The sequence below is a fragment of the Pinus tabuliformis genome, chromosome 5_2, assembly GCF_031772625.1.
Source record: "Pinus tabuliformis cultivar Carrire ecotype Pingquan chromosome 5_2, CPIR1, whole genome shotgun sequence".
Lineage (NCBI taxonomy): Eukaryota > Viridiplantae > Streptophyta > Pinopsida > Pinales > Pinaceae > Pinus > Pinus tabuliformis.
Genome location: NC_142306.1, coordinates 297,695,371 through 297,839,549, shown reverse-complemented (window position 1 = coordinate 297,839,549; position 144,179 = coordinate 297,695,371).

Below are 144,179 nucleotides of genomic sequence, written 5' to 3'. Positions count from 1 at the left end.
TTATAATATAATTTAAGTAGAATTTTACATGGAATTATCTCTCTCTATCTCTCTCTCTCTCTCCCTCTCTCTCTACTCTCTCTCTACTCTCTCTCTCTCTATATATATTATCTAAGTTTCTTGTTTTAATATTATTTCTTATATTCGGTTAATTGGAATTATCTCTCTCTCTCTCTCTCTCTCTCTCTCTCTCTCTCTCTCTCTCTCTCTCTTTTTTCCACTACCTATCCATCCCCTTCCTTATTTCCCTCTACTCTTATAATATAATTTAAGTAGAATTTTACATGGAATTCTCTCTCTCTCTCTCTCTCTCTCTCTCTCTCTCTCTCTCTCTTTTCCACTACCTATCCATCCCTAGTTTTGGTTTTCTTCCCCTTTGTTCCTATACCTATCCCACCTTTCCCCTTCCTTATTTCCCTCTACTCTTATAATATAATTTAAGTAGAATTTTACATGGAATTATCTCTCTCTATGGAATTATCTCTCTCTCTCTCTCTCTCTCTCTCTCTCTCTCTCTCTCTCTCTGGTTTTCTTCCCCCTTGTTCCTATACCTATCCCACCTTTCCCCTTCCTTATTTCCCTCTACTCTTATAATATAATTTAAGTAGAATTTTACATGGAATTATCCCACCTTTCCCCTTCCTTATTTCCCTCTACTCTTATAATATAATTTAAGTAGAATTTTACATGGAATTATCTCTCTCTCTCTATCCCACCTTTCCCCTTCCTTATTTCCCTCTATTCTTATAATATAATTTAAGTAGAATTTTACATGGAATTATCCCACCTTTCCCCTTCCTTATTTCCCTCTACTCTTATAATATAATTTAAGTAGAATTTTACATGGAATTATCTCTCTCTCTCTCTCTCTCTCTCTCTCTCTCTCTCTCTCTATCTATCTCTCTCTCTCTCTCTCTCTCTCTCTCTCTCTATCTATCTCTCTCTCTCTCTCTCTCTCTCTCTCTCTCTCTCTATCTATCTCTCTCTCTCTCTCTCTCTCTATATATATATATATATATATTATCTAAGTTTATTGTTTTAATATTATTTCTTATATTCGGTTAATTGGAATTATCTCTCTCTCTCTCTCTCTCTCTCTCTCTCTCTCTCTCTCTCTCTCTCTACTCTCTCTCTACTCTCTCTCTCTACTCTCTCTCTCTCTCTCTCTCTCTCTCTACTCTCTCTCTCTCTCTCTCTCTCTCTCTCTATATATATATATATATATATATATATATTATCTAAGTTTCTTGTTTTAATATTATTTCTTATATTCGGTTAATTATTAATAAATAACTTTATATTTGATAAGTTATTATTTTCTTCCACTCTTCTTATAATTTTTGCATGTCTTGACAATGGACATGGATAGAAGCTTTGAAAGGTTAGGGTTTGTTGCTACTAAGTTGAAATTAGTGTTTGGTAAATCGGGGTTTATAAAAAAAAACTTTGTAAAAGGAGATCCTAGGAATGAAACCATAGGAATGTATGCTTTTGCTCAATCAAAACCCTAACTTGATCAAGATTATTGTAACTCCTAGAGACAACCTTCGAGTTGAGAGAGCCTAGTGCCTAGGACATATTAGAGTGTTTGGAGGATTTGTCCTTAGCATATAACATTTGAAACACATTTTTAACTAAAATTGGTTTGGATATCTCTTCTAAAGGGCGGATTCAATCATTAGCACACATTGAATACTCTCAAAGAGGACTTAACATTCAGATATGGTGGCCTTCTTTCATAAACACATAATTAATTTGGTCATTATAGTATGTATAAAATAAGAATATAAGGAAGAGAAATTTAATACATAGGGCTGATTTCAGAATCCCATGCATTGAACTTCAACAGAAAAAACAATGAAGTGCATACTGTAAATGAAAATTCAAAGGGCACAAAGCATATATTAAGGACATTAGACCTCATAAATCATATGCATCCTTCATCAAAATTTTGACATAGATGAATCCATAACTCTGAGATGAAATCCAACAACTATAATTACATTCCATCTGAGAAGAAAGAAACACATAATCAGGTAAACAAAGGAAATATTACATATTACATATTCATGCAATTGGAATCACCATAACTTATTTATTAATCCGAAAATAGAGCATACATCTGCAACTCTTTCAAAGGCATATAAAAATTCACAGTTTAGAGTTCCCTTTGGAACAATAATTGAGAGCCCTTCAAAAATATCTCATAAGCAATTTTATAGGGTCTCATAGATGAGTATCACTTTACAAAATATTCCTTCTTGATATTCTCATGATTTCCTAATGGTTGAAATTTTCAAGTGTGCTACTAGCACAATTATCCTAACTATCACATAACTACTTTAATTGCGTTCTTGAAATATAATATTTACAAAAACATGAAAATCATAAAGTGTCATGATTGACACAATCAGAAGGTGGAAGGGATCTTGGCTCAATGATTTAGATTTGTGGTGTATTGACAAACTGATCACAATTTTTCCACAATGTTGGGCTTGGTAGAGGAGATCAAAAGAAATTTTGATAAGTTATCTTTAGACTCGTGAGCATTGCATAATTTGGCTTAAAAAATAATGTCTTTACTGGCCACAACAAATGGAAGTCCCTCCATAGATAATTAACTATAATCTTACCTTTGAGGGTGGATGTCTTCTTGTGAGAAGAGTCTACCCTACTTTTAGCTTCAACCAACATTATATTATATTGCTCCCATGGGACCAGTCCCCCTAGGATATCCCAAAATCTGGGAAACATAGCTCTAACCCTTTGATCAAAATCTAAATCAAATGTGGCCACAACTCTTAACACCTTTCCCAGACATTCCTTAGCCTTGGGTCTGGCAGTATCCCTCTGAATCATCTTAGAAACTTCAATGATTGCACCAACGTTTTCCATGATATCCATTGCGCTTAAATTTGTGGCTAGATTTTCATTGATGTACTAGATGAATTTTTCTGTTGTCTCTACATTCTTACCATCTTCTTCCTTAGCTAATAAGGTAAATAATTCATAGTGCTCTACAACAATTTTATGCTTGACCATCAAGCTTATATTCTCCCAAATAAATTTTACCTCGGTTATGATCTCATCCCAAATCATCTGCCTAGACAGGATGAGGGACACATTTCCTTTTAATATGTTTTTTAGCTCAATAATCTCTTGGTTTGCAATCTATTTTTTTTTTCTAGTTTGCTTAACATTTCCTCTAGCAGTCTCTAATTTCTTTTCTTTTTGTGCGTGAGCACGTTTGGTATTTTCAAGATCAAAATCCACCTTCTTGAGTTTACCTTGAGAATGCCGCAACTCTATGAGGGTCTTAGTTAGGTGTTTGGTAGGTTTTTGTGGGTCCCCTCATAATGTCACTACACAAAGATGTGAGATGATTCTCTATTGGAGCTCAGCCACCTATCGCTTAAGAACCATCACCTCATTTTTTATGTCTATTAACTCCTTATCTAGGATTTATTTCTCGCCTTCCACCTAGACTAGATTCTTAGATTGACCATGTTCACTAGTAGACATCTTCAACTTATTTCTTAGGTCTTGAATCTCATCTTGATAACAATGAATAATGATCTCTACCATAGTCTCATGTTTTTTAGTTACTCCCAATTTCACAATCAGCTCTTTGAAGTTTTTGTTATGTAGATGGATATATCTAGAGTTAGCTCTTTCTCTCTTTAGTTTGATGGAAACTTTCTCCATTAACTTCTCAGCCTTGTTGATTGTCAGAGTCTTTAAACTCAGCAAGTTATAGAGAATTTCTCCTACATTTCTACGAAAATTTATTTTGTCCGTCAAAGGGGCACTAGACATGTCATTGACACATCCGCAATCCTAAACTATGGTCCTGAAGGGAGGGACTATGTTGAGGGGTGATTTAATGATAACTTCATCTAATTTCTCTCTAGGTCCATAACAACTTGAAGTATGGTATGATAAGGGACCAAATGTGCTGCTAATTATTGTTGCATTTCATCCTTGATTATTTTGTTACTCTCCTCTGTCAAATACCTTGTTTGCCAACTAGGGCCTGCTATTGTTGAGCTTCTTGTAGAACCCATAATTTCTATCTCTGTAGAGGTGGTGATGGCAACTTAAGGGGGGTTTTATAGTGTTAATTGAAATCCTGGTTGGTTCAAGTTTGTCTGAGTCATCTTGTTCTCAATTTATTCATCAACTGGTTCTTGAATCTTATCCTTTTTGCTTGACTTTACTTCTTTTGATACTTATCCTTTGAGGTTGGTGTTTCAATCTCCATATCTGTATTAATAGGCCAGTAATCTAAGTTAGAATCCCATGCAAGTTCAGGCCTATACTCATGATCATAAGTTGAGGCATTAATATTCTTCGTCCTTGTTATAGACATTTTTGTGCCTCGCGTCAAGGAGCAGGAAATGTCGATAATTACAGGGATCCTCAGTCCCTAAAAATGTTGTTCTTACCCCTAAAAGAACAAGGTCATCAATCAACAGCACTTCCAATCAGTTCTCCACCTGAAAACACTTCAGAACAGGCTTATTTTGGATCATGTCAGCTGCTTAACTGAGCTTCTGCGCTGTATTGCAACTGTCCCACTCTGTACCTGCGCTGGAAGTCAAAAACAATGAAGGCTACCTGCGCTGGGCGAGATTGGCTAAGTGGCACAGTCATCCTGCAAGGTGTCAATTGCCCAGGAAGTTTCCAAACTGACACTTGGGTCATGAGATTCGCCCCGTGATGAGTAACAGGTACTTGATCACCATGTGTAAGCAAGGATCTCCAAGTGGACACAGGAACTGAAGATTAACTGAAGATGGAGAGGACACAAGGCAGCTTCATGTCAGTCTCAAGCTGACTCATCCTTTCCTCTTCTCTCCTATATATAGAGCTCTTCTATGAGGTCTAAGGGGGCTGGAATTTTGTATAAGCAAGGAGGTGTTGTTGGTATACTGCCAGGATTATTGGGTGATTGTTTTACTAGAGGTGAAGAAGAGAGTTCTTGCTGCCGAGGAGGTGCTGCTGGATTGGGGCCAACATCATTGGTTGTAACTTCCTCTGGAACCCTGTTACTTTCTATCAATAAAGTTTGCATGTTCTTCTATATACTTGTTTTACATAGATGCTTTTGTGTTTACATGTATATTTGATGCAACCTAATCCATGCTTCAATTATGATTGCTTGTATCTCGTAGTTTGCTCCCTTTTGTTGTGCAGATTCTGTGTGTAGCTGGATCGGCTTGGAGAGTAAAGAGCTGGGAACGGGATACAAAGCGAGAAGGACAAGGATCGACTAAGCGCAAGACACCAGGTTGGTTGATCCTCTTTCTATTCTCTCTGTGCTTTTATAAAGATGAACATGAAAACTTTGTCATTCAGTTGTTGCTAAAGTCTGTCACCTTTAGAAAGGGTTAGTGTCATTCGCATCGGATACTTTTCCCCACAACAGTCCTCTTCGATATGATACCATGGGGGTCATATTGCTAATTTTTCCCCATTTCAAAATTTATTTCCTTCAATAAGTATTCAACTTGTTTAAAGGATTTTCTAGTATTAACAATGAAAGGACCTATTGGTTTACCCAATTTTAACATGTAGACTTTCTTGGCAAGAATGACATGGATTTAATCAATGTGCAGGCTCTACTGAATGAATTCTAGGGAAAATATTCTCATGGGCATGAAAATGGGAAAATAGTACTGGGCAAGCTCTGACCCATAGACATTAATTTCATTGTACTATTCAAATAAGTACCACTCTTCCACCCTAGTATCCTTGCTGAGCTGGAGGATTATTTTTTGTTGGGGCAGAATCTGTTATCACTGAAAAAAAATTCAAAAACAATTTGGACAACTTGTATGGTTTCAAAGTTGTAAGTCAGTCTTGGTCAAGTCATTTCTATTGTTTTATTTAAGCAGTCTAAAACATAAGATAGAGTCTTGTTCCCTTTGTTAAATATGGTCAACAATCTTGTTTTACCCACCATTGGTCCCACATTTATTCAAAGTGTCATGTGTTAAGGCTGTTTCAAAAAATTATTACATGCACTACGAAATCAACTAGGAGTTTTCATAGCGCAAACTCACAAAAATACACTATGTGCGCTACGAAAACACCTAGACAGTTTTGTAACTAGGAGATTTCGTAGCGCAAAACACAGAATTTACACTGGTTGCGCTACGAAATCAGGGATTTGTGTCAGATTTGGTCTAACTGTCTTTTCCATCAAAATTCGTTAATTTTTCATCACCATGTGTTAGTCCTTGAACCATTCCTATCACATGCAGCCATTCATTCTCATTATTAGAGTCGTTAGGAGTCTTGGTATGCTTAGGTTGCAAGTTTCAAAAAGAGCCAAGTATTCACAGTTATGATTTAGGTTTGGGTTCATGCATGAGGAGCACATTGACAGATGTTCAATTTGAATTCTTTGAAGATCAAGCGAGGCAACTCTCCATTTCAAATTCAAGTAAGGCAGTGTTCAAACCAATACAGTGCAGGTTTATCTTCAAGTTTCCTTGCAGGGATTTCATAGACATGTCTGAAGAAAGGAAAAATCACAGATCAGGCCAGTGTATTAGACCTGAGCCTGAAGGCTTAGATGTTCTCACGAGGAATAGAGAGGTTGAAGAAGCATTCAAACAGTCACAGAAGAAGAAGGTTCAGATCAAGGAAGTGGTACAAGAGTAGTCTATTGATAAAACAGTCAAAAGAAGAGTAACTAGAAGTCAATTAGCCAAGGAAAAGGGGAAGACAATGATTGTTGATGAAAGCCCAGTTTCAAAGGGAAGTTTGAAGAATCTCCTCCACACCATCTACATAGAAGAGACTCCTCTGGTCCAAGCAGAGCTACTTAAAGCCAACAAGAACAAAACCAAAGGAGTTAAATATTCCAAAAAGCTTCAATTTGATGACCAACTCTCAAAGTTTGTTTTCAAAGCCAATAAGGCCTGTGACTAGGCATTTAAGAAGATTACAAGAGGCAGAGCCAGAGGTAAAAGAGACAGATTGAGGACCTGCAAATTCATTTGAGCAAACTAGGAGGACAATCTCAGCATAAAAGAACCGGGCTGTAAGTGATTGGAGCCTTAACACAATTTTGGTTAGAACATTACCTTTTCGAAGTTGTTTATGGATAAATTGTGTCAAATATATGTGGCCTATTGTCATAATATGAAGCTGTGAAGAAATCACAAGAAAAATATTTTTTTTGAAAAAACTGTGTTTTTTTATTCGCGCTACGAAACTGTTGTAGCTGCATATTATGACTTGATGGACCAATTTTGAGAGACAAAAAGTAAATATTTGTGAAGAAGGATTTATTAAAGGGAGTATTTACAAGGTTTAAACATCCAGAAAGGGAAAAACAAGTAGCAGAAGGTTGAAGACAAGAATAAAAATGAAACTCTAAAAAGGAGGAACTTTGTCTCCTAGTTTCTACCAGTCAACTTCTAGAAGAGTTTCTCAGCAGTGGAAAACTCCTCTCTGAAAAGTGAAAGAGGTTTTCATTCCTAAGATACTAAAGTACAAAAAAATCTTCTACTTTCTTCAAATCCATTATTATCTGGGAGCAATGAAGGACCAAACTTACGCTATGAAATTGTTGTAGGTGCAGTTTTTTACAAGCATATTTCTCTGTTTTACACCTGTTTTTCAAAGAGACATTAGGGGCGGTAGGAAAGGTGTTTCACAAAACCAAGAGAGGTTTTTGTTCAGCACGGATTGATTCACAAAATCCTCCTTTAGATTTTTCAAATATATTTTGTATAAGATGTTATGAGCTCTGTCCCAAGACCTATTTTTCAGCCAGCACAGAGCAAGGGACAGTCTCCTAGTTTCTAGGAACAACAAAGGGATGAGTCATCAAGGGCCAGCTGGAAGGTTATGAGCACCATAAAATTCGAATTCATGGAGTTATAGGTGTCAAAGAATGCTTTAAATGTTTATATAAGGTTTTTGTAATCATAATAAGGAGTTACACTCCTAGTTGTATTAGGTCTCTAGGACTCCTAGTTAGCTGTCTTTTGTATTAAATAGTTAGTTTAAGTGTCAATAGGTGTCAAATAAGGAGGAATTCGAATTACCCTCATTCTGGAGGAAGGAATCTACATGAAATCTATATATGGGAGAAGAACTAATGTATTAGGGGTTGGAAAATTATTCAGAAAATCTCTGATATTTGGCTTTATGTAAAGACTCTTTTTCAGTAATACAAAATTGGCTTTGCTTCTCAGGACTCAGGAAGGATTCGATGTTCAGAATGTGTTGTATTGTTCTTTTCCCAATATTTGCAGTGGTATGAATTTGTAATCACTTAGAACTCATTCATGGTGCTATAATTTCCTGTATACATTCATAGACTGTGTAGTCCTATATGTTTCTGGTATGTTCTAAATGTATTGAATCTTGAATGCCCTGACTTCTATGTAAGGTTGATAACATTGTTATATACTGAAATGATGTTGAATCCATAAGCCCAATGGATAGTTCCTAATTGTGTTTCCACCACTCACATTTTACCTTTGTTTCACAAGAGTTAGCCATCTTTATCATAATCAAAGATCATTAATCCTTTGAGAGAGCCCTCTCGAGTTGGGGAGGCTAAGCCTCAGCCTAAAGTAGGTTTGAAATAGTTACTTAAAGTCTGCCTGATCACAACAGCCTATCAGGGCTTGATTTTGAGATAAAATTTTGGTGCGTCTGCAGGGAGCCTAAAGTCTATTCATTCCCGAAATTAAGAGGCTGAACTTCTGAAGGTAGCAGGAGTTCAGACATCTTTTTGAGGCTGCAAAACTACCTTGGCGACTCCACACATCAAAAAACAAATTGGAAGGTGACTCCACTGCTAGAAGATCAGTAGCTTGATGAAGTTTCAAGATGAGTTCCACTACGAGAATGAATGCCAGGTGTGCTCCTATGAATCAGTCTCATATCCCTGGTTCTCCAAATCCTATGCCAAAGGTTGATTGGTTAGAGGATCTTCCAATATTCAAAGATGAAAAGAAAGACAATGCTTCTCTTCATTTGGTTAGGTTTCATATGCATGTAATCAGTCTTAAGGTTCAGTTCCCTGAAGATTGTCTCATGAGAATGTTTATGACCACTTTAGAAGGAAAAGCATGGTCTTGGTATAAAAGTTTGGAAAATGGTTCAATATATTCGCCTGCTAATTTTCATGATGAATTCTATGAGATGTATAAAGAATGTCATCCTTCCTTATTGTTGCTCAAAGATTGTTGTAGACATTCTTTAAGTCTTATTCAGTACTTGGAGGATTGTTATGATGATGATGAATTTATGGATGAAGAAATTTTAGAGGCTCTTCATAACAATGCATTTCAACACCAAGAAGAAAGTATAACATCTCATGAAATGAAGCATGAAGATCATCAGGGATTTACTTATGAAAACCATGTTTCATCCTTTGATATAAATGAGAATATGCAACAAACTTGCCAAGATTTTGATCACAATGAGTATGAAATTGATTGCAAACACCAAAGAAAAGTACTGGAAGATAGCTTTTATAACCCTCAGGTAGAGGAAAATGTTGTTCATTTTTGTAATTCCTTGCAGCAGCTTGCATCAAAGAATGATCTTTATAATGAAGAAAATTACATTGTCTATGGGAATCATGCAGAAAGGCAGTTGGATAGCACATCAAAGGAATTTTGTGTGGTTGAGGATCAGTTGTCTGAAGAGATAGAATGTTATGATGATTATCAAAATAACCATGTTTTCTTTGACCCTATAAATGAATACATGGCAAAGTTTTGCACACCAGTATTTCATTTTCATTTGCATTATGAAGATCATATACATTATAGGTTGATTTGGTCATCTCACTATCATGGTTATTTTGAGGTTGAATGCAGTCAAGAGATTCAAGTGTCAGATCACAACGATGATTGGCTTCATTGGAAATTTCATGTTCCTTGAGCTACAAGTGGAGATTGCAGCTGATAGGGTAGGTAGGTAGGAAAATGCAAATAAGCTCAAGGTTGATTGAGCAATTTTTCAGTAGATATAGATTTCTTTCTCCTACAATGATCATCAAGCTTAAGCCTGAGGTGAAGGCCCAAGAAGCTTAAAGGGGATGCTTGTCAAACAAATTTCCATTTATCATAAGAGGATAAAGCATTGGACCTGCGAGTTCTTAGTGTACTACAGGAGCACACTATCCCAAGTGGAGCCACTGTTATCACTGAAAAAAATTTCAAAAACAATTTGGACAACTTGTATGGTTTCAAAGTTGTAAGTCAGTCTTGGTCAAGTCATTTCTATTGTTTTATTTAAGGAGTCTAAAACATAAGATAGAGTCTTGTTCCTTTTGTTAAATATGGTCAAAAATCTTGTTTTACCCACCATTGGTCCCACATTTATTCAAAGTGTCATGTGTTAAGGTTGTTTCAAAAATTACATGCACTACGAAATCAACTAGGAGTTTTCGTAGCGCAAACTCACAAAAATAAAATATGTGCACTACGAAAACACCTAGATAGTTTCGTAACTAAGAGATTTCGTAGCGCAAAACACAGATTTTACACTGGTTGCGCTACGAAATCAGGGATTTGTGCCAGATTTGGTCTAACTGCCTTTTCCATCAAAATTCGTTAATTTTTCATCACCATGTGTCGGTCCTTGAACCATGCCTATCACATGCAGCCATTCATTCTCATTATTAGAGTCGTTAGGAGTCTTGGTATGCTTAGGTGGCAAGTTTTAAAAAGAGCCAAGTATTCAAAGTTATGATTTAGGTTTGGGTTCATGCATGAGGAGCACATTGACAGATGTTCAATTTGAATTCTTTGAAGATCAAGCGAGGCAACTCTCAGTTTCAAATTCAAGTAAGGCAGTGTTCAAACCAATACAGTGCAGGGTTATCTTCAAGTTTCCTTGTAGGGATTTCATAGACATGTCTGAAGAAAGGAAAAATCATAGATCAGGCCAGTGTCTTAGACCTGAGCGTGAAGGCTTAGATGTTCTCACGAGGAATAGAGAGGTTGAAGAAGCATTCAAACCGTCACAAAAAAAGAAGGTTCAGATCAAGGAAGTGGTACAAGAGCAGTCTATTGATAAAACAGTCAAAAGAAGAGTAACTAGAAGTCAATTAGCCAAGGAAAAGGGGAAGACAATGATTGTTGATGAAAGCCCAGCTTCAAAGGGAAGTTTGAACGATCTCCTCCACACCATCTACATAGAAGAGACTCCTCTGGTCCAAGCAGAGCTACTTGAAGCCAACAAGAACAAAACCAAAGGAGTTAAATCTTCCAAAAAGCTTCAATTTGATGACCAATTCTCAAAGTTTGTTTTCAAAGCCAAGAAGGCCTGTGACTAGGCATTTAAGAAGATTACAAGAGGCAGAGCCAAAGGTAAAAGAGACAGATTGAGGACCTGCAAATTCATTTGAGAAAACTAGGAGGACAATCTCAGCATAAAAGAACCGGGCTGTAAGTGATTGGAGCCTTAACACAATTTTGGTTAGAACATTACCTTTTCGAAGTTGTTTATGGATAACTTGTGTCAAATATATGTGGCCTATTGGCATAATATGAAGCTATGAAGAAATCACAAGAAGAATATTTTTTTTGAAAAAACTGTGTTTTTTTATTCGCGCTACGAAACTGCTGTAGCTGCATATTATGACTTGATGGACCAATTTTGAGAGACAAAAAGTAAATATTTGTGAAGAAGGATTTCTGAAAGGGAGTATTTACAAGGTTTAAACATCCAGCAAGGGAAAAACAAGTAGCAGAAGGTCGAAGACAAGAATAAAAATGAAACTCTGAAAAGGAGGAACTTTGTCTCCTAGTTTCTACCAGTCAACTTCTAGAAGAGTTTCTGAGCAGTGGAAAACTCCTCTCTGAAAAGTGAAAGAGGTTTTCATTCCTAATATACTAAAGTACAAAAACTTCTTCTACTTTCTTCAAATCCATTATTATCTGGGATCAATGAAGGACCAAACTTGCACTATGAAACTGCTGTAGGTGCAGTTTTTTACAAGCATATTTCTCTGTTTTACACCTGTTTTTCAAAGAGACATTCAGGGCGGTAGGAAAGGTGTTTCACAAAAACAAGAGAGGGTTTTTTTCATAACGGATTGGTTCACAAAAGCCTCCTTCACGTTTTTCAAATATATATTTTTATAAGAAGTTATGAGCTCTGTCCCAATACCTATTTTTCAGCCAGAACAGAGCAAGGGACAGTCTGCTAGTTTCTAGGAATAGCAAAAGGATGAGTCATCAAGGGCCAGCTGGAAGGTTATGAGCACCATAAAATTCGACTTCATGGAGTTATAGGTGTCAAAGAATGCTTTAAATGTTTAGATAAGGTTTTTGTAATCATAATAAGGAGTTACACTCCTAGTTGTATTAGGTCTCTAGGACTCCTAGTTAGCTGTCTTTTGTATTAAATAGTTAGTTTAAGTGTCAATAGGTGTCAAATAAGGAGGAATTCGAATTCCCCTCATGCTGGAGGAAGGAATATACATGAGATCTATATATGGGAGAAGAACTAATGTATTAGGGGTTGGAAAATTATTCAGAAAAGCTATGATATTTGGCTATATGTAAAGACTCTTTTTCAGTAATACAAAATTGGCTTTGCTTCTCAGGTCTCAGGAAGGATTCGATGTTCAGAATGTGTTGTATGTTTCTTTTCCCAATATTTGTAGTGGTATGAATGTGTAATCACTTAGAACTCACTCATGGTGCTCTAATTTCCTGTATACATTCATAGACTGTGTAGTCCTATATGTTTCCGGTATGTTCTAAATGTATTGAATCTTGAATGCCCTGACTTCTATGTAAGGTTGATAACATTGTTATATACTGAAATGATGTTGACTCCATAAGCCCAATGGATAGTTCCTAATTTTGTTTTCACCACTCAAATTTTACCTTTGTTTCACAAGAGTTAGCCATCTTTATCGTAATCAAAGATCATTAATCCTTTGAGAGAGCCCTCTCAGGTTGGGGAGGCTAAGCCTCATCCTAAAGTAGGTTTGAAATAGTTACTTAAAGTCTGCCTAATCACAGCAGCCTATCAGGGCTTTATTTTGAGATAACAGAATCCTTGGGGGAGAGACATTATTTATGAATTTATAAGCAGTGGACGTGTAGGTGGATGAAATGGGAATAACCCTCATTGTCTAGTTTTTTCATGACAACGCTATCCCAATCAAAAATAAATTTTCTCTACTTGCAAGAATCTATTGTCTAGGGTTTGGTGTCTAGGAGGAAGGATCATCTGAAGGAAATCTTTTTGTTTCCCAACTAAGAGGGCATTATAGCTATAGAATAGGTTCATCTCTGTAAAGTTCTCAGGGCTCGGGGAAACCAAGTAAATGAAAGAATTTTGAATTGGTTATGGAGTTATTTCCAGAAATTTCACTCTAGAAGAGGATATGAAGCAATTTTTCTCCTCAACGTATGATGTAGTGAGCCAAGAAACAAATTTTGGGAAGTGGTAGACAGAGGGGGAAATTTCATAATATAATCCTGACTCTACTACCCTAAAGGGGTCCTTTTCCTGTAAAATTCTGATCATACATGTCTAACCAGAGGTTCAACAGGTGGTATGGGAAGGGTGGGTCATGAATCTTGACTTCCTTATCCATGAGGGGCTCAATATTTGAAGGGACTTTAACCTCTCGAGGTCTGGGAGTTTTAGGCACATGTTTATTCATTTTAAGCATATGAATAAATTTATAAGTCAAGGCCTACAGGTTATCTAATGACTGGGTGGAATTAGATAGAATGATGTTGAGACAACTCTACACTAGTTGACAGTCGAATGACGTGGTGGATCAGTAGAGCGACAGGAGAGGCCAACTATAAAAAGAGTATTTCAAATTAAAATGGTCGGAAGTTCATGGTCTTATATGCAAGAGAAAATAGTAAAATGACATAATATGGGAGCATGAGGTGTGTGACAAGTGTCACAATGAGACTAGGTAGGTAGACTCGACAAAGGGGAAGAGAGAGATACCATTGGCCTTATATGCAGTGCACTCATTTGCTTATGTCGATGCTACATCAGTGTATATTGTGGTATTCATGGTACCCACTCTCATTTAGGGTGGACAATTTGGGATCAGGGGTGAGCCTGGACCCCTCAGATTAAATCTAGACCATATATCGACCTGCCCATCACTTTTGACTTTTCTCCTTTGGGGGCTAGCGATGGCATATATGTCACACTAGTTTCCCCACCATAATCTTTTTGGGGGCTAGCTGAACGGTAATGACCAATGATCCATCGAGAAGTTGCTCAGTTTTTAAATGTATTCATTCATGCTTGTAGAAGCAAGACCCCCTTCTTTTACTCTCACTCCTTGACCACTAAGTTTGCTACTGATATTGGTGTTTAATGCTTGTTTTTCCCATGCACACAAAGTGTGCCTAGGTGTTTATTTTCTTCATCATTTACCTATAATTTTCCCATCTATCTTTCTCTACACATAAAATAAATCTCTGACCATATGTGTTATCACCAAAAAATTGATCATCTGGCTTAGGGTTTCTTTTTGTTTCAATTCTATTAATGTTTCCTAGTGTTTTAACCCTAGATTTGATAAATTTCTAACTTCCACATGCTTTTTGGTCATTTCCGCAGGTCACAGGAACCAGCCGTGGCAAAGGCGACACTTTTTTATGAAATTTTTAGACCAGGAGTTTTAGAGCAGAAATCGTAGATTTCAGCCCAAAAGGTGCGATATGGGCTCCGAAACACAACTTTTTGCCCAAAAAGTGTGATTTCATCAAAAAACAGGTAAGAACCTAGGATTTCATGGTTTTAGGGTTTTTCTTAGATCTGTTTGTTGGGTGTCCGATCTCTGTCTCATCCCACTTAGGCCCTGATCCATTATGTTTTACTCATCGAAGTCGAATTTAGCCTCCCCTAGGGCTTCTAGTACACTTCTGCCTTTCTAGGAGGAGTTTAGCTGAGTGAGAAGTCTGAGTTTCTACAATACTTTCAGCCACATTTTCTAGATTTGTAACCTTTTGTTTCAGATATGATAAGATAGGTTTCTACCATCCATAGTTTCACATTCAAACTTGTTTGGTCATTCCATTAGGGTCCCATCGGTTGCCCTAGGTGTTACACCTATCTCCCTATCTTTTTGCAGCGATATTACTGTCTAGTTGTTTGTTGTTGTTGCACCACTTTCCAACAACTTAGAGTCACTTGATACCGGTCACACCAACATTCATATCTCTTGACCGTTTAAGTGTATTTCCCATTGGTTTAGCCACCAAGTAGTACAGTGTTTGCAAACCCAGTTTGGGTGGGGTTTAGTTAATTGATTTGTTGTTCATTTTATGTTATTTATTTTAGTTTATTTGCAACAAACTTTTTTCTTTTTTACAAGCATGATCTAGGCTTAATCAATTAATACACTTGCATACACAAGCACACTTTAAGCGAAGGGTGCTTGGTTTACACTGCCAAGCCAAGACTTAACATAATAATTTTATCTCACCGAACCAAAGACAAAAGATATATTTTTGATCTCCCTTCACCTTTTCCATGTTTTGTGTTTCCTTCCATCATTGGCCCCCAAGGAGTGTGTCGCGGAGACTATTAGGCATTCACACCCAGTTTCCACTTGGGAATATTACTTCTCCTCATTGGGTTCGAGTTTATAGCCCTCCGGGTCCCCATACCGACTCTTCTCCTTGTCCTTCTGATTCTGAACCTCCTTCACCACATATCGTCACCATGTCTGGACCCACAGCTGGTGCAGGAACCCAAACTGGTGGTGGATCTAGTAATATACCGGTGGTCACATCAGGCAGAACAGTCTCAAGAACCACTTTGGCAGCACCCATGCTCCCCTTTATGGCTAGGTTAAGTCTACCAGATCTTAACTAGTTGATAAATGATCCCATACACCATGATACTAGTTGTCCCTCTATGTTGACTAAGCTTCCCTCAAACATCCCAAAAATTAAGGGTATTGCTGGCGAGGATCCTACCGACCATGTTCGATCCTTCCACATGTAGTGTTCATCCAACTCCATAACCAATGACTCCATTCGTCTTCAGCTCTTCCAACACACGCTCATTGGAGACACTACAAAATGGTATGTAGATTAGACCTCTGCCTCTCATTCTATTTTCACAATGCTTGCTAAAGCGTTCTTATCATATTTATATTTACCTCTCTGGTATGACATTGGTACTGAGATTTTGACCACATTCTGTTAATCCTCCGTTACTCGCCTTTTTGACCATGTTGAAGAGTGGTGTTGAAGGAGGATCACATATCATTTCTTGCCTTTTGAAGACCGTGTTTATCTAGATTGGTTTCTCAAGAGACTTTTTCCCCTCATCGGGAAAGATGTCGTGTCCCATTTTCCTCAAACCAAGGAAGAAGCTCTCCAGACCGCTTTGAGATATGTTCTGATTTATGCTCAATTTGGTTATGTCTATACCAATTTTCCAGACCTCGGTCGTCCTGGAAGTGCCAATGCACCAAGGGAATCTCACCCCACCAATGGTATTGTTGGATCCCTTTCACACTCTTCACCATATTCTCAGCAGATTTATGGCTATCCACAGGGGGGCACCAGTTCCTCCAAAATTTATGCCCCTCCTGCTAGCAAAGTGTTTCCAAGGCCTCAAACCAACTATCAAACCATTTCTCCTTCTTATGCACAGTTTGGTGCTCTATCCCCTCAAGCATTAGTGCCGCAACATCCCATGCATCCTCAGCCCTAGCATCCACTGCCTCCTCAGGGCAACGTGTTTGAGCAGCAGAGTGATACTAATCCCTAGAATTCAAAGAAAAAGAATAAGGGGAAGGGTAACAAGGGTAACCAAGGTAACCAAGGTAACCAACCTAGTGAATCCCAGGGGAACCAGCCTAACACCAGCAACCAGCAACAGGGCGGCCAACCCAAGCAAAACAATGCTATTCATATGAATAAGCCTTGTGCATGTTGTGGTGTATATGTCCACTACACACATAATTGTCCCCTTTATCCTAGATGTGCTAACTATGGGAAGCTCAAGTAGCTTCTTGAGGTAATCATTCGCCTCAGAATCCCACGCCACCTCAACCATATGTGCTCACAAATCCTTTCCATCAGCAAGGATTTGTTGCTGCTCAACCCCACCCAGGTCAAGCAGCCTACCTCCCCCACACCTTCTGGTCCTAGTGACTACCAGATCCTCATGATGCATTCTGACAAGGTCAATACCTCTGATCAAAAACCAACTCATCAGCACTCCGTTGTTACCATCTCAGTCAAGTCATCTGAATCCACCTACCTAGGACCTCCTCCATTTGTGGGTGCCTCTCCTATGTTCCCACCATGAACTGCTCCTCTAGGTATTAACCATCCAGGAGTTGTTTGACCATGACATTTCCCTGCAAGACATATGCCTTTCTTGTTTCCTCCTCTAGGAACATTTTCTGTCCCTGTCATAGCTTCACTAGTTCTTCTTAACATGAATCTGGGGATCCCAGTCTGGTACATAGATCCCCCAATGAACACTCTATCTGGTCAGCTATGACCATATCATGCTTTGACCCCAGTTCAACTGGTCCCTATGACCCCTTTCATTGTTTCAATTCCACCGCAACCTCAACAGGAACCCACTCCTATTGTGACAACATCTAGACAGGGGGGCAAATCCAAGAGGAAAGAACCTAAGGACAAGTCTCCCCAAGCTTCTCCAGACCCCAAAGCCCAAAATTCGTCACACCCATGTGCTTTGTGTGAATTTTTTGGGCACGCCACCAACAATTGTCCTAAACTTCCTCAACTTAAACCATTGGTTTGTGAAGCATTCCCTGAGTTCAATATTCCAAAAGTCCATGTTAACATATCGGTCCCACCTAAGAAACTCAAAATGCTTTGCACAAACCACTCCTTGTGCCCTGTGTGATCTTCATGGTCACTATTCCCATTGTTACCCTTGTTGCGATGAGTTTCACAATTTCCTTGGGGCGATTCGTGACTATGAGGCCACTGATAGTGGAACCTCTACTCCTCTACCTTTGGATTCTGGTACCACCTATCAACCAAAAAAGGGAATCTCTGGCCCTTCTATTGTGATCCCTCCCCCCAATATCGATATGACAGACACCATCGGACCCATTCTTTACTTGTCATCATCCTTGAGTTCCTTGTCGAAAAACCTTCCCGAGGTTGTTGTGCGCATTTCTATTGAACCTTTTTCAATAGAATCTCAGGTCTCAACATTAGTAGATCCTCCGTCTACCAGTCTGTCATCTACCATTCCAGACGATGCGTATGTGAACCCTATTTCTTAGCTTGATGGTAATGTCGTTGCATCATGTACTCATTCTTCCTCTTGTCTGCCCATCTCCCAGCCTGATGGGGACAACATGGAAGCTATGTCTACCCCTGATTACCCCTACACTTGAGTAAGGGGGCATTCCTTCTAGAGGATTTCGATGATGTAATCTACCTCCAAAACTGTTGCCCACAACACATCCCTTTGATTTTCATGTCTTTATTTCTGCCATGTAGTTAGGTAGATTACATCATCTCATCCATTGTCTTTTACACCTTTCAGGAGGATCCATCTTCCACACCGTATATCGGTCATGCCGACGATGCAAGCCGCTTCTCTCGGAATCTCTCCTCGACAACTTGGGCCATTTTTACCCACTTGCATATGTTAGTCCTTTCAAACGGTGTGTTCATTAGATCTACCACCAATAATTAGGCCGAATATGATGTGGTGATAGGTTTGTTAGTCGATGCCCTCGCTCATCGCATCCTTCATCTTCATGTTCATTTAGATTCCTTTCTACTTGTCATGCAATTTAATGGTGTGTATCATGTGCATAACCAAGTCCTATTTAGAAAATATGTATGAGTGAAGCTGTTGGTACGTGAATTTGAAACCATTACTTTTAGTCATGTGCCTAGAGCCCAAAATCACTATGTAGATACCATTGTCAACAACATTCTAGATTGGCATTTATCACATGTATACCAAAGAATATAACCACACAAATGGCGAACCATCATCATCATATAAAATACATAATCATATTATGCATCATAAAAATGTTTGGAGCCCTTAGCTCTAAATACATCTGGTACGCCCATAGCATACTAAGGGGCACATACGCCCCTACATCATCCGTTGGAGTATCTCATGCCAAGTTGGGTTGAGATGCTTGGATCCCTTTTTAGAGCACTCGAAACATAATGGCACTCTAGAAACTCCTCATACTATGGGGCATCATTCTCACCTTTGCATACCAGATCAGCATCCCATGCTTGGGGGCATGATGTTTTCCCCCCTGGTCATCTTCTCAATTAAGTCTCGGCCTAGATCCCACTGAATCTAGGTATGGTCGCTTATCCTCCCATTCCTTGGATAGTTTGTCCTACTAGCGTCCCCAGTGAGCCACATGCACATCGAATATTGTAGACATTTGATACCATATCTTCAAAATGTTCTACTCCTTTACCACCTAGTCCCCATGTTTGACTTCATGGGTGAGGATGATTCTATACCTCCTCTAGTAATTCATCCTCGTTTTCCTCTTCCCTTAATTCTTCACCAAGTACCATCATTCCAAGAAGCATTAAGCCCATCTTTAGGAAAGAAAGGCCACTTGCTTGAAATTCGTAGATCCCGATTCCGATGGTCAATTTATCTACTACGATCTCCACAAGATTTAGGGCCTTCTCCTCTTCTCAAATTGGAGGGAAATCACCCATTTATAGGAATACCAACATTCTTTTTGTTGCCCATTCCTACTAGACCATAGCTCAGTGAGAAGAACCGTTATCACCATTGGAAATTTCTCATCGAGAACTATAATGGGTCTTCCTTAGTTTTTGATGAGTTGACACTTCACCAGGAAGCCATTTTTCCAAGAAGGGTCACTTCATCACCTCTAAAAATAGAATTTCGTCATAAAGTGACACTTGTACTTTGAGGTCCACCTCCGCTTAATACTTTTCATACCCTATGTCGATTTTCGTCATGAGTAACCATCATTTACTCATGTTTTCATGGTCCCCACTAGGTCTAGTCTGTGTGGCAACGTCATCGAATCACCCTTGTTCAGAGCATCGAAAATGAGTCACCCTTGCATTATTGGAGTCTATTTCATGTCCCATCATATCATGTCACTATATTCCATCCATATTTGCATATGTTTGTCCTGTGTTTCCCATTTTTGGCCTCGAGTCATACTGTCCCAATCCCCTTCGGAGTTGAGTCAGTTGTTTCCAGGTCAACCATGCACTTTATGCTTTGAAAAGGGCAGTCATTTGTTTGTCCCTCAGTCCCCTTTTCCCCATTATCCTTGGTGTCAGTCCATCAGTCACATTACTATTTTCCCTCGTGCTTTAGTTGAGGATCATCGTTGCCTCATCTATTGTAGGCCCTATTCTGTCGACATTAGCTCATTTATTCCAGAAGAATGGCCTAGAGGGAAATGTATCTTAGTTCCAACTTCCATTCTTGTTCAATGCCTTCGATCGAGAATAGGGTCTCATTATTTCCATTTGACTTGGTCGTTTCATGTTCGTGATCCATACACTTGATGGTCCAGTGATGCAATAGATTGTACCAGTGACTCCGGAGTGTGTGTGAGATGTTTCAGACCTCATGAGGGGGTGGCCCTTCAGGTAGCCCCCTACATGCCTGGATGCATACCTACTATGCTTCAACGAGAGATGCAATTCCGTAGAGTTGATGGGTTTGGTTCCTACTGATCGCAGTGTTCATAACATGCATGTCTCCTCCAGATCATCCATTTAGTTTTGCAAAGCCCTTCCTTGTTCAGCAGGGCTTCTCTAGTTGTTCTACCTACCCTCCCACCCATTTTTTGAGGGAAGGGGCTTTGTATCTCATGTACTCAGATATTATTGTATTCAGTCATAGTTCATGTTTTTACTAGGTGCATTATGTATATGGGACACATTGTATTATTTTTTGGCTCTGTTATGCCAGCATGTCATGTAACATTCATCATGTACTGTGTTGGCCAGTTTCATATTTTTGGGTGAACCATTATCTTTTTACTAATTTATCTCGTCAGGTATGGGTATGCCTCCCCTACCTCATTGAGGTCCGGTACTGCAACATAAAAGGTGACATGCATTAGTCTCACCCCCTTTGTCAGTATCCTCTCTCAGATTCAACTTCATTGGTCTCTCTCTCTCCTTGACTCCCCTGTGTTGTCTAAGTGATTGTGTCTTTACAATGTACTTTGGTCATACATTTTGCTAGTAACACTCATACATTGGGGGGAACCCGTTATCACCAAAAAATTGATCATTTAGCCTAATTTACTAGATGGATCAAAGTACACCATGTAAAGCCAATTTTACCATAGTAAAATTTCTTTCACTGTGAGAAACTACCTAATAAACCACCTTTATTAAGTAATTTATAGTTAAACCCATGCAGAATAATTAAATAAATCATTATTTATTTGATTTTCTTCTAGGAATCATTAATTAAACCATTGTTTTATTATTATTCCTTGTCAATTTTGACCCAATCATGAAAAATAAACAGGTAAATCGTTATTTATCTTATTTTTCTCTAACAATAACTAATTAATCATTAATTGATTACTATTCTTTGTTAATTTTGACTAAATCCCTTAGAAATAATTAAATAAATCATTATTTGTTTATTATTCCTTAACTAATTCCTTGAGATAATAAATATATCATTCATTTATTTATTATTTCTAAATAAATTTTTCAATACTTTTTCCCTCCTAAACAAATATAATAAAATATTCCAGGTGCTTATTCCAAGAATGGGATTAATAATATTTTATTATTGCTCATTATTCGAGGATATCTCAATATTTTGTTATAAATAGGAGGGTTTTCCATTCATTATTCACTTTCGATTATTTTCATTGTTGCACTCACTGTTGTAACTCTGATTATTTTCATTGTCGCACACCATATTTTTGTTGGGTTTATGAATTATAGAGGAGAGAGACTCTACATAAGCTAAAGACGTTTGAGGATAGCCAAGAACCCATGCCATAGAGGGGGACTTTTAACATTTATTTGTTCTCTTCGCAGGTGTTATTATAAAATTATTCTTTACATATCTGGTTTCCATTGGATGTTTTGTGGTTATTACTCTATCTTTCACTGCTTAACTATGATTGCAACATAGATCAGGATTTTGGCAGGTTTTGTTTCTATCAATAGTTATAGATCTACAATGTTTAATAGTTATTTCTATTGTTGAGATTGTTTTTCATCCACAATCTTAAGTGGGTTCTTTTTGTACATCATTGAGAAGAAAACACTACAACAATATGAAAAAAACCTTCAAGGGGAATGAGGGGTAAAACATTGGCTCCAACTAGGGGTAGTGCCTTATAAGCAAGGAATTAAGAACCTGTAGATTAGTGCCTTAAACTTGGGCATGGAGTCAGACTAATTCAAGAATATAAAAGAAAAACATAAGAAATAAGGATCAAATGAACACTCCAGTATGTACAATGACTCACCAATATTTACAGTGGGTGAAGGTGATATTATCTAATTCTGAAAATAGATCTTGAGGAACTGCCCAGTTACATGACGTTTAAGCACTTCACGATCCAAATTCTCCAGTAAGAAGGTATTGTTACCCTTTTCTTCAGCTATTTTAAAAGGTACAAACCATAAGGGATAAAATTCCCCATGTTTTCCTTTTTCTTCTCTCCTAACATCCCATCTGAGGACTAGATCTTCTAGTTGAAAAGACCTATGCTCAAACTTCTTGTCAAAGAAAGATTTCATCTTTTCTTGGTATTTGATTAGGTTCTAAGTTACTTGTCCCCTGCTTTCTTGCAATTCTACCAATTGATTTATTCTCCTAGTTAGAGGATTTGGATCCTCCTCGACACCTTGTAGAAGTTTGTCCATTGACATAGTCAATTAGATAGGGAAAATTGCAGTTGTCCCATATACCAACTCAAATGGGGACTTCTTTGTTCACCTCTTAGTAGTAACTCTATTATCCCATAATGAAAATTTAAGTTGTCAATCCCAATTTTTTTTTTTTTTTGTCCTCTGTTATTTTAAAGAATTTTGACTAAGGTATTGTTGGACGATTATGCTAATACATTCCCCATTGGGTAGTAAGTGGTGGAATTCCCCTCAAAAAATATTATTATTTCGGCCAAAGCTGATAAATTTGGTTGATTTAAACACCAACATGATTAGTGACAATCTTTCCGAGACAACCAAATCTAGCAAGAATATTCTCCTCCATAAATTTAATGACCACTACATCAGTTGTGTTCCTATAAGGGATGGCCTTCACCCATTTAGTAGGCTTGATATCCATGCCATACTCTTGAATCTTGGCAATCCATTTTCCTCTCTTTCCTTCATTGTCTCCATGTATGAGGATATCTTTCACAATAGTTGTAGGGACGTAAACGATTATATTGGATTGCAGAACATAAATTTGAAAAGATTTCAGATCCTTGACTAGAGCATAGGCCTAATTTTCTAGAATATTATATTTCACTTATGCATCCCTTAACACCTGACTGAAAAATATAATTGGATGCTCCTTCCCTTCATCATTCTTCTGCAACAAAACAAATGCCACCATGCTAGGAGAGGCAAAAGAGAAAATGGGGAATGGCCTTTGATAGTCCGAACTATCTAAAAATAAGGCTTCTACAAAGGCCTTTTTGATCCTAGAGAAAATTTCCCTAGCTTCAATAGTCCACCTAACTTCCCTATCTTTATTTAGCATATCTACGATTTCTTTGACTATTTCATCATAGTTGGGTATGAACTTCCTTAGGAAATTTATTTTTCCTTAGGAAACCTGAATTTCCTTTTTATTCATTTGTAATGGAATATTTTTTATAACGCCACCCTATTGGGGCCAATATTTACTCCTTCTCTTGCCACTATATGACCCAAAAACTTATCTTCACTCAAAGTGAATTGTGATTTCTTGGGATTTAAAGGTAAGCCATATTTATTGCACTTTTCAAAAGCATGTTTCAAGTGTTGGAGATGTTTCTAATCTAATTCTGAAAAAAATATATATGTCATCCAAATAAATTAGAACGATTTCTTCTCTCTCCCCAATGAACGTTATATCCATTTCCCTTTGAAAAGTGGCTTCAACATTTATGAGGCCAAAAGGCATCCTAACATACACAAATGTTCCCCACAATGTGGTAAAATTTGTTTTCTTCTCATCCTCAGGGTGTAAAACAAATTGGTTGTATCTAGAGAATTGATCCATCATGGACAGTTTGGACAATCCGACTACTTTCTACAAAATATGCTCCATTTTAGGCAAAGGGTAATTGTCTTTAAGTGAAGCCCTATCAAATTTCTGAAATCCACAAATAATATAATCTCCCTATTTGTTTTCCTAACAAGGACTAATTTTTCCACCCAACCTGAATATGTCAAAGGTACAATAACCTTATCACGTAGAAACTTCTTCACTTCCTTTTTAATTGATGGGAGTAATAAGGGATTTAGTTTCCTGAGCTTCTTCTTGTAGGGCTTCATTCTAGCCTTCAAATGAATTTTTTGTTGTATGACAATGGGGTCAAAAGTATTCAAATCATCATAGGACTAGGCAAACAAATCCACATAATTTTTAAAAATATCAATATATATTTGTTTTTATTCTTTTGGAATTCCTTTAGCCAATTTAATAATTTTAGGCTCTTATTTTGTGCCAATATTACAGTCCTCTATATCCTCCTCAAGCTCCTATTTAGCTGTCTTAGAAACCACATCATTTGAATTAGAAAACCTCTCTAATGGAACCAACACTCCTGGGATTATATTTCCCTTCAGCTACAAAATTTTATAACCAATGATTGATTCCTCCCATTCTGCCTACTGTTTGTATTTTCACCTCCCCGATTAATCGCTAAATTGGATAATTCTCAAATAACATCCATAAAGTGGTTGATATGCTCCTCATCCTCAAAAAACCGCCAGTGTTTCTATATCTAGACTCAACTTCATACCTGGGCAAGGGATTTTAAGGAGGTTCAAAGTTGCTAGTAGTAACTGCGAAGGAATCCACCATCCTATTCTGCTCCATGAGAAGAAACTGAATATTAAATGGCAAGAAAAAAAATTCAACCAAATCCCATATCTCATTTCTGTAGCACTTCAATCTCTGGTGCTTAGTTTGACATTAATTTTTGACTTGTTTCACCACCAACTTGGAATCCCCAAACATGGGCAACCACTCAATATGAAGGTTTTCACAGCTTGCAGCCCTAACAACAATGCTTCATATTCAACAACATTGTTTGCAACCTCAAAATTTAGTTTGAAAGAGAAATGTACGAGGTTTCCCCTTGGGGATACCAACAACACACCTACTCCATTACCTTCCCTAGACTAAGCACCATCACAATATAATTTCTCAACATGACCAAGCTCTAGATGTCTCTTACCAAGTTGAGCGGAAGACTCCACCTGGGTATCTTATAAGATTTGATCATCTTCCTCCACCAAAAGAGAGGAAAGATTTTTTTCACGACCATACACAAGAGCATTGTTTGAATAATCAACATTAGTTATTGTCTATACAAATCTTAATTCTATGTATAATATGTGATCTTCCCCACAAAACACTGGAATGGTAGCATATGTTAGATCAAGCTTAATAGAACCTCTGAGTTTCATCCCCCATGGCCTGGATAGGAGCATACCAAATATTGCAAGCATGTTGGCCACTACAATATCCATCACCACATTTTTCACTAGGATTTGGGACAGATTAACCACTAGACGTTTGATCATATCGAGGCACTTTACTCTTTTATAATCAAAAGAATATAAATGTTTGTATGGTTTTGATGTCTGCAAACCTAATTGTTCCATTATAGAAAATCACATTAAATTGTGAGAATCTCTTGAGTCGAGCATATAGTTATGCAACAATAAATCATGGATCACTAGAGTGACATAGAATGGGGGAGTGGAAGGGTTCTACTCCTCCACATGTGGACAAAACATAACCGTAGGAATTTCTTCCTATAGATTAAGAATTTCTTGAAGTGGGGTAATGGTGGATGAGCCCATGAACTGAGAAACTTGTTCTTTGTAACTAGGTTGCTTCAACAATTTGGTCAAAGGAATAGATATATTGACTTTTTCTAATTATTTTCTATAGTTTGAAGGCATAGGGTTTCCTATCAACTTTAACCGACAAAAATGGTTCATTACTTTATTTTCAGATTGCCTTTGTTTCCACTTGTTTTTGTTCTATTTTCGAGACTTTAGATTCAAGATAAATGGGATGGGAGGAATCTCCTTTGATCGGCGGGACCAAGTTGAATAGTTTCTTCAATTTATCTACTAGTTTAGGGGAAATGAGTTGAGAAGTTTCTTCATTTTGATATTGTATCTTGGACCTATTCCTGGATGATCTCAAATCATACTTCCTATGCAATGGACTTACATGAAATTGAAAAATTGTTTTCAATAGGTGTTTATATCGTCATCATCCAACGAGATATTTAGATCCTCCCCTTCTATTTCCTGTGTGTCTATCTCATGTTATCCTTATGAGAGAGAAGAGAACTAGTTTTCCTACACTTCTACAATATCTTCAATATTTTCCTCAGGGTCATCTTCCAAATACAAAGGAGGTTGTATCTGGTCTCGTTGATCCTTATTTCCCTTTGCAAGAGTTGCAATGGTGGCCTCCAATATTGGGGGTTAACGTTCCTATTGGGACCTTGTTGACCCTGTCAAGGAGGATTTTTTCTCTCCAATTCCAACTTCACAAGTTTATTTGACAGATTCATTATTAATTTGTTCATCTCATTGAACTTATGTTCTTGGATTTATCTTGCATGACCTGAGGAGCAAGCTTCTCCCTTTCCCTTTCTCCTATCATAATTTTCGACCTTCCCTTTCCATTTTCCAGTGGATGCAAAATTTTCTTCGACTTCCAGAGCATCAATATGGATTTGGTTCACTGTGCGAGATTTTTTTTCCCTAAGAGTGAACCCAATGTATGGCTCAAAGGCTCCAACAAAAACCACTTTAGAGTTTCCTGTGGAGGTTTAATTTCAACAGGGAGGTTGTTATATATTTTATTAAATATTTTTATAAATTCTGAGACATCCTCATTATGTTTTTTCTTCATTGCATTGAATTCAATAAGAACATACCTGTGGTTCTTTTTCTCTCCCCACTTTTGTATGAAAGAGTTATCCATTTCCTCCCAAGTGTTAATTGAATTATTTGGTAAGGTCTTAAACCATTTTCTTTCCTCCCCATCTATGGTATGAACAAAAAGTCTCAAGACTATGTCCAAATGCTCTACATTTAAATTTTTAGCAAATGAAAATAACACTTTTATGTGTTTTTTGGCTGAAATATCATCCTCCCTAGTGAATATTGGTAGAAGTTTAATATGATCTTGAGGAATTCCATTTAGAGGCTGCTACAAGTTAAGTGGGGAATATTTATTAAGTAAGAAATGAGGGACAACCATGTTTTACAATGGAGGTTGGAAAATATGTACTACAGGGCCTGCTTTAGGAACTATGTGAACCACACCTAACTAGAGTTGAAATGAAGTGTTAACAGGGCTCTGAGTTGGACTCTTAATAAGGATGTCCTTGACTTCTTCAACTTCTGGGAAGGTATGAAATATGAAAGGATGTGAATTGACATAGATCTATTCAGTTTTATTTTTTGAGGAGTAGGAGCTAAGTGGTGGGAAATGTTATTCCGAGTACTGTAAAAATTTAGATGAGGACTCAAGGTAATTTATCTTGGAATTTTGTGAGCTAGAAGTTGAAACCTTAGGGGATAAGATCATAGGATCAAGAGTCTTGGATTTTTTTATTTTGAAACTCTACTGGAAACAATTCTTTCCAAGTCAAATACAAGGGAAGGCTTCTGTTGTGAAGTATTGGAGCGAGTATGAGGTCTCTTGAAAGATAGGGTGGCCAAGATAAAAATATTTATAGTGGAGTTGCCAAGGTGATAGATATTCAACCCACAACCCCTTTCACTCACCTGACAAAGGGGTGTACAAATATCATACCTAGGGAAAATATTCTAATTTGTTCCCCAACAACAGTGCTAGAAGATGTTGTAACTCCTATAGGCAACATTCGAGTTGAGAGAGGTCAATTCCTAGGAAATATTAGAGTGTTTGGAGAATTTATCCTTAGCATCTAGCATTTGAAACACATTTTTAACTAAATTTGGCTCTGATATCTCTTCCAAGGGCCAGATTCAATCATTAGCACACATTGAATATTCTCAAACATGATTTAACATTCAGATTTGGTAGCCTACTTGCAAAAATAAATAGTTAAGTTGGTTTTTATATTATGGATGAAAGAAGAATATAAGGAAGAGAAATTTTGTACACGGGTTTGATTTCAGAATCCCATTCATCAAATTTCAATAGAAAAAACAATGAAGTGGATACTATAAATGAAAATTCAAAGGGCACAGAGCGGATATTAGGGACATTAGACCTCATACATCACATGCAACCTTCATCAAAATTTTGAGATAGATGAATCCATACTAAATCCAAAAACTACAATTACATTCCATATGAGAAGAAAGAAACACATAATGAAGTTAAAAAATGAAATATTACATACTACAACCTAATGCAATTGGGATCACCATAACTTATTTATTAATATGCAAAGCCTAGCATATATCTCTTGTTCTTTCAAAGGCTTATAAAAATTCACAGTTTAGAGTTGCCTTTGGAACAAAAATTCAGAACCCTTCAAAGATATCTCATAAGTAATTTTATAAGGTCTCATAGGTGAGTATCCCTTTACAAAATATTCCTTCTTGATCTTCTCATGATTTCCTAAGGGTTGAACTGTTTGAGCGTGCTAATAGCACAACAGTCCTAACTATCACATAAGTACTTTGATTACACTCTTGAAATATAATATTTACAAAAGCATGAAAATCATAAAGTCTCATGATTAACACAATCAGACTATCGTTATTGTTGTTGAGTCTATTATGGTGGAATGGATCCTGGCTCAATGATTTGGATTTCTAGTGGATTGACAAAGTGATCATACTTTTTCCATAGTGTTGGGCTTGGTAAAGGATAGTGAAAGAAATTTTTATAAGTTATCTTTATACTAGTTAGCTCTGCATAATTTTTCTTATCGGGAAATAATGTCATTACCAACCACAACAACTAAAAGTCCCTTCGCAGATAATTAACTATAGTCTTGTCTTTGAGGGTGGAGGTATTCTCGTGAGAAGAGTCTGCCCTAATTTTAGCTTCAACGAACATTAGATTATATTTCTCCCATGGGACTAGTCCCCCTAGGATGTCCCAACAGTTAGGAAATCAAGCTCTAACCCTTTGATCAAAGTTTGAATCAAATGTGGCCACAACTCTTAACACCTTGACCAGACATTCCTTAGCCTTGGCTTCGGAAGTCTCCTTCTGAATCATATTAGAAAATTCAATGATTGCACCAAATCTATCCACAATATCCATGGTCCTTAACTCAATGACTGGCCTTCCATTAATGTACCAGATGGATTTTTCTATTGTCTCTGGATTCTTACCATGTTCCTCCCTAGCTGATAAGATAAAGAACTCATAGTCATTGACAACAATTTTCTACTCAGCCATCAAGGTTATATTATCCCAAACAGATTTTACCTCAGTTATGATCTCATCCCAAATTAGCTACCTAGCATGGATGAGGGACATATTTCCTTTCAATTTTTTTTGTCGCTCAGTAATCTCTTGGTTTTTAGGTAGTGGAGGAATGACCTGTTATAGTTTATGAATCCAACGTTTTGGACTACCAAGTGTGTCCATCATCAGGGGATACGTCAATAGATTTAAGAAGATATTAGTGATGTAACCAAGAACTAATCTCGAGAGTTTAGTTGGCCATTAGTTTAGCCCTAGATAATCTTAATTTCTCAAATTTTGATGCGCTATCCATCATGTCCCTTCCATGGTAGGACCTGATATTTTTAAATAATGAATCCATACAGGTGAGGAGAATTTTAGGTAGTGGAGGAATGACCTGTTATAGTTTATGAACCCAATGTTTCAGACTACCAAGTGAGTCCATCATCAGGGGATATGGCAATAGATTTAAGAAGATACTAATGATGTATCCATGAGCTAATATTGAGAGTTTAGTTGGCCATCAGTTTAGCCCTACATAATCTTAATTTCTCAAATTTTGATGCGCTATCCATTGTGTCCCTTCCATGGAAAGACTTGATATTTTTAAATAATGAATCCATATAGGCGAGGAGAATTTTAGGTAGTGGAGGAATGACTTGTTATAGTTTATGAACCCAACGTTTCAGACTACCAAGTGAGTTCATCATCAGGGGATATATCAATATATTTAAGAAGATATTAATGATGTATCCAGGAGCTAATCTTGAGAGTTTAGTTGGCCATCATTTTAGCCATGGATAATCTTAATTTATCAAATTCTGATGTGCTATCCATCATGTCCCTTCCATGGTAGGACCTGATATTTTTAAATAATGAATCCATACAGGTGGGGAGAATTTTAGGTAGTGGAGGAATGACCTATTATAGTTTATGAACCCAACGTTTCGGAGTACCAAGTGATTCCATAATCAGGGGATACGTCAATAGATTTAAGAAGATATTAATGATGTATCCAGGAGATAATCTTGAGAGTTTAGTTAGCCATCATTTTATCCCTGGATAATCTTAATTTCTCAAATTATGATGTGTTATCCATCATGTCCCTTCCATGGTAGGACCTAAAATTTTTAAATAATGAATCCATACAGGTGAGGAGAATTTTAGGTAGTGGAGGAATGATCTGTTATAATTTATGAACCCAATGTTTCGGACTACCAAGTGAGTCCAGTGTTAGGGGATACGTCAATAGATTTAAGAAGATATTAATGATGTATCCAGAAGCTAATCTTGAGAGTTTAGTTGGCCATCATTTTAGCCCTGGATAAATAATGAATCTAGGACTAAACTGATGGCCAACTAAACTCTCAAGATTAGCTCCTAAATACATCATTAATATCTTCTTAAATATATTGATGTATCCCCTGATGATGGACTCACATGGTAATCCAAAATGTTGGGTTCATAAACTATAACAGGTCATTCCTCCACTACCTAAAATTCTCCTCACTTGTATGGATTCATTATTTAAAAATAATACCTTTGTTTGCAGTCTGCAAGTTTTTTCTAGTTTTCTTAGCATTTTCTCTAGTAGCCTCTAATTTCTTTTCCTTTTGTGTGAGAGCATGTTTGGTATTTTTTAGATCGACCTACACCTTCTTGATTTCACCTTCAGAAAGTTGCAACTTAGTAAGGGTCTTAGTTAGCTGTTTGGTGGGATTTTGTGGGTCTTCTGGTACTATCACTACACAAATATGTGAATCAATTATTTGCTGGAGATTTTCCACCTATTTATTGAGAATCACCACCTTGTTGTTTCTATCTAACAAATCTTTAGTTAGGATTTGTTTCTCTCCATCCACTTGGGCCAACTCCTTGGATTTCACAAGTTCACTGATAGGAATTTTCAACTTATATCTTAGGTCTTGAATCATAAATTAAAAAATTTGAATAAGAGTCTCTACCAAAGTCTCATATTTTTTATTTACTCCCAATTTGAAAATCAACTCTTTGAATTTTTCATTTTGTAGATGGGGAGCTATAGAGTTAGCTCTTTCTTGCTTCGGTCCAGTGGCAACTTTCTCAAGTAACTTGTTAGCCTTGTTGATGTCAGAGTGTTTCAACTCATCTCACTATAGAGAATTTCTCCTACCTATCTATGAAATCTTATTTTATCTAGCAAAGGGACACTAGCCATGTCAGCAAACACAATCATAATCCGAAATTTTGGTCCCAAAGGGAGGGACTGTGCTGAGGGGTGATGTAATGAGAAATTCATCTAATTTATCTCCAAGTCCATAACAACTAGAAGTCTGATCTAATAAGGGACCAAATTTTTTGCTAACTATTGTTACATTTCATCCCTCATTCTTTTGTTACTCTCCTTTGTCAAATACATTATTTCCCAACTAGGGCCTGTTGTTGTTGAGCTTCCTGCAAAACCCATAATTGCTACCTTTGTAGAGGTGGAGGTGGTAGCTTGAGAGAGGTTTTCTAGTGTTACTCGAAATCCTGGCTCATTCAAATTTTTGTAAGTCAACCTAGTCTCAATTTCTTCATGAGTTGATTCTTGAATCTTATCCTTTTTTCTAGAATGTGCCTCTTCTATTTCATTGTCTTCTACCTCGTCTACATTTCTCTACTGAGCCTTATCCTTTGAGGTTGGTGTTTCAATCTCCATCTATGTATTAAAAGGCCAAGACTCTAATTTAGTGTTCCATTTAATTTTAGGCCTATACTCATGATCATAAGCTGAGGCATTAATATTCTTCCTCATCTACGAAATGATACCATGGGGGTCATAGTGCCAAATTTATCCCATTTCAAAATTTAGTTCCTTCAATAAGTCTTCAACTTGTTGGAATGCTTGTCTAGTATTAACAATGAAAGGACCTATTAGTTTACCCAATTTGAACATGTATCCTTTCTTGGAAGGAATGAAGTGGATTTGATTAATGTGTAGGCTCTGCTGAATGAATTCTAGAGAAAATATTCTCATGGGCATGAAAATGGACAAATGGTATTGGGGAAGCTCTGACCCATACACCATAATTTCAGTTTATTCTTCAAATAAGTACCAATATCCCACCCTCATATCCTTGTTGAGCTGGAGGATTATTTTCTATTAGGGTAGAATACTTGGGGGAGAGACATTATTTATGATTTTGTAGGCAGTTAACATGTAGGTGGAGATGAAATGGGAACAACCCTCATTGTTGCATTTTTTTCTGACAACATTGTCCCAATCAAAAAAATATTTTCTCTTCTTGCAGGAATCCATAAAACTAAGGCCCAAATATTCAAATTCATCCACACGGGTGTAAAATAAAAGGTAAAATAGAACAAATTAGTATCTGAAATAGGGAGTAATGGGAAAATGATGTAACTGGAACTTTATAGACTCGGCGAGGAATGAGGGTATGTCAAAAATGTGACCTGGATGCATCATTGCACGCAAAAACCCTATGGTATCCTTAGTGATGTTGGCAGTGTCATCTTCCCCAAATAGTAGGGAAATAATGGTTAGGATAGGTTGCACGACTTCAGTAAACATGAGTATCATAAATGAATATGAGTTAGGTATGGTTTGGTGGCTAGGGGCCAGGATCATTTGAAGGAAAGCTTGTTGTTCCCTAGTTGACAAGGCATTATAACTATAGAATAGGGTCTTCTTTATAAACTTATTAGGGTTGGGGGAAACTAGGTAAATGAAAGCCTTTTGAATTAGTTCTGGAGTTAATTCCAAAAATTTCACTCCAAAAGAGGATATGAAGCAATTTTTCTCCTCAATGTATGATGCAACGAGCCAAGAATTATTTTTTGGAAGTGGTAAATGGAGGGAGTGATTTGATAATATAATCCTAAATTTTCTACCCTAAATGGGTCCTCTCCCTTAAAATTCTAGTCAGACATGTTGAACCAGAGGTTTGACAGGTGGTATGGGTAGGATGAGACACGAATATAAGCTTCCTTATCCATGAGGGGCTCAATATTTGATGGGGTTTTAACCTCTTGGGGTTTGGTAGTTTTGGACACAGATTTCTTCATTTTAAGAATAAGAATAAAACTGGAAGTCTAGGTCTGTGGTTTACCTAATGAATAGGAAGAATCAGAGAGAACGACGTTGAGACCACTTTGCACAGGTTGACTGTCATATGACATAGTGGACTGGTAGAGTGACAAGAGATCCTGACTATAAAAATAATATTTCAAATTCAAATGGTCGGTAGGTCATGGTCTTATAGGTGGGAGAAAATGGTCAAATGACATAAGATGGGAGTGTGAGGTGGGTGACAAGTGGCACCATGAGACTGGGTAGCGTGACTCAACAGAAGGGAAGAGAGAGATAACATTAACCTTGTATGTAGCGTGCTCGTTTGCCGACATCGATGTTGCATCAATGTATATTTTGGTGGGTTGTTATCCACTCTCTAGCAGGGTGTGTTAGTGTTAGTCTTCAAAACCTTTCGCCAATGATCAAATATGCTCTTACAAAGTGGTCTCAGAGTGTCAAAGTCAAATTTTGTCATTTCAGTGAGTTTTCAAGTAAAATTTGGTCATTGGGTATTAGGTCTAGGGTTTATTCTCACTCCTTCCAAATTTTTCCAAGTGTCGGTCCATGTCACCATTCAGCTGAGTGTACCGTCATTCAAAGAGTTTTCATCATCATTTCAGGTTCCAATGGGTCATTTTACACATTGTTTGTGCTTTAGTTGTAGTTGGGTAAGGCTCATTTGCCTCTTCTAGGGTTTTGAAGGTAATTTCTCTTGGATGGTCAAATCATCAACAAAAATTGTATCCTGATATTCATACACCTTCCCCTATCCTTAATGTACCTTATTAAACACTTCCCATCACTGATATCCCTCAAATTCCTCATTTTCCCACAAACCCTAGTTTCTTGCTACAATTTGACAATTTTCTAGGCTAGGCCTGTGTTTTTCCCTTTTTAACCACTTCCCCTCACTCAAAATTTGAAATTATACTTTCCCTTGCTTCCTAACATCCCTCCCTACTTCCAAAAAATTTCTCAAGAATTTAGAAGCCCCTTATTCCCTTCATTTCACTTCATTTCGACAAATCCCCTATTCCACACATCGGGATAGGTTTTACTCAAATGATCTTTCTGAGAAAGAAAAAATGAATCTGGAGAATGTGAGAGAGTTTTTTGTCCATGATAGGCCAAGGAAGAAAAACCTCCTTCACTTTTTACACAGGTGTCATGGTTTTAGAGAAATTTCAAACATATAGTTGCCTCAAGAGAGTTGCTGCACCTCTGGAGTGACCTTAGTAAATCAAGATTTCTCCTAGCTTCGTTGACCAAATGACTTGCTTGATGAATGAAAGGATAACTATACACAAATATATTTCCAATTAGCTATCATGAGCTCAATTTTTAGTTGAGGCAGACCTTCAAAAGTTGACTGCAACAACACTTTGCATTTAGGCAGCCTCATTTTGCACATTTTGACCAGTATTGGGAGATTGGACTTTTAATAGGGAAAATGAACTCAAAATTGGAAAATTAAAGATGTTTAGGATATTAGACTTGATAATATTTCCATCAAGCTATCCTTCACCCAATTTTAACACCGATAAGGACTCCAAAAATTGGTCTGAAAGTGGCGCTGCGCATATAAATTTTCAACACAGGAAAACCCAATAGGTGCACGTTGTGATTTTGTTGGGGACAATTTCTTGCAAAAAAGTTTATATTTTTGGAATCAGCATGGAAAAATATGGAATATCAGAAATGTCTGAGAATTTTGGACAAGTTATAGGTCTCCAAAAGGGAAAAAAACACCCAAAAGGTGCCCTCTCTGCCACTTTTTTGCCACACATGAAGCAGTCTTGGTAGAATCAATTTTTGGATGGGCAAATGGACTCCAAATTCAGAAATTCAAGTTTTTCCAGAAATTAGACTCATCAATATTTCCAACGAGCTATCCTGCACCTGATTTGGACTCCAGGAAGCCTTCCAAAATTGGCCTAGAAAAAGCACTGTGCATAGGATGAATTTTGCCAGTTTTGTTCAAAAATCCAAATTTCGCCTAGTTTTTCTACAAGTTGACTTTTCCTCTCATCTTGGATACATTTATGATTGTAAATGATGCTATTATATGTAAATTTAATTTCAAAATGACCTTAGAGTGTAGATTCATCATTTGGAAGTAGTTTTGGGCTGAATGAATCAATTTCCATGGTTTTAGAGGCAAGTTGTTCCACTGCCTATATTCTTGTTCCTAGTTTAGATATGGTTGAAATAGCCCCTTATTTCTTGGAATCATCCCCTGATGGCTAGCATAGGTGGTTTTCATGTCTATAGTATGTATTTTCTTCCTCATTTGTAAAGGTTGGACTCTTGTGGATGTTTTGAGCTTCATTGTAAATCACTTCTACAGTTTGGCAAGGAAATGAACTAGGGTTTTGCAACATTTTGTGGGATTCTTGTGGTAATGTGTCTTGGAATTGTTTCTTCCTTTGTTATTTAGTTTCTCTTATGTGTATATGTGCCATCATCTATTTCTTTCTTCATGACTAAATGAATCAAGATAAATAGGTGGAATCCATTGATATTCAGTGCTCTACCTTGAGGATACATTTAGTTTTTAATGTTTTATGTTGTTTGAAGAGGACTCATGAACTTTGCATGCCCTCTCCAACTCCTCACTAGTCTTAGACTTACCATCAAACTCAATTCAAAGTTCCAAAACACCTATCTACCTCTCCCCATAGAACATCCTGCAAATCTGAGTTAATTTCCCGGACCCAAAGTTGCCTTCTTCATTTGATCCAGCAACCAACCATAAAAATCAAACAAAATCCTCTGACCTAATATACCTAGCCTAAAATTAGCATTCATTTCAGTCATCTAAAGCCCTAGTTGTCATATTTTAATTGAGATTGACAAGGAGAGAGCCCTCTCCCGACCTGGTAGGGCTAGCTACCAGGTTAAGCGTGGTTTGATGTTACCCTAGACCTGCCTTCCTTTAGCCTGAGTTAGATCAAGGCACTAACAGGGTTGGGGGAAACTAGGTAAATGAAAGCCTTTTGAATTAGTTCTGGAGTTAATTCCAAAAATTTCACTCCACAAGAGGATATGAAGCATTTTTTCTCCTCAACGTATGATACAACTAGCCAAGAATTATTTTTTGGAAGTGGTAGATGGAGGGAGAAATTTGATAATATAATCCTAAATTTTCTACCCTAAATGGGTCCTCTCCCTTAAAATTCTAGTCAGACATGTTGAACCAAAGGTCTGAAAAGTGGTATGGGCAGGATGAGACACGAATATCAGCTTCCTTATCCATGAGGGGCTCAATATTTGATGGGGTTTTAACTTCTCAGGGTTTGGTATTTTTGGACACAGATTTCTTCATTTTAAGAATAAGAATAAAACTGGAAGTCTAGGTCTATGGTTTACCTAATCACTAGGAAGAATCAGACAGAATGACGTTGAGACTACTTTGCGCAGGTTGACTGTCATACGACATAGTGGACTGGTAGAGTGAGAGGAGATCCTGACTATAAAAATAATATTTGAAATTCAAATGGTCGATAGGTCATGGTATTATAGGTGGGAGAAAATGGTCAAATGACATAAGATGGGAGTGTGAGGTGGGTGAAAGGTGGGACCATGAGACTAGGTAGTGTGACTCAACAGAAGGGAAGAGAGAGATAACATTGACCTTGTATGTAGCGTGCTCGTTTGTCGACATCAATGCTGCATCAATGTATATTTTGGTGGGTTGGTATCCACTCTCTAGCAGGGTGGACAATTGGGGATCATGGGTGAGCCTAGACCCCCTGGAGTAATTCTAGACCATAGATAATCCTTCCCTTCACTTTGAATTTTCTCCTCCAAGGATTAGAATTGATGTATTTTTCGATCTAGTTGCCCCATCATAATGTTTATGGGGTCTGAATGAGTGGCAATGACCAATGATCGATTAGGTAGCTGCTCAACATATAATTTTCCTTGTTCACACCTACAAAGTGGTCCCCCATTCTTTTACTCTCACTCCTTGACCACTGAGTTTGCTACCAAGATCAACATTTGATGTTTGTTTTTCCCATGCGCCCAAAGTGTGTCTAGGTGCCTATTCGCTTTGTCGTTTCCCTGTCATTTTCCCGTATATCTTTCTCTACACACAAAATAAAACTGACCATATGAAAAAACAACTTCAAGGAGAATGAGGGGTACAACACTGCTAATAAGTCTAAATCCTAGATCAAAGGTTTCGTAAATTAGGTTTTATAAGAAAAACCCGTGTAAAAGGAGATCTTAGCAATAAAACCCTAGAAATGTATGCTTCCACTCAATCGAAACCTTATCTTGATTAAGATTTTTGTGTATCTAATTTTGATGTAGTAATATATGTTTATAAGGTTTACCTATGTAAGTATTGATATAAGTTTCAATGATGAGACCCTAGATATTCATAAGCTAGTAGTTAACTTGATTATCAACGTATCTAGGGTTTATAGAAAATACCTAGCTAGGTGTTAAATTCTTAAGTTTAAAAAGATGAACCTAACTAGGTTTAGGTATCTAATGTCTATAGTTTGAATGTTTTAGTTTTGATATAGTTAATTCCATGCTTTGTATATTTTCTTTTGGTTGTACTTTCTACTAAAGTTTTACAGATACATGATATTCAAGACGATGAAGATATTTGTATAAGCATGATGAAGGAAGTTATATATCAAAATAACCTTAACTCCGTAAGAATGAATGAAGCCTTGAAAGGATGCCATTTCTCTGATGTTATGAAGTTGTTGATCTCCCTAAAGTTGAGAGGGTTCCTGTATAAAAGATAGAGTATATATACCTAGTTAATAGGGAGGGCATATTATGACCGTAAATTCCTAAAATTAAGAATGAAGTCAAATGAGTGAAAGTACTATCGATAAACGTTAATGAAGTTGTAAACAAAAGACTTGAGGAAATCTAAAATTGTATTTGGTGTTGCTGAATAAATGAAAGAAGAAGAAATATTCTGACAAATTGTATATGGATAACTTAATGATAATATCATTAGAGGACCCCGAAGGTTTGTGTTTACTTATATTTGAAAGTTTATTATTGATCGGGTTTGTGTTTGTACAAGTAAATCTCTCCATAAAAAGGTTGAACACTTTGGTAACATGCTTTGACAAATGGATATATCTAGTTTGATAGGGAGAGTTGAAGCATCTAATGAGGGATACTTGGGAGGACATATGGCTGGCCTATGCGTCAATGTATAGATCCCAAATGGGGAGGGTGGCATTGTTCATGGATCACCAACCTTGTATATGCACCTAGATCCCTAGGTTGATGGTTAGTAAGTAAACTTGATGGTACCTAGAGTGGCTCAAAGCTTGAGTCCATCATAGTCCCACCAGGATATATTACCCTGATCAGGTATCTAGTTTGCAACATTGAGTGTTCTATAACTATTCTTAGTTCATTTCGTGATCTTCCCTGTACCTCTATATATGTGTGTAATTATTAATGCCTCCCTAGTTAAGAGGGAGTGTTGAAAAATGTAACTAGTGTCGGTCTTCATGATTGTACTTGAGTCATGATGTAATATATTTGTCAAAATAAATTTATTGTGATTAATTTGACTTATTACAACATGGGTTTCATGCTTGGTCAACAATGTTATAGGTAAAAGCACCCATTAAGTGCCCTATTATTTTCATTGAGTCAAAATCAAAAGATATTTTTGTAAGAGACCCTTCTTGGGCTCCTTAAGGTCAAGAAAGAAAAACACTTTATTCTTGCATCTCCTCCATCAAATTATCCTTGGTCAACTTACAAGTTGGTTTCTTCACATATCAAGTCAGCTTCCATTTCATCATGTTGCCCTTAAACTACAAGTTCCAACCACTATATATAGCAATGTTACTCGAACTATCTTGGAGAAATTCGATGATGAAAAATGTTTGCAATTTAGAGAGATAGAAAGAGATGTGAAGCGCAGTAAGTAAGCATGTTTTACGTTGACAAATGAAGAAGAATATGAATGCCTAAATGAATAAAGTTTTCCCATTATTATAGGGTCGAATATGACAACAATTATATAGTGAAATACGAGGCCAAGAGTCTATCCATTATAGGGCTATTTGGATCACTACAAAATAGAGAGTCTATTCATTACAAGGCCGAATACATCTATTATTGTAGGAAAGAAGTTGTGTACTATTACAAGGATGAAGTTGTGTACTATTGCAGGGCCAAAGTTATGTAAAATTGTAGGACCAAAGTTTTTCATGATTACAGGAATCAAAGTTTTTATGATTAAAGAAGCTTAGTTTTGGAAGAGTACTATATCAACAGGTTGACTTGATGGATGGAGGTTTGGGTCAAAAGTCTTGGTTGTCTCACTATGATTTGAATATTTTGAAGGAATATTTCTTGACTCGATTTTCCCCTAGATAGGAGTTTTTCCATGGATGAGCAACTATATCATGTGCTCTCTTTTGTTTTTATGTTTTTGTAAATTTTTTTGATGATAATAACATAACTACAAAGAAGAAGAAAATAATTCATCACAAGAAATTGTCAAATAATGGAGAAATCGAATTAAATAACGTTGCCCTAGATTTCTCAACACGAATTTTCTTTGGTCACGACAAGTTCATTTGTTTATTCACTCTGCTTAGGTTGTTCTTTTGCTAATAAAAGATCAACTAAATTAGCCATCATAGTATTCGTGTTGTGGTTCCATTATGGGGATGTCTTTTCTAAAGTTTCTCCTCATGAAAAGTGCATAAATTATCCATGCCCAAACTTTCAATATTGAACATCGTGTTAGAACTCTAAGCAGATTTGGTCGGTTGAGAGTTGTTGCTATTTTTAAACAACAAGGCCTTTAAGGCTTGTTGCTAGTAATGTATGCCTCACTTTACCATTTATTTAACTATGATAATTTTCCTATAAGTAGCTTCAGATACTTGGTCAAGCTTTCCGTATCGAAGGAGTCTTTGTCTTTAGTTCTACTAGAAGAGGCTTGGTTGTTCTTGCCATCTTATTTGGAGTCTTTGGGATCATTAGTGTCTTCAATAAATCCAATAGATCACAAATAATTTTCAGCAAAAATATCTTTTGCAAAGTTTAAGGCCAAGGTATCCTTCACAACTCTTTTAACAAATACGAAAATGTTAGCTGGAAAAGCAATTATGTAATAATCCTTAGTGATATAATTGTTAGGTTGCACATTGATGGGGAACCTTTTTATCAAAGGATTAAACCTCTGGTTAAAATATTTAACTTAATATTTGTCCCCCATTTTTAGTTTCCCAAGTTCTAATAATAACATGGTGGGAGTCTTGTCCTCAACAAATTTTTCCAAAAATAGATATCTAAACTCCTCCATCTATGGATTGAATTCGTTGGAAGAATTTGATACCATATATATGCTCTAAATTCTAAAGTGTACAGAAAGAGTCTACAAGCAACATCATTGAAGCGTATCTCAAGAATTCTGAAATGCATGTAGGACTCGTCTAGATGGTCTTCAACTTTGGTCTTCTTATCTGGATCAAACTTTGACAACAAATTTTCCAGATGTTTCAACATCTTTTGAAGATTATCGGGAAGAGCGAGTGGCCTTTGGGCCATCGAATCCAAATATGCATAAAGCATGTGTTTGTCTCTGTCCTCCTCCCCTTCTTCTATATCTAAAGAAACTTCTCCTTCACTGTTCAGATCTACGTTGTAATCATGGTGCTCCTCATTAGAAAAATGAAAATCTTCCCCTTCATTATCTGGGTTCTCCTCAATGGGTGGAAGTTCCCCTTGATTTTGTGTAGGTTCAACCAACTAGTCGAGGGATGTGATGACTAAATATTCCACTAAAGAAATCAATAAAACACTAGGATTTGTTTCTTTCTTTACAGGCTTATGAGTGAGAATAAGAATAAAGGGAGTAAACCAAGAGCTCTTGCAAACTAACAAGTGATGGGCCAAATTGTCCATAATTGGTTGTAAGTAACTTAAAAGACTTGTCTTGGACTAGACTAAATAGTTTCTTTGTTTTCAAGAGTATGAGTAGGAGTGGAGATGGGAATGTCACTACTTTGTGTAGAAGTTTTTATATTATGATGTGGTGAGTTTTCATCCATAAAAAGGTTGTTTCCCTCCTAGTTCTAAAATGTTGATGGTTTTGGATACGACCAACATGCAAAGGGGTATCACCGATGAAATTTCCCAATTAGACTTTGCACCATTTGGTGTGGGAGCCATTTTGGAAATAAAGCTCGACTACCATATGTTCTTAGAGATTTTCCTTGGCTACAATGGTCAACCCAAGAGAGTATTGTACATGTACTTTCAGATGAACAAGTGAGTATGCCTTGTGGAATGTTCAGTTGCAGAATGTATCAAGGTTCTTCTACCGAAGGGGAAAATGAGATTGAGCCTTTAAAAGAAGAGTAATAGTACTAATCTAGTAAATGCACATGAATGTATACATATGAATGAATCGTTGATCAACTAGAAAAATAGTTCACATAGAAGAAGCAATTGTTAAAACACATACAACACACCTTCAACAAGATAAGTACCAAGTCGCCAAAATGGTTCAATTTCCTTAGTATAGATGAAAACAACATACATCACAAACATTCAAAGAATAGTCTTACAATATTTATGACATACACATGAAAGTGTGATGGCTCAACAAGCTTTGAAAATTAAGCAAAGGTTCCAAGATACATCAATAAAGTGAACACCACTAGCTCCAACAGTGGAGCGTTAGAGCAACCACTTTATCATGCAAAAGAAATATCTTCCTCTCTAATGCCGAGTAGGAGGAGCCAAGGTGAAAAGTCCTCGTATGAGCTATGAGGATGTATATAAACAAATGTGGTCACCATTCACTTCCCTTGTGACTCTTAGAATACCCTCATGATTGTTTGACTTCTCTAGGACCTTTTGACTCCATTCCTTTTAAAATTCTATAGAAGACTCTTGTACTTCCACTTTACATTTCATTTCTCACATATTGAAATTATATAGTCCATAAATAATGTGGGAAATGATGGCCCATATACATCTTGGCAAGACATGACATGATATTGATGACATGGGCTGCATGATGATGTGGTAATGTCAAGCCATTCTTTATGTTGCTATATTTGTGTCTTCTTAAAATATGGTACATGTTATTCTTCTTCCTCCTCCTTAAGGCTTGAAGGTAGGGAATCTTCAATATGATCTTGATCTCCAGCTGTTTTCATAGTCTCATGTCCATTTTCCTTTTCTTCTTGTTTAATGATTAACTTATCTTTGCAGCTACATAGGTGTCTTCTAGAAGGGTCTCCTCCTTCATATCCTTCATCATAACCTTGTCATGAGAGATATAGTAATTGAAGCTGAAACCACTCATGACAAGATGGCATCAGTCTGATAAACCCCTAGTCTAACATGATTCATGACAACCACTTCCTGAGCTGGAACTCGGTGCTAGGCTAAGAGACTGGCTCAAGGATTGTACATTTGTGAAACTTAGGAGGTTAGGGGATAGGACTGAGGCTTGAGACTACAGAGTGTGTAGTTAAAGTAGTTTAGGGAAAGGAGATTATGTAATTGAGGGGCTTAAGGAGTCAGGCTTGTTGTTTCCCATTCTGTAATTTTAGATGGATAGAGGCCTAGGCCTTGCATAGTTCAAGGAGTCAGGATGGAGGCTTGATGCTTAAGACTACACAGTGCACAAAAGAAGGTGATTGAGAGGTAGTGTTGCGCAGCTCTAGAGCACAAAGGTTAGGGTTGAACACCGAGACTACGAAGTGAATAGTAAGGTAGGAAATATGCATTGTGTAGTTCCAAGAGGTAAGGTCTGAGCTTGAGAGATAAGACTACGCAATGTGTAATTCAAGAAGGCTGAGTTAGGTTGAGTTGCTCATGAAGGAACTTTTCCGGATTTGGCTAAGTGTGGGATTAATGAAGTCAAAGTGAACAAGGAAAAAATTGAGCATGATCACACTCTTAGAGTAACAAAACGTTGATCACTAAAAATGCATGAAGATCATAATCCCCCTAATGCAAAGACAATGTGACAACTTTCCCCAAGTGTGACACTAAAGATACACTTTGTTATGATAGTGACAAAACTTGTGCAACAATGCATAAAACTTTGGGAATGAGTATAATACATGTCTATATGATAATTATGACTCACTAGCACCAAATTTAACCCTTGAAATGAACGAAAAATATGTTTATGCGATATGCGATGCTTGCCATTCTAAAAGAAGACACTTTTGTTTTCTTGCAAAAGGGACTAGAACACTTAGACAAAACATGTGGAATAAATCTTAATACTAGAAATGATAGCATGCAAAGTCTAAGTAGGCTCTGAAATTGGATGTAGGCCAAAATTTTGGAGGGTGTTGTAGCAACAAAAATACAACCATATGATATTCTATATGATGCATTGATGCCAACCTTGTGATGTCTTGTGATGGTCTAGATGATTGCATTTGTGGTATGATGGAATTGATATGCTTTAATGTAGAGATGTTGATCCATGAGAATATGTTGCTCCATGTTTGCTATGGGGTAAAATGCACGGTGTATGGAGAATGAAAATACCCTCAAAGGTCTTCCCGGGACCTTCAATAGACTATAAGATTATCTGCAGATGTTACGAAGTTATACACATGTTCATAGACAATTATCAGCTATCAAAGTATGGAAAGTGGATTACCTCAAGTCTCCTTCTAGATTTGTTTGGAGATCACAATGCAGCCAAGCAGAATTCCATCAAAGCTAGCTCCAAATCAAGTCCTGCGCAAAGGAAAGACAAGCAGAATCATAGTATACAACCTTGAAAACTAATATATGAATACATGAAGAACATATAATTTCATACAACTAAACTACTCATGCAAACAGGTATTGAATAAGCAACTTAATGAATGATAGTATCGACACCATAGAGTAGGAAACACAACTACAGTTTTGTATTAATAATGGAAGAGTGATTACAACCATCTATTGCATCAGCCTTCCCTTGCCCCTTCAGCTTCTCTCTCTCTCTCTCTCTCTCCCTTCTTGCTAACTTCTTTAGATATGAGACAGTTCTCAACAACTAAGTAGGCTATCCTTTCAAATGCTCCGACCCCTTTCACAATGACCCTCTATTTGCTTATGTAGCAATCGAGTTAGGGTTTCCAAGTTCCTCATAGAGTTCATTAGGGGAAAAGCAATGAACTTGCCCTGCTTTTCAACTCTTTCCCATTTTCCTCCTTCATTCAGATTAGAATTTCTCCAAATAGGCCGATTTTGGATGTTTTCTTTCTTTTCTTGAGTGATTTTAGGAACAAATATCTAGATATTTGTGAGTCAATTCGTTCCTTTGACCCTTGGAACTGCATCTAGTTTCACTAACACTGTCCCCTGCCTAACAACTTGAGTTAGCAGGGTCACTAATGCACACTTAGGCTTGGTAACAAGCTTATAAAGTAGGTTTTCAGTGTGCAACCAGCATTAGTGTGGAATCAAGTCTTGTAATTGTGGTCTTTGCTTTAGTCATCATGTCTTTCCCCTCTGAGTTGATGAGGAGGTCAATTTGTTGTATAATAGATGCCCCCTAAAGTGTGAGATTTGAGGCTGCGACGATGGCTGAAATAATTTACTTTAATTGTAATTTTCCTTTCAAAAAGAGAGAGAGGATCGAAGCTTCGGGCAGTAATGGAAACCTGATACAACACATATATATAAAACTGCTAAAATCATGTCCTAAGTTAGGCATTCCCATGCTCAGTAACTAAGTCAGATTAATTTCCTCCAAAGAGATATGACGATATTGGCCGCCGATAAGCACAATGTGGATCCAGTTTCATAATAGAATCATCCTGAAACAACTATCTCCAAAAAACAATATCCGCAGCTTGGGAGAGGAAACAAGGCTAAATTATGTAAGCCTCTACCCAAGGTCTTGATTTCCGCTTCACCGAATAGCATAGATCGATACATGTGAATATATGTGTTGACATCAAACATGCACGAAATCATCTGATTACTAGTCAATAATGGAGACCGTTAACAGACGTGAGGAAGGCCACCAATAATGGTGATGGTCTCCAAGATGCACAGTACAATCTAGTGAGTGTGAAAGATGTCTTTGTCATCGAACACCCATAGAATTGCTTAACCAGGAGCCAATAATGAGAACCCCTGATCAAACACAAGGAAACCTACCACTAATGTATGTAAGTACCAAGCCACTAAATTTGTTTTTGGGTTATCTTCCTAGATAGAGTGTTGAAGTCAATAGGAAGAAACCTATTGAAAGGTAGGCAATAATGTGTCCTACATCAATCGTCGCGATATGAGACAAGAATGATTTTGTTTTTTGAGGAATATTTTGAGCATTTGGGTCTAAAAAATGGAGGGCATGATGAAAGGATATGTTTGATGGGTTGATGGAGGAAACAAATAGTTAACCCTTGAAAAATAGAAGGCAGGCCAATGGTTTTAACCAGACAACACTAGACTCATGAACACCAAAGAGTGTTAGGATACAGAGAGACTCATGAACACGAAAGAGTGTTAGGATACAAAGATGTAATCATTAGGGTATATCGACTAAACTCATAGGATGGTAGGGTTCATATTGAGAGGCCGTCAAAAAGAAGGTTTATCTGAGGGAGTGCCATGTTCAAGGGAACGACTACTGCCAAATCACACTTTCTAATACGGAATGCAGTTGTATTATCCACTTTCCCCGTCTGATTAATTTTATGAGTCCAGACGGGTAAACTCATCGATCTTTTCATATTTAAATATTCTGAAACAAACCACAAGAAGAATGACTCTTTTCCCTATCTGAATAGTTTAATGAGTCCAGACAGGCAAACTCATCGATTTTTTCATGTTTTAAGAGTCTGAAAAGTATCGTAAAAAGAATGACTCTATATCTTTTCTTGTAATTTAAAGAGTCCAAACTAGACAACTCAATGGTCTTTTCATATTTAGAGAGTCTGAAAAGATCGCAAAGAGCAACTCCATGGTGGTCCCTTTGTCATAGTTGTTAACCGAGTGTGACAAAAGGTTAATAGTATACCCGGATCAGTTACTTTTCCATTAGTTAATCTATTGAATCCAGATAAAGAGAAACCTATTTTCAATAGATGTCGACCTCATTTTGTTACGAGTACAAGGCGACAAACTAAACTCATTTTTCGTCATGAATTTTTAATGAGTCATGCGACGACAAAATCAATACCTTCATCAAATTTTTAATGAGTCAAATGAAGAAAACTCAAGGTATCTTTTTCAGTTTAGTGAGCGAGAAGAAGAGGTAAAAGAACTACTCAGTCCTTCTTCATAGTTTTAACAAGCTCGAAGGAGGGGAAAAACTCGGGGATTTTTTATTTAAGAGCGAGAAATGGTCCCAAAAAAGAAAGTGTTGCTGTTGCTATCGTATATTTTTAACGAGCTCGGTGACAAAAACTCGAGATTTTTCAATTTAACAAGTGAGAAAAGTACCTAAAAGAATGCCCGAGTCATCTTTATAAAGTTTAATGAGCCTAAAGACAAAACTCAGGATTTTTTCAGTTTAAAGAGCGAGAAAAAAGAGCCTAAAAAGAATGCTCAATTGGTCTCTTTCAGTTTAATGAGCTAGAAAAATATCAAAAAAGAGTTTCTTAGACCATCATCGTATATGTTTAATAAGCTCAACGATGAAAACTAGAAGATGTTTCTATTTTTTAAAGAGTAATAAAATATCTCAAAAAGTTCTCTAATCTTTGTTGTAGTAGTTTAACGAGCCCAAAGAGGAGACTCAAGAGTTTTTGGATTAACGAGCAAGAAAAATACCAAAAAAATAACGCTCGACCTTCTTCGTGGTAGTTTAATGAGCCCGAAGAAGGAGAGTCGAGGATTTTTCGGATTAACAAGCAAGAAAAAGACCATAAAAAGAACGCTTGATATTCCTTGATCTCATTCTTGACAATAGAAGGGTCTATGCCATGCATTTCCTCATAAGACCAAGGGAACACATCACAGAAGTCCTTAAAAGGGTAGGTGAAGCTCACAATTTCCTTAGGATTTTGATTGGCTCCAATCTATATGTTTTCCACGATGCTTGTCATGACAGAAATATCGATGAGCGATGTTTTTGAAACATTGCCCATGTTTCCTTCTACCTCCAAAGTCTGGAGGATCGTATAGGGTGAGGAAACAATTTTTAGTATGTTAGGGGATAGGATTTGAAGAGGCATCGTGTCTGAATCAGATATCGAAACACGATGGTCCTAATCCTCCCAAGGACGCTCTCCTAAACTCATGATTTCTCAAATAGGTTCATCCATAGGTAGGACTTGATCGAGTAGATCGAAAGGAGGAGCATTTATGGGAAGGGAAGTGGTATCGTTGGCCGTAACCAACGTGACCAAAGATGCAGATGCAGATTGAATGGATTGGTAGGCTAGTTCAGCTGGTGACAGTGGCATTTTGGTCTCCGTATGTGTCAAGATCTGAAGGAGCCGATAGGATCCATGGATCGGTCTGTTCATGAGGAATAGATGAAAGCATATTGACCGTTTTTGAAACCTTCAGTGGCTAAAGAAGGAAACAACTCGTGAGGGAAGAAGTCTTCAATAGACCCATACCAATACTGACGTAAGAGTCAGGCACACAACCTACTAGTGCTATGGAACTGCTTGGTAATGGCGAATAATCGGCGGTGCAGAAAAACAACTGATCTATTTTATCTACCTTTCCATCCAATGGGAATCGGATGATGCAAAAGACAGTAGATACTATGGCCATCACGGCATATGTCCAACTGCGACCCAGCAAGAGATTATAGTCAAGTTTTTTGTCTATGACTTCTATGTCCACCGTTATCGTTTTCCCATACAAAGTGATGGGATAGCTGGCTAGGTATCCTTTTGGGATGAAAGTGTGGCCGTCGAAAGCTTTCAGGGAGTTCGATGGTAGGGTTAGGGTTGGAGAACCCAAGGCGAGCCAACATGAAGCTGACATGACATAGGTAGAAGCACCTTCATCGATGACAGTTTTGTGTATACCTTTACCTTTTGAAGTTATATGCACTTGGAATGCAAGCTGGTGAGAAAGGGGAGGTTTACACTTGTCCATGTCGAAAATAGCAAGCATGGAATCCTCTGGGTCGATACCACCAATAGTTGAAAGCAAAGCTTTTCGTTCTGTTGGGAATGTTTGTAATACTTCAAGCGCCGACCTAGCCGACGGAGCTTGCACCAAGTCTTCTACAATGCTGTAGTTTTGGGCAACACGTGCAGTTGTATTGTGCGTTGTGCGTTGAAGTGCCACTTTTGTGGGTCGAATTACAAGGTCCAAAACCAGTCTTTCGATATGAAAATCATTGGGTGGCGGTGGATTTGGACTTGAGGAAGGTTCCATTGCATGAGTGATAGGAGCTCCATACGATTTGGATCTTGTTTGTAGATCTACCGTTTCAAAGGTGAAAGCGGTAGAAGATCCTTCACCAGCTGAAGGATGCTGCGAACCATCGTTGCCCCCTTACGAGGGTTGCGGTTGGTTTGAAATAAGGTTTTGATGCTACTGATAGGGGAAAGGATTTTTAGGACAACGGGGGTTTGACCAGTATCCTTTCTAGTAATGTATTCTGTGCATTCCTGAAGACGCGGAAAATGATAGGTCATATGGTTTTCAGCAGAGATTTTGCAAGGAAGTGTGGTGGGTTTATCCTTTCCATCGTTAGTAGGGTCAGTGGCCTTCTGTTTTAGCTTTGGCTGATTTTTTGACTACTACTCAGAAGGAGCAGTCTTTTTCTTATTCTTCTTTTTCTTACCACCGATATTTTGTGTAGATTACACAGAGTTTATCTCAGTGGTAGGAAGAGCAGTCGATTTGGTAGTAGTGGAATCATTGGGGTTGCCAGGGGCATTGGGGATTATGTTTTAAAGAGTGCCAGATTGTGAATATATCAAATCTAAGTGCTGGCACAACGTATGGATTGGTCTTCTATGACTGCACCACCTAGAGTGACATCTCTAGCAATTTGTGGAAGTAAGGACGTGCAGAACTAGTCCGTTAAGAGAAAGTCTAGGAGGGGAGCTTTGATTAACCTCTGCTTATGTCTCCATTCATCTATATGATCAGAGATGTGGGTGGCAGTATCCTGACGAAATGAAGTGAGGAGCTCTGTCCCAGTCTCATAGCATATGGGTAGCTGGAAGTGCTTTAGGAATTCCATTGCTAAAGCATCGAAGGTGTTTACTAATGCACATGGTAACTCAATATACCATTTAGCTGTGTTGCCAGTGAGGGTGTGGGGAAAAAGACGTAATCGGACACTATCATCCACCATAGAGTTTGAAACACACCAAAGATGGTAGGTGGTGATATGGGTGCCCAGATCCTCCCCTTGCTTTCCATCGAACTTTGGGATGTTCGTTGGTATCTTATGTAGGATCGGTGACCATTGTAAGTTGTGATAGATGGGGTTGTTCGTCAGCTTGTATAAGTCAGGTATATCCAACGTTGCCAAGAAAGGCAGAGAGTTTGGTGCCCCCAACTCAGACCATGGTGATGACGGATGACTTGAGGAGCTTTGCACTCCTCCCATCATTTGGTTCCCAATATTATACATGGGTTGCGTGGTGTAGCAGTTGCTTTGAGGTATGGTGTTGTAGAGTGGATTTCCATGAGGATTTTGATACTGGGGTATAGAATTTCCCCCAGGATAAGTGGTTCCCCCTTGACTCATTTGAATATGTGAGTAGGGTGCCCCCATGGATTGGTTGGGAACCCCTTGAGGATTCTCGCCCGACATAGAACTAACCATTTGTCCTTGATTGACAGAGGGAATGCTCATGTCAATTAGCGATTGACCATGCATGCCTGAGAATGGAGGGGGAATTGTTACGTTCCCTATCAGCATGTGCATAGTGGGAACCCCCCCAGGTATATGAATCTGGGGGTTTGAACTGTACAATGGCGGCTGACCATATTGTTGGTAGACGGGAACCGCGCCCATAGTGCCACATTGAGTGTTATAGGGAGCGTTGTATGTGGCACTTGTCGAAGGTATGTAATTTGACACCATAGGGGTGGAACCCGGTGTTATAGGCATTTTTTGGCACTGAAACCCCAAGCATAAAATTTCCATAAACCAAGGGCTCCTAAGTCCCTAAAAGTGTTGTTCTAACCCCTAAAGGAACAAGGTCACCTGATTATAGCTTCTCCCAGAAGTTCTCCATGAAAAACTGCTCAGAACTGGTCAAAACAGGACCATTTCACCTACTCCATAGGCAAAGTGTGTTGCATCTCACCTAAGTACACTCTGTGGGTGCATTTCATTTCAAAAAGCCCTTCTATGGGGTGCGATGGGCGAGAAGTGACAAATGGCAGTGTCAATCCGCGAGGTGGAGAGGCATGGAATCTTCCAGAAACTTCTCCTGTGACACTTGCCTCTCTGAATTCGACCAAGGATGAGTAAGAGATCATCAATCTCCAAGTGGAAGCAAGAACTATTAGAGGGAAGACACTAATCAAATCACAAGCTGACTCATCTCCCTTACATATATCTATATATGGATCCCTCATCCCAGAGATCCAGAGGCTGGAATTTTGCATCTTGTAAGGAATTGCTGTTGGTTTCTTGAGGCAACATCATAGTGTTGGGTGATCTAAGCTTTGCATGAGGTGAAGAAGGGCTTACTTGCTGAGAGGATGATGCTGGGTCAGAACCACTGGTTTTAACTCTCTTGGCTCTTTCTTGATTATCAATAAAAGCTATTCAAGTTTTCCTCCATACTCTTGTGTCGTTTATGTTTTATGAATTTGTATGGTCAATTTACATCTAATCCTAGATTGTTTATGATAATAGATCCATGTTCTTGTATAGTGTTATGCTACTTTGATTCTACAGGTACTCTGTGAAGCTGGGTGTACAAGGAAGCAAGTAGCAAAGGACTATCAGAAGAGAGAGGAATCGAACTAGGAGTCAAGTGAAAGACAGAGGTTGGTCTCCTTTGTTCTTCTCTCATCTATCTTTCATGAAGGAAAAATGAAAGTATCTTTACTTTGTTTGTTTCTAAGGTAGCTACAACACCTTAGTGGGATTAGCAGTTCTGCATAGACACTTTTTCCTGTAACAAAATGGCGACTCCACTGGGGAGCGACTAGGTTGTTTTTTATCTTCCTTGTTGTTTATTTTATAAACTTACAGACGAAGCCTGAAGTTGAGCCAGGTAGCTTTCGAACTGCATTTGTTATGCAAATGCAAAGTAGATAAATGCCGCTTCAGTCAATCTCCAGGTTTTGTTTATGAATTAAACAACTGATTTACAAACTCTCTAATTGCCCTTGTGGTGGCTCTAGTAACCTCCTTAGATCTACCCCTGTTGTTGATTTACTGATTACCACTTGCTCAGCCAAAATCCCTGAATTGAACTGCAAACTGTGACCCGGAGCCCAAGCAAAGTCTCGTCTCTGGACCAGCGCAGTCTCTGTTCTGTGAATCTGAAATTCAGCACACTTCCCGAGTGTAGTAGGTGCGCTGCATTTCAAGTTCACTGTGTTACAGGTGCGCTGATCAGACTACGCGTTGTTCCTCAATTTTGGTTTCTGTGTTCATTCTTTTCAGTTCTATTCATGAATTTTGCTGCCTGTAGTCAGTATACCTCTGTTTGAAACCCCTTTCCTTGTTGTTATTCCGCCTCCATTGTTCAAATAACTGTAAATGTTTTTGTGTATTTGTTGAGTCATTTTCAGTTCTCCTTTGCAAAAAAGTAACATAATTGTATCGTCGTTTCTTGATTTGAAAGTGTTGCAAGTGTCGTTTTCAGTCGTAGAAGAGAGTCTGATTGCTCTTGATAGTCGATTACCCTGTTACTGTTGTATTTGATCTGGATTTGTAGTTTTTCTAGTGTCGAAAGCAAGTATTCATTTCCAAATCGCAAAGTGTTGTCGTTATCTTCATTTTTGATTTTGAAAAGAAACTTGTTAGTAATTGTCGCTTGAAAAGTAATTCAGATTTGCGCATTAGCTTTCTTTTTATCATTCACATATTAAGAAGGCTAAAAACAAATACATGCATGTGCATTTGCATTTAGAATGTTTGATTGGTTTGATTTAGGAAAGTGCATATAGTGTGTGCTCTTTGCTCTTTGTGAAAGAATATTGTCTCTCTTTCCTTAGTAGCTAGGATTTTCATTGCACAAAGAAGATAAAAGACTGTTTATCATCTTAGATTGCATTTTAGGAATTGTACATCTACATCACGCGGTGAACCTGAAAGGCAAATTTCTTAAGCAAGATCAACTATAAAATAAATTTAATGAATCTAACAACGCTTTGGAACCTAACGCACAACATCTAGAAGTCTAGGCTAGAGACTTATTCCGACGTCGTAAAACCTGGTAACTGTTGTTCTCACTGTTGGTTGGGTGATTCCTCCACTTTGAGACGATAAGTGCCAGTACGGACTTGTGCTCCCACGTACCATCGAGTATATTTTGGGGGACCACAATAGGCTTAATCCTTTATCCATAGGAAGTCGTGTTTGCCGCCCTATCGATCGCAATGCACTGAACACAACATTCGCGAAGATTGACTGACGTACCGTAAAAAGTATTCTGTAGTTTTGTGATTGGTTTGGTAATCCCTCTGCCTAGATTTCTAGAGCAGTCCCTTTTGTTCCTTTTTAGAATCCTTAACAGAAAAGGTCCATCTGAGCACTTGTCACTTCAGGCTCATTAAAAATCGAAGGCGACTAGAGTCATCTTTTGTTTTTTCTCGACTCTTTAAAATTGAAAAAACAAGTTGTGTCAAAGCGTCTAAAATTTATTTTAAACGGAATAATCATCACCTTTCCTACGTTGGTCTTAGGTTGAGAGAATGGAGTCCACCAACCAAGGAATTCCCCTTGGAGGAAATCCTAGTCTCTTCTCCTCTTAGGGATATGTTGGTGCACCCCATATGGCCACATTGTCGCTTCTAGGATTGAAAATCGGTTTGCCCGTATGGTTCTTCTCAACCTCTGTCGTTCAGAACACCACAATTCCTGAACAATCAAGTCAGGAACTAGATGATTCCAGAGTTACCCCCCAACCACCTACTTCCTCCAATTCTTCCTCTCCTCCTTCCTCTTTGCTTGATGGGGCTGGTAAAGCCAAAAATCAAGTATCTAAGAAGAAGAAGGAAAAGAAGAAGAAAGAGAAGAAGAAGAAGGAGCCAAAAGTGAAAGGGGGCAACCCAGCATCGTCTAGTGAAAATCCACACACTGCACCAACCAGGCCTAAATCGCCATGTTTCATTTGCAAAGGAGACCACTATCATAGAGATTTTCCCTGCATCCCTCGGATCTTAAGGGACTGGTCTCCTCGTTTGCACAACCCGGTGTCGTCAACCTCTGATGATCATGTTGAAAACACATCGTCGACTAGTGAAAGTGAAGTCCCAGGACAAAAAGGAAAATATAGATTTCCTTGTAAACTGTGCGAAGGCAATCATGCCGTCCACCGTTGTCCCTTCTTAGATGAGGCTAAAAGAGTTTTGGACGATCATCCAGTTTCACCGTTACGACTTCTTCCTGGATATAAAAAACTCTTGCCGAGTCTGTCACTAGTTGAAAATCCGGCTGACATGCCCAGGTGGTCGGCCGAAGCATCTATCATTGAAGACAAGCCATCTGAACCCATACCAGACGAAAGTCAAAAGGTTGAGGTGGCAGTTGACCCGGTCTTGCCTTCATAGGTTCCATCTTCAGATGATACAGTAACCAAAGAGAACAAGGATGACACCGTCCAAATTCTTTTCATAAGCACAGACTCCGATGAACATGGGGAAAATTTACCCATTCCTTTACCGCAGGAAGGAAGTTCATCAGAGTCGTACCCGACCGTCTATTCGGTCCCACCTCCAAGCAACCTAGTTGTTTCCTTCAACTAGAATCAACTAGGCAGACCCCGTTTACCAGCTAGTGTACCATTCCGAATCATTGCTCAAATATATAGAATGGTTATGGCCGATACCATCATAGATGGAGGGGCTTCTGTGAGTATCCTTTCCTCGACTACTTGGAAAGCGCTTGGTTCGCCATCGCTTTTGCCTGAGATGAGAAATCTAACAGGCTTTGAAAAAGGAATCAGTCGACCGTTAGGGATCCTTCCCAATGTGCCCATAACATTGAGAGGGAAAACCGTTCACATGAACGTAATGGTAGTCCAAGAACCCCTGGATTATAATCTACTCCTTGGACGAGACTATATTTATTGCATGGGAGCCATTGTCTCATCACTCTTTAGAGTAATATGTTTTCCGCACGAAGGAAGAGTGGTCAAGCTCGTAGACCAGCTTTCATTTCCCGGATCACACATAGCAAATAGTCATATACCATCCCTGAATGGTCTTTTCACACAAGGAATGTCTCATCAATCCCCAGTTCGTCCACCTGATGAGCGCGAGTGATTCGGGGGACATGACTGAAACCAAGGGGGCATGCACCCTGGTCTGCTTCGACAGGAAAACTTCGGGTATAGGGTAGGTTTCCATGAGAGATATATGACTGGTCTGTACTCTCGTCCATGATTGGAAGAGGAGGTTAGACTGGAATAAGGTTCCCTCGTCAAAGTTATGTGAGTGGATTGTCTCACCTTTGTCTATTTCGGTAGACATCACCGAAGAAGTGTTTTGTTTGCACTGTGAATAGAACAATCTTTGGTAACCTGGAAGAGGTAGACCTTTCCGGATAAAACAAATGTTTTGTCGGTAGAACAAAAGGTGACCTTGAAGCTTTATTTTATACCTGGGGGCATGCAAAACTTTTGGAGTGAAAGCGAAGAGCGACCATTTATTTTTTTAATTTGTAGGTCCTTTAACCATTTAAACTCGTAGGATTGGTCGTTTCCTAACTTGCATAAACAAAGGATGTGGGGAAAAACTCTAAAAATTGTCGTTTTCATATACGAGACATTCTTATTATACGACTGGATTAATCGAGCAGTTTTAGCACATAGTTCAAGCTCGTTAAAAAATAAACATAAGTTATGAGCAAATTTTTCTCCCTGCGTTTAAGCTCATTAAAAAATGAACTATTTCCCGGTAAATAACCATCGTAAATGTAGTACTTCAGCCTTTAAAGCCTTGGTCGTGTTCCCATCATCACCTCCACTCTGTATTGGTCGATCATTCACCTCCATTTGATTGTTTACCCCTTTTGAGGAACAACTGCGAAGAGTGATCCCGCTATCCATCCTTGTAATGCTACCGTGATTGGAAAATTCCAAACCTTACTTGGAATCAGCTGCTACCCAATTTTATCACTCGTTCCTCAAAAGACGAGTCTCCTTTAAGCTCTTTTCAACTGACTCGTAAAATATGAAGAGATTGCCGAGCCATTGGCCTCTCCAGCTCGTTAAAGGGACCGGAAGTGCTATCCCTCCTTTATATTTTAATCTTTTTGGAACTGAGGGATTATTACACAAAAAGATAAAGCGCTTGTTTTGTTCGGCTCGTTAAAAAGTATCGAAAATTCACCCCTTCTGTATTGTTTTATACTTTTTCAGACTTAAGGGATTAGATGACGAAAAAGGAATTTTGGAGTTGCCTTTACGTCCCTTTTCAAACTCTCTAAAATTGAAAAGGACCGATTTATCTTTGTCGTTAAACTCGTTAAAACCTAATAGCGATAAACTTGTCCATAGCAGACAAGAACGAGTTTCACTATCGCTAGGCTCGTTAAAACATAGCGATGGGTTTGCCCGAAGGGAAAATTATAGAACAAGCATATGTTATCCTCCTCAAGCTTGACAAAAATAAAGAGGTACTGGTCAACAATGGCTGGGGAAAAATTGGGAAGAAAACTTGAAGAAACTTTGTTGGTAGCAAGTTGCTCTTGAACATGACACTTTCACTCTGCATCCAAGTCGGGTTGGGTTGTTTCATTCACCGGTCACATCACCATGGTCCCATCACACCATCCACATTTGGGGTTAATGCTACCAATCCATCACGTCAGTGTCGCCGATATGTTCAAGAGAAGTCACTCAGAGAATTCACCTGTGTCTCACCCGCTGCAATACATTTACGCTCCATTCTTTCATGACTGCCACCCTGAACCTTATATCACCATATCGTTTTCACCTCCATTAAAATCATTTGCTCCGTTCCGTGTCATTGATGTGGGATTAATTAAGGCCCTCCTATGACGGATCGCTTCTTGTTGACATCAGCTCATTATCCAAGAAGTTGATCTAGGAACACCCCTTTCAGTACTTTGAAGCTTGCATGCCTTAATGGCAAGTTTCTCACTTCCGACGACAGGTTTACATCAATGGCCTTCGACCGAAAGATTTTGCGTGGTGTTCGACGCCAAGTCCTTTATTCACACCATGTGAATTGTACTGCAGTACCTTGAGGGTCATTATCATTATCGGTGATTCCTCTCGTGCCTGTTAACAACTTACATCATTGGATGGTAATCAGGCGATGTATTTCCATGTTCGACTCTAGAACATCTCTCACATGGATCGACTTGTACTTTGAGTGAAGATCGAACGAGATTGAAGACCCCGGATCTAGTTTCATCCATCCGAGATGCGATATATATTTAAGAAAATAAAGACATCAAATTTACATCATTGCTGCACAGATAATCATCTAATCAAAGGGATGATGGCTCTACTAGAATCATCAATCTACACTCAGACGATTGTCTGTCCTATGTACATGAAAATGAATTTATAAAGCTGAGCATGGGAATTCCCGCCTTAGCTAGATCATGAAAATATTATGAAGATAATGTATTGTATTATATCTTATTATAAGTCTCCTCCCAGCTTGAAAGAACTTCGGATCCTCATGATAAAGCATTTCACCTGACATCAAAAAAGATTAACGACCTCATGCTTTAGGGAGCAACTGTTATAGGCATTTTTGGGCACTGCAACGCCAAGCATAAAATGTCCATAAACCAAGGGCTCCTAAGTCCCTAAAAGTGTTGTTCTAACCCCTAAAGGAATAAGGTCACCTGATTACGGCTTCTCCCAGAAGTTCTCCATGAAAAACTGCTCAGAACTGGTCAAAACAAGATCATTTCACCTGCTCCATAGGCAAAGTGCGTTGCATCTCACCTAAGTACACTCTGTCAGTGCGTTGAATTTCAAAAAGCCCTTCTATGGTGTGCGATGGGCGAGAAGTGACAAATGGCAGTGTCAATCTACGAGGTGGAGAGGCATGGAATCTTCCAGAAACTTCTCCTGTGACACTTTCCTCTCTGAATTCGACCAAGGATGAGTAAGAGATCATCAATCTCCAAGTGGAAGCAAGAACTATAAGAGGGAAGACACTAATCAAATCACAAGCTGACTCATCTCCCTTACAGATATCTATATATGGATCCCTCATCCCAGAGATCTAGAGGCTGGAATTTTGCATCTTGTAAGGAATTTCTGTTGGTTTCTTGAGGCAACATCATAGTGTTGGGTGATCTAAGCTTTGCATGAGGTGAAGAAGGGCTTACTTGCTGAGAGGAAGATGCGGGTCAGAACCACTGGTTTTAACTCTCTTGGCTCTTTCTTGATTATCAATAAAAGCTATTCAAGTTTTCCTCCATACTCTTGTGTCGTTTATGTTTTATGCATTTGTATGGTCAATTTACATCTGATCCTAGATTGTTTATGATAATAGATCCATGTTCTTGTATAGTGTTATGCTACTTTGATTCTACAGGTACTCTGTGAAGCTGGGTGTACAAGGAAGCAAGTAGCAAAGGACTATCAGAAGAGAGAGGAATCGAACTAGGAGTCAAGCGCAAGACAGAGGTTGGTCTCCTTTGTTCTTCTCTCATCTATCTTTCATAAAGGAAAAACGAAAGTAGCTTTACTTTGTTTGTTTCCAAGGTAGCTACCACACCTTAGTGGGATTAGTAGTTCTGCATAGATAGTTTCCCTGTAACACCCGACATTGGCTGGGTTCCACTCATAGAGGGTGTCATGTGAGTGGTTGTACCTAGGACAAATGGAACAACAGGATTCGCCATCATTGGTGTTGTGGTGACTGTTGACTGGGGGAGTGGTGGAGGAAAAAAAGTGTCCCTAAAGTCCCACAACCTATTAGTCGTCGACAGGATAGATGGAAATGTTCCAACTACCAGAGCAAGAAGTACAGGTACCGCGGGATCCAAGATTGGGTCCGACAGATTTGTAAGCGGAGGGTTTAAGGGAGGAAGGAATCCTTCGGTAAAGAAATTCTCCAGCAAACATGAATCATTGGTTTTCCAAATAGATGCTGAGTGAGATATGGGAGACTAATTCCTCGAAGATGGGGAATCCGGTTCACTAGAGCTCGGCGGATCTTCCACAATGAGTGGAGGAAGTCCTTGTAATAGTCTAGATTGACAACGAGGGCCGGATGTAGCCACGGTGACCGTTAATTTTGATCAATAAATTTTATTGTGATATTCGTTAAAGTCTCAAATGATAACACTAAGGTACCTAAAAAATATAAAAAGTACACTAAATGGATCAATTAGCAAATAGAGGGAAATGGCCCTGTCTGATAAGCACCAATCACCGGAGATGAAACCCAGTATCTCAATGAATAACAGAGAAGGATGGCCAGATGTACGGTTACGGTTACTCTAGAGCTTCGCCCGAACATCAAATTGAGGGGCCAAGTACTCTCGTGAAGATGAGCACCCTCCCAAAAACTGAAGACAGAGTAGATCCGTCTGTGTTAGGTACCAGGACAACCCGTCCCAGTCACCTTGTGTAAGTCCCTAAAAGTTTGGCCACTAAAGATACCTCAGATCATAGACACCACCGGGGGGGACATAGTCGTAGACAACACGTTGTGTGGGCAGGATACCTAAGTATCCGACTCAGTTCTGAAATCCCTGAAGGGATCACCAATACACAGAATACCCATAGGAGTTGTAAGAGAAGGCATGCTACCTTCACTTACAGTCCGATGTTGTCTCGTATTTCACTCCGCTTTTACTGGAGTGGTCCTAGTAGTATGAGTGTAGAAGGAATTTTTCTCTCTTTTAATGACACTAGTTTGGTTTTCGACCTTGGGCAGTTCACTCACATGCCTATCCCAAGATCCTATCCTAACTAATGTTTGTTTTCTCAATAAAGAGTTATTGATTTATTTTAGGTAAATTTTATGTGTACTTGATTATTGTCTTCGGTAGGGGAGTTGACATATGAAATGTGATGAGACTCTTGACTCAATAAATCATGCACAAAACAATGCTTTGAAATTTTTTTTAATTCAATGAAAACAAGTTGTATTCTACATATTCATATTTTTCACATATCCATAGTTTTTCCATGCATCTTTAGTCATTTAACACCTGCATAACCAAAAGGCTCTTTTCCATTGTTTCTTAACAAATACTTGAAACCAAAATGAAGCAACTTATAACTAGCTAAATAGAAGGATGACATAAAAATTATGAGTCTTTCTTTCAGAAAAAATGTTTTTAAGAGAGAAAAACAAAACTTTTTTCCTAAAAATAAATTTCTAGGACACCTATTTTGCTGACAAAATGCAGTTACAGATCTTATTTCAGTCCATGAGAAGAATTCTTATCCCTTTTGGCTCATAGACACAGTTGAAAATCAAGGTATTGGGAGATTAACTCTCTATAACAGTGGCTACAGAGAGTTAGTAGGCCCACTAATGCTCCCTGTGAACAAGCATAGTGATTTATAAAGCTCTGTGTAGCCTGCTAACCTGCGTTAGTGTGGGAAATCAGTCAAAAAGAGGGCTTTCAAGATCAGATTCAGAGATGAATACTTGTAGGAAAGATGCATCAAGATATTTGGTGGGTTAGAAAGGGATTGTAGAAGTATAGGGAGCTCTTAGAAGGAGGATAGAACCGAGAAGAGTCTAGGTGAAATGGGAACTAGATGTATAGTCCCCAATGGAGTCGCCAATTATGCTATGGGGTGAAATGCACAGTGTATGGAGAATGAAAATACCCTCAAAGGTCTTCCAGGGACCTTCGACAAACTATAAGATTATCTGCAGATGTTACAAAGTTATACACATGTTCAGAGACAATTATCAGCTATCAAAGTATGGAAAGGGGATTACCTCAAGTCTCCTTCTAGATTTGTTTGGAGATCACAATGCAGCCAAGCGGAATTCCCTCAAATCCAGCTCCAAATCAAGTCCTACACAAAGGAAAGACAAGCAGAATCATAGTATACAACCTTGAAAACTATTATATGAATACATGAAGAACATATAATTGCATACAACTAAGCTACTCATGCAAACAGGTATCGAATAAACAACTTAATGAACGATGGTATCGACACCATAGAGTAGGTAGCACAACTGTAGTTCTATTTTAATAATGGAAGAGTGATTACAACCATCTGTTGCATCAGTCTTCCCTTGCCCCTTCAGCTTCTCTCTCTGTCTCCCTTCTTGCCAAATTCTTCAGATATGAGATAGTTCTCAACAGCTAAGTAGGCTATCCTTTCAAATGCTCTGACCCCTTTCACAATTACCCTCTCTTTGCTTATGTAGCAATCGAGTTAGGGTTGCCAAGTTCCTCATAGAGTTCATTAGGGCAAAAGCAATGAACTTGCCCTACTTTTTAGCTCTTTCCCATTTGCCTCCTTCATTCAAATTAGAATTTCTCCAAATAGGCCAATTTTGGATGTTTCCTTTCTTTTCTTGAGTGATTTTAGGAACAAATATCTATATATTTGTGAGTCAATTCGTTCCTTTAACCCTTGGAACTGCATCTAGTTTCACTAATGCTATCCCCTGCCTAACAAATTGAGTTAGCAGGGTCACTAACACACCCTTAGGCTTGGTAACAAGCTTTATAAAGCAGGTTTTTAGTGTGCAACCAACGTTAGTGTGGAATCAAGGCTTGTAATTGTGGTCTTTGCTTCATTCATCATGTATTTCCCATCTGAGTTGATGAGGAGGTCAATTTGTTGTATAACAATGTTGATGAGTTTGGAAAACTAATTTTTTGTGTTCATTACTTGTTACGGAGATGCTTGGCCTAGTTGACTAGTTGATGTCCTAGACCATTTGGTCTTCTTGTAGAGGTGCTATGAAGGTGTTGTAGGTTATGCAGGTGTATAAGGAGAGCAGATGGTTGTTGGCATTCATGTCATTATATTCTAGGTTAACTTGGTGGTGCAACTTGGTTATGATGATTAGCCTACTTGTTGAAGGGTAAAAAAGATTGGTAGATGTTTGGAGGTGTGTATAGGCGTTGATGAAAGTTTGCAAGAAACTGGAAAAAGATTTGAGTAGAGGATCCCTTGTTTTCTCTTATGCTCTGCCACAACCAATATTATATAGTGTCATGGGCACGATTGTAAGCCTTTAGCTAATACTTTCTAGTGTTTTGGGTTTGACTATAAGCATTTCAACTAAGATATGCTACTATTTTCCCTAAGGCAGTGGCTCTACACGAGAATTTCTTTACGTTCCTCATGCACATCAGTAGTATTTAGACTTGGTAATTCATAAAAGGTTCAAAATTAATTGAATAAGGTCAAAATTGGTTGCAAAAGTCCTACAATGGGTGTGAATTCCTTAAATGCACAAGTTTTGATGGTTTTGTATGAATTTTGTCAAACGTCTGCATCTTTGATCTTAGTCCAAAACTGGAACTTGCTCAACACATTATACTTCATTTTGGATCTAAGAAATATTTGTTCAATGTGATTGAGAGCAAGAGAGGGTTGTAGAGAGGAAGAATGCTTTAGACATAGTTGTGAGCAAAGATACATAGTACATGTGTGAAAATGGTAATTATGTGAGTAGATCGAAGGCTCGTAGCAGGAAACTGAAGCATAATATCAGTTTGTACAGAATAATTGATTGTGTTGTAGCTAAGATTACTTTTTAGTACATGGTGAAATGTTTTATGAAAGAGAAGAGACATATTATAGAGTGCCTAATATTTTTGTGACTGATTCATTTATTTTGCAGGGTTTCTAGTGCATATTGTAGAATGCACTATTATTTGTATGTAGTTGATTTATTGAGGGTCTGATGTATTTTTAGATCGTATTGATGAAGATGTGTGTGACCATGAGTTTCTTGTATGATGAGTCTAATGGCTAAGAGTTTTATTGTTGTTTATTTGTGTTCATGAGCTCGTTGTTTTTGATTTGTTGATTTTATTAATGTTGTATTATTGTTGGGCTTTGATAGCAAAGCTAAATCTTGTTGAGCATAGTTTTTTCAGGATCTAGTTTGAAAATGAATGAAATCAAGGTATGCATAGAGTTGTGGAGCAGTGGCCTCTGGAAAGTGGGTGCTTGCTAAATTGGAATAGTGATTCCATGTTAGTGGGAGCTAGTAATAGTGTTGTAGAAGTGGTCACTTCTGCCCAGTGGGAGTTGGAATAGTTGGTGGTCGTTAATTCATTGTATTTTTTGGATTGCGTCTCCTAGCCTGTGGTGGTAGGCTAAATTAATGGAAATTTATGTAAAAAACATAATTTTATTGACATAATAGAAGATCTAGAATAATATAATTGCAACAAGGGTGTTTTTTGCTCCCATAAGGGTTTCCATCAGATATCTTTGTTTCTTCATGGCATGATTATTTGTGTGTGTTTTCTTGATGTGTTTTTGATCATTTATTATTGATGCATTATTGTTTGCACGGGTATATGCTTACTAGTTTTACTACGCATATGATTCACATGTTACGATATACTAATCTACTAATGTGCTTGTGATTGGTTTATGATGCATCAGTTGAAGTTAAAATTGGTAAAAGTATATAAGAAGACACACTACTAATTCACCTCCCCTCTCAGTATTTCTCAAGGTTTTTAACAATTGGTATCAGAGTCGGGCTCTTGGTCGCATCTTGATCACTGGAGAGTATATTTTGGGTTTGTTAGCAAAAAATTATAATTTTTTTCAAGTTGAATCCTCGAGGAGTATCTTTTCTAACTGCTGCACAATTCTAGCCATGGGAAACAAAAGCCAGATCTAAATTGAAAGATTATGGTGTTTGCATTTGAAAATGTGTTTGTGAAGGATATGGAAAGAATTCGATGCCAATAAGTGTGACACAAGATGATGCTCAAGCAATGTAACCACCCTCCTCCCACATCAACCCAAGTAACCGACCAACCAAGTTAAACATGCAATGAGTGGCTACTATGATATGATTCAACCTCCTTGGTGAACTTAAGGAAATGGAATCGATGGAACACATCAATCGTACCTTCCACATCAGCAACAACACCCCCAGGAGACATCTCAGCCACTCAGGCATCCTACTCCTAGGTCCCACTAATTTTATGCCTCTTGACCTCTAGGTGCTCTCATGCTATGGGCATGCCAGCATCCGGGACCTTTGGATGCTCTCACATGCCTGCAAACCAACATCTAGGGACTTTTCCCAGTGGATCTATGCCAGCGTCCATGGAATTTAAGGCATTTTTCTAGCTTATAATTCAATCCACAACCCGAAACTTGTTGTAAATTTCAGAATCCATCAAAGACATGATGACAAGACTAATAAAACAAAAATCAACCTCAGGACTAGGCCTGACCATCCCCAACGGGACTGACATTTTTTCAAACACTTAGCATCAATGCAATCTACAGGTCTAGGATACGAGACAGAGCATGAATGGATGAAAACTCTTATGAAATATGACAAGAAGGATCACCACCTTCTCCCTTGAACTGTTATGACATCAATTAGGTATTGCATCCATAATTTCAACAATTACAAGTAAATATATGAAATAACCATGACATGAACCAATCAATTAACCATGCTTGTAACCAACATAAAACCATGCAATTAACAAAGATATAACAACCATTAAATTCACATATAAACAAGTGCAAAAGAAAGAGAACTTAGCTTTCATTAATCATAGGCACATCCGACTAGGTTCAGGACTTCCACGTACCACTCGAGCGTAGACATGGCTGAACCAAATATTTCTTTTATCCAGTCACCCTTGTGCCATATTCCAAGCAAGGATGTGGGATCTCATGGATAAACCAATACCTCAGCAAAACTACTAAAAAGAAAACATATTGCCCATGGAGCTTTATAACTTAGATCATTCCGGTATTTTCAATGAAATACCTGCTTAAAAGAAAACAATCATAAAAAAATGACAAGATAACAACCATATCTCTTATTGGAGCTTTATAACTTAGCTTATGGCAGTATTTACATCCATATACCAAAACCTTAGCAAAACATATGCCAAACATATACCAAACATCAAATCAAAATTGATTTGCCCCAACTGGCAAACAATGAAGGATAAATGTCCTGCATCTGATCTTCCATCTCCCATGTAGCTTCTTCAGGCCCAAAGTGCTTCCATTGCACTTTAAATTTCTCTATGGATTTTTTCCTAAGCATGAGATGATTCCACTGAAATATGCACTGAGGATCCGGCTGGAACTCTCCTTCTTGGTCCACCTACAATACAAACCAATCAATAACATGATCAACATCCTTTATATACCTCTTAAGCAGTGAAATATGGAAAACATCATGAACTTTCACTGTTGGAGGCAGTGCAAGTCAATATGCCATTGGTTCAATCCTCTCAAGGATCTTAAAAGGCTCGCAATACTGTGGTGCAAACTTGGCACATGATCCAATCCTCAAAGAGCTCTTCTTGGGCTTGATACGCAAATACACATGTTCCCCAACCTTAAACTCCTTGAATACATTATATTGTTCCACATAACTCTTATGTCTATCATGTGCTTCCTTTAGATTCTTTTTTATAACCTGCATTTCCTATTCCATGTTTGCCAACATATTTGGCCCAAGAAGTACCTTGTTCACTGGATCACTCTAGCTGATGGGAGTATTACAACTCCATCCATACAATGCCTCAAAAAGAATCATCCTCATTGACTCTTGATAACCATTTTTGTATGTGAACTCAACTGATGGAAAATACTCCTCCCATTTCCTCTACTGGTGCAACAAGTACATCCTCAGCATATCCTCCAAGATCCTGTTGACCCTCTCTATATTTCCATCTGTCTGTGGATGATAAGTTGTACTAAAGGCCAAATCTGTGTCCAAACCTACAAACAACTCCTTCCAAAACTCGGAAGTAAAATTTGCATCCCTGTCCGACACAATATTCTTCAGAACACCATGTAATCTCACTCTCTCTCTTATGAAAACATGTGCTACCTCATTAGATAAATATGTAGTCTTCATTAGAATCAAGTGAGCTACCTTTCTCAACTTGTCGACCATGACCATAATAGAATCATGTTGTCTCATTGTCCTCAGAAGACATGTAATGAAATCCATGGAAATGACCTCCCATTTCCATTCCATAATCACAACAGGTTGTAGTAGACCACCTAGATGCTTACATTTTTCCTTTACCTATTGAAAATATAAACATCTAGCCATGAATGTTGGGACTTCCTTCTTAAGATTCGACCAATTATAGAAATTCTTCATCATCATTAATGTCTTATGATATCCTAGGTGAGGCAACTATGTCTTGACATGAAACTCCCTCAATATAAGCTTCTTGATCTCACTACAATTTCACACATAGATCCTATCCTTGAATCTCACCAAACCATCTCTCGTGAGATGATAGTCTGCATCTTGATCACCTGTAACTGCACCTATACCTATACCTATACTTGTATATGCACTTGTACCTATACCTATACTTGTACCTACACCTATACCTGTACTTGTACCTGCACCTATACTTGTACATACACCTACAACTATACCTGTGCTTTTTTGTAACCTGTGCTTGATATCCATGTACTTGTCATCTTGTTGTCAGGCCTAAAATATACTATCATGTAACTCTATCCCATAAGAGCTCATAGATGCTATATGATTTACCTGTACCTTCCTACTAAGAGCATCTACAACCAGGTTCTCCTTTCCTTTGTTGTATGTGATCTTGAAGTCGAACTCACTAAGGGTGGCCAACCATCAAGCTTGTTTGGAATTTAGATTTGGCTAGTCAAGCAAATACCTCAACCCATTGTGATCACTCATTAGTATAAACCTTCTGCCAAGAAGATAGTGCATCCATATCTTCAATGCATATATGATTGTTGCTAGCTCAAGATCATGCGTCAGATAGTTCTTTTCATGTTCATTCAGTTTCTGTGAATCATAACACACTACATATCCTTCCTGCATAAGGACTCCACCAAGTCCTCTCTTACAAGAATTTGTACACCCTAAAAATTCCTTGTCTGGATCTACAATCTTTAGTACCGGTGCATGTGTCAACAACTCCTTGAGTTGCTCAAAACTAGTTGCACATTCTTATGTCCATTCGAACTTCTTACCTTTCCTCTAAAATGATGTGATAGGATATGAAATGTGTGAGAAGTTCCTGATGAACCTCCTGTAGTAACCTACCAATCCCATGAATGATTTCACCTCATCCACATTCTTAGGGGCTTCCCACTCCATGATGACCCTTATTTTTTTTGGATCTGCTGCTATGCCTTCCTTGGAATCGACATGCCCCGAGTAATGTACCTCAAACTAAAAGAAGTTTCACTTGCTAATCTTAGCATACAACTGATGCTCTCTTAGCAATCTCAACACTGCTGCTAAATTCTTAACATGTTCTTCCTCATTTTTATAATATACCAATATGTCATCAATGAATACAAAAACAAACTTGTCCAGATAAGGGCACAACACACTATTCATCAAACACATAAATGTAGCTGGAGCATTAGTCAAATCGAATGGAACTACAACAAACTCATAATACCATACTAGGTCTTGAATGCAGTCTTGAAGATATCCTCTTCCTTGATGTGTACCTGATGGTATCCCAATCTCAAGTCGATCTTAGAGAGCATTATTGCTCCCTTCAATTAATAAAAGAAATCATTAATCCTTAGAAAAAGAGTACCTGTTCTTGATCATTACCTTGCTCAGCTAACTGTAATCAATGCACAATCTGAGAGTACCATCTTTCATCTTCATGAACAACATTGGTGCACCCCAAAGTGATAAAGTTGGCCTAATGTATCCCTTGTCAAACATCTCCTTCAACTACAATTTCAACTCTAATAGCTCCAGATTGCTCGTCCTGTAAGCTTCCTTTGATGCTAGTGCTACCCTGGCACCAACTCAATAGAGAAGTCCACTTCCCTATGAGGAGGAAACTCTGTAATGTCCTCAGGAAATACACCTTGAAACTACTGCAGAAATGGGTATCTACTCAAAACATCTGCATCCCCAACTTCCTTACCTTTTTCACTAGAAATGTGCACCATAAACATCACACAACCTTTTCTGCAATAATTCTTAGCCTTCATAGTGGCAACTATCCTCACTGATGTAGGCTTCTTCTTTCCCTACCAAGTTCACTATTCCCACTATCATTCACACACTCAATGGCCTTGTCGAAGCAATCCACTTTGGTCATGTGAAGGTACAACTAATCCATACCCAAAAGCATACTATACGATCCCAATGGAAATACATTCAAATGTGTTACTGTAGGCATACCATTTAACTCAAATGCACAAGCTCTTACCCAATGGTGAACTCTCTTATTTGTACCTGTAGCCAACTGTACCAACCAAGATTCTGAATGCACTTCTTTTCTCAAACCACACTTATCTACCAAGTCAGGATTAATATAACTATAGTTAGATCTAGGATCAATCAAAATATAAATAACTTGATCACAAAGGTTACCATCCATCCCAATGATAAATGCCTGATGATCCACCTGCTTGTTGTCCATAGTTGTATAGATACAAGGAATTCTATGACCAACATCACCAACTATATTCGCCTCCTGAGCACTGTAGATCTTTGGTCTACCACCACTCTAATACTGTGGCTAATCCCTCTTACAGTGATCCCTACCACATATCCAACACTACAATGGTTCTCTACCACTACCTCTAGTTTGCTGCTATCCATGTCCCTTGTCAGTTGTATTGAACATCTTGTAAGGGATTACATTTTCTTTCTCACTTTCATATTGAGGTATTCCTCGCTTTGGTGGCCATTTTCCTTTATCTTTCTCATTTATTTTCAAGTCATGCTTAGGCTCAAATTTATGCTTTGACTGCTCATAACAATGATTCAACTTTCAGATGGCCTCCTCCAACAATCTAAGCTCATCGAACTCAATCTGGTCTCTATATAATACTAGAAGTCCGCTGATGAATCTATGAACCTTAGCCTTATCCTCCTTGAGGTAAGGTACATATCTGAACAACTCCAAGAACCTACTAGTATACTCATCATCTGTCATGGAACCCATCCACTACTCATAAAACTCCTTAGCTCTCTCATCAAAGTATCTTTCTGACAAATACTTCTCCTTGAAGAGCCTCTAAAACTCATGGCAGGTCAAATCATCCTCATGTATACTTTAACATTATTCACATATTCCCACCAAATATCTACTTTACCTTTGAGACTGAAAATGGCTATATTTGCTTTCATGTTTTCTGAATAATCATGTAATCTAAATAATTTCCTCATATATCGAGCAACCATGCCTATGCATCCTATGATTTCTTGATCTCTCCATAAAAGGTAGGTGGCTTTGATTTCTTAAACTCATTCTAAAAGTATCCCTTATCACTCCTCCTGTAAGGATGAAAACGATGATTATTGTGATGCCTATCCAAATCAGAACTAGAATAATACTCGTGTCCATACCGCTCTCCTATCCAGAGTTTCCAACAAACTGCCATCTCTTATCATGTCATCTTTGTCTGACCAATGACAACCATACGACCTACTGCCATATGCCCCATTATTTCTATCCTTTTGCTCATGGTTGATCCGAAGTGGTCCCTGTCATTGTAATTCTGACAAACTTTGAAGTAGTGTTGCATTAACCTCTGCTTGTTTCTCTTGTCCTTGCATGATTTTGTCATTGTCTACCTTACAACTCTTTATTTCCTCCTTCAATATTCTCAATGTGTTTTCCAAATTAGAAGAGTTCCCAACACCATGATGCTCATTTGATTTATAGGGAGAGTCTTTGTAATCTACCATCTTTCTAGCCATTTGATCTCTTTCCTACAAGATATACTATGTCAGCTAAAACAAATCACAATAAATCAACATACCTTAGTATACTTCAGGGAGGATACCTTTTCTGCAGGGTCAAGAAATCAGCGTGATACATGTACGCTATAATCATGACAGCATATAAAATGTAACACATAGGCATGTAACCATATGTCCATCATTTTAGCTAGAGTCCAGTAATCAATGCACGAACATATCAACTATACATAGCTTGACCTCATGCATGACAACACAACCATACCGACATACACTAACAATACACAAGCATAAAAAACATGTAACCAACCATAGACTCATGAGGACACACTTCACACCACGACATCCTCATTCCCATGGCTAATCACTATGACCATGACCAACACCGTGCACATGCAACAAGCATTCAAGGGTGACTGACACATGTGGAACTGACATGAACGCATGACAAACACCTTCACCCAAGGAGAGCACAACCACTCTCTGATACCAATTTGTAACCACCCTCCTCCCACATCTACTAAACTAACCATCCAACCTAGTTAAACATGAAACAAGAGGCTACTATGATATGATTCAACCTCCTTGGTGACCTTAAGGAAATGGAATTGATGGAACACATAAACCATACCTTCCACATTAGCAACAACATCCCCATAAGACATCTTAGCCGCTCATGTATCTTGCCCCTATGTCCAACTAATCTTTTATTCCTCTTGACCTCTAGACACTCTCATGCTATGAGCATGCCATCATCTAAGGACCTCTGGGTGCTCTCACAAGCTTGCAAGCCAGTGCCCAGGGACTTTTCCCAGTCGACATGTGCCAACGTTTGTGGAATTTAAGGCACTTTTCTAGCCCATAATTCCGGCCACTGCCTGGAAATCGTTGTAACTTTCAAAATCCATTAAAGACATGATGGAAAAACTAACAAACCAAAACTCAACCTCAAGACTAGGCCTGACCATCCCAACCGGGACTGACATTCTGTCAACACTTGGAAACAATGAAATCTACAAATCTGGGATATGAGACAGAGCATGAATGATTGAAAACTCTTATGAAACATGACAATAAGGATCACCACCTTCTCCTTTGAACTGTTATGACATCAATTAGGTCTTGCATCCATAATTTTGAAAATTACAAGTAAATACATGAAATAACCATGACATGAACCAATCAATTAACCATGCTTGCAACCAGCATAAAACCATGGAAATAATAGAGATAAACATCCATTAAATTCACATATAAACAAGTGAAAAATAAAGATAAATTAGCTTTCATTAATCATAGGAAAATCTGACCAGGTTCGGGGATTCCATGTACCACTCGACTGTAGACATGGTTGAACCAAATCTTTCTTTCATCCAATCAACCCCATGTCATATTCCAAGCACGAATAGGGATGTCATGGATAAACCAATCCAAAAATAACCAAGGGAATATAGAGGTTAAACCACCTCCACCCTCAACAAACCGTGATCACACCAAAACTGATGCTCCAATTACAAAACCAAACCAATATTGGAATGCCATCCATAATCCATCACTATCCTTGAGGAATTTTCCATCTCCTTGTCTCTTAGGCTTTATCACAATCCAATCCTGGATCATTAGGCCCTAAACCAAGACCAGTCTCTTAAGTTTTACTGCAATCCAAACCCAGATCACTGGGCCCTAAACCAGGACTCCTCCATCAAGCTTTACCATGTATCCCTCCAAAACCAGTCAAGGGATTCTTGGGCCTTTGGGAATAAACCTTGAGACCACCTCCGTCCCAGATTCTAAAATCCATCCAAAAAATCCAAAGCTCAAAACTAAGATAAACATCCCAACACACCATGGCATCCAGAAAAAGGAAAGGCTAGGCTGAAAACCATTATCATAACCTGACAAAACCATGCCACTAACAACAATAGAACCATACACTAACATGAAAAACCATGCATTTCAAAACCAACAATAAGTTACTTGAAATTATTCCTGTTGAAGCTACCTGATCTTGCTCTTCCTTCCTTGATCCAAAGCTAGAGTGCTCCAAGAAAACTCTAAGCGACCAAGAGTGAGAGAGAGAGAATAATGAGAGAGCTCCGAAACTAAATTGACAAAAGGTTACCAACTAATACTCATAAGCCTTTTTTTATTAATTAGGCCTCTAATTTCTTAATTTTCCACTATTTTCCTTCAATTTCCTCCTCACATGTAGCCTATGAACTTTCACCTTACTTCCTTTATTTTCATAAATAAATGTGCAAAAAATTCCTTTTTTTTTTCCTTTTAATGCCTTTTCCAATTTCCTTAGCCATAAACACATCTAGTGATGCCCACTAGGATATCTTTGCCCAAAATTTAGTTTAGAATATGTGTCCCTTAACCCTCGTCTTATTTTGCCTTTATTAACTTTTACTGCATGAACTTTTAACCAGGGTTGTTACAAGCAAGGAGTATTATTTGTGAGAGTATCCATACTATATATATATATATATAGATATAGATATATATATATATATATTGATAAAATAATATATGTGAACACTACTGGGATATTTGGGATAGACTACATATGGTATTTGGAGCTAGAAACAACAACAATGATGAAGAGGTATAGAAGAGTTGAAAAAATAAGAAGAAGAAGAAGAGATCCAAAATGAAGGAAGCTCTAGTTGAACTATTTGTGCAACATGACAACAAACTGAAGGTATAAATTGTAATGATTTACTTTTGAGTTATGATTTTGATAGATGTGATCATAATAATTCATATCTAGTTAGTGAAGAAAATGATGGTCATAGTTTTATGCTCCATAAGGCGGAATATGAATCTTCCATGGAGGTTATTGAAGAAACTTCAAGTGAAATTGGTAGACTAATAGATGCATGCAAGGATCATGATAAGATATTCCAAATCTATGATGAAAAAGAGAAAAATATCACAAAGGAGATCAATACTTTGAGGACCCAGCTAGAAAAATCGAAAGGAATTAAATAATTCATGTGTAATAAGAAAAAAGAGAAGGCTATGTTGAAGCACTAGAAGGTGTAATTGACATATTAAGATTCAAAGTAGCTCAAATAAAAGTACCAGCAGCTGGAGCAAGTAAATTTCACCACAACAAAGGATAGATTTAGATCTATTTTTTCAGAAAGGAGAGACAAGTTCACATGTAGGAAAGAACAACAAAGCAAAATCAAAGAGGCTTGTTGTGAAGGATGTGATCAACCATGATAGTATTAGAGGAAAGAAGTAGTAGATATGCCGACAACAACAAAGAAGGTAACCAAGAGGAGCTTTCACATCCAGAATATCATTCACTCCTAGGATTGATGATGGAAAATTTTAGACGAGAGTCAAAACTCCTTTCTCTCCTTGTTGGACGAGATTGATTGTTTTTCTTGTCACAACTTTGGACTTATGGCTGCTACTTGTAGGAGTATAATGCACACATCGATGTAGCATCTTGGATAGACAAGAAGAGGACCAACATTCATGTATACACGTTCATTTAATGGTTATTATTTTTCTAGATCCATTGATTGCAGATCAAGCATGGGGAGATGCAGATCTGATATGAGGAGAAAAAGATTAGATACTTTGGCTTCATATCTTGGTCATATAGAGTGTTATTTTTGTCATAATTTTGGGCACATGGCCAAAGATTGTAATATTCCTAGATTCTTCAGGACATCTGTTCAAAAGCAATAGATAAAGGAGAATTCACAACTAAGGAACTAGCCAAGGACCATGTGGAACAAGAAAGAGGAGCAGCCAGGAAGGTGTGGCATTGCCATTTTCTCACATGATGAGGATGATATGTGGTAAATTGATAGTGAATTATCACATTATATATCAAGGGATAGGATAAATTTTCATTTTCTGAAGAGAACCAAGGCTAGCCATGTTGTTTTTGAAAATAATCAACCAACAAGAGTATTAGGAAGCGGTAAATGCAATCTTAGTGAGAATAGGACCAATGAAGATTGTGTGTGGTTCATTTAAGGCCTAAAGCACAATATTTTGAGTGTGATTCAAATGGTTAATGGGGTCAATGAAGTGATATTCAACTCTAAAGGTTTTTTTATTCATAAATAGGGTCAAATAGATTTATTGCTAAAGGAGTTAAGACACTGGATAATGTGTATGTGTTGAAGGGAAGAGTAAGTATAAAGAAGAGACTAAAGAAGGAATCCTCCTCATCAAATTCTGAGTAGGAGAGATAAAATCCTACTACATTCCATTCTTACGTGTTATATCTAATTGACTGTAGAGGTAAATATGAGACTAGCATGGTCTTAGGGGGAGTGTTAGCAGCTTGATTAATTCCAATAGTAGAGAGTTTTTGATCCAATGCTTTCATGCATCTTTAGATCATCAGGGTCATCATAGAAATATGAGGTATATTTTTCTCAAGCAGAGTTATGCTTTCTTCTAGGGTTTCAAGGCTTACTCTTCATACTTTTTTTTCTTTTCACTCACTTTTTTGCAACTAGTATATTTACTATTTTGAGTGGAAAGACATGTTATCTCATCCTTGTTGCATATTTTGTCAATCATTTTTAAGCTACCCTAGCATGAGACATGGTGGCATGACATGCATACAGTGACTTGAGACATGGACCAACCATGTATGGGATGTTATATACTCATCATCACAACCATGTATTTATTATTATTTAATTATTTTGTTTTATTTAAGAGTCCAAACATTAGTGTTTTGAGTCTTCATGGTGATAAGCATGTTTTTGAATAAGTCTCATGAAGTCTTATTGTAGCCATATGTATGGGCTAATGATGTTGTAACAATCATGTTATGTCATGTTTTTGGCTCATTGATCCATAGGATATTATTATGGCAGCAATGTATTTCATTGATAAAATCATGTAAAATTCTTATGAATCTATGTACTTGTATTGTATTTATCACTCAATCTTCTAGTGGATTGGAAAGAGGGTCATGAGGTCATATGATAGTGATGTATGAGGTCTTATGTCACTACTAAAACCATGTATTTACAATGATATATTTCATTTAGTCATGTTTATGTGGAGTCTTGGTCCACTTTGTGCTTCTTTCTTGTGGCAAGGAAACAATGGTTGTAGCAGAAGTGGTTCACTACAACTTAGAGATGGCATATGTTCATGGGGAGCATATTATTTTCTCTTGTTTACTTTAGCCATCCATTTTGTTAATTTTCTATCTCTATGAAAAATTCCCTCCTTTAGATAGTCTTCCTCGTCAAGAAAAACCCCTCCTATCGTTTGGAAGAATTTAATTTGATTGAAGAAAAATATATTTTTAATACGGAAGCCCACATGTGCACAAAAGGACAAGTCGAACCTAAGGAGAAATTGTATATACTTGGGAGCCTATAAATACAAGTCAAGTGACCCTAATTTGGACATCATCATCAAGCATCTTCTTCTTATATCTTATTTGGTTAGCATGCATAGGTATAAAGTTGGTCCACAAATATTGGTTTTTTCAGGTCTAAAATGGCAGGGTCTAAAGCTCGGCCACATGAAAATTAGGATTTTGGTTTGTAGCCCTAGATTTCATATAGGAAAGTTTTGTCTATAGCCACACGCATACAATCCTTTGCATGTGGCCAAAACCTTTTATCCACACAAATTATCTCTCTCTCTAGGCAGTTAGGACCTAGGGTTTCTTTTGGGAGCTGACCGTAGTTGACTGAAGTTGGCCATAGGCTAGGAATGTTATCTCTGACCATTATTATTGTTATGCTGATATCCTGGATAGTGTTTGATTTATTTTGTTGGATAGTTTTGTGATTGAAGAACTTTAATTTTTCACTCTCTCTTTTATAAACATTTTATGGCAATCTAATGAGAAGAATAATTTGAAAGGATTTTCCACCTTGTGGGGTTTTCCTCTGGTCCTTAACCAAACCTAGTGTCTCTTGTTTGTCTCTTATTGTTCATTACATTTATTGTTATATCTTTAATTTGTATTTATCATTGAAAGATTAAATTGTTTTGAAATATTGTTAATCGAATATAATAATTTGGACTAAAAGTGATTGTAACAACAGAGAACAGTGGTAAAATTAACATGGTATCATAGCTAACATGAAGATAATCCCAAGGAGACAAGAATAAAGAGAAATCATTCTTAGAAGAAGTTGAATAACCCTATTAGGGTTTGGTCAAGATATCTACCTCCTAATTCAAAGATAATGAGAAGATTGGTGATTCATCTAACTTTTTTTCTTGGAAAATCAGGTTGGAAGTCATATTGGAAGACAATGATGTTTTTCAATATGTACAAGGAAAGTTACACGAGCCTCCAATGAATTATTCTACTGCTATCAAGTTCAGGTACAAAAAATTTGATCTCAAAGCTAAGAATATTAGTATTGATGGTTTACAAGATCATTTTCTTGTTTATGTTGGTAATTTAAAGGCATTTAAGGATATGTATGACACGTTGGTCCAGATGTATGAAGTCAAAATATTGAATCACGTCCTCTCTTTTAAGGATCAACTCAAAGAAATAAAGATGAACAAGGGAGAATTAATGCAAAATTGTATCAAGAGGGTATCATGTTTAAGGGATCAATTGCAAGTTGCAGGTGAGCAGGTATCTAATAGAAAGTTGGTATTGGTCACTCTTTGAGGTCTTCCTCCTATTTTGGAAACCTTCATTACTAATATAAGAAAAAATAATGTGTTTCCATCATTTGATGAGCTCGTTGGAAAATGCACTAAGGAGGAGCTTAAGGTGACTGACAAAGGCAAAATTCAAAAGAATGAAAAAGGGGAGCCCTTCACATTTTTTTACTCAAGATAAGAAGAAGAAATGTAAAGGGAGACTATCCAATCAAATAAAGTATTATCGTAAATCCAAGGAATCCAAGAGAAGGTTGAGAAAATATAGTCATAAGATCTACAGTTGGCACAAATATGTTCACTATGCCCAAGACTTCCCTAGAAAGAGAGATGCTCTAAGATCTAACCAAGGCTACAACAATAACATGTGCAGTGATAGAAGAAGAAATGATGATAGAATAACAGATGGTGATATATGAAGGTGAGATGATAGAAGAAGAAGAGATACACCTGATGACTGAGAAGGAAGCTATCATCCTCAAAAGAGAGAAAGAAATTTGAGATAGTGGGGCTTCTAGATACTTCTCTAGATACAAGTCCTCTCCAATCTAGATGAGAGGGAGACATGTTTGAAGATCATTCTTGGGGATAACACTACATATCAAGTGAAAGGTTTTGGTTATGTTAATTTTGACTTGTATTCTGGTGAATCCAATCTTCTTCATGATGTGATGTATGTTCCAAAACTAAAGAAAAAATTGGTACCTATTTCTACATTGGAAGACAAAGGGATGAGAGTAGCTTTTATATAAGGTAAATTCCTCATATGGTTTGGGGAATCTTGTATGAAGGATGCATTACATTGGGATCTAGAGTTGCAGGACTCTATAGAGTTAATGGGATACCTCTACTAGTAATGGTGCATGACACTAATCACCAAAGTGAACTATGGTACCACAGGTTGGCACATCTACATTTTGAAGCCCTACCGAAGTTGAAGAAGCTAGTTTCTAGGATGCCTAATGTTCAAGAAATTCATGATGTTCAAGCAATTCATGATGGAATATTTCCAATATGTTCAAATGGAAAGAAGACAAGGGTACCATTCATCTCTAGCAAGAATGAGTCAGATGATATTCTTCAACTTGTTCATTCTGACCTTTGTGGACCTATTCCAGTGCATTCCCTTGGTGGTCATGTCTATTATATCATATTCATTGATGAATTCTCTAGGAAGACATGGATATACTACTTGAAACACAAGGATGAGGTCGTTGATATGTTCAAGGACTTTAAGGCATTGATAGAGAATCAAATAGGGAAGAAAATCAAGATCTTCAGGTCTGACAATGGTGGTGAGTTCATTGAATTTTGCAAGAAGGAAGGTATTAAGAAGGAAACTATTGTATCCTGCAATCCTGAACAAAATGGAGTGTCTGAAAGAAAGAACATGTCTATTATGTAGGATGCTAGGGCTATGCTGCATGATCAAAAGAAATGAAGTTCCTTTGGGGAGAATAAAAAAATATAGTGGTCTATGTACTAAACAAGGCTTCTCATCAATATTTGGACAACAAGACTCTTGAAGAAATGTTTACATGTACAAAATCCAATATTTGTCATCTCAGGATATTTTTTTCCTCGTATACTTTCATGTGTTGAAGGGTAAGAGGAATAAGTTGGAAGCCACTAGAAGGAAATGTATATTTGTTGGATATTGTGAAAATTCTAAAGCATTTAAAATATATATTTCTGGCCAAAGGAAGATCGAGTTTAGTAGGGATGTGACCTTTAATGAATATGCTTCCCTTGGGAAATATAGAGACCTTCCTCCACCTCCTTCAAAGAAAGATAATGATATGGACATATTAGAATGCTTTTTGTGGCGGAATTTTTGAAGGACATTGTTGATGATCCCATGCATCCTATGGACCCCTTGGATCCTCCTCCAGGTGATCCTCCCACCAAGAAGAGACCATTATGGCTTCACGATACTTTATAAAATGTTGAGAGATATGTTTCTCCCAAGAGGACCTTTAGAGAAAGTAATAAGCCATGCAGGTGACAAGGGTATGTTGTAGCCATGAGAACTATGATCCAAGTTGCACCTTCCTAATTTGAAGAAGAAATGAAAGGACAAGTTTGGAAGGATGCTATGGCCAAAGAGTATGAATCCATTATGAAGATCGATGCATGGGATATTGTTCCAAGACCGAAAGGAAAGTCTGTCATAACTTCGAAATAGTTGTACAAGATCAAACATGGAGTTGGTGGAAGCATTGAAAGTACAAGGAAAGGTTCATGGCTAGAGGGTTCTCCCAGAAAGATGGAGATTATTATGATGATATATTTACACCAGTTTCCTGCTACACAACTATTAGATCAATTGGTGCCCTTGATGCTAGTCAATGATAGGCCCTTCATCGAATGGATATAAATATGAAATTTCTTCATAACATGCTACAAGAAGAAGTATATGTTGAGAAACACGTTGACAATGATGGAAATCTGTCAACCAAGAGGGTCTCCTTGATGAAATTCCCTATTATACTTCGCATAGTTTGTTGTAGGAGCCATTCTGGAAATAAGGCTTGACTACCATATATTCTCAAAAGTTTTCCTTCGCTACAATGTTCAGCACAAGAGAGTAATGCACAAGTACGTTGGGCGAGCAAGTGAGTATTCCTTGTGGGCTGTTAAATTGTAGAATGTATCAAGGTTCTTCTACCAAAAGTGGGGGTGGGGGAAGTGAGCATTTAAAATACAAGTAATAGTATGAATATAGTAAATACACACGAGCATATACATATGAATGAATCATTAGACTCCTAGAGAAATAGTTCACAAAGAAGCAACAATTGTTAAAACACATACAACACACCTTCAACAAGATAAGTACCAAAGCCACTAAAATAGTTCAATTTCCTTAGTATAGATGAAAACAACATACATCAAAAACATTCAAAGAATAGTCTTCCAATTTACGAAATACACATGAAAGTGTGTTGACTCAGTGAGCTTTGAAATTAAGAAAAAATTCCAAGATACATCAAGACAATGAAAACAACTAGCTCCAATAGTGGAGAATTAGGGCAACCACTTGCTCCTCCAAAGAAATTTTCTTCCTCTCTAATGCCTAGTAGAAGCATCCAAGGTGAAAATTCCTTTGCATGAGCTATGAGGGTGTATATATAAAAAATGACTATTCCCCTTCCTTGTGACCCTTGGAATACCCTCATGGTTGTTTGAATTCTCTATGACTCTTTGACTCCTTCTTGACTTTTCACATACTATATGTGACTCTTGGATTTCCACTTTATATTACATTTCTCCAATATTGAATTTACAACAACTGATGTGGAAAATGATGACTCATGAAATGACATGACATAACATTGATGACATGGACTACATGGTGGCATGGGAATGTCAAGCCATTATTTGTTGCTAACTTTCTTTGTCTCTCCTACAAGATGGAACATGTTCTTGTTCTTCCTCCTCCATAAGGATTGAAGGTGGAGAGTCTTCAATGTGATCTTGATTCCCAGCTTCTTTCACAATTTGGTGTCCCTTTTCCTTTCTTGACTAATCCACTTGTATTTGCTGCTACAAAGATGTCTTTTAGCAGGGTATCCTTCTTCATATCCTTCATCATCATCCTATCATAATATGATAGAATAGCTACAACTAAAATCCCCTCTTGGAAAGAATAAATCAGACTCATAAAGCCCTAGTCTAGCATGATTCATTACAACCATTGACTAAGCTGGAACCAGGTAATAGGCTAGGAGAAAGCCTGAGGAATTGTGCATTTGATTAAATTAGGAGGTCAGGGGCTAGGATTGAGCCTTGAGACTGCACAATGGGAGTTTAGGAAGTCGAGGGCTAGTAATTTGTGGAGTTGATGGGCTTGTGGCTTGAGATTTCCCACTACAGAGTTATGGAAGGACAAAGGCCAAGGGATTGCGGAGTTGTGTAGTTCAAGAGGTTAAGGTTGAGCTTGAGCCTTGAGACTACGTAGTGTGCAATTTAGATAACCAGGGCAAGGACATTGTGAAATTAAGAATTTCAAGGTGGTATGCTTAATTCTTGAGCATTGAGGTTTCCCAGTGCATATTTTTTAAGGGACAAAGGCCTAAGGCTTGCACAATTGCACATTCTAAGAGCTCAAGCTAGAGTCTTGTTGATTGATTCTACGTAGTGCATAGAGGAGGATGGCTGAAGGTAAAGATTGTGCAGTTTTAAAGCTCAAGGGTTGGGACTAAGCACTAAGACTATGTAGTGTGCAGTTTTGGAAGGAAAGGACTACACATTGCATAGTGCCAAGAGGCAAGGTTGAAGCTTTAGGACTGAGAGTGAATAGTGTGAAAATCAAGAAGGTTGAGTGCGGTCAAGTTACTTGGGAATGAACTTTTCTAGATTTGGCTAAGTGTGGGATTGGTGGGACCAAAGAGAACAATGATAAATCTTAAGTATGATCACACACTTAGAACAATTGATGATGCAACATTGATCACTCAAAACACATGAACAACATAATTCCCTCAATGTGATGACATTGTGACAACTTTCGCCAAGTGTGACACTAATGTTACACTTTGTGATGATAGTGATCACACTTGTGTGAAATATTGAAAATTTGGAATGAGTGCGATACATGTCTACATGGTAAGAATAACTCATTAACACCAAGATTTCCCCTTGAAACAATCCAAAACCACATATGTGCGATGTCTGACACTTGCCATGCTAAAAGACAACATTTGCAACAATAAGAGGAAAGTGAAAATGACACTTACAAAATGCGAATGACATTGAAAGAAACACATGCAAAATGAAGATAGCATGAAAACGACACTTATTACAATGAAAAAAAGCCAAAGTGACAATCATAAACATGAAACCAACACTTGCGAAAGTAAGAGTGTGCAAAAGTGACAATTGGAAAATCTCATTGAAATAGAAGAACAATTGCAACCAAAAGTGAGAGATTGTCGATGAAAGTGCACACTAACTATTGACACAGGTTGAACATCGCATATGAACTAACCTGATGGAATTGTTCTATGACTATTCATGCTTGCATAAAAAAAAGCACGCTCGAGAACTTGTTATGGATTCAACATGTGTGAGTGGGTGCCTTTGACACTTATCTATTGAACATAAAGTGACGACAGAACGAATGATCATGAGATCCATACAAGGCTCCAAAATTCAAGTGTAGACCAAATTTTTGAGGGTGTTTATCACAATGAAAACACTTGGAAACACATTGTTAGAACTCTAGCTTCTCTTCCTTGGTCAAATATTACGTGCAGGGTCTAGTTTCTCAAGAAGTATTCATTCATTGTTCATATTACTTTAGCTTCCCTACTTACCCCCATGTAGAAACATTATCCCCTTCATCCTTTCTCATTTGAACATAATCATAGAGCTAGTTATATAGCAAAGTTAGAAACCAAGAGATGAGTAATGTTATTCGTGAGCTTAAGATATTCAAAGTATATTTTTTCATCTATGGTGTTACTCCACTACCAACATACCTAGACAGTACTTCGACAGAGTCACTTTAGGAACACAACATTGCTCCACTTCCAACGATCTTGGATAGTACCCTAGAATATTTGCTTGATTCACCTATCTATGTAGGAAGGCTTTCTCTTCTTTCATTCTATAATTATTTATTTTATATAGGACTATGCATTGACACTTATTCATTTTATGGGGCAAAAGAAGGATCTTGACTTATTGAGAGTAGCAGAGGTTGTTCCTTCAAAGAAGCATATATAAAACCTCTGATATTAGTTCGCTTGTTTAGATTTCCCCCTTGTCCTTCTCTAGTTGACTGGATGAGCGTGGAAAACATTGAAACATAAAGAACCAAGTGTAGGCATGAGGTTTCTAGAATAGACATGGATATCATCATTTGACATAAAGATTTCCTTATGAAAGGATTGTATTTTCTATCATAACATCATCGACCAAAAGGTGTAACCAAGCCAAAGAAGAAGGAATGAAGGTTAGCCAAATGTTGTAGCGTCACAAGACCATTTTTTTATTTTCCCACATTATCTTTTGAGATGAAGGGAACATCCTTCATGCGAATTATTACTAAATAAAACACGAAACAAGAGACAAGACACAACAAGAAAACAAAATAAAAAGGATAAAGAAAATGGAGGCTAACTGTAAATAGGATGCAAGACAAGAGTAAGAAAACAAAAGGAAGAGTACATAGAGCAAGTGCAAGATGAATGTGCAAGGGAGACAGGTATGAAACTAGACCTACTCCTAATATAACCAACTAGAAGATTAAGGTCAAGTGCAATCAAATTTCAAATGTAGAAATCGTAACTACACTCGACCTGCATACACAAAGATGCAAGTGATTAAAATAGATATAAGACAATGTGCAATAGAAAGTATAAGATCTTGAATAACTTGTACAATAAATTGAAGGTATTTCATATTAGCAGAAAGATATGGCATAGCCACTACTTCTACCCAGCTCACACTCTTACCTTTTTGATGAAAACCATAATCAAACAAACCTCAGAATCTCCTTGTGAATGTGTCTTAATTTGTACTATCCTCCTTAGAAAGCACGAGAAAATATTGAAACTTGTTATTTGCAACATATCTTTCTAGGTAATATTGCTCCAACCATTCAGTGATTGGATCATGAAATTCAAATAAATACTCTCGAGACCCTTGAAACTTTTTAAAAGATAAATTTTCAATTAAAAGTCTGGGATAAAGATGAGAATATTGTAAGGGAAAATTAATATGATCATGTTCAAATGGATTTCCAAGATAATGAAGGTTGAAGTGCCTCAACTACTCGAAAAATATCCAAATAGTGAGACGATAAACCATAAATATCAAAGGATGTAGAACAATTTTCATCAGATATGATGGTGAAAAAATGATAGGTAGAATGAAAATTAATCAAACGAGCATGATGATCAGATAAACCGATTATGGCATGAGATTCTCGGTTAGTAGACAAGAAAGACAAATCATCTTGAATAGATTTGCAAATTCTTTGAATAATAGAATCATCTTCTTCACGTGATGAATGTAACAAACCATTTTCTTGTAATTGGCTACACACTTCACTGGCATCGTAATCATCAAAATAAGTGAAAAAGAATGCCAATGTAGCAAACACATGAAACCAGTTACTATACAATGAACGAAGAAGAATTTGGTTCACCAAATATCTCATGCATTCATTAGCACTCAATATAGTTTCAGGTGCAATGAAGAAAAGGATTAGTCATATAACATTCATAAGAAAAAATAGGAGGGGACTATTCTAAAAAGCATATAATATACATGATTCATTTGGCCAAAGATAATATTCAAGATGATCAAATTCACAGTTCCATGCTTTAATGAGAGATAAACACTCCAAACTCGAGTTAAGTACAGGAACATTTCATGGAGATGAATCAATTAAAATAGAATCTTGAATCCAATCAGAAATCAAATCTTGAAAGTTCGAAAGACCATCCAAAATACCAAACATCTTTCAAGAAGGAATTTACATCGAGTGAAACCATGCAAATAAAAGAATTTTGTGAGAGAAAACATATCTAACTTAGTTCGAGGATCTTACCAAACTCATGAGATCCTAACATAAACATCAATGGAAGTTGAAGTGCCTTGAATTCCTGACAAGTACCGAAAATTTCAAGGATTGTAAAATCACATTTTGAAGATTAAACCAAATCATGCATGGTGCGTGGATAACTACTCGATGATTTCAATGAGACCACTACTAACCAGATGGTAGCTATATCTGTCATTGATTTGATCATATTTTACAACTTCAACAACCATATTACTCAAGTCGAAATATTCTTCTGATCACAAGTATAGAGATGTATGAATTAGAGAAATCTCATGAGAAAGTTTATTTGAAGAGTTGTCGTCAAGAAAAAATTAAAATGATGAGTAAAGTGGATACTCAATGATTTGATTGTTTCCTTTTTCATCATGGCTAACCTCACTACCTTGTGCTAATTGAGAAGCTAACTCATCAGATGAAGAACTTTCAGAGCATGTAGTATCTTCATCACAAGTCGATGAATCACAAACAATAGAACACAAGGGATAGTGAGATGGAGAGGAAGTTTCCATAAGAACATATTCTTTGACCGAATTAGATTCTAGATATAAATATTTCAAATCAAAATATTCTCGAGAAACCAAAATATCAGTTGTTTTACTTGAGCATTCATCATCAGATACATAAATAGAGTTGTCATCATTATAATGATTGTTGCTTGAGACTGCGAATCTGAACAAATTGATTTCATTTGATTCACTACCAATATTAACAAATTGAAAATCATCCAATAATGAAGGGAAAAATATCTTGACATAGAGGGTTTTGAAACAGGGAAGAGAGATCAAGAGTCTCCTCAGTTTCCTGCTCCTCTACATGTGTAATGTGACTACCTTGTACCTTATCACAATTTGAACCAACAAATTGAAAATAAAGAAAGTGTGAAGAAATAGTTATTGTAGCAGATTGATCATGCATACCATGATACAAGGAGTTATGGCATGTATGTGATAGAGGATGACATATGTCCCTTGAAGAAGTAATACTTTCAATGGAACTAGATTTAGGATTAAGGTTAATAATGCTAATATCATCTTGAGGAGTGGAAGGATTAGCCCTCACTGAGGCTCCATGAACCATTCCAAGGTTTCCTCCATCAAATTTGGATCATGAGAAATGGATGAAGATTGAAGAGATGGATCAACAATCTAATTTACAAATTTCCCAACTTGGGCATCATCACAAGGAGGCACCCATATCGAAACTAAAAAAGGAGGAGGACAAGGAAAAAAAGGAATCGTAGGTTCCTCCTCTGAAATTAGAGGCATCTCATGATTTAAAAGAGCTGGGGAAGTGAAAATATTAGGGGGTTTGGATTCACCATGAAAAGAGATATGAACCAAACGCTTAAAATTTTGCTTCTAGAAATCCCAACTGTATCTTCTTCCAAAAATTCATAACAAAGGTGAAGGAATCGATTATAAAACTCCTCCTAATTCATTAGAATTAATTCTTAGTTGATTTATTATTTTAATAACACTCTAGTAATCATACTATCAAATGCTAAATGAAGCTCCTTGATGAGGTGTTCAAAAGAATGAATGGAAGCAGGTGGTGGGTATGACACCATCAGTTCACTTGACCTTCAAGTGTGAGAAATACAAGAATACAAGCCACATATTCACAATCAATTTCATAGTGTTCATAGAACTTAATAAAAATAGATGCATGCTCGGTAATGGATGTATCACCCCCACTATCGAACTTGAATTGCAACAAGTCATCAAGTTGTTCCACAGAGATGAAAATTTTACCATGAGATAGGTTAGAGAAAAAATTTGAGATTATGATTTGGGGTTGAGCCATTTAAGATAAGAGGTTCAAAATAGACTCAACAGGCGTAGCTTGTCATATGGCCCTCCTTCTAGACCCATTTGTTGACAAGGTTGGAAATCCATCAACCAAAGGGGTTTCCTCGATGAAAATTCCCAATTAGACTTCACACCATTTGGTGTAGGAGCCTTTCCAGAAATAATCCACGACTGTCATATATTCTCATATATTTTCCTTTACTAAAATGTTCAACAAAAGAGAGTAATGCACGGTTACTTTGGGTGAACAAGTGAGTATGCCTTATGGACTATTTGTGTTAGCATTCTATATTTCTTAAGACTATGAAAGAAATGCAAAGGTAACCACATAACCACTTTGGAAGCTTGGATCTAGCCCTACCAGCTTCAGAGAGGGATCTCTCTTTCAGATTTAACTTTGTTGATTTTAGAATTTTAGGTTAGATGTGAAATTTCAAGGTTTGGTTTTTGAATTGTTTGTTTGGTTGTTGGTTGATAATGTTATAAGGGACCATTGGGAAATGGAGTCAATTTTCTTTAGGTGGATCCTTTCAGAAGTGACAGATGATTTTAATAGGGAAAGGTAGGCATATTCGTTGGATCTTATATGCTTGATGATATGGGAAAGAATAATTGACTAATATCCATTAAACATAGAGCAATTAAGAATTCTATTTCTTAACTTCTCTTGAAAACATCAAAATTGTTCAAAAGACAGAATTGAGTGTATTTAAACAAATTCAGATTCTTTATTTTCTCTAAAAAGAAAAGATCAGAAACACATGTGAAATTATATAGAAAGGAAAACACAATAACAAGAGAGAATATCACTTCACCAAAAAACATTGACATAGGAATCCTAAAAAGCTTTTGTATTAGTGAAAATGTGTCCACTATAACTTGTGGAGTAGATTTACATCAATAGTCCTTTTCTTCCATACAAAAATCAACGCATACTACTTCGAAATATGTGGTATTTATAGAAAAATTACAAAAACATCTTGATTTCAGAATATCAAGGAAAAATCGTAAATTATCTAAAACAGTTTACACAAATAGTACAAAAAATTATGAAACTGAATTTCTGCATCTGACTCCCACTATTTTTTTGGCTTGATGTTGGTGACTGGACTTGAAGAATAGCAGTTGGTTGTTGATGTCCTTATGGAGATTCAATTATTATTTACTCTAGTAACTCACACAAATTTTCCCACCTTTGTTCATCTGGCAGTTTAAACCTGATTAACTTTCGGTAAACCTCCTTTACCTCTATGAATTTCTCGAAGGTAGACTTAGTGAGAAACAAATGACTGATTTCATTTTTGATCAACAAATCATAGCTTGGGCCTTCCACGAATTCCTTTCTTGTGATTGTGCCATTGATTTTAGCAAATTTTGACCTCTCTCTAGCAATGGTGTACAATTTATGTTGGCAATATCCACGCTTGACCAATTTATCTCCTATCCCTTGTAATCTAGGGAGACCTTTTTGGTGCAATAGGTTGAATTTCCTATGAAATCTCTTAGTGATTTTTTCTAGAATGTTGCATTTAGTCTCCAATTATAGCATCAAATTATTCTTAATGAGAACTTTTCTCACTTTTAAAATGGTATCTTTTCTGTCTGCTATGTCTAGTTCTTCCAACTCTTCTCTGAATTTTGAATTTAACAGTCCTATAGAGCTAAACCATCACTTGGTTTGGTGCCAATATCTTTCTTTAATCTGCTATAAGTTCTTTTTATTTCTGGACCAACTCATCTTGTTCAATGATGATTTCAACAGATGGCCATATCCTTATGATAGCTTCATTGATCTCTATCAAGATGTTTTCTTTGGCTTCTACAATGGTATCAGCTATGACATATTGATTCTCCACATATTCTATCCTCTGTGTGAGGTTGTGTGTTTTCTACAATTCTGCTAGATATACATTGTCTAGTTTGAGCTTTTGTTCCTGCAAATTATTTAATTTCTCAATTTCTTGGTCTTTAATAGACATATTTTCGATGGCCTTAGTCAAATATGCTGGTGTATTGTTAGAATTTTCTGTTATTGTGACAGTTGTTGTTGAATTTGTGGATGGTGTTGATGCCTTAGTTGTCGATGTACTTGCCACTGGGATTACAACTAAAGGAATTGCCTACACTGCACTAGCCTGTTGCTCATTTTCTTTTAGGAGTGTCTCCAACTCCTTTTCCATTTTTGAAATCTGATTGTTGTGTTCAATGATGATCTTAAACAGATTCTCCTTTTTCTTCTCCTACTCTCCATATTCCTTGGCCTATGGATCTTCAGTGGATGGGAGCTTAAGTTGCTTTCAATGTTTCTATTTCTACATTATTGATCATGATGATTTCTCTAGCTACCTTTACATCATTTGGATCATATCACAGTTTAATGACCAAATCCTCCAAATACTTTATCTTTGTGTCTTTGGCCTGAGAAGAAACTCTTTATAACTTTAATTTTGTTGGAATATTATTTACTAAAACCTTAAGCTTAGTTGCTACCATAGTTGTGTTTTTAATGGTGTTGTAAAGCATTTCTCCAGCCTGCTTGTGGAAGTCCATATGGTCAATGGGATGGATTGTATCTGTGTCAGAAGAGAAGATAGATTGCTTGTAATATTCTGTTGATCTGGGTTGAAAAAATATAGGATCCAAGAAGGCAACCTACATTTTCTTCTTCTCTGCATCAAAAGCTGACAAAAGCCTGTGCTGGGTAGTGGTTTTTTGTTTCCAAAACTATGAAAAAGTGGTGCCCTTGAGTGCCTGGTTCTTTGCTTTGATTTCCCTATAAATGGAAAAAGTTCTTTGATCCTTATTAGTCTGGTATGCCTCTCTTGATGGTGATGAAACTAGTGTATCTGTGATCATTGCGGTCATCGAAGATGTAGGAATAATCTCCTCTCTCCTTGACACTGAAGGGATACATAGACCTATTAGAACGATCGACTATTGTTGTTCTATATTATGCTGCTAAGTTTCCCCTATATATGTAGTCTTCTGTTTCTTGCTATATACCATAAAATATTTAGCTAAGATCTCTATTAATGAAGGGGAAATAATTTCCCTTGGTCTTTTCTCTTTCCTTTCTCGGGGTAATGGAGTCCATGAAGCAGATAGTACTTGCTCTTTGGCCTCCTATAGAGTATTCTCTTGCCACTCCTCCTGGTTCATAAATTATTCTATTTATGGTCTAGGAGTATGGGTGTAGGGAGAAAACTTCTATTCCATTCTTAATTTAGAGATTATCCCAAAATGGTCATAAGACCAAGTAAAGCTATGTTTTAAACTCATCTCTTTTAGGATAGCCTCTGCTTTTTGTCCTGCTTACCTTGAATTACATATAAATGGCCTAACTTATGTTTTTATTTTGAGCTATGCCTTGTTGGTTGCCAGGAAGTGCAACTGATCCATATTGATCATTTACCTGGTAAAATCTAAGGCAAATATTCAAATGGGTAAAAATTTGGGCAATTTATAGGGAGGAAATTCACAACCATATATTCTGATCTCTGTGTAAGATTGGTATAAATACCAGTCCCCTCTCTCGGTATCATCACTCAAATGAAAAAATTTCTTTATCTCTAGATGTATTTATGGCTCTGCATCACTATTTAGCAAACTGGCTTCCATTTGTACAAATTTATCTATAAAATCACTGAATGTAAATTCAATGTTGTTCTTCTTGACTGAGGAGTTCTAGTGAATGACTGACTGAGGGTTCCCTTGAATGTCTGTCTGCTGTAGCTGGAAAGGGAACCTGTCTAATTGAGAATAAATAAATAAATACACCAAAATGGATTCATATCTAAAAACTCCTTCGTTTGAGAATTTAATAAATTTCTCCTGAACCATCTCTGCCAAAAATTCACTGTAACAAAAAATAGTTCGTGGCTCTTCACCACTGGAAAATATATAGAGAAATGAATTTTTTTTTTCATTTACCCACTGGTTAGAGTAATATCCTAAGATGCAAGAAACCATGGAGATTATATGCTTGGCCTTCTTATGAAAAATAGAAGTAGGGTAGGGAGGGTTTGTTTTGGGCAATTGAGAATCATCAGGCAGAAAAGTTTCAAACACTTTGACTCTCTGAGGGAAATCCAATTTGTTATATATTTGTGTAAGGAAATTTGGGTGAAACATTTGATTAGGGTCATTTTTTGTTATCTGGAGCATCTTTGAAATTGAGTGGTCATTAATGACAAAGAGGACTTCACCATTCTAGGCCACTACCATTCTTTGGCTAGGCATATAGAGAAATCGGCACTAGGTTACAAATTCAGGGAAATAATAAGTTTGTGGGAAAATGTATTGGGGCAAGAAAGAGTCCCACAATCCCAATTCATCACTAAGTTCTAGATGGTTATTTTTGAGCCAATTGTGAAGTTTGTATAAGTCAAATTCACTATTGGTCTTTGTAACCTGATAGAGTTGATCAAATAAAGGTTGGTGGTCCAAATCCATGGCTGAGGGAAGCATGGGATTATGATAGGGAACAAATTTCCTTTTTGACCACATAATTGAGAAAACTGATGCATCAGTTTTCTTTTAAATACTTGATCAGAGAGATGGATGGTCGAGTGAGGAATTGGAGAGGATTGTGAATGCGTTGAAGCTTCTAAAAATGGCATGGCTCTAAGAGGAGACATGGCGCTGATCAAAATAGTTTTCAATAGAAAAATAACCAAGGAAGGTTCAATGTCCGCGAAATCGGACGTTTATAAAACAAAAAAAATTACTGTCCACAACAAGCCTTTTATTTTTCCACGAGGGAATAGAATTAATGAATTACGAACTTCTATAATGGACAAGTGAAAATAGACATATTGTAATTGGGGGGGGGGGAATGTAGACATGTTTCGTTCAAGGATTGGGGGATATATGGTGGCGTGTGAGCGCGGGAGGAAGGCGCGGGGATGAATGGGTAACCAGGAGTGTGGTGGAGAGGGAGGTGGTACATGGTAGTAGGGGAGTGGATAAGATGGGTATGTGGTGTGGTGGAATGGCAGGGATAAGACCAATGGGTGATCAATGAAGGGGAAAGCAAGTTTGAAGGGAACCCAAAGGGGAGTAGATGTGGGAAGTGGTTTCGGAAGGGGGGCGAGCAGAGTGCATGAGAGGGTGACACATACATAGAAGTGGGTTTGTGAAGAACGGTTCCCCAGACCCCCTTGTCGGATATCATTCAGAAAGGGTCAGTGGGGGGGCAGAATGGTGTGGCCACCCATTGATCTGGGTAGGCCACATTGGATCATTGGTTTGTGCCAATAGGTTACCACAAAATGAAAAGGTGTCATATCAAACACATCTTAGTACATTCCAACAAAAAAAATGTCGTCTTTTGACTTTAATAAAATCAAAATCAAACCTTTATGCCTAAAGTAGCTTATTACAACTTGGTAATCATGATTAAATGAAAATATTATGTATTCCAAACTAAGTTAATCTATCTTTAAACCAGATTAGTTAACTATGAACGTGATTAATCTATCCCAAAGGTGCATTTTGATTTTCCATCTTTTTTATTGCTTTTTCTAAGTTTTTTCAATTTCTTTTTATGTTTTTGCTAATTAACCAAGATTAAATAATTTGGTTAATCCTTTTTTATTCTACCTATTCAATTTTAACCAAGATTACACTAGATGGTTATTTATTAAGTAACCTAGACTAACTTTCTTTAATTTAGTTTAATCATGTTTAAACAATATGACTAAACTAGCCACTCTATTTCTAACATTGAGGTAGCATTTGAACAAGCTGCACACTTCCTTAAAAATTCAAAAAGTATTATTGATGTTTTATTTTTTGGAGTGGCATTTAGACTTTCTCACTTTCATATATATTTTTTTTTGTGGGGTGCCTTCATTCTTTTTCTTTTTATTCTATTTTTCTTTATTTGTTTTTCTTTCACTTTTTTTTCACATATACATTTTTTATACCTTCTTTTTGTTTTTTGTTTTGTTTTTTCTTCTATGTTTATTTTTTTATTTTTGTAAATCATTTGCAGAATACAATATTGTTTAAAATTTTATCAACTAAAAAATAATAGCCAATCATCATGTGATCCTATGAATCATAGGATCCTAACAGTTTGGTTGTAGAATGTATCAAGGTTCTTTTACCAAAAGGTGGGGGAGTGAGCCTTTAAAAGACAAGTAATAGTATTAATCTAGTACAGACACACGAGCATATACATATGAATGAATAATTAGACAACTAGTGAAATAGTTCACATAGAAGCAACAATTGTTAAGACATACAACACATATTCAACAAGTTAAGTACCAAATCCACCAAAATAGTTCAATTTCCTTAGTATAGATGAAAACAACATACATCACAAACATTCAAATAATAGTCTTACAATATTTATGACATATGCATGAAAGTGGGTTGGCTAAATGAACTTCAAAATTAAGAAAAATTTCTAAAATTCATCAAGGCAGTGAACACCACTAGCTCTAATAGTGGAGCTTTCGAGCAACCACTTGCTCCTCTAAAAGAATTATCTTCCTTTCTAATGCCTGTTAGGAGAAGCCAAGGTGAAAAGTTATTTTCATGAGCTATGAGGGTGTATATATAACAAATGGGGTGACCATTCCCTTTCCTTGCCACACTTGGACTAACCTCATGGTTGTTTGACTTCTATATGAATCTTTGACTCCTTCATGGCTTTTCACATTATTTTGATGACCCTTGGCCTTCCACTTTACATTAAATTTCTCAAGTATTGAATTTACATAATCCACAAATTATGTTGAAAACCATGACTCATGACATGACACTTATGACATGGATTGAATGATGAGATGGCAATGTCAAGCCATTCTTTACTGCTAGATTTATTTGTGTCTCCTAAAAGATGGAACATGTTCTTCTTCTTCCTCCTCCTTAAGGATTGAGGGTAAGGAGTCTTCAATGAGATATTCATGTTGGGTTGTGCTATATTCTTTCCACGACTAGCAACTCTAGTAAACTGGTGGGTATTCATTACGTCGATTGAGCAGCGGGGGCGTCACAAGGGGGGTAGAAGCCCCCCCTATACAACGGGTTAGAGGGGGTAGTTAGGCCCCCTCTACGGGGGATAGGGCAGCACCTTGGGGAAAAAATAATTTGGACCCTATATTAGGTGGGCGGACCTACCTATGGTTTTGTGCATGGTTTTCACACATGGTTTTGGGCACAATGGCTTTCGGTCCATGGTATTGGATGCTAAGCTCGTAGTCCCAGTTTTGGGATCTAGGGGAAAATCTCTGTGTATATGTGTTTTATGTGTTATGCTCTCACATTGTTTATTTTTTGTTCTTAGAATTCGTATGCGGGTAATTTTTATACTAGGTTAAAACCTACAATTCATTTCCAGATGTTGTCACAAGGTGTTTTCCCTTTTTATTTCTTGATTGATCCAATTGTCTTTGTGGCTACAAAGGTTTCTTCTAGCAGGGTCTCCTTCTTCATCTCCTTCATCATCATCTTATCATAACATGATAGAATTCCTACAACTAAAATACACTCATGACGAGAAGAAATTAGTCTGATAAAACCCTAGTCTAACATGTTTCATGACAACCAATGACATAGCTGCAACTGGTTAATAGGTTGGGAGACAGGCTCAAGAATTGCATAGTTGAGCAGCTTAGGAGGTTAGGGGAAAATACTGAGCCTTGAGATTGAACAATGCACAGTTCAGGCAGGCCAAGGCTAGTAATCTGTGCAGTTTAGGAGATCAAGGGGTGAGGTTGAGGGATTGAGGATTGAGGTTTCCCACTGCATAGTTCAGGAAGGAAAAAAGTGAAGGGATTTCGTATTTATGTAGTTCAAGAGGTTAAGGTTGAGGCTTGAGCCTTGAGACTATGCAATGTCCAATTTAGATAAGCCAAGGTAAAGAAGCTGCACAATTGAGGGGCTCAAGGAGGAAGGGTTAAGGCTTGATCCTTGAGGTTTTCCACTACATAGTTCTAGAGGGAAAAAGGCTTAAGGCTTGTGCAATTGTGTAGTTCAAGAGCTCAATTTGGAGGCTTGTTTCTTGAGATTGTGCAGTGCGTAGAGGAGGTTTACTAAGGGAAAAGATTGTGTGGTTCTAGAGATCAAGGGTTGGGGTTGAGCATTGAGACTACATAGTGTGTAGTTCTAGAAGGAAAGGAATACATATTACGTAGTTCCAAGAGGGAAGGTTGAATCTTGTGGGTCGATACTATGTAGTTCACAGTTCAGGAAGGCTAGGTGAGGTCAAGTTGCTTGGGAATGAGCTTTTCTATATTTGGCTAAGTGTGGGATCAATGAGACCAAAGTGAACAATGACAAAACTTAAGTATGATCACACAATTAGAATATTTTGCGATGCAACATTAATCACTCAGAACACATCAACAACATACTTTTCTCAATTCGATGACATTGCCATAGGTTTCCCCAAGTGCAACCCTAAAGGTACACCTTGAAACTTTGGGAATGATTACGATACATGTCTACATGGTAAGGATGACACATTAACACCAAGATTACCCCTTGAAATAATACAAAACCACATATGTGTGATGTGTGACACTTTCCATGATAAAATACGACATTTGTGAAAGTAAGAGGAAACTGCAAAAGACACTTGCAAAATGAGAAGGACATTTAAAATCACACATATGACACTTATTACAATGAAAATAAGCCAAATCAAAAGTCATAAACATGAAAGTGACACTTGCAAAAGTGAAGGTGTGCAAAAGAAACAATTGGAAAAACCCATTGAAATAAATGAACAATCACAAACAAAAGTGAGAAACTATTGATGAAAGTGTGCCCTAACTGTCGACATAGCTTGAAAATCACATAAGCATTGTCCTGATGGACTTGTGTTATGCCTGCTCATGCTTTCATAAAAAAAGTGTGCTCAGGAACTTGTTGTAGACTGAACTTGTGTGAGTCGGTGCCTTTGATACTATGATCAATTCAACATAAAGTGTCTATAGAGTGAACGATCGTGAGATCCACAGAAGGCTCCAAAATTCAAATTTAGAACAAATTTTGGAGGGTGTTTATCGTAATGACAATAAAACGTCAGGGATTTGAAGTAAAGGATAGGAAAATTGTTAGGTCCCTATAATACTAGTGATTACCCCATTACTATTGTAGTTGTATCCCTTATTAATATTTTTTTGCCCCTATTGTCCCCATATTGTTATTACTGTGCCCCATAGAATCCCTCTATTGTTATTTTTGTGCCTTTATATTATTATTGTTAGGTCGGCTTGGTTATATTGTGATTCTTTAGACTCTTATATATAGAAATAAGGTTTTGTCATTTGAATCATCCAAGAATCATTCATTTGTGTAATGTAAAGGAGGTTCCCCCTCAAAGAGTCTAAATTCTAAGGCGTTGATCTATCTTTTCTATATTTTTGTGAGCTGATTTCATAACATTTGGTATCAGAGCTTTGAATTCTAGGGTTTCGCTACTCCAAACAGGTCATCGTGGCATTTGCACTATAACTTTTTTTTCTGCGATGTTTCAAATGCTAAAAAAAAACCCATTGGGGCAAAAATCGTTCGAAACTGCAGGTCCAGATTTCAGAGCTTTTCACGCTATATTTGCGAAGATATGATCTGAGGAAGTTGGCATTTTTGCAGACTCCCAAATTACATTCCAAACAGGCGACCTAGGGAAAATAGTCATAACTTTTGTTTTGAGCATCAGATTGAAATTTCGTAATAAGTTATAGAAAGAGGACGGATTGTAGTTTCCTGTGTATATTTTTCAGATCCTAAGGTCGAAATAGTGACACGTGGCACTTCATACAATTTCGCTCTTCTGAAAAGGTATATAATCAGGTCATCTTGGGAAATTGTGCATAAATCTTTCTTGGAGAATCTAAATTCAATCAGACTAGTGGCATTGGAAAGAGGATGCAGAGGGCTACCGCAAGTCACAATTTTAGAACTAGAAGATCTGAAATTACATAGATACATCAGATGCAATATCGAGCTCCTACAAAGTGAAAAAAGGTGTGTAGATTTTTTAAATTTTTGCTTAAGCTTGGTTTGAAAAATTATTTTGAAGGAATTCAAAGGCATAGTAAAGCATTATTATCGGTAATTGATGCCCCAAGGAAAGAAAATGCAAACACCTCGTAAGCAACATGAAATCTCTAGCATGACTCATGAAGAAGAGGAAGAAATGAAACATGATATATCAAAATGACGAGACCAAGTGCAAAAAATGTCACTCACACAAAAAGTAATAGAATCTAAGATGGATGGTTTAAAGAAAGATGTAGAAGCTAAGATATATGGCGTGGAAGCTAAGATGAATGACATGGAAGCTAAGATGAATGACGAGGAAGCTAAGATGGATGATTTGAAGATAGATTTGAAGGCAGATTTGAAGACAGGCATGGAAGATTTGAAGATAGATTTGAAGACATATTTGACAAATTTTCTACAAGAAATACTTACTAATGGTGAAAGGGTAGTAAAGGAAACTTGTGATGAGAAAAAAATAAATGTTAATCATGATTTCATAGACTCTAATGTTGTATCTAAGAACCACCATATTCTAAAAATCGATATGAGGAATTTTGATGGCAAGGATCCCGCAACATGGATACTAAAGATGGAGCAATTTTTCGATCTCAATAATGTGCAAAACACACAAAAGGTACGTATTGCCACTTTATATTTGGAACCAAATCAGTTTGTATGGTATCAATGGCTTTGCTCTCATAAACAAATTGTCACTTGGGCAATTTTTAAAGAAGAAATGACAACACATTATGAGGATACAAAAAGCAACACTTTTTTTAGCCAACTAATAAGTCTCAAACAAAAGGGTTCAATGATGGATCACATTGAGGACTTCCAAAAATTGAACATAAGGGTAAAAGATATTCTAGAGGAGCATAGGATTGATGTGTTCATAGGGACATTAAAGGATAATATCCAACATGAGGTTCACCTTTGGGAACTTGATTCATTAGAGAAGGCATTCAGGTTAGCAAGAAAAATGGAAAGCAAAATTATGGCAACTAGGAAGCCTACCACTCACAACTATAAATATGGAAGTGTTGTTGCCCCTAGGCTTCCAAAACCTATAAGGTTGACACCACAAAAATTGGAAGAAAAAATATCAAAAGGGATTTTTTACAGTTGTGATAACAAATACACTAAAGGTCATAAGTGTGCTGAGAAGAAATTATTCTACATATATTGTGAAGAGGAGGAAGAAAAGGAACAAGAAATGCCAAAAGAAGAGGATATACTCCAGGAACAAACCCTAGATAAAGAAGTAATGAATCCAACCATATCTTGTAATGCATTGGCTGAAATTACCACTCCTCAAACTATCAAGATAGAAGGACATATCAAGAAGAAAAAGGTAATAGTGTTGATTGATTCAGGAAGTACCCACAATTTTATTCATTGTAAGATAGCAAAAGAATTTAATTTCTTCCTATATCCAGCACCAGAGTGTCAAGTGATGGTTGCAAGTGGAGGAATGAAAAATTGCTCTAGAAAATGCCATAATATCAAGCTATCCATGGGAGAATATGTATTGAATAGCCCAATGCTTTCCATTCCAATGGGAGGTGTTGATGTTGTACTAGGAGTCCAATGGCTACAATCCTTGGGTATAATAGCTTTTAATTTTCAAGAACTTTTCATGAAATTTTCTATGGAAGGAAAGGAAGTTGAATTAAGGGGTATTGCAGGGAAACCGGGAAAGATACTCAGCTCTAACAGTATGACAAAGCTTTTAAAAAAGGAACAACAAGGTGTAATTGCACAATTATATTTGCTAGATGTTTCCACATCGAAATCATCTATTTCTCCAGATCTCCAAAAAGTCTTGGACAATCATTCGAAGGTATTTGAGACTCCCAAAGGTCTCCCACCTATTTGTGATCATGATCATGCTATTCATCTGATTCTAGGAAGTGTTCCTCCAAACATAAGTCCGTACAGATATCCCTATGCCCAAAAGAGTGAAATTGAACATATGGTTGCAGAAATGCTAGAGGATGGTATAATTCAACCTAGTCAAAGTTCTTTCTCTGCTCTAGTAGTATTGGTGCACAAGAAGGATGGATCATGGTGCATGTGTCCGGATTATAGGGAGCTCAACAAGCTCACTATTAAAGATAAGTTTCCCATTCCTGTCATTGATGAATTACTGGATGAATTGCATGGATCAATTTACTTCACCAAGTTGGATCTTAGTTCAGGATATCATCAAATCAGAATGAAGACTGAAGACATTTCGAAAACAACATTTAGAACTCATGAGGGTCATTATGAATTTTTTGTCATGCCTTTTGGCCTTACCAATGCACCTTCTACATTTCAAGGTTTGATGAATTCCATTTTCAAACCCTTCCTTAGAAAATTTGTGTTATTATTTTTTGATGATATACTAATCTACAACAAGTCTTGGAAGGATCATGTTGAACATGTTGACAGGTTGCTACAACTATTGGAGGAGAAACGATTATATGCAAAAAGATCCAAATGTTTCTTTGGAGTACAAGAGGTGGAATATCTGGGTCATATTGTATCTCATGGAGTTAAGGTAGACCCTAGAAAAATTAAAGCCATTAAGGAATGGAAAATCCCCACATCCATAAAGCATCTACGAGGATTTCTTGGGTTGACAGGGTATTATCGCAAGTTTGTTAAGAATTGTGGGAGAATAACAACACCTCTAACAACATTATTGAAGAAAGATGCATTTTCATGGACTCCAGAAGCAACAAAGGCCTTCGAACATCTTAAAGAGGCAATGTGCCAAGCACCAGTCTTAGCTACATAGGACTTCACAAAAACCTTTATTGTGGAATGTGATGCTCCAGGAAATGGAATTGGTGCTTTTCTAATGCAAGATGAAAGACCCATTGCTTCTGAAAGTCGTCCAATCAAGGGAAAGTTCTTACACAAAGCTATTTATGAGAAGGAAATGTTGGCAATACTACATGCACTTAAGAAATGGCGACCCTACCTAATGGGAAGACACTTCAAGGTAAAAAAGGATCATGATAGCCTTAAATACTTTTTAGAACAAATATTATCCTATGAAGAGAAACAAAAGTGGGTCACAAAGATGTTGGGTTATGACTTTGAAATCATCTACAAAAAAGGGAAGCAAAATGTGGTGGCAAATGCACTCTCAAGGAAGGATGAGGATGTGGAAGCGTTGTTGTGCACCATTTTTATTATCGAACTAGATTGGATAAACAAAGCAAGGGAGGAATGGAAGAATGAAAAAGAAGTGTGGGCACTTATTCGAAAGTTACAACAAGATTCCATCACATCTGATACATTTAGCTGGAAAAATTATTCATTATGGTACAAATATCGCTTATACCTCTGTAAGAATTCCCAACTCAAACAAAAGATTCTTATGGAATTGCACACTTCTCCCTTAGGAGGGCACTCAAGATTTTTAAAAACTTACCACACAGTTATGAAGGATTTTTTCTGGGATGGCCTTAAATTGGATATTCAAAAATTTGTGGTAGAATGTTTGGTTTGCCAACAAAATAAAGTTGAAACAATTAAGACGCCGGGTCTATTACAACCTTTATCCATTCCAAGACAACGTTGGGAGGAGGTTTCAATGGATTTTATCACAAGTTTACCCAAGTCTGAGGGAAAGAGTGTCATCATGGTGGTAGTTGATAGAATTACCAAGTATGCACACTTTTGTGCATTATCACATCCATTTAAAGCCAATACAGTTTCTACTACATTTATGGAAACAATTCAAAAGCTACATGGAAACCCAAAGATTATTGTAAGTGACAGAGATCCCATTTTCACTGGAAATTTTTGGACAGAATTATTTTCTTGTCTTGGTACTCAGTTAGCTCATAGCTCATTTTATCATCCTTAATCTGATGGGCAAACTGAGATAGTAAACAAATGTTTGGAAGGATATATTCGTTGCTTTGTATCTAATAAGCAGACACAATGGGTCAAATGGTTGCCTCTGGCTGAATGGTGGTATAACACTTCCTTCCATACAGCAACAAAAATGACCCCATTTATGGCACTTTATGGATATCATCCACCATCCATCACATCATATTTAAGAGAAAATTCTAAGGTTCAATTAGTGGAACATCACATCGAGCGTCAACAACAAGTCCTCCAACTCTTAAAGGATAACCTCGTGTTGGCGCAGAATAGAATGAAATAATAAGCAGATCAACTTTGCAGTGAAAGAAGTTTTGATGTAGGTGACTGGGTATTCCTACGGCTACAACCATATAAACAAATGTCCCTCAAGCAAGCTAAGAAGGATAAGAAATTATCACCAAATTATTATGGTCCATACAAGGTGTTACAAAATATTGGTACTATGGCATACAAATTGGAGCTTCCTGTAGCTTCTCGAGTGCACCCAGTTTTTCATGTTTCATGTTTAAAGAAGGTTATAGGCGACAAGCTCCCGGTTCAAACAATATTTCCGGAACTTGATGAGGAAGGAAAAATTATATTGGAACTGGAAGTAGTCAAAAAAACAAGAACTCGATAGCTACGAAATAGATCAATTTTGGAGTATCTCATCAAGGGGAAGAAATTATCCACTGAAGATTCCACATGGGAGGATGATAATTTTATATAGAAGCATCTAGAACTAGTCAAGCATTGAGGACAACACTTTTTTGAAAGAGAGGGGCATGCTAGGTCCCTATAATACTAGTGATTACCCCATTACTATTGTGTTGTATCCATTATTAATATTGTTGTGCCCCTATTGTCCCCATATTGTTATTATTGTGCCCCATAGAATCCCTCTATTTTTATTTTTGTGCCTTTATATTATTATTGTTAGGTCGGCTTGGTTATATTGTGACTCCTTAGACTCCTATATATAGAAAGGAGGTTTTTTCATTTGAATCATCCAAGAATCATTCATTTGTGTAATGTAAAGAAGGTTTCCCCCTCGAAGAGGCTGAATCCTAAGGCATTGATCTATCTTTTCTATCTTTTTGTGAGTTGATTTCATAACAAAAACTCATGTTTGTAGATTGTGTTAGGTTCCTATACCAATAGGTTTCAATTTTCATGATTGACTATGAAAGTGCCAAATATGATCATCCTTTCCATGTTGCAAAGGTTCCATATTTTGTATACAAATAAAGAAAATTAAAAAATGTAAAGAGGGTATGCCCTAAAAGAAAAATCAAAGGGCAAGAAGAATAAATTGGTCGACAAAAGAAAATGAAAATGAACCCCAAAGAAAGACCAGGAAAGTGGCCAGTCAAAATGCCACTACCATCTTATTTGTGCAAAGCAAGCTCACAAGGTGCAAACACTGTTTCATCACACCTAATGGAGGGCCCAACAGTTCAATCTGGACCACTCCATATTTAAATTTACTGTTGTAGAATAGAGAAAGAATATTTGTCCAAACAGTTCAAGCTTGGCAGATGAGTAGATAGATAGAGAAAATAAGGAGCCCAACTGCTTAATCTGGGCCCTTGGAAGAGATAAGGGTAGACTTAGATAGGAGGGCAGTCAAAAGAAAAGAGGAAAATCAGGGTTTGCTAGTCCAAATGCACCCAATCAAAAGGAAGAAAAAATGCTAGATGTAGGCTGGGTAAGTAGTTTGAGGTTGCAGAAGCAAGGTTATGATCACTTTTTGTCTTGTCAAGAAAGACTCATCTCATCAATGACATTGGTACCATGGCAGTTTTTTGGTTGCATAACAATGGAAGTATGACTAATTCCCCTATCATTCCCCCAGAAATCATTTGCTAACATCCCCTCAAAGACCTTGGGATCTGCCCAATGGTCCTATTTCACTTCATTTTATGAGAAATGCTAAGCTAATCTCTGAATTTACTTACTTGAAAGAAGCCACATTTCTTGTGTAAAAATCATCATTCCATACTCCTTTCATTTTCTTATGCCTAAGTTTTCACTTTATAAACTTAGCATTTGTCCTTACGGTTTCACTCCACAAAGTCATATTAACATTTAACTTTATTATTTAGCTCCCTCAATTATTTTCCCACCCCTATTTTTACAAAAACTATATAAAACCCAAAAAAAAAATCTAGATATCCCTACCCATTGGCAATTATAGTCATATAATACAAAGTTCGGGGAATATTAAGTCCATTTGGGACTTTAGTATTAACCCTTCCATGTATAAACCTTTGGATTTTATCTAACCTCTGGTTAAATAAATAACCACGCTCACACCACCCACCTAGAACCATGCAAATAACCCCACACGCATGTATATAATGGGATTAGTTTAATATATGGTTAAACTAATAACCATACCCACCTGCGCAACCACAAAAACCCATAAACCCAAAGTTTTAAACCCCCGCAACATTATATAATATTAAAATATGGGTGGGTCCCTGTGCCATATCGTACCAGCACCTGCGCTTCCCGTCAGCCATTGGATTGCGCCCACCAGATCCGATGGCCCACGCTAATATCGGAGTCGCCCCGCTGTACGAGGGTTAGCACCCGATAGAAAGCAGTTTTGCCGCTGTACACAGGGATACGTGGCCCGTTTCTATTGAATTGAACCTGCTCTGACAGAAACCACCCCCATACCAAAAGCGGTCCGATGCAAACTAGTTATCGCTTGTCCTCCCCGCCGCCCACATCATATACCACGCCAGCACCCGTGCTACTATAAAGTCCACCGTGGCCGCCCCATCACCCATTCACATTAGCTGCCACATTATCCTCTGTACCATGCTACAAGACTAGGTGACGTCATGCTGATGTCAACACAAAAAGCGCCAAAAAGTCCGAAAAACCACAAATTTTCGTTAAAAACTCACGAAAGTGATGTTTTTGTTTATTTTTATGCGACCAATGGTGAAAGTCTGTGCATGAGAATTACGTCGAATCCGCCATCAACGTCCCAGTCCGTCACCTAGGCGTGTTCAACCTGCAAACCCGACTCCCCAGCTCACTCTGCAACTCCATTCCACAGCAAAGTCTTGAATAAATAGGTATTTATTCAATTGTCGCCCGAAAACCCTGTTTTATGAAGTTTCTCTGTTAAAACAATCTTCAAAAGAGCTAAATGTGATTGAAATATGCTTTAACCTCTAGACCTCCCCATTTCAACTCACTACTCACCATTGCTTCCAAAGAAAACCTGTTTACTCTATAGCCCTCTGCAAATTGCCCCTGAAACTTGAAATTGAGCTCATTTCCGCCTGTAAAACCATCAAGAAAGCACCTGCAGACGAAGCGATCTTTTCACCATTTTCTCAGCTTCCTAGCTAAACTCTGAAGACTTGGTTTTTCCTTTGAATCTTGCCCAGAGAGGCCATTTCCATATTAACTCAATTTGCAGCATTCCTGTCAAAAAACCCACTGTCAGGACTCTGTTTCCTGTTGAAATATAGACCAAATCCAACTATAATCACAGTAAATCATGGAGGCTCCAGTGGCCCTGAATATTGCACCATTAAATGCACCTCATAGAGAGTTAGAGTGGCTACCTCTTGCTGACAGAGACTTTCAGATCGATGATATGGAGGGAATCAAGCCTCACCTTCAGGCTTTCTGTGAAATAAGGAATAACTTCAGAAACAAAGCTGACCTATTTGGAATATGGGAGTATAATATGCCTATATACTACCTGCCCTCAGTGAATGTCTTCCCTGACTTCATCCATCAATGTTGTGATAATTATGAGCCTTCTCAAAGGGCAGTGTTGGATCCTTCCGGAAATGTCCTCTTTTACATTACCCCTTAGTCTATAAACGAGATGTTGCAATTCAAACCAACTCAGCCTTTGGTCCCCCTTTCCATGAAACAATTGTTGGATCAAGCCTCAAAGTTGTCCTCTGCAGAAGTTGACCGAATTGCCAAGTTGTTTATGCCACCAGAGTGTTACTCCAGATTCAAAATCCCCTATCACCATGCTTGGTTTACTGAGGATGGAAAAATGCTCATAGACATGATTTCCTACATCCTGGGATTTAGAACAAGTGAAATTGTGGATGAGACTGTCTTTGCTTTGATGTCCATGTTTGCTCCAGGACAGCCCCCTGCTGTCAAGTATGATTATGCCACCTTCATAGCTAACAAAATTCATGAGCAATTCATGAATTTGGAGAGAGAAAGAGTGTTCAAATACACTTCATATATATATCATTTGCTGTTGTACTATCAGTCTGATAGTTTCCCAGTCTTCCTTAAAAAATTGGATGCTAGGGGGGAGCGAAGGTCTGTAATATTTTGGTCCTCAGTGTTCCATCATGTTAATTACTCCCCATACACATACTGTGAGTTTATTGATCTTTTTATCTATCCAACCACTTGCTTATTGTCAACAGATCCTCCTCCCAAGCTCACTGCTGAAATGCAGAGAATCCTACATCTCTCAAAGGGATACAACATTGGTGACTGGTACTACTACCAAAACCACACTGTAATAAGGATTTATGCCTGTGAATTAGCCCCTTACAGACTACCAAAATATGTCCCCATGAGACTCTTTGCCTTGGAGTACTATCGACAGTTCAACAGTGCAGATTTAACTCACTTCTATGGTGCTAGGAAAAAGGCACAGCTTAAAATAAGACATCAATTGGGCCCCTTTATCTTTAATAAAAGGGAAGAAGCATGGGAGGATGCTGACACTATTCTGAGAGAGAAACTTAAGCTCAAACTAAGTTTCCATTGGTCACCATATGACCCTGAACATTTCATAAGCTTTAGAAGAGTTAAAACAAGCTCACAGGGTATGTGCACCACAGAATACATGAAATTGAACAATATGCCAATCAACAGGAATGGGTAGAGGGTACACTAGTTGAAGAGCTTACTGAAGAAGAGATAACAGAAAAAGCAATCAAAAAACTTGAAAAATCAGTTGACCTGGAATCTTTTGGACAGGTGTTTTTCACATTGCCTCGACATCTTGGAGCGGGCACATCATCTGCCACAACTTCCCAACAGCCTGTCCAAGAAAGTGCTCCACCAGAAAACACATCTAAAGGCAAGGAAGTGCAGCATTCTGAGCAGCAAGAGACAATGGTTGGCCGGCTAGTTTCAACAGATGAACAAAGTCAAGGGCAAGACCCTTCAACACAAGCAAAGGTGACTGAAATCCCTGTGTTACAGACTCCTCTTAATAAGGAAAGGGCAAAGAAAAGGGATAGACAGGAAGAGACACCCACAGGGGCATCTACAAATCAGCAAGGAGAAAAGAGACAAAGATTAAATCCTTATTCAAAAGAAGAATTGCTAGAGGGGCCAACTGAACAGCAAGTTCCCCCAAGCATGGAATCATCAGCTAGCTCCTTTCATCCAAAGCAAGAGAGACAACACGGTGTGGAGGTTACATCCACCAGGAAACAAAGCAGACAGGGCTCTGACATCAAGAAGGAATTCACTGATATCAAGGCCAGAAATGAGCCAGTAAGGTTTCAGCTCTATAACCAGTTGCTAAGAATGGCTCCCACTAATCAACAAAGGCTAATGGCAGCCTATGATATCCAGGAGGGAAAATGACCCTCAGTCATTTCAGACCTACAATGCAGCAACCAAAATCAGCTGTTGACTATATCAGAATCAATCTGGAAGTTCTCTCCAAAGACATCCATCCAATGGACTAGATTGAATTACACAAACAAACCGCCGAAATGGTATATTCTACCTTGGCAGATAAAACATTATTGGCTCATAGATTGCAAAATTCATTGCATAATACTTCTTCCCAACTAGAATTAGAGAAGGCCTCTTCAATGGCTAAGGATAATAGAATCAAATCCTTGGAGGAGATTATTATAGAGTTGGGACATGATCCCAAGGATCCTAAGGGCATTCAGGCCTTTATCAAAAAGAAAGAGGAAGACATAGCAGCCCTCAGAAGACAACTCAGGTTGCCAGCTACAATACATCCTCAAACCACAGAAGTAGCACAACAAAAAGAAGAGTAGGATGTGTTTACTTTTCTTATGAGGATGCATAAAAGACTGATAGAAACAGAGAGTGCCTTGGAGGCATCATTGCAAGGAAGACAGGGAGAATTGGCCTCTCAGCCAGTTCAAACAACTCACATTCTTACAGCTGCTCTTCCTACGGTCACCGCAACAATCCCCCCTAATGATCCAATATCCATAGTAGGTACCTCAACTCCAGCCTCAACTTCAGCGGCAGTTTCAGCAACAACTACAGCAGCAGCAGAGCAAGAGGCCAGCCTGAGTATGGAGGAGATGATGAAAGAAATAAAGGCTCTGGAAGTACAGATGGCAGAATTAAAAGAGGCCAAAGAAAAGCTGGCCAAAATTGAGGTAAGATATGACAAATCAAAGATGGATGTAGCAGAGAAGATAAGGGAAGTAAAGGCCTTGGAGAAAAGAATAAAGGAGCTGGAAAAGGAGCTTACTCTTGATAAGACTCTAGCTGAAGTCAAGAAAATTTTGTGGGCCAAAATTGGCCAATCCATTACTGACCAATGGCAATCAATTGAAACTATACATGAGCAAATGGAATTGATAGGCTTAGCTCAATTCGAAACTCAAAAGGCTAGAGCATCACTAGGAAATATGCCTGAGCAAGCCAATAGAATGATTCAATTTCTGAACACTCATACCAAAGAGCAGTTGGCAGCAATAGGTATCAGGAACAGGACAGATACCATCTTACTAGTGAAAAGGGTGCTGACCCTAAGGAATTTTGTGCAGACTCTGGAAAGAAAATGCCAAGAAATGCAGGCAGAGATAAATGATTTCAAAATCAAGTTTGCAACATTGCAGAGCAAAGGGCTACCCAGTTTATTAACCAGCGCTGGAAGACTGTTGTCACATGAGAAATATGCCAACAGGGTAAATAACTATGCCTCCAATCAAATTACAGCATCCTCAAGCACCTCAGAAGAAACAGGGCCTCCCTCTGGACAAAGTCTCTATGACAAACTAGAAAATCTGTTCTACATTGAACATGAGATAAACCACCTTTTCGAAGTCCAACCCAAATTTTATAGATACACTGAAGCTGATGAAACACTGCTAAAGATACAAAGACATCGATTGCCTATAGAGGATTGGTGGAAAGGAATGCTGGAGATATTGCTCAGGTAACGTGGTTTTTATTATTTCTTTTGGTCAGCTACAGGTCAGCAAATACAGAGGCACGGTCCACCTGTTAAAGGGTGAAGAACAACAAAAAAGCAGAAAATGAATGGTGACTACAGCTCATTGATGAAAACCGAGCATTGATGACAAGGCCAAGACAGCAGCACAGCAACATAGAAACATCAAGACAACAAATGCAGAGTAAATGTGCAACAACCAACCAACTCACTCAGTCCAAAAGGTCAAATATCTCTGACAATTTGGACAGCCAACACATTCACATTTACTGTAGCATTTATTTCCCTCATTTACTTCTTCTTAAGAGTTGGTGAAGGAAGTTATGACTTCAGAACTTATCTTCATGATATTTTGTAACTCCCTGTTTGTATAAAAACCTCCCCATAATATGTATTTGGGGTTGGTGATTTTCTCTCTGGACTGCGCTATAAATTATGAGACTGTTTTAATACAAAAGCTGTTGAATTTCACTGTTGTTGACCGACTGGATGTGGATTTTATGTTCTAGGACCTGCTACAAAATTCCTGTGTCATTCTATGGATCAATAAGTTATTCTAAATTGTGTTTCATGTTTTCTGTGTTTGCAAATTTCATATATGTTCCATAATCTTGGTAACAGAGAAGAAGAATAGCCCAGGATTTGTTTAAATGCACCCTGTGTTCAATCTCTGCTATTAATTATGTTTTCTTCAGAATTAGTCATAAATATGAATTCTTAGTTGCTCATGTTTGCACTGATTCTTTCACTTTGAATATTACCTAGGAATTCTTTATTGCTCCTTGATAATATTCATGCACTTTCCCTCTGCCAGCATAATGAAAGATTCTTGATTGCCTTTCATTCCCTGACTTCATTCCATCAATTTCAGATTTGAAAATTGTTCCAAAACTGCCTATCTTGCTCTGTAGCATTACCATTTACCCAAGAAACACTTTCAACAGTACACCATCATTGACTCCATTGCCCAATAGTATAGACTGTTTTGGACTTGCATCACAGCTCTGCCTGAAATCACCATCCAACAAACTTAAAACAAAACCCTGTACATCATAACTAGCCTAAAATATTTCAAAACAAAGCTAAATTACAAAGAGAGAGCCCTCTCTGGTTGCAGATTGGCTAGAATCTGCAGCTAAAAGATTGGTTAGTGGTTACCTCGGTCGTATTCCCTTCAGGAGGCAGGGAACAACCTGAGTGATAATAGATTGAACAAATCATTATATGGTTTGAAGCAATTTCCCTGAGCCTGGTATGTCAGCATTGATAATTACCTAGTGAAACTTAGATTCACAAGAATGAAAGTTGGCTCTAACCTATATTTCAAGGTGGTCCAAGGTATGCCTTTGATTTTGGTTTTGTATGTTGATGATTTATTCTTGATAGCTAGCGAGCCTCTAATGATTAAGTGTAAGAGGGAGTTGGCCTCCGAGTTTGAGATGAAAGATCTTGGCATGATGCAATAATTTTTGGGATTAGAAGTTTGGAACAGACTCGAAGAAATTTTCCTTTCTCAAGGAAAATATGTTGTGAAGCTATTTCTTGAATGAGGAAATCCAAGTCCCTTGCAACCCCAATTGAGATGAATTTCAATTAGTTATCCGAAGATGTTGTTGGAACCGACTTGCCTAACCCTTCAAAGTATCGTCAATTGATTGGAGCATTAATGTTCATTTTGAACACTCTTTTGGACATATGTTTTGTTGTGAACACCTTGATTCAATTCACGACTAAGCCGCTTCATGTGAATTAGGTTGTTTCCAAGCACATTTTAAGATATTTGCATGGGATGATTAATATTGGTCTGATATATATGACACGTGATGTTTGAATACATGGATACACTTATGCTAACTAGGCTGGAAATGTTATCGACAGGAAGAGAGCATCTAGGTGTTACTTTAGCTTGGGATCTACCATGATATCTTGGATGAGTAGGAAACATAAGTCTATTGCTTTTAGTATGGTAGAGGAAGATTATATTATTTCTAGCATGGATATCTCTGAGGCAGTTTGGGTGAGGAAACCCTTTGGAGAGTTGTTTGAGTAGGTCTTGGATATGATAGTGATATATCGCAACAATAAGAGTGGGATTCGATTGGCAGAAAATCTCGCGTTTCATGACAAGTCTAAGCATATTGAGATCAAATATAATTACATATGTGACATGGTGTAGAGAGGAGTTTTAAGACTCTATCATATAACAACTAATGAGTAGATTGCAGACATACTCACCAAGGATTTACCGAAAGGGAATTTATTGTTCTTCATAGAGTAGCTTGGATTGATGGATGTGACCCTCCCGAGTAAGGGTACCAGTTGATTAAGGACACTAAACTATGATATTCCCCCTCTCTAATCTCCTAGGGTGGGGAATTGAGCTAGAGCTCCTGGGGTTAAGGGAACTCTAGATAATAGGATAGTTGTGACCCTTACCTCATGATAATTAGTATCTCTCCTATTGTCTAGAAATAGGATAGTAGATATCCTTACCACATGGTAAGTAGCATCCTGCCCATTGTCATCTTTGAGCCATGATAGAGTATACCCTATTTTCCATCCTACCCATAAGCATGGCTTGTTGGGATTGTTCCTCCCCATATAGTCAATGGGTTGAGAGGTAACTTGGGATAGTTGTGATCCTTACCATTTATGGTAAGTAGTATCCTTCCCAAGTGAGAGGATGCAAGTGTTCTACCTCTTGACTCTTCAGGGTCCTAATGGGAATATCAACATAAAATAGGAAAATTGTGATCCTTACCTCATGGTAAGTTGTATCCTACATATTTTCCTTGGATAATGGGTTGAATTGGGATCCACTATGATGTCGGTTGAGTTGGAACTCTCTAATGATGATAATTCTAGGTGGTAGAAATGGAACCTTGATCGATTGAGGCTGGTAGCTTGAGCTCCCCTCCAAGGTCAAATTTTTCTTCTTATAGATTTTATATTGTTTAGCATATGAGAAAAGATGATATTTGAGTTGGGTGTTAGAAAATTATATATTACAAAGCAATGGAACACATAAAATATGACAGAAACACAAACACATAAAAGAAGAGAGACACAGATATATGTGGTTCGCCCAGTTTGGGCTATGTCCACAGAGAAACAACTAGTCATTCCTATTATATTATCTAGCAAAATGAAGAGATACAACCTACAATAGATTTTCTATAATTTCCTCTTCGCTCTCACACAGTCTCCTCTCACTTTCTCACTCAAAATACACACATATATCTAGTTGCAATACAATTCCATCGTATATAGCGAGGGGTTGCCTTTTAGGGAAAAAACCATAAAGTAAACATAAATTCTATCATTAGATCATCTGCCTAATGAACGTCTCAAATTGACTGCGAAATTATAATATTTTTCAAGGAAATTTTACATCTATTTTTAGCTTCAAGGGCATTGATGCTGAACCCCTACCAGGGGGGGGACGGGGCGATGACGATAAAATAGGTGACGTTATTGCCCTATTACGAATTGGGGTATAACACGGTGATACCTCTAAATAAAGAAGATAATAAGGCTCCACACCCAACAATCTCCCACTTGGACACTGATTATAGCAACTCTATCGCTACTTCATTTTCTATACAATGACTCCACTTTGGACCTATCTATGTCTCATCTTCATCATTATACTTGAAAACTAATTTAATTTTAGTAGAATTTTAGTGTTTTGCCTGGTTAGAACTTTTTTTTAAGTATCTGCAGGATTTTGGCTAGTGTGTATCTTTTCCATCTTCAACTATCCATCTTCCAACATTGACTGTATGAAATGGTACTTGAGCTGTGTATGTTTAGTCTTGGAATGAAATGTTGAGTTCTTGCAAGATGAATGGAACTCTATATGTCATTGTATAACCTTCCCAACTCTTGATTCTTAGCCAATTCATCTAGAAAACTTTGTAACCAAATCATTTATTTAGTAGCCTCTATAGCAGAAACATACTCTGCTTCCATCATTGAAAGTGCAAAAAAACTATGCATTTTTGAAACCCAATTGATAGTTGTTCCACCTACAGTAAACACATACCATGTAGTTCTCATCTTATTATTTCTATCACCTGCCATATCTACATCAACATATCCCTATAGAGCAACATTTCAACCACCAAAGCATAATGCTTGATATGTGGTACCTCTCAAATATCTGAGAATCCACTTCACTTCCATCCAATGTTATTTTCCTAGATTGTTCATGCTTACAACTTCTACTGCATGTGAAATATCAGGCCTTGTGAACACCATTGCATACATTAAGCTTCAAAATTCTAGTGCACATGGAACTTTAGACATATAATCCATCTCTTCTTGAGTCTTGGGACACATCTCCTTAGTTTTAAATTTCTAGCCAAAGGTGTAGTAGCTGGTTTTGCATTCTGCATATTAAATTTTTCCAACACCTTTTTTATATACTCACTTTGAGACAATGTTAATTTGAAATTTTTCATGTGTCTAGTTATTCTCATACCAAGGACTTGTTTTGCAGCACCCAAATCCTTCATTGCAAATGAATCTGCCAATTTTTCTTTAAGCACATTTATTTCCTGCATGTTAGACCTAGCAACAAGCATGTCATCTACAAACAATAACAATATAATATACATGCCATCATTTTTCCTTTTGAGAAACACAATGATTAGAGTGACATCTAATATAACCTTGTTCAGACATAAATCTATCAAACTTTAGATACCACTATCTTGGAGCCTGTTTTAATCCATACAAGCTCTTCTTCAACCTGCACACTAGTTTCTCCTTCCCTTTTAACATGACCCTTGTGGTTGCTACATATAGATCTCTTCCTCCAAATCCCGATGGAGAAAGGTCACCTTTATATCTAACTACTCAAGGTGCAAATATTTTGCTACTACTAGACTTAAAATTGTTCTGATTGAAGTAATTTTAAAAACAGGAGAAAATATTTCATCAAAGTCTATACCTTTATTGTGTGCAAACCCATTCACCACAAGTCTAGCTTTATACCTTTTTCTACCTCAATCTTCTTCCTTCAACCTATAAACCCATTTATTTTGCAATGTTGTTTTACTTGTAGGAAACTTGACTAAGTTCCAAATCTGGTTATGTATCAAGGATTCCATCTCTTCTTTCATGGCTAGCTCCCACTTCTTCCTGGTTTTTACCTGCATTGCTTCTTCATAACATTCCGGCTCAACAAAATCAATCAATAATACATAATATAATAAAGGAGAGTATCGTTCAAGGGGTCTAATTATCTTGGTAGATATTTTAACACCACTTTCAGGTGTTTGAGGTGCATGTTGTTGTTTTTATGGCTCTTGATCATTATGATTTTCAGGCAACTTAAATTTTTATGTGATCTCATCAAGCACTATGTATTTCCTGTTTTATTTTTCTTGTTTCTTTTCCTACATTTGATCCTTATACAAGACCCTTTCATTGAATATGACATTTATACTCCTAATGACTTTGTAATTTTAATAATCATAAAAGAAATAACCAAAATCCTTAACACCATATCCAATAAAGGTACATTTCTTTGATGTCTCCTCAAGCTTTGTTATATTTCATTTATTAATGTGGACAAAGGCTTCACAACCGGAAGTCTTTAAAAATGAGTAGTTTACCTTTTTACCTGTCCATGCCTCCTCTGGAATACCACCATACAAGGGACTTGAAGGCCCTCTGTTTATTAGATAAACAACAATATCTACAACATTTTCCAAAAATTGTAAAGGCAATCCTGCATGCAATCTCATGCACCTTGCACACTCCATGGTTGTCCTATTCATCCTTTTTGGCACACCATATTTGTGTGGTGTTCCTGGAACTGTCTTCTCTCTGTGAATTTCATTCTCTAAAAAATACTTATCAAACTCTTTACTGCAATATCCACCTCCATTGTCTGATCTGAGACACTTCAACCTTTTTCCCATCTCATTCTCAACCAATGCTTTCCCTTTCTTGAAAGTATCAAATACATTAGATTTATTTTGAATACAATAAATCCAGGTTTTCTTGGTTGCATCGTTAATAAAATTAACATAATAGTGAGAGCCACAGAGATATGATACCTGAGAAGGTCCCCATACATATGTATGTACAAGCTCTAATTTTCTTTTCTTCTTTTCTTTCCCAACTCTAAGAAATCTGACTCTCTTATGTTTTCCATAAACACAATTCTCACAAAATTCCAAATAGCGTGCTTCAAACCTAGCAACCAATTTCTTGAGCGAAGAATCTGCATCCCCTTCTCACTCATGTGCCCAAGCCTATGATGCCACAATGTTGTATCTACTTCTGTGGAGGTTAAAGCATTGACATAATTAGAAATACCATTGGATAAATACAATGTACCAACTTTTTCCCCTTTTGCTATTACCAGGGCTCCTTTAGTGACCTTCCAGGTTTTATGTGTAAAAGTAGTTACACAGCCTTCACCTCCCAAATACCCTATTGAAATTATATTTTTCTTCAAATTTGGAACATGTCTTACCTCTTGTTGTTTTATGAAAACTTTACCCATTCCAATGATTTTACAGGGTTTTACATCACCTAAAAGAACCTATCCAAAATCTCCTTGAACATAATCATGAAAATGTTTCATATCAGGTGTGGCATGGAATGAGGCCCCTAAATCTACCACCCATACATCAATAATATTTTAATGAAATAATCAAAGCATCTTGCAACACATCACTTGTCACATTCGCTTCATGATTTTTTTCTTGTTGTGTGTCTCCTTCTTTTCCCTTCCGAGAATTACATTTTTTCTTCATTTGTCCTTTCTTCTCGCATTTCCATCACACTATCCTTGATCTGGACTTGGATCTTCCTTTCCTTGACTTACTGTGATATCATGGGCTCTTTCCTCTTTCCATTTTCCTTTCCCTAGTCTCTACAGTAAAAGCAATACCTGATGTCTCACCAGAGCTTTTTCATTGCATTTCCTTGCTAAGGATTGCACCGACAATATCATCAAACTTTAAAGTACTAGGTATAAAGACAAAGTTACTAATGGCCATAGCTAAACCATTCCAACTTTCTGGCAATGAGCACAGAAATAAAAGATCCCTAACTTCATCATCAAAATTTACCCCTACAGAACATAACTGACTGGTAACCATATTGATTTAAATGATCAACAAAAAATCCACCTTCTGACATCTTCATATTAAATAAATGCTTCATAATAAATACCATACTTAAGGTTGAGGGTTTTTCATATAGTTTGGCTAATGCCGACATTAAACCCTCTTTTGTCATTTCCTTTGAAATATTAAAGGCTATTGATGCTGCTAGGCACAACCATATTGTTCCAAGTCCCTTTTTGTCGAGAATACCCATTCTGTGTGTGTCATACTCATTATCTTATTTAGCTTTCTGCTCAATGGTAGGTACATATATTTTTGATACACATAATCTTCCATCTACATATTCTAGAGCTCTTAGTTTTGGCTATTAAATTTTTTGACCCTAAACCTAACATCTTCCACCATTTCTCCCACTCAAACTAGGAACCGTTCTCTCCTGCAAGTTTATCAGCCAAATAGAACTTCAACTCTGATACCGGTTGTTAGAAAATTATATATTATAGAGAAATGGAACACATAAAATATTGCATGAATAAAAACACAGAAAACACATAAAACAAGAGAGACACAAATATACATGGTTCACCCAGTTTTGGCTACGTCCACATAGAAATAGCCAGTCCTTCCTATTATATTATCTAGCAAAATGAAGAGATACAACCTACAACAGATCCATTGTGATTTCCTCTTCACTCACACGCAGTCTCCTCTCTCTTTCTCACTCAAAATACACAGATGTATCTAGCCGCAATACAGTTCCCTCATATATAGTGAGGGGTTTCCTTCTAGGGAAAAAAACCCTAAATTCAACATAACTTCTACCATCAGATAATTTTCCTAATGAACGACTAGTTAGATTCACTACAAAATTACAATATTTTACAAGGAAAATTTTCATCTATTTTTAGCTTCGGGGGTGCTACCCCCGAACTCCCGCCGGGGGGGTCTCATAAATCATCATCACAACCACTAGACCCCCTTAACAGTGATAAAACGGGCGGTGTTTCTGCCCCGTTACAAAATGGGGTCCAACATAGCGATACCTTTGAATAAAGAAGATAATCAGGCTCCACACCCAACATTAGGACACTTGTTGTAGTTGGTAATTTCTCCCTAGATGAAAGGGAGTGTTAATTTGGAAGCTCTTGGGAAAATTCCCTCCTTTGGACAATCTTCCTCATCAAGAAAAACCCCTCCTATCCCTTGGAAGAATTTAATTAGGTTGAAGAAAAATATATTTTTAATATGGAAGCCCACATGTGCACAAAAGGATAGGTCAACCCTAAGGACAAATTGGATGCCTTTGAAAGCTTATAAATATAGGTAAAGTCACCCTCATATGGACATCATCATAAAACATCTTCTTATTCTCTCTTATTTAGTTTGGTTCACGCAGGTCTAAAGTCGGTTTGCGGATATTGGTTCGTACAGGTCCGAAATTGTAGGGTTTAAAGCTCACACATGCAGATTAGGGATTTGGTATGTAGCCACAAGGTTGCTACATGAAATTTTTTGTTATACTCACACACATACAAGAATCTATGTGTGGAATGAATGTTTCAACTGCATCCATTATCTCTCTCTTCATGTGGCTACGACCGAGGGTTTATTTTCGAGGTTGATCGCAGGTTGGGAATGCTATCTCTGATCAGTAATATTGCTGGGATCATATCTTGGATATTGTTTGATTGATTTTGCTAGATAGTTTTGTGATTGAATAACTTAAACATTGTACTCTCTCTTTTTTGAACATTTTATGACAATCTAATAAGAAGAAGAATTTGAAATGGTTTTCCCCCTTGTGGGGTTTTCCCCTAGTCTTTGACCAAACATGGTGTCTCTTGTTTATCTCTTATTTTTCATTGCATTTACTATTCTATCTACAATTTCTATTGATCATTGGAAGATTAAATTGTTTTGAAATATTGCTAATGGAAGATAAGAATTTGGGCTAAAATTGATTGTAACATCATAGAACAATGGTAAAATTAACACATTGTTGGCATTTATGGTTTGTTTGGAGGTGTTCATGATGTGCCTCATGCTATGTTATGATTGTTGGGTTTTTTGATCTCATTACATGAGTAGAGAGGTTGATGATGGCCATTGATGTTGTTGATTTGAGATATGGATTCAAATATGGTTGGGGGCTATTGTAGAAAGTGTTGCTCCATCATATGCACTACTGACATGTGTTTGATACTATGGGAGTATGGGTTGGTACCTCATGTGGATATTGTTTCATATTGTTTCTCATTGTGATATCACTCATTGATGCTATGTGTGGTTGCCTCATGGTGCATATTCCTATGGTTGCTAAAGATTGATTAGTTTGACATGCTTCTCTGAGGAGATTTCTTAATGATTGGCTTGATATCCTGATTGTTTTTGTTGAAGTGCAAAGCATGGTGATTTATTGATATGTATTACTTTTCAACCATGTAAATATCATATGCTAGAATTATTGAGATTTTGTTACATAGTTATTTCTACCTTATTATATGGATTTGACCCTTTTCCATTGATGTAAATGGGGGGGGGGGGGGGTGAAAGAAGAGAAAATTGGTCTGGATGTTGTGTTTAGTTGACATCAATTCCAAAGGGGGATATTGTTGGAATTATGGTTTTCGTGGTTGCAACTAGATTGTTTGGCATTGATGTCAACCTTGTTGAAAAGTGTGCAACAAGAAATGCTTGTTGAGAATACAACAAGATGATGGAGCTTAGTGAAAAGAGTCGCCTTCACTAAGTGGGCCCGCAGGCTATTTTTGGCGCAAGTCTATTTTTAGACTATGTCTATTTTTAGACATATGGATCATGTCTATGTTTATGGATGATTGATCAAGTTGGGAAAAATAGATGGACTTCTATTTTTGATGAAAGTGTGAGTGATCAAAGTCTATTTTTAGACTGGCTGTCAAAAATAGAAAAGTCAAATATTATTATCTCACAATAATATTTGGACTATAAACTTGATCTTATTCTCTTGGAGCACTTCAGTTTGAGCTACAGAGGTGGCACATGCAGCTGTCAGAAGGAAATACGCTTTTCTTATGAGTCAGTTGAGTTGTTGCATGCATGACTTCAGTTAGAACTGAAGTGAGTTGAGTTTAGTGGATTGGAGGTACAGTTGATGGAGTTGTGTTCAGTTTGACTTAGTTAAACTAGTTGTAGTTAGTCTAACTGCAGATAGACTAATGATGAGTTGTTAAACTAATTATTAACTCATAATACAACTAAAGAATACATTAGTTAACTCAGTTGCATGTCAGTGCATGTTCAGTTCAACAGGGACAAGTGGTAGAGAATCAGATTGCTATCAGTTGTGACTATAGTTGTGCATCAGATCTTGCACAATCAAGGGATTGAGTATGCCAATGAGTTTGCTCACGTATTTGGCCCACATTTTAGCCTTTTCTCACGTCCACAAAGAGTGAGTGACTATTTTGCAGGTGAAAATCGACTTTGGGAAGCCATTCTCATCAGTTCTTGAGCAGGTATTGAGCAGCAGAGGCAGGCAAGCAGTGGGATAGATTTGGAGATCAAATCTGAGCTGTATTGTGTGTAACAGAAGGGCATGGTACTGGATTGCTTGTGATAAGCATTGTACTTTGTAATGTTAGATGACTCAATCAATATAATATACAGATAGTGTGGGGTTTTTAACGAGATGCTTTCCCCGGATACATACTGTGTTTATGAGTTTGATTGATGGTTCTATGTGCGCCTGTGAATGTTTCTGCTTCTGTAAATTGATGATCAACGTAGAGGAGATTATGTATTATACATGTTTCGCTTAAATTGTATGATCAGGATAATCTCTATTGAATATGTGTTAAATTATTCAAAATTTCTACATGGTATCGGAGCTGCTTGATTTGTAGAAGAGATTTTCTACAGGATATCAAGCGAGGATTGATCATCAGATCTACTATTCAGGAAGTGTTTACATTCTATTTCTTCAGGCAGAGTCTGTAATCGGGCCAGGTAGCCTCTGGATTCATCCTTCTTTTGGAAGGTGAGATATCTGGTGAATGCCCATACAGTCGATCTCTGTACGAGAAATATTGTGTTCTCACGAATCTTAGATCGGAAGCAGTTGAGTTTTGTGCTGGTGGAATTCGAATTTAATTCCAAAGCAAGAGATAAAACTCAGAAACATTCAGTGTGAGAATGGAGACAGTATACCCTAGTATCTCACGAAGTTCACCCAATGCCGGGATGAGCTGGGAAGTGTGGGGGTGACTGTCGGATGAGGATGGTGAGTCTAGGACTCCTTGACCTTCCTAAGAGTTGGCATAGCTACCAGGACTCGGTGAATGGAAGGGAGAAACTGCCAAATTGGGAACGACTATGGTCGGATTTGATGCAGGAGGAGATTAGATGGCGCACCAGAGACAGTTCTTCATCCATGCAGGATGAGGAGAACTGTGCCTTAGCGAGTAAGGCGAAGAAGGGGAAGGAGAAGGTTTCTCTTTTCGAATCTTGTTCTTCCAATGATGGTAAGAAGGTTGACAAGGCGACGGTGAGATGCTTTCGTTGTCATGAGTTGGATCATTATGCTACTAATTGCCCAAAGAAGAAGTCCAAGAAGGGATCCGGGGAAGGATCTGAAGGTGAGGCAGCCTCACTTGCTTCACAGTTTGAGTTGGACTTCACACTCTTCGCATGCATGGTTTCATCCATGATGGGAAGTGGTTGGTTTCTTGACAGTGGAGCTTCTTTCCACATGATCGGTGACAAAAGTTTGTTCAGTACTTTGGAGGAGAAAGATCTCCAGATACTCATAGGGATGGGTAATGATCAGAAGTATAGTGTCTCAGGTGTAGGCACGGTTATTTTTCAGAGGGAGCATGGAGCTCGCCTTACCTTGACCAATGTCAAGTATGTACCAGGACTGAAGAGAAACTTGGTGTCGATCGCGATGCTGGAAGACAGAGGCTATGATGTAGTCTTCAATAAGGGAAAGGTTTTCCTTAGACACATCATCACCAGACAGGTGAAGAAGATTGGTTCACGGGTCAAGAACCTGTATGCTCTTGAGGTTCAAGATGCATGCAAAGCCTTGAGCAGCAAGGAAACTGATGGAGACTTGGTGGTTGAGAGGGAGCGTATATTACCTCTCAACATGCAGAGCCAGAAGAAGTCTCAGACGATTGTGGAGGAGCCACGATTGGTGCAGCAGCTTCAGGAGATTGTGGAGGAGCCACAATAGGGGAAGCTGAGAGGAGATTGAGTAGAGACATCTACTCATCCAGAGACCTCTAGTAGGGGGAAACTTCAAGCCAGGTGGGCTGAGGGATCGCATGCAGCCATACCTCCAGGTAGGAGGTGGGGTGATGTGGATTGATTGTCCCAAGGAGGAGGGGTAGGATCCTTGAGGTACCCAACCTCTTGGATGAGACCTTGCTACGGGAGCCCCGATGTGTAGTAGCAGGAACTGACAGATTGGGTAGAGACAGATGCGGATGGAGCGGCAGAGAGAGCGACAGTGCAGGGAATCCCAGGACAGCGCATAGCTAGCAGGCTGTAGCAATGCGAGAGGCACAAGTGTTTTGCACAGTGCTAGGTGGCACAGAGAGGTGTGCAATGGTGCGAGATGCATGGAGATGTTGCAGTAGCGCAGATGTCAGAGAGGGAGCACTTGTCAGCAGCAGGTAGAGCTTCAGCATCAGAGGGTGTTTCTATCCCAACAGGGAGGTCAGTTGGGAGGTGCAGTGCGGATGCAATGCTGGGAGATAGAACCAGCAGCAGCACGGATGCAGTCAGAGATCAAAGTGACAGAGGCTAGAGTAGTCAGATACTGAAGAGCACAGAGATGCAGAGTTTCAGTCGACAGAGGAAATAGCAGTCAGAGACTTTGATGACAGAGCAAGTGGACCAGCCAGATGTGTTGCATGGAGAACATTCCAGAGTTACAGGATCGGGTTTGAGAGGAAGCCTTTCTTGTTGAGAGGGAGTGTTGAAAAGTGTGCAACAAGAAATGCTTGTTGAGAATACAACAAGATGATGGAGCTTAGTGAAAAGAGTCGCCTTCACTAAGTGGGCCCGCAGGCTATTTTTGGCACAAGTCTATTTTTAGACTATGTCTATTTTTAGACATATGGATCATGTCTATGTTTATGGATGATTGATCAAGTTGGGAAAAATAGATGGACTTCTATTTTTGATGAAAGTGTGAGTGATCACAGTGTGAGTGATCAAAGTCTATTTTTAGACTGGCTGTCAAAAATAGAAAAGTCAAATATTATTATCTCACAATAATATTTGGACTATAAACTTGATCTTATTCTCTTGGAGCACTTCAGTTTGAGCTACAGAGGTGGCACATGCAGCTGTCAGAAGGAAATACGCTTTTCTTATGAGTCAGTTGAGTTGTTGCATGCATGACTTCAGTTAGAACTCAAGTGAGTTGAGTTTAGTGGACTGGAGGTACAATTGATGGAGTTGTGTTCAGTTTGACTTAGTTAAACTAGTTGTAGTTAGTCTAACTGCAGATAGACTAATGATGAGTTGTTAAACTAATTATTAACTCATAATACAACTAAAGAATACATCAGTTAACTCAGTTGCATGTCAGTGCATGTTCAGTTCAACAGGGACAAGTGGTAGAGAATCAGATTGCTATCAGTTGTGACTATAGTTGTGCATCAGATCTTGCACAATCAAGGGATTGAGTATGCCAATGAGTTTGCTCACGTATTTGGCCCACATTTTAGCCTTTGCTCACGTCCACAAAGAGTGAGTGACTATTTTGCAGGTGAAAATTGAGTTTGGGAAGCCATTCTCATCAGTTCTTGAGCAGGTATTGAGCAGCAGAGGCAGGCAAGCAGTGGGATAGATTTGGAGATCAAATCTGAGCTGTATTGTGTGTAACAGAAGGGCATGGTACTGGATTGCTTGTGATAAGCATTGTACTTTTTAATGTTACATGATTCAATCAATATAATATACAGATAGTGTGGGGTTTTTAGCGAGATGCTTTCCCCGGGATACATACTGTGTTTATGAGTTTGATTGATGCTTCTATGTGCGCCTGTGAATGTTTCTGCTTCTGTAAATTGATGATCAACGTAGAGGAGATTATGTATTATACATGTTCCGCTTAAATTGTATGATCAGGATAATCTCTATTGAATATGTGTTAAATTATTCAAAATTTCTACAAACCTTATGATAATATACATGATGTATTTATGTAAACCTTATGATAGTATATATGATGCATCAATGTAAACATTGGGATGTCTTGTGATGGTCTAGATGATGGCATTGATATGGTTTGATGCATAGATGTTGATCCATGAGAAGATGTTGCTCCATGTTGATGATTTTGGAAAACTAGGTTTTTATGTTCATGACTTGTTGCATAGATGCTTGGCCTAGTTGATCAGTTGATGTCCTAGCCCATTTGGTCTGCTTGTAGAGGTGTTATAGAGTTGTGCAAAGGTGTTACAAGTTGTGAAAGTGTTTGAGGAGAGTAAACAAATGTTGGAACTCATGTAAACCCTTGTCTTGTTGGATTCTCAGTCAACTTGGTGGTGGAACTTGTTTGTGATGATTAGCCTACCCGTTGAAGTGGCACTGAGCTTGGTAGAGGTTTGGAGGTGTGTATAGGTGTTGATAAAGGTGTGAAAGCAACTGGAAAATGTTCGAAAATGTTCTAAGTACATGATCCCTTGTTTTCTATTATTCTCTACCACTGTCCATATTTTCTAGTAAATGGGTGTAGTTGTAAGCCTCTAGTCAGGACTTTCTAGTGTTGTGAGTGAAGCTATAAGCCCTTTAGTGAATATCTGCTAGAGTTTTCCCTATAGTTGTGGCTCTACACAAAAAATTCTCTGTATTCCTCATGCATATCGGTAGTATTTCGACATGGTAATTCCTAGAAGGTTTGAAATTAATTGAATAAGGTTGAAATTGGTTGAAAAAGTCCTCCAATGGGTGTGAATGTCTTAAATTCACAAGTACTGATGGTTATGGATGGATTTCATCAATTTTTGCACCTTTGATCTCAGTCCAAAAGTGAAACTCACCAACACATTATATATACTTAATTTTGAATTTGAGAAATAGTTGGTCAATGTGGTTGAGAGTGAGAGAGGGCTGCAGAGAGGAAGAATGTTTCAGACATAGTTGTGAGAAAAGATACATAGTGCATGTGTGCAAATGATTTTTGTGTGAGTAGATCGAAGGCCTGTAGAAGAACACTAAAGTAGAATATCAATTTGTAAAGAATAATTAAGCATGTTCTAGCACATATTAATTTTAAGTACATGGAGCATAGTTTTATGGTAGGGAAGAGACAAAGTAGAGAATTCCTCATACTTTTGTGGCTAATTCATTTTTTTGCAGGGTTATTGGTGCATATGGTTGAATGCAATATTATTTTTATGCAATGGATTTACTGGGGGTTTGATGTATTTTTAGATTGTATTGATGAAGATGTGTGTGGACATGAGTGGCATCTACAATAAGTGTGATGGATAGGGTTTTTGTTTCTAGTTATTTGTGTTGATGAGCTGGTTTGTTTTGTTTTATTGATTTTATTGATATTGTTTTACTGTTGGGGATTATAACAGAGTTGAAACTTGTTGAGCATAGTGCTTTTGGGATCTACTTTGAAAATGAATGAAAGCAAGGTTCACATAGCATTGGCATCCAGAAATTGGTTGCTTTCTAAGTTGGAGTATTGATTATGTGCTAGTGGGAGTTAGTAACAGTGTTGCGGAAGTGGTCACTTTTTCCAAGTGGGAGTTGGAATAGTTGGTGGTCACCAACTCAATCTATTTTTGGGATTGAGTCTCCTAGATAGTGGTGGTAGGCTAACTATTGTTTGAGGTCGAGTCTCCTAGTTGGTGGTAGCCGACAATCTATGTTAAAGACATCATTTGCTTGACATAATAGAAGATTCATAGTAGTGCAAAAATAGCAAGGGTGGATTTTCTCCTGGAAGGGTTTCCACTAGATATATTTGTGTTTTCATGGGATGATTATTTGTGTGTGTGCTTTTCTATGTGTTGTTGATGTTTATGGTCCATGCATTATTGTTCACATGGTTATATGCTTACTACTTTTGTTGCTCATATGATTCACATGTTATGATATGTTAATCTACTAATGTGTTGGTGATTGGTTTATGCTAAATCAATTGAAGTTAAAATAAATAAAACTATATAAGAAGACACACGACTAATTCACCCATACCACTTAGTAGTGCTCAATGTTTCTAATAGAAGATTGCATGTGTGTGCGCAACCTCTAACAAGTGTTGGCCAATTGAAAGAACAAATTAAAGGCAAAGTGTTGGAATGGGGAATGAGAGCAAAGCCGCCATGATAGATTAACACCACCTACAAAGGATCCCAATAACATGATCAAGAGAAGATCTCATGTCTATGATATTAGGTTTTTGAATGAAGAAAAGTGTACGGTCCCACCTTACCAACCATCAATAAAATAGAGGTGTAAAGATTGTATTGAACAAAGGACACGAAATATGGTATTTTTTTATAAAATAATTTCACATATATACATATACATTTATATTTTTTTCCCATTAAATATTAGTTTTAAATTATTCAATTATAAAAAGTGAAAATAAAGGTCAACTATAGAGTTTTAATATTTCATATGTACAGATAGGAATTAATTAAAATGCTTCTTTTACTATTACACCATCTACTACTTCAAGAATAGACATATGCATGCTTCTTGCACAAATACCAATGTTTACCATAAAAACAAAATAATAAACAAACTATATGAAAGGACCATATGACTAACCTTCGTGAACTAGAACAAATCAAAAAATGATATGAACCAATGCTGCTATTAATTAGAAACAAATTTATGTTTTCTTTATAATTAGAAGGATGAAAGTCCAGTGAAGTAAAGCTTAATCATTTTATTTAGCCATTAAAAATACTCATTTTGACTTAATTTTGATCATTTCCTTTAAATTGATTATTTTATTATTATTTGAAAATAATAATATCATTCAATTTTTTTAAAAGTTACAACCCACTACAAACACCTCTTCCAAAAGAAACACATATGTTTAATTATAAACTACAAATTCTCACCTAGACTTTACTAGATAGCAACGTCTCACCTATGTGACATATTTAATCAAGTCAATAGCCACATGTCAATAGCGCATGGAAGAAAGAGGGAACAAGCCTCCCATCCATAGACTTACGTTCAATTTTTATTTTCTATTATTTTCTGAATTAGTTTGACTTCTCCTGATAGTAAATGGAAAACAACAGAATATTTCTTCTTGCAACTCTCATATATTTCTTCTTGCAACTCTCATATATTGGATTGCAAGTGTAGGTGGTTTTCATTATTTGAAATAAATTTCCTTTCCAATTTGACTGCTAGGCATGTATAATTTCATATGCATAATCATAATTAAGTGCATACATATAACCTAATATAAACTCATTATGAACATATACAATCCAATACATACATTAATAAATAAATACACTAATTTAATTCAGAGACAAGCATGTAACTATGCCCATTGGATATTTATTTATAATTATATATGAATCTCTATCGTAAACAAACTTACATTGCATAATGACTCTCTCTCTCTCTCTCTCTCTCTCTCTCTCTCTCTCTCTCTCTATATATATATATATATAATGGTAGACTTAAGTAAACATACATCTCATGAAAACACACACACACACACACACACACATACATATATATATATATATATATATATATATATATATATATATATATATATAAATAAAAATTGTGTGTGTATGTAATGATAAACAAACACATGTAAATATGTAAGTTAAAAATATAGATATAGCGATTATATATAGACATATGTAATCAATCAACATATAGAATAATAATTGACCATTTTGTATATTTATATAAATGTAAATGTTTTGAGTGATACAAAACTTGGTGTATGTGAATCTAAATTTCCATAAATGCAAAAACTTTCAAAGTTCATAAAGATTCACAACGGTTTAACATTAAAAATAAATATGATTCCATATCAAATTTTAATTATAGTTAAAATATAAATGGATATTACATATCAATCATTTTTGTTAAGAATGAAAAAAAAAAAAATCCCATAAAATGTGATGAGAAAAAAAAAATTTGTCATGAAATTCAATCTTTTGACCTTGGTAGTAATTCTTATGGTTGCAAAAGTTCTATTATAAAATAAAATTAGAAAGCAATAAAGTTGCAAAATACTCTGAGTCTTCACTATTGGTACATAGTCTTACAAAGAAGAGATTTAAATTTAACTAGAAATTGAATTATTTGTGTTTCAGATAAAAGATAAAACTTGTCATGGAGCAGTTGCCACAAAGAAAACATTTTTTTTTAATAATGATCTTGAAAGGAAACAAGAAATTACTTTGTGAATGAGAAGACTGTAAGCACAAGTGTTTCATAGTTTGTGGCTAAATTACATCATTTGTTTTTAATCGTAGTAAATAGAACACTTTTTAACCATAGTAAATAGGAAATGACCAAATTGCACCAATTAAATAGCTACATACATTATTAACCATTGCCTTTAAAATGATACAACTATGTAATATAATCAATACAACTTCTCCATTCAAGTTAGCACTACTAACTCTAGCTTACATATATAGTCTTACTGCTAGTGAATTAAATGATTAAAAAAATCATGTTAAAGTCATGGCCACATTTTATTATTAAAAAGAAAACAGTGAAATGAACAAAATAATAATTATAGCAACATACAATGGAATGCCTTCATGAACATATAAATATCCGTAAAATAGGAACAAAATAATAATTTCTGCAAATGAAAATAAAATTATTTTATAAACAAAGATGTACTAGTGAGATAAGCTTGAATTAAGTGTTTAATTCAACCTACAATTTTTTTTACAATTAAAGCAGGGAACTTCAAATTGAATACAATAAAATAACACTTATAAGTGTGAAGGGCATAAGAATTAAAATTCACCCTACCATACAGTGGACAAAACCACACCATTGAACATAATCAGAACTTTTAGAAAGACTAGAGCTATGTACACAGGTAAGCTGGCTACAACCTTATTAAAGAAAAAATTAATTAATACAAAATGTAACAAAAATAGAAATTTTACCTAAGAAATCAGCCAATCTTTCCACACTTCCTTTTCAACTCCAAAAATATGAGATTATGCTCCAGCTCCAATGCCCTTACCAACTCATTGTGAACCATCCAATTTTCCATCTAACCATATCTAGGGAGAACTTCTCCCCTTGAAACCCCCAAGCTCTAAGAGCTCACAAGCAGTACCAAAATACATCAGTAGAGAGAGATATACAAGGCAAGCTAAGGAAAATAATTTTCATTTCCTCTAAACACCACTCATGTTCAACTCAACTAGGTAGAGCTACTAAATAATTTAGTTTAGGAAATCTCAACTACTCTCCAAGTCCCCCCTCAAACCATGGGGATCCTGCCCTATTTATAGCCTTGAGTGGGGTGACACATCAACCCTTTCATGAAAAATTGATTTCTTCTTAAATTCAAATATTTCATATTATTCATCACTATCCTGAGGTTTTGATCCCTCAAATTTTCTTAATTATAAACTAGCAATTGCACCAAATGTTGCAAAGGAACGCCGTAAGGCAATAACATATGGAGAAAGAGCATAGATGAAGAGAGATGTGATATGCTATAATTCTAGTGAGAGAAATAACATGGTGTTAAAAGTAAAGTGAACTCCTCTTTCACTATCCTATTGATTTGGGTTGTAATATGTCAATTGAGGGAATGCTTAGCAATTTCAACATTGTACTTGCAACTTTAGTTTTGTTTTATGCTCTTTCAGGAAATTGACTAGCCTGAAATTTGGAAATGGATTGTTGGTGAATGTAGGTATGGGTCCTTGATTTAATGCGATGGTTTTCTTGTGTTGATGTTTACTTTAAGATGTAATGAGGAATCAGATCCACAGAAGGGTCTGTGAATTCCACCGAGTTTTTAACATTAACAATATAAAATTCATCCAAAGTGGCATATTTCAAAAGGAATGAAGCTAGGAGCAAGTCCCGTACGAGAGACATAATATAAACCCCTCTAATGCAGCACATAAGCCAAATACAACTCATGTTCTCCACCACAACCCCTATTGTGTAAGCCAAAATAGCTCATGTTATACACAACAACTTACAAGCCATATACAACTCATGTTCTCCACCACAACCCCTAATGTGTAAGCCAAAATAGCTCATGTTATACACCACAACTTCCTATCTTGGGCAATGTTTCTCAAATCAATTTCTCATATAATCAAACAAAAAATGGTCTAAAAACTTCAATCCTTGCATCCAATTCAATTCATGTATAATTATATAGAAAATCTTGAGCTAGCAAGTCTCCCTTAAAATTGCAGAGTAAAGTAACAAGAATTGTAGACATAATTCAATAAAACAGGGCAAAACTCTAGTTAGCAACCATAAATACTCTAAACAACCTCCCATATGTTGTAGATTCACATTACAAGAAGAAAGGAAGGATAATAAACTCCATTTTTCACATATAGGCAATAGATACCCTAGCGTAGTTGTTGTATAATAAAGGTGAATGATCAAATTCCACACATTTTTCAACAACAATATATTATAATCATTACCACAAGCTTTGGACCAAACAATTCATCCAAACCATGCAAAATGAAGGTCACAGACAAATTGGTAAAGTCTTTGAGCCCAGTAAACCTTAGAATTTTAATTTCCTCTTATTGACATAGCTATGCATCTTCTGTCTCCAAAATACCCGTTTCTTTAGTCTTGTGTCAGTTTCAAAGCATCCACAACAATTTCATTATTGTTGTTTTCATGTTTTAGTACTTCCATAGAACTATAGACTCTCCTTGAATTCTCTGGACATACAAAATTTGAAGACATGTTTCTTGTAGCTCATGCTTGACTTTTCCACAGAGGAGGAAATGAAGAAACACCCCAAAAGCATTTTCTTGAATTGTTCGCCCCTCCACATCACCGTCATGATTTCCATCTATTACTCTATGAATCTGTTGTTGCTTCTTCCATGGCGAACATGCTTGTAAAAGAGAATAGTAATTCTGACCAAGAGATATAATGAACATCATGACACCGAGAATTGAACTCAAATCTCCATCCTAGAGTAAGGAGATGCATTTTCTCTTTTACGCGAGTTTGATTCTTTACAGTCTTGTCCAACTTAAGATTATAGTTAAGGGGTGCTCAAGGACAATCTTGAACATCAAAGGTTTCTCCTTTTGCAGGAGACTCCCATGATTTAGCTAATATGCACCCTAATACCCCATCAAATTCACAATCTTCTTGGTCTTTCAAGTCTGCCTCCTTGGTCAAAGACTGAGATAGAATTTTCTCAATGCAATCTGCTTCATTGGCTAGAACAAGGTATTTATGTATACATCATAAATGAATTTGATGGTCATTTTTGGAGTAGAAAAGAAAACCCATAGAAGATGATGGAAATAATTCCATCTATGAAAAGAAAACCCATAGAAGATGATGGAAACAATTCCATCTATTGCATTAAATGAATTCAATCACGTCATTTCAAGAGTACAAAAAGAATCCAACACTGATTAGGCTTACCATTTTTCAGTAAATTAAAAATGGTGAAAACTGTATCTGGTATGGGCATCAAATGGAAAATTAAATGCTCAACGAGAGTTTGTATTCAAAATAAAAATGTTGAAAAACTACAAAATGAAAAATAATTGTAGTTTAGGTAATTAGCTCACGGAGAGTTTGTATTCAGAATAAAAATGTTGAAAAACTACAAAATGAAAAACTGGTATTTTTCTTAAGCTTGAAAATACTATAATTCTATTTAATTTATATTAATCCTATTTAATTCTTTAATTCAATGACGAAGACATTTTTGAATAATGTGATAGAATTGAGAAGGTGAAACACAGATAATAATAATATAAAGGTAATAATAATATTTTTTATTAATTTTATAATGTTTGAAATAATTAAAAATAATATAATATACATTTGAGTATATTTTTATGCCATAAAATCGGGAGGGTAGGAAAGAGTGAGATAGCAAACGGAAGTAAAATTTTGTCATACTTTTCATCCCCTCAGTGTACCACCTCTTTCATTGTCTTCATCTTTAATAACCATTACATTTATACAACTACACTAATTAATAAATATAAGTGTTATAATCAATAAAAATATTAATTTTTAAATACAAAAAATAAATTTACTTTTATATAAAATTCATACTTAAATTTGAATTTTCAACTCAAAAAAATTATATTTAAATTTTTACATATTCAACAATTTAAAAAGATAAGTTTAAATTTTCCATATTTAAAAATTTATAATTACAATATTTTTTAAAACTTAATTAAATTTTAAATAATTAAAAAATATTATATCAAAAGAAAATAATGACGATCTAGATACTTAAAATAACCACTACTTAATACGAAGCTTGTTAGTCATCTTAAAAATCATGTCACTAACCAAAAAACATTATTAATAAAAACATATTCAAATTTTCAATATAAAAACCATAATATTTAATCAAAAACATGCGGCAAGATTCCAACTAAAAACATTGACAAAAATGGCAAAATGAAAATATTTCATTTCAGGGACCAAGTCCGCGCTTCAAGAAACAAGAAATTGTTGACAAGTTTGTTGAGAGACGCAACTAGATCCAATCAAGACATGATCATATGTGGCAGAAGGGATTGGGTAGCCAATGACTATGACTGCGTCTTTCTTAATTTTAATTTGGAAGCACACAACCACATCCAAGTACATGACAAAGTCCGTCAATCAAATTTAAAACACAAGACAAAGTCCATCCATAAAATTTAAAACACAATTTGGCATTGTCATTGGTGTTGGTGTTGTTTCTCACCAGTAAAAAAAGTCAAAGGTCGGCTGCCTACTGGACTTGGCCATGTTCCCAATATGACAATGTTGTTTTTCTACAATAACAACTGCTAGTCTTATGCCTTCTCGTGGAGTATCTCGAATCGTATTCCATCAGATTGAATGGATCCATTCCTTAGGGGTAATACAATGGCAATCGCTCGAGGGGAACATCACCCGCCTTCTACAAGAAGGTGTCTCACTACAATGTGTCTAGTTGCAGAAGAACCTCTTCACAACCTTCATACTAAATAACATCTCTAAGTTCTGCACATTGGATTACTAATCTACTTCTTGCAGACAATAATCTCTATGGCACGATTCTTCCCAAAATAAGAGTGTTGAGAAAAATCGGAAAGCTAGATATGAGCCTAAATAATCTCATTGAAACGCTTCCTCCAGAAATAAGAAATTTAATTAATTTGGAGGTTTGAAATCTCAGCGGAAAGTCGTTCAAAGGAAGCATATCAGCTACTGTTGGTCACCTTTTGACGGTTGCGAAATTAAATATGAGTGTAAACACACTCACAAGAAGCATAATTGCGGAGAATTTAGTGAACTATACCTGGCCAGAAATAAACTGAGCATGACCATTTCTTTGGAGTGATGAAAGCTTGATAGAAAATCTCATAATATATGGGCTAGATTTAAGTTGGAACATCTATCAAGATCTCTTCATCGTGAGATTGGAAGCTTGACGTTACTTGAATCGAACCATCTCTCCGGTCAAATTCCTTAGTATTGCTTGAGGTTACTTGAATCAAACCAACTCTCCGGTCAGATTCCTTAGTAATTTTAATTTTTATTTCAGCCTATTTATCAGGGGCCATTTCTTCATTGGGGGAATTCACAAGAAAAGACAACAAAGAGATATATAGTATATACAGATATATACCTGAGGGCATTCACAATAAAAGACAACAAAGAGATATATAGTATATACAGATATATACCTGAGGGCATTCACAATAAAAGACAACAAAGAGATATATACATATATATCCCTGAGGAGTATAGACATGAACGACACTCGTTCTTTCGTTACTGTAATTTACAATAGATTTGTTGTTTTGCTGCTGCTATATCATCATTGGAAAAGATGAATCCATAACACCACTGTGAAAGATGAAACCATAACCAGTTATAACCATTGGGCAAGATGGATCCATAACCAGTTATAACGCTAGGCAAGATGACCATTGTGTAAGATGAATCCATAACCAGTTATAACCGCTGGGCAAGATGACCGCTGCGCAAGATGAATCCAGAGGCAACTACAACCGTCAGTGGTCTTCACAAGTTTCTAGCCGGTCACAATCACCAGATGTGGGTGTATTTCAAATCAATGGAGGATGTAATTCAATCATCTAACAAGACATCGAATGGTGCACAGTGAGGACAGGTGGGCAACTGGGGAGTTTTTCCCAGAAGGAAATGCCTTACGGCGTAATGAAATAAATTATTTAATATTTATCACCTCATGAGTCACTTTCAAATAATTTTTTATTAGTTATTTTTCATAAATAAATAATCTACATTTTTATTAAAATATTTTTTATCACCCAAAAAATTCTCACTCAGCCACTTGTTACTAGGTTGAACGAAATATACCATGTAGGATGAGTTTTACCATGGTAAAATCCATTTTGACCATATGAAACAATTTAGTGAACCATTTTCCTAAATTATTTCTCATTAAAATCCAAAAACCCCATGAGAAATTAAATAAATCATTATTTATTTAATATTCTATAGAAATAATTATTAAATAATTGTTTGATGATTATTGTTTATCACTTTTCACTTAATCACCTTGGAATAATTAAGTAAAACATTATTTATGTTGAAAAATGAAAAAAGAAAGTTTCAATTTGATTTTGCCTTGGTCAAATTGAGAAATTCGAATTTCCACATCAACAGACAACTTGGATGTAGTAAACTTGTGTGACATGGCTCTTTTCACTCAGTTAGCTCTGTAAATTCGAGTTAGAGGAGTTGGAGTTTAGTGAAGTATGTGTGGTTGATAAATTTTAGTAATCCAATTCAGTTATATCCAATTGAATTCAATTAAACTAGTTAGAACTATTGGAGGAACTAATGGAAGGTCAATTGTGCAGTGGGACAATTGTCTAACTCATCGATCATTTAGTTAAATAATCAACCAAATCAAAATAGTTAGTGCATGTAGAGTTCCCCATCTATGGTGGAGATTCCAGGGAAATGTAACATTGTTTGTAAACTAGTATTGAGTGTACAGGTGTTGCATGCAGTCAAATGATCAACCTTGGGAATTGTGCAAGCATTTTGGAGGAATTCCTAAATAATAGTGACCTACTTTCTCAAGCATTGCACAAGGAAATAGGGGCTCAAGAAAAGGTAGAAATTGACTAACTCTGAGTCAAATCTTCTTAGTTAGCATAGAGATAGGTTATTCACTTCCAGGTTGTGTTCAGTTGAGAAAATAAATTGTAATACATATCTATTCATCAAATTAATGCAAGCAAGAAAAGGGCTTTTAGCATATTTCTTTCCCCTAGAAAAATATTGTGTGCATGTGTGTTATTTCTCAATACAGATTTGTGACTAATGTTCTAAATTGTGAATTCAATTCCATAGATCAGTAGAGTAGGTTTGCATCTTGTGATTTTGATTAAAATTTCATGATAAGTTGCAAATCTACATCATAATTTCTACATGGTATCAAAGCAATATTCACATTGGAATAAGAATTTCGAAGTTGTTTCTCAAGAGGATCGATTTCGCAGTTTAGTGTAGTGTGATCTCTTTAGAGTTGGGAATATGGCCTTCAATGGGCTTAGGCTAGACAATGCCTTGGAAAGAAGCTCTAATTTCATTTCATGGAAGGATTGCATGGAGGTAGTGTTGGATGGCAATGGATTGCTAGAATAAATCAAGATAGATGTTGCAAAACCACAAGTATCTAATGCCCAGAAACAACCTCAGTGTAAGAAATATGTAACCAAGGTGAGGAAAATAATCTTGGAGAAAGTGCAAGATCACATTGTCTCAAATATCTACGGGAAAGAAACTCCTATCATAATGTGAAAATAATTGACATAATTGTTCAAGAATAATAGTGACCACAGGAAGCTAGTGCTCAAGGATAAAATTTGAAATATCAAGATGCAGAAGAATGACACTATTCTGCAGTATCTAAGCAGGTTCACACAAGTTCGTGATGAACTTGGTGGGGTTGGTGTTAATGTTGTAGAATATGACTTGGTAAGCCTAGCCCTTCTAGGCCTTCCTAAGAGCTAGCGTAGATACCAAGATTTGGTGAACGAGAGGGAGAAACTACTGAATTGGGAACACTTATGGTCTGATTTGGTACAGGAGGAAATAAGGCATAATACTAGATATAGGACATCATCAAATGGAAAGGATGAAGAAATATTTTCATTGGTTGGAAAGGGAAAGAAGGGAAAAGGGACGAAATCTCAAACCAAACCAAAATCCAGCCAAGGGGGCAAGAAGAAATATTTGTCAAAAATTAAATGCTTCATTTGTCATAAATTTTGGCACTATGCCACGAAGTTTCCACACAAAAAATCAAGCAAGAAGAACTCAAGAGGAGCCATAGGTGAAGCCTTGGCTTCATAGTTCAAGCTTGAATTCACCCTTATTGCATGCATGGCCAACACAGTGATGGGGAGTTTGTGGTACTTGGACTCAGTTACATTCTTCCACATGACATGGTGTAGATATTTTCAATGGCCTAGAGGAGAAAGATCTCCAGATGCACATCGAGCTAAGGGATGACGAAAGGTACAACATGACTGGAATTGGTACAATCACCTTTCATAGGGAGTCAGGATCCCCTCTCAGACTCAAGGACGTCTACTCATTCCATATCTAAAGAAAATTCCCATCTCTGTTGCAGTTTTGGAAGGCCATGGTTATGATGTGATCTTTGGCAAAGGAAAAACATTCCTAAGACACATAGCCACGGGATAGGTGAAGTAGATGGGGGTTGGTATAAATAACTTGTATAATATAGATGTGGAATATTATGATGCCTTAAGCAGTAACGCAAATAAAGTGTAGGGTTGTGATGTCGATGAACTTTGGCACATAAGACTTAGCCATTTGCATCGTGGTGCCTTGAAAACTATGCAGCAAATAACCATTAGCCTCCCTAAAGGATCCCTTGAGAAGAAGAATGTATGCAAAGGATGTACCTTAGGGAAGTACATAAAATCCACATTCCATGATTGGGATAACAAAGCACACACAGTCTTGGAAAGGATCCACTCTGATGTTTGTGGACCTTTCTCAATAGCCTCCACTATAGAACACAAATATTTTGTCATATTTATTGATGACTTCTCAAGGAAGTGTTGGATCTTCTTCGTGTAGAGTAAAGATGATACATTCTCCAAGTTCATAGAATTCAAGGAACTAGTTGAGAAAGAACCAACAAGAAGGTGAAGGCTCTCAAGAGATATAATGGGGGTGAGTACATTCCAAATGATTCAAGAATTGTTTTGCGAAAGAAGGAATTTGAAGAGAGGTGATAGCACCCCACAACTCACAACAAAATGGGGTAGCTATGAGAAAGAACCATAACATTGTGGGAGCTGCGAGGGTTATGTTGAATGACCAAGGCCTACCACTACATTTGTGGGTAGAGGTACGTAACAAAACATTCTACTCTTAGAACCACAGTCCTCATCAAATTCTTGGTATGATTACAATAAAGGAGGATTTCTTAGGGAAAATTAAAGTTGGATGTGTCGCACTTCAGAGGTTTTGGAGCCTCTTTTTACTGCCATGTCTCCAAACAATTAAGGAAGAATCTTGAGCTGACCACAAATCTAGGGGTATTTACGGGTTACATAGAGACTCCTCACAACTACTGTGTGTACTTTCCATCCCTCAAAATGATAGTTGTGCAAAGGGATGTAAATTTTAATGAGGAGGAAGCGATGTGGTGCTCTCTAGAGAGAGAGCTTTAGATCCCACCAGAGGAGGAGATTTTAGCTCCAAATGCGGAGCCTAGGGAAGTTGTGGAGCAACCACAAATTAAGGAGAAGAGAGTGGAGAAATCCACTCAAGAAGAACTATCTAGAGATGCCAGGAAGACAACCAGGGAATTTGATAGACTTGTGCAGGATGGGAGGGAGAATGTGGGAGCTCCTTCAAATTTACGCAAGAGGAGGTCACTTGATTGGTACACTAGCTACATGGATCTAATGACTCAGCTTGTAGATACTGGCCATCCTCTTTCAAGGAAACAGTAGAGAAACATGTATAGGTTGATGCAATGGTGGAAGAGTATGAATCCATTATAAATAAAAATGTTTGGGAAGTAGTCCGAAGATCAACAAATAAATATGTTGCGGGTTCAAGATGGATCTTCAAGGTTAAGCATGCAGTATATGGAAGAATAGAGAAGATAAGGCCATATTTGTAGCCAAGGGATACTCTCAAGTTGAGGGATTTGACCATGAGGAGACCTTTTCTACTATAGTAAGGTACTCATCCATTAGATCAATTCTTGCACTGGCTGCACAGATGGGGTGGAATATCCACCAGATGGATGAAAAAACGTTTCTCAATGGGGTTTTTGAGTAGGAGGTGTACATTGAGCAACCAGAAGGTTTTGATAAATTTGATGAGGAGTCTCATGTGTGCAGACTCAAGCAATCATTGTACGGTCTCAAAGAAGCACCCTGTGCTTGGTACACTAGGATCAAGGGTCATTTTTAGGATCAACATGCAGTTGATGTTTTTTAGGTGTAGGACTTGGTTGTGGAGTAATTTGGACATTTGGAACCAATGAGGTTGAAAAAAACCAAACTAGTAAACCTATGGTGAATCTGAGAATGAACAATGTAGCCATATAAGGAGCCTAATATTTCCAAAAGAGGTAAAAGGACCAGGATTCCCATCAAAAGGGTTTCCTTGATAGAAGGGTTTCCTTGACTGGTGGGCTCCAGAACTATTGCCATCGAATTTAACCTAAGGTCTTCTAAGGAGTAAAAAGTGAGTTGATTAATTTTAGAACTTAAAGACAAAAATAAAAATAAAAGGGGTGACTAGGCATAAAAGGATTACCAAGCCACTATGAATTTCCATATACGTTTAAGTACGTGAAGGAAATATTTCTAAATTTTATGTTTGGTGTATCACATTTAACAAGGCAGCCAACTCGGATGCCTATGTTGGGTTTGCAACCTAGTGGGGACTTCCAAAATATACAATGAGGTATGTGGATGCGTACTCCATAGTATTGTTTCCTAATGCATAAAAGCATGAAGGGGGAGTCCTGATATACTCAGGTGTATGTGGAGCACCATCCTATATACCCGAAGGTACGTGGAAGAACATTCTAATATACTCTAATGTACATGGAAAACCAACCATCCTCGATATGTAACACTAGAAAGTAACGACAGATCCTACGTTTAATGATGTTGGAACACGTCTTCTAGTGTAGACCACTATGTGTGTCATTAATGTTCCAAATTCTCCTTAGGTTAATTGAATAAATTTTAAATTTGATCTTGATTTAAGATTCAATTTCAAGGCTCACAAAATGAATTCACCTGAACTCCTATAATGAAACTAGCATGATTAAAATAAACTAATTTTCATTCAATGAAGATATATCTAAGGGAAGGAAGGAGTTTCAAACAATGATGTAGAAAACAAGAACTTCCTAATTAAGATCTTCAAATGTACTATTCCAATTAAATTCAAATCCCTAATGCATGAATGAAATGAAATTTCTGTTTTTCTTTCCTTTTCAATTTTCAAAAGAAATAAAAAATGAAATGTGACTAGATTATTGAATCAAAAGAATTCACACAGACTGAAATTGTAATATGAAAATATTTTATCAAATCAAAAATCAAGCCAAATGATGAAAAAACCTAATTGAAAAGAAGAAACAAAAGTAAGAAAACTCTCATCAAAAGGAAATCACACTCAAATTTAAATAGACTGCTGGCTTTACAGAGACATTGACCTCTTCAGAAACTAAGGAAAAATCACGGCAATCAAAACAAAACTTAGAGAAAGGCATACAAATGAAATTGTTTGCATCCTACAGGACTATCTTAGGCTATAAATGAGAACTAGTGCGATTCATAGCACTTAGGGAGAGAGACAAGTGTGTTGAGTCACTTTGTCTCATATTAGAAAGTGCGTTGGGGTTGATTTTTCTCAAAAGGAGAAAAATAAACCGTGGCAACTTAGAATTATACTTTCCTAAGAATAATAATTGTCTGAACAAGTCAAATTGAGTCATTTTCAAAGGTCCTAAAAGACTAGGAAAAGGAAACCACTAAAGAAACATCTCGTTCCCCAGTATGGTTGCCAAGTTCTTTGACAAATAATTTCCTTTTGTAGACAAAAAAAACTCCCTAGATCTAGTAGATTGATCTAGAAACAATAGAGATAAAAAGCCTTATGTTTTCCTTAGAGAGTTTAGAATATGGAAGAAAGATTTACCTAGAATCCAATGCAAGCTCTCCTCTTCTCCTTGCTTGTAAGCTCCAACTCCAACTCCAAATGCTAAAAGTAGAACTTGCAAAACAACTAAAACAAGCAAGGGAATCAAAATATACAAATAGCATATAATAACATCTCTAAACAATCAGTCAAGAAGGCATTGTTCTACATATGCATAAATGAGACATAAGTCACTAGTACGAATGGGGCCAAAATAGGATGAGACATAAGTCACTAGTACGAATGGGGCCAAAATAGGATGGCTATTTGTTAGATATATGACTTATTACCATCAGTTGTCTAACACATTAGAGTTGAGAAACTCGTCGATGAAATTGTGTCAAATATTAGACACTTTATTAAATGTCAAATATTTTATGGTACAAACGTTTATTATCCAACACAAAAAATGGTTGAAATTTTCATTAAAAATATAACGCTTTGACGTTGGTTTTATGACGCTCACATCCGTCGGATATCCGATGCAAAAAATGTTGGTAGAGACACCCACATATGTCAGATATCTTATGGGACACACAATTAGTTTGATGGGAATGTTTAACGGTGTGGCTTAGGATAATCGACAGTAGAATAAGATTGTTCAACATGTGTGTTATCTCTCTAATGTGCCCTTTCGTCGGTATGGAGCAGCAAGTCTCACGTTTCAGCGTCAAAGAATCAGCATTATATTAAATTAGTTCAGCGGGAGTTTTATATCTCACACATGTCATTATGATGGTATGGAGTAGAAAGTCCAATGGTTTAGTGTCTGATATTTGACAAGATAACAATTTTTTCCGACAAGAATGCTATATGACTGACTGATCCAGGTGGATCTTGTCAATTCAATTACAATTGAGTTTAGTCATATTGTAAACCAAGATGGTTATGTCTAGTCATGTTTTGAGACCAGGATGGTCATGTTTAGGCAAATTCTAATGCCAACAGTTGATCCAAAAAAGCTAAAAAAAATGAAGTATCTCAGTTTGTCATGAAACCAACATCAAATTGTATAGCTCGTCGAGATGAATCCAACAGCGCAAACGACACGCAAAATGGAGTCCATATGAAGAAGATATGAGTAGTCAAAGTTTTTGGGACCAAGTGCAAAGGAGGTCAAAGTGGGTCCCACAAAGGTGATGTGGCACTATATGTATGGGACACGTGGTAAATTCTTGTAAATACATGTGGTAGTGTTACGATGTCATGTCATACCTATAAAATGACATGTGAGATGATGATGTCAGCATGACATTAGTAGGGGTCGATGTGGACAAGTTGGAAGGAAACACGCAGCATGATGACATCAACTTGTGCCCAATGGAAAGTGACATGGAAGATGATGATGTCAGCAGATTCCGAGTTGACAAGTGACATGGCATATGATGACATCATCATGGCAGTACAATTGATGACATCAGGAAGATGGCGTGGTAGCATGAGATGTTGACACATGTTAGTCATTTTTGAAATCTTAGCATCGAGTTGGACCAATCACATTTTTCCACATGGAATTTCGTATGGTGATGTGGTGGTATATATAGTGCTTACGTGGGTTGACACCATGTTGATGTGGCAAGGACAAATGATAGTACGATGGATGACACGGGCTAACATGGTGTTGATGTGGTAGATATAGTTAGCAGTGACACCAGTAGTTGACTAGACTATACGGACGACACGCGGACCAATCCCGTGAGGGCACGTGGCAGCACAGCGGATGATTGGGTGTGACATCAACAATTTATTGGGATGTACAGATGGAACATGGGCCAATTCGGTGAAGAAACTTGGCATGTACAGATGGTGTCACTTTTCATTTTTTTGGCTGGCGAAGATTGAGCCAATCCCATGTTGCCACATGGCCCGATCGGGAGAGGTCATATGGTTTTGTTTTGGGTGATAAAATTATAGGTTGGTTGCACTCCATGGGGGTCGAACCCTGAACCCGCTCACCGAAAATCCCGTGTATTACCACTATACCAACAATTTTGCTCGAGAAGTATAGGAGACAAGTTTTACTTAAAGTGTTCAATGCACCGATTTGGAAAAGGGGTAGGTGGAGCCCGCCATATATGGAGGGGCTGCTCCATATTATATGGCCACCATATTTATTAACTCCACCAGTGCATATGGTGATAAGGCCTATGCACCATAACATTATTGTATATCGTATATGGGCCCACAGTTATGGTTATCATTGGTATATTTGAATGCCACGGGTTATGTTATATAGCAGGACTAGGATATGTTATACATTGACAATTGAGAGGTGTGGCGGTCACGTTGCATGTGACAGACCCGGACCCATAAATAAAAGCATTATCCTATATTTTGATAACCAATACATATCATATTATATCACAATCGACCGATATATCACACAAAATCATGCCAATGGTGGATTGAACCCCTAACCTAGGGTTATATAACCAATGCACCCAACAATTGGACCACAAAACATTTATTTTGTTGGTTTTCAGAGTCAAGCCTTGTTATATTTGCAACAGAGACGTTTTTGAGATTTTTGAGGCCATAAGAAGGTCTTTTTTAGCACTTCAATAGCATAGCTATGGGTTTTGAGGCATTTCGGATGTAGTGGTAGCATTGGTTTCTCCGTTGGAGCAACATATTATTTAGTCTATTCTCAGTGTGATCATGAGAAAGACAACGATGACACTTATGTTGGGAAGTAGTCAAATTTATGCATTTGATCTTGAATTTGAGCACAAGGACCTATTGCCACGTTCAATGAGAGAGTCCTTTTTGTTTTGGAACCATATATTCTTCGTAAAAAGGAGTCAAATTGTGAGTGAGAGTTCTCTGAATGAGAATATTTCTTGAAGGAAAATAGTGACACTCCAACATTAGCTTCATTCTATGAGACTAAGGACTTTTATGTACTCATTTTGCAGCCGATATCAGTAAAGAAGCCTAACCATTAGAGCAAGGCCCAGAGACATAGCCCAATAGGGGTGAACTCCATTATCAACTGGTTGTGTCTTTTCATTTATGTCGTTTTGAGATTCAATGATTTTTTTCATATTTAAGTTCTTTTGAAAGTTAACCATACATATTTGAAGACCTAAATTTTATACATGAAAAATATATAGCAATGAATCGATCCATTTTCAAATCAAATTTTGGTATCAAAGCGTGCAAGTTGATTTTGCAATGGGAAAAAGCATGAACCAAGTTTTATTGTAGGAATTGGAAGGATTTAACCAATTGTATCAGCAGGAGAATGTTGAATTGCAATGCATGGTCTGAGAATTGCAAGAAGATAAATATAGATTGCAAGTGAGAATCAAAGCCATGTAGGAAAGTCAAAAGAGGGGAAGTCCCTTAGACAAAAGTCCATGTATTGTTGAAGATAATGAAATTTACCCATTTCATCAGAAGTCGGATGAAGAAAGTTCATATCCATCTGCTACTCCAAAATATCAATCAGTGGAAGTATAAATTGGCACCTTTTCCTCACCATATGAGGATCTCTCTTATGTACCGACATCCTAGAAGATTGATTCAGAATTAGAGAAAGAAAACACTTCAAGTGATCATGACATTGGAGCATTTGAGAAACATACCAAAGGAATTGGTATCAAGTTGATGAGAAAAATGGGATCTTAGCAAGGCCTTGCCAAGCATAGACAAGGTAGAATTTAGCCAATATCAGTCCAAGCGAGACCCCATTATGAAGGAATGGTTTTTGATCAACCCATATGTGACTATTGTGGAAAGAAATGTCACATTACAAATTGTTGTTGGTTATTGCATCCTCAACAAATGTTGAAGAAGATGCAACATTGCAAAGGAAAGCAGACAAGTCATTCCAATAGTGACTTAGAAGGTGAGTCATCATATCAAAATTTGGTTATGGAGGTCATTAAAAGGATGTATCACTGTACTTTCTATGGAAGTAATACCCATTGTGTAGCTAAATGTTAGAAGCATAAAGTTTACAGTAAAAATGTACACACTACAAGGAGTATTCCATGAAAGGGTGATGCAACATTGCGAGTAAATAAAAGTTTGGGAAGCACTTTAGTATAGCCAGAGGAAGACTCAACACAGTGAAGATGGAGCTTGGGGAGGTCGAGCAAGAATATGAATATGATAGAATCAGGACAAAGAGTTTTTTCACAGTGTAAATTTAGAGGATTCAAAGATCACATGTTTGATTCTACCATGAGAATCAGAAACAACATAACAAGGACAAGAGGAATCAAGAGAAGTTGAGAAGGAAGGTTATAAGTCGTCATTATCCAAAGATGGATTGCTTGCTAGAATTGTTCATATTTCATGCCTTTTGCTTGATTGTCATTAATTTTGTAATAAAGTGATCGAAATCAAATCAGTAAGTCTAGTTGAGTCAGTAATAGAGTCTAGACTGTTTAAGTATTTTATGATTGATGTAATAAGTCCATTGTTGTAATAAAATTTTGGTGGACCAAAAGTATTTTTAGTAGGGAGGTATTCCATCCAGGTGGATCTTGTCAAATGAATTGCAATTAAGTCTAGTCATATTGTAAACCAAGATGGTTATGTCTAGTCATTTTTGTGACCAGGATGGTCATCTTCAGGAAAATTCTAATGCTAGCAGTTGATCCTGAAAATACAAAAAACGAAATAACTTGGTTTGTTATGAAACCAACATCATATTGCAGATCTCTTCAAGATGAATCCAACGATGCAAATGACATGCAAAACGAAGTTTATATGAAGAAGTTATGAGCAGTCAATGTTTTTGGGACCAAGTGCAAAGGAGGTCAAAGTAGGTCCCACAGAGGTGATGTGGCACTATACGGATGAGACACATGGTAGCTTCTAGTGAAGACACATGGTTGTCATATGATTACATGGCAGAGCTATATATTGACGTGCCAGATGATGATGTCAGCATGATGTCAGCAAGGGCTGATGTGGACTAGTTGGAAGGTGACACATGGCATGATGACATTAGCATGACATTAGCCTATGCTCAGTGGTAGGTGACGTGGTAGATTATGACATCAAAATATGCAAAGTTGGTAGGTGACATGGTAGATGATGTTGTCCGCATGGCAATACGATTGATGATGTCAGCAAGAATATGTGGAAGCACGAGAAGTTGACACGTGTCACTCATTTTTGGACTTTTGGTATCAAGTTGGACTAGTCACATTTTTCCATGTGGCAGTTTGTACGATGACATGGTGGTTCATAAAGCACTAACATGGCAAGGATAACTAACAGTATAGTGGATGACGTGGGCTAACGTGGTGCTAATGTGGTAGATACAGTTGGCAGTGGGATCAGTAGTTGACTAGATTGTATGGATGACATGTGGACCAACCTCGTGAGGGAATGTGGCAATACGGCGGACAACTGGGCAGTGAAATCAATAGCTGACTGGGATGTACAGATGGTACGTGGGCCAATCTGGTGAAGACACTTGGCATGTGTAGATGGTGACACTTATCATTTTTTGGTTGGCGTAGATTGAGCCAATCCCATGGCCCCAAGTGGCCCAATTGGGAGAGGCCATATGGTTTTGTTTTGGGCTCCAAAATTATAGGTCATTTGCACTCCACGGGGGCTAATTCTCAGACCTGTCGACCAAAAATCCTGCATATTACTACTATACCAATGGTGTTGCTTGAGAAGTATAGGAGAAATTTTATATTTAAAGTGTTTAATTCACTGATTTGGAAAAGGGGTTGGTGAATCCCACCATATTATATGGCCACTATATTTATTAACTCCACCGGTGCAAATGGTGATAAGGCCTATGATCCATAACATTATTGTATACCATATATGGGGCCACGAATATGGTTAATCACTGGTATATTTGAATGCCATAGGTTCTGTTATACAATGGGACTGTGATATGTTATCCGTTGAAAATTGGGAGGTGTGGCAGTCACGTAGCATGTGATGGACCTACCCATATCATATTATATCACAACTGACATATATATCACACAAAAATATGCTAATGGTGGATCAAACCCTTGATCTAGAGTTATATAACCAATGCGCCCAACGATTGGGCCACAGAACATTTATGTTGTTGGTTTGCATAGTCAAGCTTTGTTATATTTGCAACATAGATTGTTTTGGTTTTTTGAGGCCATACGAAGGTATTTTTGAGTGCTTCAAGAGCCTAGACAAGGGTTGGAGGCATTCCAAACACAGAGGAAACATCAATTTCTTCGAGCATCCTATTTTTTAGTCTATTCTTAGTGTGATCGTGAGAAATATGACGACGCCACTTCTCTTGGGAAGCAGTCAAATTTATGCTTTAGATATCAAATTTGAGCATGAGGATTTTTTGCCATGTTCAGTGAGAGAGTCCTTTCTTTTTGGCACCATATATTATTTGTAAAAGGGACTTAAATTGTAAGTGAAATTTCTCTAAATGAGAATGTTTCTAGAAGGGAAACAATGATACTCCAACATCAACTTGATTCTATGCGATGAAGATTTTTTATGTACTCATTTTGCAGCTGAGATCAATAAAGTAGCCTAGCCATTAGAGCAAGTCCCGGAGATGTAGCCTAGGGGGATGAACTCCATTATCAACTAGTTGTGTCTTTTCTTTTATGCCCATTTTAGTTTCAAATGTTTTAATTTCATATTCAAGTTCTTTTGAAACTTAACCATACGTATTTGAAGACCCAAATTTTATACTTGCAAAATATTTAGTGATGAATCGATCCGTTTTCAGATCATTAACGCTTTCTTCCGTCAGTCTCACATTCAATATTTGAGGGTTGTCCTGTAGTATAAGAGTCAAATATGTGACGACTTCCATGTACTGTCAAATATCTGACAGGTGTCTACGCATTAAAAAAATATAAATTGACAACGTTACATTAGGTTTTCTTGCTTTCTTCATGGCTCCATCATGTTCATTCCAAAGGTGAAAGACCTATACCTCTATTCAATAATTTAACCACTATGATCAATAATCCATCAATCAAAATTACTCACAATACATAACAATTTAATTTTCATG